The sequence below is a fragment of the Styela clava genome, chromosome 14, assembly GCF_964204865.1.
Source record: "Styela clava chromosome 14, kaStyClav1.hap1.2, whole genome shotgun sequence".
Classification (NCBI taxonomy): domain Eukaryota; kingdom Metazoa; phylum Chordata; class Ascidiacea; order Stolidobranchia; family Styelidae; genus Styela; species Styela clava.
This window is the reverse complement of record NC_135263.1, coordinates 16186349-16330527: the sequence shown is the minus strand read 5'-3', so window position 1 is coordinate 16330527 and position 144179 is coordinate 16186349. Positions and strand designations below refer to the sequence as shown.

General features: G+C 34.3%; 13 protein-coding genes and 1 long non-coding RNA gene across 19 annotated transcripts in view; 6 read left to right on the top strand and 8 right to left on the bottom strand.

Annotated features, from left to right (window-relative positions):
• Positions 1-1004, bottom strand: part of LOC120340627 (di-N-acetylchitobiase-like) — a 3400-nt gene extending 2396 nt beyond the window's left edge. Inside the window, exon 1 of the mRNA XM_039408932.2 lies at positions 668-1004. Within this exon, the coding sequence (XP_039264866.2) occupies positions 668-814 (147 nt within the window). The 5' untranslated portion in view covers positions 815-1004. The remainder of the gene's footprint in view (positions 1-667) is intronic.
• A 10927-nt stretch (positions 1005-11931) lies between these two features.
• LOC120341225 (uncharacterized) lies at positions 11932-15592 on the top strand. Its single transcript, XM_039409701.2, has 2 exons — positions 11932-12690; positions 14230-15592. Exons 1-2 carry the CDS (start codon positions 11970-11972, stop codon positions 14880-14882), a joined length of 1374 nt encoding a protein of 457 aa, XP_039265635.2. The 5' UTR covers positions 11932-11969; the 3' UTR covers positions 14883-15592.
• Positions 15593-16563: 971 nt separating this feature from the next.
• On the bottom strand, positions 16564-19961 carry LOC120340679 (40-kDa huntingtin-associated protein-like). Its single transcript, XM_039409001.2, has 8 exons — positions 19797-19961; positions 19059-19178; positions 18784-18943; positions 18639-18707; positions 18449-18569; positions 18204-18296; positions 17701-17909; positions 16564-17442 (listed from the first exon to the last, which is right to left on the bottom strand). Exons 1-8 carry the CDS (start codon positions 19853-19855, stop codon positions 17314-17316), a joined length of 960 nt encoding a protein of 319 aa, XP_039264935.2. The 5' UTR covers positions 19856-19961; the 3' UTR covers positions 16564-17313.
• Positions 19962-23948: 3987 nt separating this feature from the next.
• Positions 23949-26552, top strand: LOC120341368 (E3 ubiquitin-protein ligase parkin-like). Its single transcript, XM_039409858.2, has one exon. The coding sequence runs from the start codon at positions 24352-24354 to the stop codon at positions 25687-25689; it is 1338 nt and encodes a 445-aa protein (XP_039265792.2). The 5' UTR covers positions 23949-24351; the 3' UTR covers positions 25690-26552.
• Positions 26422-29885, top strand: LOC120341369 (ATP synthase mitochondrial F1 complex assembly factor 2-like). The gene is made up of 7 exons (XM_039409859.2): positions 26422-26551; positions 26966-27010; positions 27079-27224; positions 27566-27663; positions 27744-27937; positions 28008-28123; positions 29351-29885. Exons 1-7 carry the CDS (start codon positions 26449-26451, stop codon positions 29486-29488), a joined length of 840 nt encoding a protein of 279 aa, XP_039265793.2. The 5' UTR covers positions 26422-26448; the 3' UTR covers positions 29489-29885.
• Positions 29886-33618: 3733 nt separating this feature from the next.
• Positions 33619-45538, top strand: LOC120340751 (TOX high mobility group box family member 4-A-like). Of its 2 annotated transcripts, none has more exons than XM_039409107.2 (13): positions 33619-33830; positions 39886-39979; positions 40324-40382; positions 40751-40857; positions 41392-41497; positions 42047-42127; positions 42615-42813; positions 42894-42985; positions 43294-43650; positions 43912-44148; positions 44349-44462; positions 44632-44771; positions 44896-45538. In XM_039409107.2, exons 3-13 carry the CDS (start codon positions 40380-40382, stop codon positions 44948-44950), a joined length of 1491 nt encoding a protein of 496 aa, XP_039265041.1. In that variant the 5' UTR covers positions 33619-33830; positions 39886-39979; positions 40324-40379; the 3' UTR covers positions 44951-45538. The 2 variants fall into 2 exon arrangements, with proteins under 2 accessions (XP_039265041.1, XP_039265039.2); XM_039409105.2 differs by lacking the exon at positions 33619-33830 and adding an exon at positions 38051-38833.
• A 3260-nt stretch (positions 45539-48798) lies between these two features.
• Positions 48799-60532, top strand: LOC120340703 (exocyst complex component 7-like). 3 transcript variants are annotated; one of them, XM_039409042.2, is made up of 21 exons: positions 48799-49138; positions 49466-49531; positions 49679-49778; positions 50263-50347; positions 50779-50884; positions 51291-51540; positions 51657-51714; positions 52071-52104; positions 53000-53061; positions 54545-54567; positions 54866-54910; positions 55815-55915; positions 56503-56610; positions 56708-56827; positions 56915-57013; positions 57098-57160; positions 57851-57974; positions 58064-58184; positions 58690-58861; positions 59039-59214; positions 59584-60532. In XM_039409042.2, the coding sequence occupies exons 1-21, from the start codon at positions 49088-49090 to the stop codon at positions 59687-59689; spliced, it is 2070 nt and encodes a 689-aa protein (XP_039264976.2). In that variant the 5' UTR covers positions 48799-49087; the 3' UTR covers positions 59690-60532. The 3 variants fall into 3 exon arrangements, with proteins under 3 accessions (XP_039264976.2, XP_039264977.2, XP_039264975.2); XM_039409043.2 differs by lacking the exon at positions 54866-54910; XM_039409041.2 differs by lacking the exons at positions 54545-54567; positions 54866-54910 and adding an exon at positions 53299-53366.
• LOC120340705 (L-xylulose reductase-like) lies at positions 59268-61405 on the bottom strand. Its single transcript, XM_039409044.2, has 7 exons — positions 61011-61405; positions 60848-60945; positions 60624-60778; positions 60507-60549; positions 60268-60432; positions 60065-60182; positions 59268-59984 (listed from the first exon to the last, which is right to left on the bottom strand). The coding sequence occupies exons 1-7, from the start codon at positions 61060-61062 to the stop codon at positions 59881-59883; spliced, it is 735 nt and encodes a 244-aa protein (XP_039264978.2). The 5' UTR covers positions 61063-61405; the 3' UTR covers positions 59268-59880.
• Positions 61406-63556: 2151 nt separating this feature from the next.
• Positions 63557-64644, bottom strand: LOC144432086 (uncharacterized). The gene is made up of 3 exons (XR_013480364.1): positions 64429-64644; positions 63821-63892; positions 63557-63732 (listed from the first exon to the last, which is right to left on the bottom strand). It is a non-coding gene; the product is annotated as an uncharacterized LOC144432086 (long non-coding RNA).
• A 17233-nt stretch (positions 64645-81877) lies between these two features.
• On the bottom strand, positions 81878-108141 carry LOC120341424 (guanine nucleotide-binding protein subunit alpha-11-like). 2 transcript variants are annotated; one of them, XM_078120128.1, is made up of 7 exons: positions 107994-108141; positions 97380-97564; positions 93808-93968; positions 93170-93298; positions 91945-92074; positions 89796-89949; positions 81878-85065 (listed from the first exon to the last, which is right to left on the bottom strand). In XM_078120128.1, the coding sequence occupies exons 1-7, from the start codon at positions 108124-108126 to the stop codon at positions 84875-84877; spliced, it is 1083 nt and encodes a 360-aa protein (XP_077976254.1). In that variant the 5' UTR covers positions 108127-108141; the 3' UTR covers positions 81878-84874. The 2 variants fall into 2 exon arrangements, with proteins under 2 accessions (XP_077976254.1, XP_039265863.1); XM_039409929.2 differs by lacking the exon at positions 107994-108141 and adding an exon at positions 97932-98303.
• Positions 108142-112049: 3908 nt separating this feature from the next.
• On the bottom strand, positions 112050-120289 carry LOC120340762 (uncharacterized). 2 transcript variants are annotated; one of them, XM_039409119.2, is made up of 10 exons: positions 119347-120281; positions 118777-118915; positions 118149-118244; positions 117916-118066; positions 117652-117768; positions 116784-117009; positions 115782-115917; positions 114663-114857; positions 113302-113456; positions 112050-112627 (listed from the first exon to the last, which is right to left on the bottom strand). In XM_039409119.2, the coding sequence occupies exons 1-10, from the start codon at positions 119454-119456 to the stop codon at positions 112576-112578; spliced, it is 1377 nt and encodes a 458-aa protein (XP_039265053.2). In that variant the 5' UTR covers positions 119457-120281; the 3' UTR covers positions 112050-112575. The 2 variants fall into 2 exon arrangements, 1 of the variants encoding a protein (XP_039265053.2); XR_005569344.2 differs by lacking the exon at positions 112050-112627 and adding an exon at positions 113934-114021 and having other exon boundaries at positions 113318-113456; positions 119347-120289.
• A 2541-nt stretch (positions 120290-122830) lies between these two features.
• Positions 122831-126412, bottom strand: LOC120340763 (isochorismatase domain-containing protein 1-like). The gene is made up of 6 exons (XM_039409120.2): positions 126011-126412; positions 125046-125230; positions 124582-124749; positions 123895-124053; positions 123697-123813; positions 122831-123133 (listed from the first exon to the last, which is right to left on the bottom strand). The coding sequence occupies exons 1-6, from the start codon at positions 126063-126065 to the stop codon at positions 122975-122977; spliced, it is 843 nt and encodes a 280-aa protein (XP_039265054.2). The 5' UTR covers positions 126066-126412; the 3' UTR covers positions 122831-122974.
• Positions 126413-126990: 578 nt separating this feature from the next.
• LOC120340765 (protein IMPACT-like) lies at positions 126991-128012 on the top strand. Its single transcript, XM_039409124.2, has one exon. It carries the CDS (start codon positions 127119-127121, stop codon positions 127938-127940), a length of 822 nt encoding a protein of 273 aa, XP_039265058.2. The 5' UTR covers positions 126991-127118; the 3' UTR covers positions 127941-128012.
• Positions 128013-128112: 100 nt separating this feature from the next.
• On the bottom strand, positions 128113-143634 carry LOC120340766 (ribosomal RNA large subunit methyltransferase E-like). Its single transcript, XM_039409125.2, has 6 exons — positions 143246-143634; positions 130072-130298; positions 129089-129216; positions 128727-128857; positions 128384-128509; positions 128113-128309 (listed from the first exon to the last, which is right to left on the bottom strand). Exons 2-6 carry the CDS (start codon positions 130242-130244, stop codon positions 128127-128129), a joined length of 741 nt encoding a protein of 246 aa, XP_039265059.2. The 5' UTR covers positions 130245-130298; positions 143246-143634; the 3' UTR covers positions 128113-128126.
• Between the last annotated feature and the right edge of the window lie 545 nt (positions 143635-144179).

Here is a 144179-nt window from a genome sequence, read left to right as displayed (position 1 = left end):
TCCCATGTCAGGCGCGGCGGTGTGGCTCAACGGGCTAAGCGTTAGGAATACGCTCGCCACCGCACCTCTAATTACTCTGCGTGGGTTCGCAGGTTCGAATCCCATGCAGGGATGGTTATGTGCGAGAGGATTGCTGGACTCCTCGCCGCCGTTGGGTGGTTCACGTAACCGCTGGTCGGTTACGGCTTCCTCCACCACCAAGTCCATGCTTCCAAAAACAAACAATACAGTAAAAACTAATCCCATACCCGACTTGGAATGGTAACCGGACGAGAGGCCGTGGTTCGCCATATGGATAAGCCGTCTTATCGGCTTTCCTCTCCCCCGAGATAAATATGTAAATCCTATCCTATCAGTACTACATGGTCACATTCTGACATTAGCGAAGACCATTTAAGATTCAAATGGCAGAATGGGTTGACTACTGACACGTGGCAGGGAGTTTAAATAAACCTGTAACCCTAGAATTAAATAGGTCTAAATTACCAGAAGGCGTTAGTTACCACATACGTACAGACGACTACAAATGCCACTTTTCCAAGAGTTCCAATAGCATGTCACGAAAATGTAAGCATATCAACTTTCTGACTTTACAGGTTCATGCCATAATAATAACTAACACAGTGTCCACCACATCCCGTTATAAAATCATTGCAAGTTTCCCTACCTCTCGTCTCCCGGGTGCATCAATGCGATCGCAGTATTTTGCAACAGAACAAGGGCAGCTCATCAATCGGTTGTTGTAACTTTCGATTCCGCCAAAGCAACATACGATTAATAAAAATCCTAAATATTTCCTCATGTTCGTCATCATAAGCAGCCAATTGTCAACCCATACATAAATAGATGCAGAATAAGCAGCAAACTCAAATAATTGCCCAGCAATGCTGAAAGTTACGGTATGCACTATGCAGCAAATAACTCGAAATATAACGACCGTAGTTTTCAAGCCAAAGAAGTGGTCGCGCGAATACCCAAATGCGCTATTTTTTTCTCAGTTTTGTTTGTATGCTATTTGAAAATGAAAAATAAAAGTGCACCAATGTTTTGCACAGGCTCAATTTTAATGGACACGTTTTTTTAACAGTGAGAAATTACATATAGAGGACTTGCGCGGGTCACGTAACTTTGTTTACTGGGCGGCAATAAAACAAAAACGTCCATTTGGCTCCTGTCACTTGCGAGTCGGATTATACGTTTCCGTTTCGTTTGGCTGTTGAAAATGGTTATTTTGTATTGTTCCGTTGGCTGTACCTATAGTATAGACAACGAAATGGATCTTCAGTTATATTCCACTGATTTCAAAAGATCCGGAACGTCGCGCAATATGGATATCATCTATTGGCAGGACTGCTTGGTGTCAAGTCCAGAAGCCATCTCACTTGTGTTTCACTGTTTGCGGACATTACTTCGTTAATGGTGAGTGATAATATGCTGTTATCAATTTCTTTAAATATTCACAAGCTCCCTCATTTCAATGGAAAGCAGATGACAAACTACTGTTATTAGTAGGCCTAGGCGTAGGTCTACTTGCAGCTGCAGACTTGACTTGTGTAAGACAGTAAGGAATTAATAATCAAATGCTATAAGGTATTGTTTCCCTAATTAGCAGGTAATCTATTACTAAGTGTGAAAGGTTGAATAGATAAATAAAGTTTAACATTAGTGGTCATGCAAAAAATAACCAGAATTCGATTGAATTCGCCACCGCATCTCTGATCACCCTGATAGTTTCACAGGTTCCAATCCCATGCGGGGGTAGTTATGTGTGAGAGGATTGCAGCTCTACTCCCACCGAGGGTGGTTCACATTACCGCTGATCGGTTACGACCATCCCCCACCATCCACGTCCATGCTTCTGAAAACTCTACAATTATTACAAAGCTAGTGCAGGATCATGATATCGAATGAATCTGTATCCATTATCTTACAGATATGGGTGCGACCATGTAATAGATGGATGGCAAAGTATAAGTTGCAACAAGATTCAGATTCAGATTCAGATAATTTATTTCTATCATGCAAGAATTAACACAAAATTTAAAGCACGAAAAATTGACAAACGTGTATAATGACAATCGTAAAAAATTAAATATACACATCAGAATTCATACAAGTGAGAGATTCATAGCAATAGATAAGGAGTCGCGAAAGACTGTGACAGTCATCGAGTCAGCGACACCTGTGGGCTGGAGATTTAGAGGGAATGACAAAAAAAAATTATACAAATTTAATCAATCATAATTGACAGAGAAACAAAATCACAAAATACCACCAGAGTAATAATACACGCGACAGCGCCCTCGTGGGGTTCAACTGTGCGTTCATGGACCGTAACAAGAAATGAATGAAGCTCGTTGCTAGCAGCGATCAAAAGCTGGTTGTTGTAGCCTACTGAGGCATACTGGATACCGTACGAAACGTAAGGACCATTTTATTAGTGGAGTAGGATCACACAAAAAATAACTGGAGATGGTAACAGCAAGAATTCAAGTAACTCGGAATTTGTACGGAACAATATCCCATCACAGTACCGGTAACAGGGCGAGGCATCAAGACCGGAAGAGTGCCGTACGTTACGGAGACTATATGAACGTATATACTGATATATACAATACGCCAGGAAAGGAAATCATACCGGTATTATTTGAAAAGCTGACGGATCAAGTATATAGCCGCCTAGGTATACCTTTTTCAATGCTTGTTTGTATGCATCGTAATTCATGTTTCGAATACTATCAGCCAAAGAGTTCCATAATTTAACACCTAAATATTTTATTGAATTTTGTGTTAGTTTGGAGGTGAAACGATGCACATAGTAAGAACCATGGGTAGAAGACCGTGTACTATGTGAATGAATATTACTTTGCTTATAGAAATAATGAGTAAATGTGACAGGGAGTTTATTGGTATGATGTTGATGCATCAGTTTCAGTACCTCTATTTTATGAATATCTGTCAGTTTTATAATTTGAAGTTCATGGTAGATTGGATTGAGTTGTTCTCGACGTCCACTACCAGAAAGAGCACGGATGGCTCTATTTTGGATAATCTCGATTTGATGTAATAGAGTTCTATTGGCTGAACCCCATGCAATAATGCCATATTGAATGTGGGTTTGGAATAGAGAATGGTAAATCATACGGAGAGTTGTTACAGGTACAAAGTGCCTAAGTTTGTACAGTATTCCAACCGATCTAGATAGTTTAGCAGCCAAGTTCATTATGTGAATATCCCATTTCAATTGGCTATCCAAAAATATGCCCAAATATTTGTAAGAACTTACATTTTCTAATCTAGTGTTGCCAATATCAATCGAAAAGACCACAGTGGCACAAGACCTCAGCTTGCGTGACTTGATAATACATCCTCAGTATTCATATATTGATGCTTATCGTAATGACAAAGTAACTTGTGATTACTGTGTATTGGTGGAGATAAAGTGTCCATTGTGCTTTAACGAAAGCAACTTCAAGACGACCCTATCAAGAAAAAAAATTGTTTCAGTGGGTCTGGTAGTGAAGGTTTCAGTCTAAAGTTGAACACAGATACTACAACCAAATACAGTTGCCAATGAAAATTAGCCGGGCGTAATATTGCGACTTTGTGATCTGAAAGAAAATTCTGATGGGTAGCCGGCTAGCCGCAATCTTTTGTTTAAAGAATATTATGAGATATGACTTAAGAGTTCAAACTTTCATTTGAGAGGGGTGTAACCCAAGCTAATTTGCAAATGATATTCATGGTACCAAATGTATCACACACTTTACAGTATTTATAACTTATATTTGAAAAATAAAGCACATCAAAAATGTATTTTTAAAAACAATTGGTTTTATCTGCAGATACCTGGTTTATATTGAGATTGACCATTTCAATGCTAAATTTTCCTTAGTCAAAAGGCACACTTGATTCGCAAAGATTTGTGAATGCGCACAGTACACCAATTTGTCTAATGTTTTGATTCCATAGGCAAGGAGGTTGTGGATCGGTGCTGCTCAGGATGGGATATTTTTGCCTATAAATGCATATTACGTGTTCCACATGAATCCATCGTGCTCAGATTCGACTGTTTTCAAGGTCTGAAGGCTCCAACTGCCTAATTTTATCGGTACACAAGAGAATTTTCAGTGTGGCATGCATGGGTCAGTTGGAGTCACTAACCTCAAGATATCTATAAGCAAGGATAAGATAAACTGGAAGTAACATTCCATAATTTAGAGTAAAAAATATATCTGCCTCCACAGCCCTTTCAAATGGAAGATATGATGCATTGGGGGTAATTTCCATCAAATATTTTACAGTATTATGGTTCTAGTGAAAAGGCGTGTAGGCGGCTCCTTTTAAAGTGTGGTAGATCTAGTCGAAAGACACATTAAACGTTTATGCTAACAACTGCAAAGTAATATTGCAACGCATACAAGTTAACAGAATTTGTTGAAAGTCCCCCTTTTTCTAACTATTCTCTATTAGCCAGTTATTTGTTTTAGAAGCATGGACTTGATGGTGGGGGATGTCGTAATCGACCAGCGATTGTGTGAACCACCCTCAGTGGGAGGAGAGATGCAATCCTCTCGCACATAACTATCCCCGCATGGGATTGGAACCTGTGAAACTCTCAGGGGGATCAGAGATGCGGTGGCGAGCGTATTCTTGATGGAGAATTCAATTGAATTCTGGTTATTTTTTGCATTAGCACTGGCGTTAAACTTTATTTATCTATTCAACTTTTCACACTTACTAATAGATTATCTGCTAACTAGGGAAACAATACCTTATGGCAATTATTGATTAATTTCTTACACAAGTCAAGTCTGAAAGTAGCCCTACGCCTCGGCCTACCAATAACAGTAGTTTGTCATCTGCTTTCCATTGAAATGAGGGAGCTTATGGATATTCAAAAAAATTGATAACGGCACATTATCACTCACCATCAACGAAGTGCTGTCCGCAAACAGTGAAACACAAGTGAGATGGCCTATGGACTTGACACCAAGCAGTCCTGCCAATAGATGATATCCACATTGCGCGACGTTCCGGATCTTTTGAAAACAGTGGAATATAACTGAAGATCCATTTCGTTGTCTATACTATACGTACAGCCAGCGGAACAATACGAAATAACCATTTTCAACAGACAAAACGGAAACGTATAATCCGACTTGCAACTGACAGGAGCCAAATGGACGTTTTTGTTTTAGTGCCGTCCAGTAAACAAGGTCACGTGACTCGTGCAAGTCCTCTATACTGTATATTAATGCGCCGATGCGCCCACACGTTCACTTGGTTAGCCAAATGCAAAATCTCTAATGCTTTTTTGAGTACCTTGTTTCCCCGAAAATAAAACTGGGTCTTATTTCAATTTTCTTTCGAAAAACAACACTAGGGGTTATTTTCGAGGGATGTCTTTTATTTTCATATTTCAAAAACAAAATACAAAGAAGAGAATTACGAGACTTTCAAATATACAAAATATGAAAACCGATATCCATTTACTTAAATAACACGTTTCCCTCTCTCGCACGTTTTGAATTAATCATATAAAACGTGTAGGAAGGATTTCATGCTATCGACTTCGCGCTATTGACTAGGTCAGTGGTTCTTAAACTTTTTGAGCCACGCCCCCTTTGAAAAATTTTACAAACTTTGCGCCCCGCTCTTTTTGCTTTGAAAAATTCTTTTGTGATGGGCAGGTTGCTGTATATTAAGATGGCGCTATAAGAGTGTTGGTCTCATAGCGTCATTGCTCAGATTGTTTAGGCATAAAACGCTTCGGAGTACAACTTCGCCATTCACTGTCGTATGTATAAAGCCAAATAAGGGTTGGTCATACATTCTCGTTTTTCCACTCAGTTTGCAAAACCTGGTAAAATCAAACTAATTTTTAAGTAAAACTAAACACGCATGCTTTAATGTATTTTCTGCTCAATCGTTTACATAAGACACGTAAAATTTCAATCAATTGTATACCCCATCGCTATCGAGCAATGCAACAATTACAGACTTCTTGGCTTACCCAACGTTTCAAACAAAATGGAGGAATTCAAATTAATTTATGTAAATTCAAAAGTAGTTCATTTTTTAATAGGTAATATGCATGTGGACGTTTCCCCGGCCCTTAACCTCGGAAAATTTAAGTCGTTAAGGCGTTTACGATTGCATTTTGTTTAAATCGCAATTGTTTTCGTCAGCGTGGCGTGTTATTTAAGCCGTAAAAATCTTGATTTCGGTGTTTATTCTCACTAAATCAGAAATTTCCCTCGACATATTCTTGTGCTGCGAAGACGATTATAATTACTTTTTTTGTTCTCGAATGGAACCATGATATCTCTGAGGAAACGAGTTAGTTTTTATTTTATAATCATCAGCGACGAGATGCTAAAGATAGAGCATCATAAAATACTAAAAATGAAACGGAAAACACCATGAGTTTTGTTTTGGGGTGGACCGCCACAGATTAAAAACACTTTCTTAGACATTGCAAATCTCATAACTTCATTGTGCATGCGGCACACCTGTAGTGTTCCAAAACTACCGACTTGAAATAAATTTTACTCCGTGGGATTTTATCGCAGACTTAGGAATTTCTGTAACGGTGATGTCTTAAAATTAATCCAGTGGCAGCATTGCGATAGAGCGGAGTAAGAGTTGCAGGGACAGCTCATATTGGTGAAATTGGCAAGAATACAAATCTAAACAAAATGTAATCTGGCACTTTGCCACACATTTTTATGGTTGCGGATTACCATGGTATTTTGGAGTGGTGGTGCTTTTATTTTATCGATGCAATGGCAGATTTAATTTATCACAATTAAATGAATAAAGCAACTATTTAAATAAAAAAATATATCGGTCATGGATTAAAAATTTTATTCAAGAGGAAAACCATTACACATCCGTTGAAAAAGTCGGCCTTTTTAACGACTGGCGTAATGACAGGAGTCGCCGCAACCGCGAGTTAACTTGAACACACTTGAATTAAAATATAGAGACATTTTGCATTCCTGTAGTTATTACGAAACAGAAAAATTTATTATACCACGAAAAAAGCCGGTATTTTTAACGAACGCGGAGACCTTTCAGGAGCCGTTACATGTCAATTTCCGATTCCATCGTGTGACCTCTCGCGCCCCCCCAGTTGTTTAAGAACCACTGGACTAGGTCTTATTTTAAGAGGAGGACTTATATTAACATCATTCTCAAAAATCATGCTGAGTCTTATTTTCGGAGGAACACGGTATTTTTTCAGAATTTGCGTTTTCAAACGGGTTTGAATAAATTAGTACTCCGTGGGTTTTTCAAATGGCGCCTCAAATAAATATTTGCTCATTTTTTTTTCTCGAATATATATCATCTTTAACCTTTCTAAATGATTGTAGGCATGAGAACTATTTCCAAAAAAAAAATACTGCAAATTAATCGTAACTTGGCCTTCGACCAATAATAATTACTCGAACTTACTTATTCGGTTTCAGATAACATGGAACACTAGTTATTTATAATATTTAGCTTTATGTATGGGGCACCAAATTCTTAAGTGTCTAGGCTCTGGGGCCTCTAAAAGGCATGATTCGGTCCTACGTATATATCCCGCAAAACCCAAATCAATAGCGCATTTAATTGCTTTTGTCGATTTAGTACTTTATTGCGCTTATGACCTAGTTTTTGTTTCAACTGAGGTGGACATTTCTCGCGTCGCATTGGCGAGAATTATATGCTAACTCTGATTACCACGATTTCATTGCATTTATCCAGTTCCGGTCTCGCGGAAAACAACTGGGAGAATTCCCAGACCCATTCTTGCGGGCCACTTTGCGAAATCGTCGTTTGATTAATCAGAGGTGGCCGACCTGTTTTCGATCGCGATTCACTAAAATCTTTAAAATAGCTCGCGATCGACTGATAGGTGATAAGGTACTAAAACGAATGAGTACTGAATATGCAGATATTTGTACAGCACACGCATACAAAAATTCACCACTGCCAATAACCTCGGCTCTGCGGACTCATTCTTGAAGAAATCGTCCCGAAATTTTGTATTTTTCCATCTATCCAATTTCGTTTCTTCGCTTGTTTGGAATTGAAAAAAAAAACAAAACTGGGAATTCTGATGCCACTGCCACCGTTGCAAATATAATTTATAACGTCACTCTTGGAGTGAGACACACAGTATTTATCACGTTCATTTTCAAACCTTGGCAGCGGTGAAACTTTCATTTGTTACGTAATAATATGCAGTATGGAGCTGTATATTTTATATACTCAACAACAGACGCGGCGGTCGACTACCCAATGGGTGGCAATCGATCGGTCGATTGCGATCGACGTGTTGGCCACCCCCGGATTATAGCTTCCTCCACATTCAAGACCATGCACCTGCTAAACTGGCAAATCAATTATTTCTGGAAGGGCAACCAGGCGAGCCGAGCCGTGTTTCGTCATGTGCTGTTTATTACGTCATATAGTTAATTCAACTATTTCCAAACATGATCTGGACAGGCAACCAACCAGTTGATGAGCTGTGTTCGTTCATATGATTAAGCTGTCTTATCTTCTTTTTCTTTATTTATCCAAAATGTGAAATCCGTCTGAAAAAGGTCCGATTCAGTGCCAATTCCACCATCAGCTTTTATTTAACAACCAATTGTCACGCGGCAATGTAAAATGGCATATCTGAATGCAAATTTGGCAAACCGGTATTGAAAACCATTGAACATCCCGATTTGTCCCGAATAAAACAGAAAAGTCAACAACATTGTATTAGGATTATATATATATATTGTGGTATATTTTTATGGTCGTGAAAAATTTTACTTCATTAAATTGTTTTTAAGATAGAAATTAATGAATAGACTGTTCCATATTCAATATAATCTTCTTCTTTTCTAATTTAATCTATGATGCAAATTTTTCAGAAATTCAAAAATGAGTTAGTCGAAGTCGTTTATGTCAGTGTTCAATCAATTTGCGAAATATAAAGCTTCCTAAATACTAATGATATCATTGATTGCAACTTTGGGAAATTTTTGAAAACTATCTCAAGAGTGCATTTGAGTGATTCGTTATTGGGCAATTGAAGGTGTTATAACAGTTACCATGCATTGTTGCATTCGACTTTCAGTCGGAATATGCCCTCTGGCACTCGGACGCGCAGTGCTGCTGGTGTTGAAAATATTTAGATCGTAAATGTAAGAATGGAACCTCATAAAAAAAAATCCATGTTTTATTAGGAGGGGCCACAGATTACTTGTGCTTTGGGCTCACATGGCTTCTGGTTCATAATTGCCAACGTGGCGGAGTCGCATCCTGGAAACAGAACAAAAATTTGAAAAAAAAAATTATCTTAAAAAAACTAGGGAAAAATTGAGATACAGTATTAATTCACCATAATATATTTAAATGTAATTTACGTATATCTGACTAATATGTCGTCTAGAATTTTGCATGAAAATGATTTGATAGGTCCATATGATCTTGTTTCGCGTTGAATTTTACGAACATTTTACCGATAGCTAGTGACCAGCCTAAGTGTCTTTCATTCTTTCAGGCTTGCTACTTCCATATACATATCTTCTCATGGTAAGAAAGCTCCTTATACAATGTTACCGGTAATGAACAGTGTTTGATGCAGCGCCTGCATTGTTCAAATTTTCTCCCATGACTTTTCTATGCGACTCCAGGTAAGATGACTTCTAGACGCATGTACACATATCCATACCTGAACATCAATGAGTCACCCGCTGCTATTTTCCGCTACCGGCGACGCTTTTGCTTGATCTTTTGTTCAATGTAACTCGGTTTCGGAAGTAAGTATCGATGTGACCAGAATGAATCAAGGTCATCAATCGCCAGTTTTACCTTGTGCGGTTGTATATATAAACGAAGAATAATCTCTGAACATCGCAATTGTAGTAGAAACGTGTAAGATGGGTTAGTAGAAGCAGCAAAGAAAAGCCACTTGACTAGTTTATTTAGAAATATCAAACTCCTAAATATTTGTACGTGTTCAGTAAAATGTAATAGTATATTTTGACACGATAACTTATGTTTTACTATCGCCTCTAAAAACTGACAAGTCGCAATAATTTACACGTATATGGGAAGTTTTAGCGCCAGGGTGCTCAGTCAGATACATAAATAGCAGTCATGTTATCATAAACTCACGATAAAGAAATGTTTGAAATGTCCAGCCTGTTTTACAAAATAGTTTGTATTGATGAGTAAATAATTATTATGTGTATACTGGCATTTAAATTAGATAAAAACAGGCGCCATGGCTTATCACTAGATCTGCATATAGTGACTTTATCGTTCTTATATTTTCGCGCATCACTACTCTGTCAACCGAAGGTTTATGCGAGGTGTATCCAACTCCGTTACAACTTTAATTACAATTAATGACGTTTCGCACAGTGGCGAGAAAAGGAGCCTCCCCTTTTTTCAACGGCGCTCTCTCTCTTTCATCCTACTGTGCTAAATATTTGTACAATTTCCCGATTACTGACATTGTAACCAGTACAAACAGCAAAAGAAAATACCATCGTCTGTGTTTGTTGGTAGAGTCTTAAAGAGAATTTAATTGGAACTGTCAGGAGTTTTTTCACTAGATTGAATCCACAGACGACAGTCATACTTATTCGTACGTATACAACGCGACATCATCTGAACAACGGTACTTTAGAGATTGGCTAGAAAAGAGGCGTTTTGATTCTGTGATTCGTCAGATTATCTATATAATTAAGTTTATCTTATATATGCATTTGTGACAATATGCTCATTTTGTTCATAACAAGAGTAGGTCGTGTAAAGAGGGTTCAGGTGAGACTAAGAAATTTCACTACAATATTCTGGTACGCAGGTTTGTCTAGGGTCAAATATAATACAGCAATTATCTAGGGGTCAGTTTAATTTCTTCGTGATTGAAAAGAAGGTTCCGATATGGAAAGATTCTGCACGCGGAGTCATCGCTTCAATGATGAAACAGGCCGCTCGATATACCCGGCAATTAAATCGTGGGTAGGAACGTCTGTAAATGTGAAAGTGTAACATATCAATTAATTTCGTTTATTATTATCAAAGTCGCATAGGTGCATCATTATTTAGAACAACAGAATGAAACCTATACTTTACGGCAGTTAGTGAACACAATATCAATTGTAATATAGGTAATGATTTTGCAAGCCCTGTTACGAAGCAATTTTTATTTCATGATTTCGCTATTTTAGTATATGCAGGAGTAAAGATACAAACGTTGAATATTTCGAAATTGAATATATTTTGCTTCAAGCTTACTCTAGGATTTGCATATATGACATGTTTCAGGGCTTTGATTCTGTAACGCCGGTAGTTTGCATTCCATTTACTATTTAGCGAAGCAATTTTTATAATGGTGGTGTAGTTTCAGAAATCATTCTGTGTCAAAAAGGATTATTCTGACGTCTAGTAGGCAATCGCTAGATTAAATGAGTAATAGTTTTGGTAAGAAAATAACTTTCAGAAATGAAATTCGTAAGTGTAAATAAGTGATGACACCAACTGAGCGTAAATAATGTGTATCAAAGTTCTGTTTAGTAGTCATTAAATAAGAGCCAGCCCAAGTTATTTAAAATGTGTTACGTTTTTTTTTTGTGTTTCCATACTCCCATACTCCGTTTCCATACAGCAGCTATTGAACGAAGATACTGGGATATATTGACTGCAGATAATTATTTCATGTTTCCTTTGCGATAAGAGGTTGTAGGTCTTTTGTCTCTCGCAGTATTCCTTCATTTTATTATTCTGCGAGTTAGTAGAACGACAAAGATATTTTTTATGAAAATTTGAAGCTGATTTGATATGATAATATAAAAATTTGGAATGAATGAATGATTGAAAAAGGCACTATGCTAACGAAAATATCCGAAAGTAATACCTTACACTCTTTCACTTTATTATTTTTAGTAGATTTCTAATTAGTGGAAATACGAGAAATGCTGTGTTACGCTTATGAACAAAAGTCACCTATGACTTCGGCTGATCAAAATCCACAATCTATGGATCGGAGAATTCATAACATGGACGACAGTCCGCCTATGCCGATGAGCAGTTTGACACCATCTACGGATTACGGATCTCATGTACACACAACGGGAATTCCTCATCATCCCCACTATCAAGTGTCTAGTTTTGGAATATCTGTGCCATCCGGGGTCGCACCCATCATGCCAACTGAAATAAGAGATGGGGATTCCTACGAATATGGAGTCGTTTCTACAAATCAGAACGTTGACCCTGTGAGTGAAAGTGATATCATACGCACGTCAGCGACAAACGTCTGGGATCACAACGCATCGTATGCGTATACAGGGGTACATAATTCATTTCCAAGAGACGCGCCCAGATTATTTACCAACGACAGAGAGTGGAATCTGCGCAGTGAACACATGTCATATGAACCAGCCAAACACTTTTACCCACATCCACCCAGCACGCGACCATCCCTATATCCCTCAAGCCACTTACCTCCTATTACTAATGGACATCATGCGACAGCGCCCAATGAAATTGGTAATAAGGAAATGTTTTCAAATGGCCCAATTGTCAATGGTGAAAATGTTGCTAAGTATGGAATTGATCCAGCTAATCCGGCGTTACAACGACACCCGTATGATTGGATCAACAAAAACTCTTACATCGCCAGCCAGCCGCCAGGTATGTAACATTAAAATTATATTTTTTGCCGCCATTAGCGTGATTTATTTGATAATAATTTGTATGTAATGGTTCACCTTTGAATTATGTTAGTGACTTATGATAAATAAATTCTTTTTACCGCGTCACATTACGCACGTCGGGTTTGCGCTTCCCAATATTTACCCTCGGCTATTTGCATTATCCAAAACGATGACATCTCGACATGTCTTTGAAGATTGCGCTAACAACAATTAAAAATTACGAAGAAGCGACTACTGAAATCGATAAAATGGACACTTTGAATATTTGCAAATATGTTATATCATTGTTTGTTACGTCACATGAAAGGGAATGGTATATTTGTAAATGATATTTGATAAATTAGCGAAGAAAATTTGAAATATTATTCGTCATAACTTTTACTGTTAACTTGTGGTTTGGACATTTACGCAAAATATTTCATCATTTCAATCCGAAATAGACCTGGATGGATACCATTATCAAATAAAGTAGTCTGATTTGAATTGACTTTGCGCCATGAGATGGAGGGCTCAGTTTGAATATACTGTTTTTCTTTTATTTTTCAGTCGCCATAGTTTAAATTCGTTACGGACATTTAAATATGTGTACAATCTGGCTCATTCAATTAATAAATCTAATTTTTTAATAGCATATCAGTTCTTTAGTACTCTTGACATGGAATTATTCGCCATTTTGTTTTGTTTTTGAAGCCATTTATGAACGCTTGATCAATGCTTCTCTCTCACTAAAACAAGTTGTGATCATAAAGAGAGTAACTTCGGGTCGTAAAATTAACGCACCGAAAAACATTTCGATATTTTTGAACGCACGTGACGTTTATGGGCAGCGGCAATCAGTCGTTAATGACGCGTAAGGCAAGTCTTTCACAGACGCGAATAATTATTATGAAAGTTTATGACCCTCTACGTTTTATGGTCATTCGTTAGTTTTCGGGGCAAATTGATTGTGGCGACGCACTGAAGTGGACTGCTTTCACACCGGGGTCATAAACTTTTTTCTCAAGTGATGACGTAACAAAACGACATTCATAACAAGTTGTCTTCAGCAAAACTTGCCGATTTGCCGCACACTGAATTTCGAAAATGAATGACCACATTTATTATAAGTTTAACGTGAAACGTCTCAATTTTTCACTAATAAATCGGGTACCACTCCAACTATAGTTTTTTCACAATCTATCGGCAAATTTACTTTAGTCTTATTACCTGTCATAATTTAGAAAGATATGTCGAGAAAGTTTACATCCTTGCGCATAAGGGAAAATCCGTCACTAGCTGTATAATATGGGAATGAAATAAATTTATTCCTTGCCTAATATACATTAATTAAAAATATAACCTAATAATGCGTACCAACATACATATAGTATGTGTTTGTTAGCAAGCAAGTAAAAAGTTTTTTTTCATTGCCGTTTTTTGACAACATTGTACACTTTCACATCTTATTTCTGTTTATCACAATGCAATTCCTTAAAAGTCTATCTGACCTGATTCTGTTTTTTTTACATGTGTATAGCAACTGGGAAAACGAGAACCAAAGATAAATATCGAGTTGTTTATTCGGATCATCAGCGCCTCGAGTTGGAGAAAGAATTTCGTTTCAGTCGGTACATCACAATACGTCGGAAGGCAGAGTTGGCAATACAACTAAACCTAAGCGAGCGACAAATTAAAATATGGTTTCAAAACAGACGAGCTAAAGAGAGAAAAATCAGTAAGAAGCGAGTGGGAGAAGTTTCATCTGATACATATCCGGATTCTGTGAAACAGCAAAGTTCAAATAGCGATGATGACGAGAAAATGGGAATGCAAAGTGATTTGAACAACAACGTCAAATGCGAGAGCAAAGAATCGCCTTACAATTGCATTCCAGGGTTTGAATTCAGTAACAGTGGAGAATCCCACAGCCCAACAGATTTTTCCGATACAAACGCACATCGAGATGGCATACATAGAATGGGGCAGTTGGTGGATTTCAGGCAGCCAGATCATCACGACCAGTTTCGTTATGACAATCCACCCATCTCTCATCATCAGCAATTATGTGGAGTGATTCCGATGCCAGTTGCCGTGCCCGTAACACCAACCGATTCAAATTCGGATAACACAGAGAAATTCACTTACGAATCACACGATGAAAAATCAGCATCTGTGTGCACATTGCCTTAATAAAAGTAAAATCAGATAATGTTTGTTTACGCGCTGTTTCACCTTGAAATCGTTCACGGCCTTGTTTGTGGTCGACCGCTCCGGTGCCAGCTTGCCAATGGCCTTTACACATATATATACATTAAATTTGGCTGGTAACCTATATGGTACTGTGCTAGAATTTGAATTTTTCGACTTTCCTGTCATGATCATAAATTAAAATTTCGTGGGTTTAGAACTGGAATAAGGTTCATAATGTTAAGGGTCCAGTTGTTAAAGCACTCATCGAAAACCAAATTGATCTCAAAGTTTATCCAAATGAAGTATGAAATGACATATTCCGAAGATGTTACACAATGTGTTATTGCAACCTATTACAAATTCTTCGCTGATTTGAAAAATATATTTGATTTGTTTATACGAACCATTGTACATAATATTTTGTTTTCGTTTAAGCCCTTTTCACAAATTACACTGTCGATTAAGGTAAAAACTTCAAGGGAACTTGATGCAGTTTTTCTCGAGACAACTCTAGTTAGCATAGCTTCTAATCAATTATTATCAGACAATAGCAACTTTATGAAACTGCTGTTAATGGACCAAACGTGATAAATTGTAATTTGTCCCCAATCCGTATAATTTTATTCAATGTCTGTTTGTTATGAAGTGTATTTTATATTCATTTAAAACTAACGTAAATAAAAATTTTAATAAATGACGGTTGCTTAGAATTTGTCTCCAATCAGCGGAGTTTTGACCAGGGCACTCAGTGACACCAAACTCAGTGTGGTTTCTGAAATATAGAAACCTAGACACCAAACAGATTTTACTTGTTGAACTGGATAGCCAGTGATCAGACATACTTATAGCTATTAGACTTCCGCGATTTACACCTGGGGCGCACAGCGATTGGATCAAAATCGACGGCCTATGGACCTTTCCCCGAGCATCGACTTTCTTGTTTACTTCGTGACATTGGCCAATCAGCAAGATGCAAAAAGTGACGTAACAATGCTACCTTTTTTTCATCCGCTCAGACACTTTTCTCACTCAAGCGTGGTCGTAAACATTACCTTGTTTTCACGTTTTTGAACTCTATTGTCTATCCGTTAGTTTTCAGTTGTACTTTGGAAACTTAAATATAAAATCAGATAATTCAATGATTACTCTGTCTTCCTAGGAGTTTTAATTTATTTGGCGCGGCGGTGTGGCTCAACGGGCTAAGCGTTAGGAATACGCTCGCCACCGCACTAGTAATTACTCTGCGTGGGTTCGCAGGTTCGAATCCACCACCAAGTCCATGCTTCCGAAAACAAACAATATAACTAATCCCATACCCGAATTGGAATGGTAACCGGACGAGAGGCCGTGGTTCGCCATATGGATAAGCCGTCTTATCGGCTTTCCTCTCCCCCGGGATAAATATGTAAATCCTATCCTATCTGCAAAAATAAAAAATTAGTGTAGAAATGGCTGTGATAGACTAGGCTAAAATTCTTTACCGGTACTTTTAAAAAAGAGATTGTTGTATGCGATTAATCGTAATGATGTTTTGAATCACATACCCCATTTTACAGGCGCCAACTCGAAAAAACACTCTTAAAATAGCCCCGAAAATTTTGCAATGGTAAAGCATAGAAAGAAATTTTCCGGGACAAAGGTCGGGGAAAGGTTCATAATGTAACAAAACACATCACCCAAATTTGCTTTTTTTCTATTTTATTGAACAAGACATATTGCACGATTAAATCCAGTTGCCTTAAAGTTAACCGACATCGACATGATGGTAACGGTAAGTGTTGGTGGTGCTTGTTGAGGGTCGGAAAGCCAAGAAGATTACGGTATGAGAGAGAAGATCCCTGGACTCCTCCCCCACCCAATCCACTGTATTATCCACTTTATAGTAGGGAAGGAAACTTGAAAACAAATCCCAAACTTTTTATTGGATCACTTTGATGAACATCGCTTCCAAGGTTCATACCAGAGAGGCACTATTTTTGTTGATGTCGGAAATTTGAAATTTCATAACAATGGACAAATTTTATAAAAATATTCAATTTCGAATTTCCACCTAGTATATCATTATACAGCGTCTAATTACCGGTATGCATTTATCTGACTATTTACATTTACAGGTTTGTTAAATAAAATAGATCAGATATTTGAAACTTATATATCATTGCACATTGGAATGCTTCATGCCAAACCTGGTTTAAAAACATTTTATTATTATTTTACCTCTTTTAATTTGCCACATACTAAGTGTTCGGACCACATAAATATTGCAGCAAGAGACAGAATGTCGAGTTTTGCCCTTTTTCCCAATAGCGAATCAATATTGAAGGTTCACAATTCATTCTTATACTTTTAACTGGGAAAGTTATTGAGCTTTAAAGATTGTGGACTGTTCTGCTCAAGAGCACCCATTTGAACAATGATGAAAAATATAACTTCAATACTTTGGGTGACAATATTCATCAACAATCCTTTGCAATAGGACATTCTGTTCAACAGATATATAATCTTTTACACCATCTTGAACAGTTTTTATTGCATCAATATCTCCACCTGAACACGCCATCTGCAAATGAAATAAATGACTAAGGATTACTTTACTGAAAAGTAATATACAATTTTATACATAGCTAAAAAAATCACCTTTTATGTAAAAGTTTGGAAATCAAAAAGAAAATTTTCGCCATCTTGTTTATGAATTGCCAGGAGTCGGAATAAGAGTCTATTGAATCTATCTGGATTTGTTACTACAAACTATCAGGCAGTTTTGAAGATGATAATAGAGAAAAAAACAAAATAATAAATGAATCTGAATCGCACTCACCACAACTGACCGAAGAAAAATAAATAAATCTTCTCCAAGCAATGTGTCTAAAATATGTGATCCAGATGCCATGCTTTCCTCATCAGGCCATGTATACTGTTGGAATACTTCTGCATAATCTTTATTAATTGCTAGAGGGCGAGGTTGAAGTAACAATAGAAGTAAAAGTCTAGTTACTTCACATTTTTTATAGTAGTCATTGTAACATCCTGAAATGAGAGACAGAAATTTATATGAGAATATATACTAGAAAAATTTGAACTTACTTACTTGAATATAACATAGGCTTTTGCTGATAGAATTTATGGTAGCCCATTTACTCCTGTATATGATTTATAGGGTAAGTAAATAAAGGGGTTCTTCTCCCACTTGCCCCAAAAGTCCCTAAACCAAAATGGAGTAAGTCATCAAATAGGGTGTGGTCAGTGGTCACACAATTATGGTGACACAGTATGTTGTGATTAATGATTTCAATAAAATGAAACATCATTGAAACAGCATACCAAGAGGAGTAACTCGATCTAGATGATAGGCACCTTCTTTTTTGATTAATTTCATCATATCCATTGATGAATTCAAGGCAGAACGAAAATCACCTAAAAATGAATCAATGTTGCCTTTAGTCGACATTCTGAAATATGATATGTGCCCTCAAGAAACATGTTCCTGGAACTCTCCTTTTGTATTTTTTCATTCAGTTTCCTTTATGTGTTCCATTTATCTATCTTATAAAAATATAGTATCTTACGTATTAGTGTTTGACAAAACATAACTTTATCCATCGTGGATATAGCTTGAGATGGCAAACCAGAGAAGTACTCAACAGCTCTTTGATAATGCTGAATAGCTTGATCATATCTGTGAGTTTGCTGAAACGAAAAATAAAATTAGTAGGCTATGAAACATTCCAAAGAAAGCAAAATGTACGCTAAACTTACTTTGTAAAATTCAGCTTGTTCAAGGCATACACTCCCAGCCGCGACTGACATACCGTTTTCTTCATAAATCTAGTATGATAAAAAAAAATGACCAGTCATACAAATAATGAAGTATTAAAAGTGCAATATTACCAATATAACTTACTTTAATAGCCATATTGAAACAACCCATAGAGCATTCCAAATGTTCGTGAAAGTTTGGACAATTCATTTCATCTATTTCCTTGTCTGCTTTTAGAAAAAATCTAGCAGCTTCAATAAGTGAATCTACTTCACCAGATTGGTTGAGCAATCCTTGCTCACATCTGAAAGGTTTAGAAGTTAATGTCAACTATTGGATCTCAATAGAAAAACACAAATAGAGTCTAAAACTGAAAAGATCGCTAAAAATGATCATAGGTTGAAAACGGTTCACATTACTTGGCCCTAGCAATTGCTGTGAACCCAGCATAAGGAAAGCACTCGATCCTCGACAAATGATTTTTCAGCTGTTCAAATTCACTACTTGCTTCTGCAACATTCGGTTTTTTCAAGAATCTCCTATAACAAAACAAAAAAATACAATTAATGTTTGTCTATCCGATGCAACACAGAACCACTTGAAAGTAACTGATGCGACTATCAAAATATCCAAGATATGTCAAGAATTCAAGAATAAAAATTCATTGAGAAGCTCAAATATCACAAATTTTACAAATGTTCACACAAATGTTTTGTCTGCCAAAGTCAGAATTTCTCGGACAAGCATTTTATAATGAAAAAGTAATTGATAGCTGATTTTGCCAGTTAATATAATATTTATTATATTAGTATAAAAATGCATATCATCAAATGACTTAGTAATATTAGTACAATATGCTGTTATAATTTAGAAATAAAAGTAGATTGACAAATGACAACCAATATTTTGCCAGTTAATATAATATTTATTATATCAGTAGGCCTATAAAAAATGCATATCATCAAATGACTTAGTAATATTAGTACAATATGCTGTTATAATTTAGAAATAAAAGTAGATTGACAAATGACAACCAATATCTGAATATGGTATTGTTATTTTGTTTACATTTCAGTCATACCTGCTGGCAAAAGTACGGTAATACCATATTGGGGCCTACTTTTATATCTAAATTATAAAGTGGGTGAAAATCCTACTTCTTTAATTTGCTTGCTGCGGCTCTGTGAAAATTGAAAAAATCCACCTCCTCTCCCATTTTTCACACTTCAATGCAATGACTTATTACGATACGGTATCCTTGCACAATGTAAGCTTTGAAATTACGGTATATAATATACAGATAGTCTATATATGTTAAGATACAAAAGGATAGGATAGTATTTACATATTTATCCCGGGGGAGAGGAAAGCCGATAAGACGGCTTATCCATATGGCGAACCACGGCCTCTCGTCCGGTTATCATTCCAAGTCGGGTATGGGATTAGATTTACTGTATTGTTTGTTTTCGGAAGCATGGACTTGGTGGTGGAGGAAGCCGAGCTGAGTAATATAGGCCTAGTAATTCTAAACTGTCACAAAACAGCATTACTGAAATGGTGTGATACCGGTATGGTACAAATAAAAATATTCTTTTTCACTTGTGATGTATCTATTCTGATTTCTGCATAAACATCGAAGTTGAGAGAAAAGTTGTTTCCCTGACCCTTGACCCCAAAAAAATTCTCCCAGATTTTGCTATTGCAAAATTTTGGATGCCTATTTCGCGAGTGTTTTGGAAAAGCAGGCAAAGGAATGTTGATATCGCCGTGTTAAACAATAGCAAGACACTGCATCTCACCAATTCAGGTATAAGTACAAGAATTCCTGGGTCAATCCATAACAACAGAAATCGTTTTCTTGGCACTGTTTTTCTAAAACGTTTCAACGTCAAATCTGATTAGGGTTGGTGCACCATGATATTTCATTCACATACACCCGCCCTGCGCTCGAGTTGTTGATAAATCCTTGAGTGGACTCTCATTTTTACGGGTTAGTGCAACATCAAATTGATGTTTACAACTGACAATGTATTACAATTGCGTCGCTCGATCATGTTTGGTCAACTGATTGAACAATGTCAGAAAATACGATACTGCCCTGGTGGGCAGGCACTTGAGATACTTCTCATGTTTTAAACTTTTTTATGGGTTTTGCTTGCCCTCCAGAATTCTCCATTTTCAATTTATGTTTGTTATGGAGTTTCCGAAATAAACTATCTATCTATAATGCGAAAGGCTTGTTGTCACAGTCACGACGATCATGAGAATGAGAAATGAGAATATTCTTGTCTGATAGCTGTGCCTATCCAATTTCAAGTTTTCCACGTCCTAAGATACCTCCACAAAAGGCATAATAGTTGTCTACATACCAGCTGCTGCTTGTTTAGAGCCTTGTTCAGATTTCTCAGAAAAAAAAAGGCGAGACATATAGAACGAAAATGGTTTATAAAAATGGATGGAGGAGTCGTTAATATTGTACCATCCAATGCGCCATTCCTAATGCGACGTTGCATTGTACCCATTGCGCTTTCATTGTTAATAATACACCATTCCTAATGCAATAACGCGTTCTTCTCAATGCGCTTTTCCTAATAGCAGAAAAGTACTTCAATATTCTATGAAACGTGAATTGATTTTATTACCAAATATATCAGCAATGAAATTATACGTTCCATTCTTAAAGTTTGCATGATGTCACAGCACAACCAAGTGACAAAAACTTTTTTGCTGCTTTGCTGCGGGGAAGTTGTGAAGCTCTTTATCAGAAGATGGAACCGTTCTTATACAATAGCTGTATTCAATCCAGTCTTTTCAAATTACATAGTGGATATGGGTACCTGCTTGTTCAGAGTCTTATTCAAAGGGAATGTGTGAAATACCCCATTAAAAAAGTGGTGCTCCATATATATATATATATGGTGATTTAAATAACCAAACATTTATTGAAGTTTCACAAGAAAAAAAAAATCAAAGCACAGATGCACACCATTAGTTTCACCAGAACCATTTGGTTTTACTCCAAGCCTATTCGGGACCTAGGTGAAGTCGAATCACTGACTGCTTCATTCCCATATCGATAGTGTGGTACTGAGGTAGATATCAAAATATATTAGTCATCAAGGGTGTGATAATGGATTTTTTTTCATTCATAAACATTAGGTTCAGACAAGGATACGGTAATTTGAGTTGTTGGACACGTAGTGGACATAACGATCGTTTCAATATTATGTTGGTCTTGTTGTTGTTGTTGTTCTTTGACACTTTTTGGACATCTAGTGGAAAATCTAAAAAACCGCTTTTCTCTTCCATTACTGGACCGATTGCTTCGAATTTTTTACTGGTTAAAGATGAAATTTTTCTCCAGAAGGCTATTACTTTTAGTTATTTCAAATATTTCTTTTAGCTCTGTGAGATTTGTTTTTGTTTGCTATGACGTCACCGAACGTTCTGCGGACGGTACTGTACCGTACAGTATTGCAATAATGTTGGTTTTCTTTTCTGCGGGGACGTTACCGTACCGCCTTAGCGAAAGTTGGAAGTCCTACTGTACTGCTTCGCTTGGTGTGAATATATTTGCAGACTGTGATCTGACGGTACGGTAAACCGTACTGTACTGCGAACAGACGTGTCCATATATTTGGGCGTAGCTCTCTTGTTTTTTCATAGGATCACTTCGAATTTAACATGGAAGATTTGTCAGAATATTTGTGATTTTTTTTCATATTGATTTCATTTGATCATTGTTAAGCAGCCTGAAACACAACAACAATCTACGAGCAGATGTTTCAAAGATTGCTTATAAGGGAACATGGTGAACTATTGTTCACTTTAGAGACTAATGGATTTTTTCAAATTAATTTTAGAAGGTACTGGTTTTTTGATACTTTTTATTTTAGGTGGTGCGAACATGTTGGGAGCTGACTCTGATGACCGTATGGTCGTATCGCTCCCTCCAGCCCATACCGAAGAAACGTTATTCGTAGTGCTTTATATTTATTATTATTATCAATGTATTTATGTTTTTTCTGGTTGACAAATAATGGAGCTCTCTCCCTCTATTCGAAGAAAAAAGCGAATATATAATAGTGATAATGACGAAAAACGAGAACAACAATATAATATTCAAACGATCGTTATGTCCACTAACGTGTCCAACAAGAACAACAACATAATATTGAAACGATCGTTACGTCCACTAACGTGTCCAATTACCAAAAATATGAGAACGATCCAAAGGTCCACTCAAAGTGACTATAAACGGCTGGGGGATTCCCCACGTCAACTGAAAGTAGTTTGGGGGATTTTAAAAGTGACCTAGCCACCCACGCGGTATAAGAAGTGCTGCATGGTGCGCAAAGATAAAGAAAGCCAGGTACAGTACACCAAGTAAAGTTAAGTTGACACTGTACATTTATATAATAAAGATATTTGGCTATACCGGTAGGCGGTAACGTACCGTACCGGTACCAAAGCTCACAGGGTCTCGTGTAGTTTCGTACCTAATGTACGGTACGGTACTTCTAGTAGGCGTAGCATAACAATTTTTCGACATGCCAATCCTAACCTTCACCTGACTACGCCATTCAAAAATTGCGTCACAACACGTCATATCATAGCTTGCCAAATTCTCGTACGATCGCCCGAAATGGCATCGGCGCCGACGATAAAGAACTGACTAACGTCAGCGATCTCTCTCCTATCGGGATCGTTGCGACGAGAAAACGAGAGAAATGGCTTTTCGATTTCGGGTTCTCGTCTGCGCGTCTTGGATGACAGTTTGCATAGTTTGAAGGGCTCTATTACGTCACTGCAGCACTGTGGCGCCGTAGTGATGTAATTTTTGGATGGTGTGGTCAGGTGGGGGTTAGGATTGAGCTTGCCAAATATACGTACGATCACCCGAAATGGCATTGGCGCCGACGATAAAGAACTGACTGACAGTATCGATCTCTCTCCTATTGGAATCGTTGCGACGGGAAAACGAGAGAAATAACTGTTTGATTTCGGGTGCTCGTTTGCACGTCTTGGATGCCGGATGGCAGTTCGTATAGTTTGAAGGGCTCTATTACGTCACTGTGACTTCGTGTTGATGTAATTTTTGGATGGTGTAGTCAGGTGGGGGTTAGGATTGATACATGAAAAAATTGTCATGCTACGCCCACTAGAAGTATATTAGGTACGAAACTACATGAGACCCAACCATTGGATTGGAATTTTAACGAAAATAAAGAAGGAAATCAATGCTCGGGAAATAATTTATTTTGTAAAGTTTACCAAATTATACCATACAGCCATATTAATACAGTAATAAATGGGACTGAACCTGAACAGTGAAGAATAGTCTAGATTAATATTAATTAAAATATGATTTATTGTTGGAATTTGGTTGGAGTGAAATGCAAACACCTCAACCAAATAAGAAAGAGAGGGGTTGGTTAGGTGGATATTCTACCCTGTTTCGTTAATTTAGGGTCGGTTTCGATAATTAGGAACCATATATCAGTACGGTACCGATCTTAGCTATGAAATTTTAAATGTGATCACATGACCAATTTTTACAGTGTTTTATCCTTCATTGATATTTTAATTATGTCATTTATTGTTTCTGTATCTTACAAATATGAAATATCTAGTTACCTAATAACTGCAGAACTGTATTATTAGGCTTAAGATTTATCCGAAATTTCGAGACTACCTTACCGAAACAGTGCAATGTGCACTACCAATGCATTGGATATTAGGTTCATGTTGCACAAAGACAAGACTTCTAGACTAATGAAATTGCCTTTGAATATAAAAGTGTGTGATGTCAAATCTATGCTTTGTAAAGACTCTAATATCCCTTTCGAAGAGTGTGAAATTATTTTCTGTGGAAAGGCAATGCAAAATGATAAAACACTGAATGAATATACCCTTAGTTCTCAGACGACTCTGCATGTTGTCTCTTACCCTCGTATAAAAGATGAAGAATTGATATCAAGACAACAATATTATGTGGGTCGAAATTCATATTTGACAGGAATATGGCCACATCGTCAACATACTCATTTTCCTTTCATCAAGTTACAGAATTACCTGAATGAAGAAAAATTATGTTCAAAACATCCTCAATTTTATGTTTATTGCAAGCATACTTGCTTTAAAGTTACACCTGGGAAGCTGCGTGTTCAGTGTGCCAATTGTAAAGAGGACAGTATTATTCTACAATGTGAGCCTGAGCAATGGAGTGATGTCCTTCAGGCGGGAAAAATATTTGGCCAATGCTATTCTGAGGAATGTGGAGGTGATGTTTGTGATGCAGAATTCTACTTCAAATGCTCGGTTTGTCGGAGTCCGGCACCTTCTGAAACTGCTGTATCCTTACCAAATGTTATCAGCAACATTCAAGATGTTCTCTGTCTTACCTGCCTTGATTCATGTAATCCGGTCGTGACGTTTCCTTGTAGCCCTGAACATGTTATGTGTTTGCCATGTTTTGAAGAATATTCTCGAACAAAACTTCGTGATAGACAAATGATAGTTTGTGAAAATATAGGGTATTCTGTTACCTGCCCGATGGGGTGTGAAGGTTCATTTATGTGTGATACACACCTTTTTCACATACTTGGGGCTGATGAATACCAAATGTATCAAGCTTTTTCTGCGGAAGAATGCTTAATTCGTAAAATGAAGGGAATGATTTGCCCCAATCCTAAATGTGGAACTGGCTTGTTTCCAGATATACCTGCCATCTTTGAGAACAACACAAAAATTACCTGCTCAAATTGTGGGCATATGTTTTGTTCAAATTGTCGTGAATCATATCATGGAACCTCAGACTGTGAATCCCAGTTTCCTCTGTTGGCTGGAAGTAGTGTTATGGTAAGAGACTATTTCGAAAGCATAAAAACCATCAGGGAAATTTCGAAAAACTGTCCTAATTGCAAAGTTCCAACAGAAAGAAGTGGTGGTTGTATGCATATGACTTGTAAAATGTGTTTGTATGAATGGTGTTGGAATTGCCTTACACGATGGAATTATAATTGCCAAGCAGATCACTGGTTTAACTGATTTTCTATAAGTTGAGAATATATTGTCTTACTATGCTGGGCATTAGAAACAGTTTTGCTATCGCACTGTTGGATATTATTAAAAAGAAAAACATTTGTCATAGCTTTTCTGTTCTGTATTCATGAATTGAGTTCTGTAAAAGCTTCATAGCTTTTCTGTTCTGTATTCATGAATTGAAAAATCCGATATTGTGAAGAGAAGGACAGAGATACAAAATCAACTTAGCTACTGCTCTAATTGCAGTCTAAAATCATAATCTCATTAATAGAAAATGTTACAAATAGGGTCATTTTTAAGAAAGAACACATACAAGGCAATGTCCTTTCAATGAGTTTGAATTCAGAAATAAAGATATAGCATATGATTTGATGACTTAATTTAAAACAGTTTGCAAAAAATTCAGACCGTTTTGGTAATAATGTGATTTAAGAATTGGGAATCTATTTTTTATTCCAAGCTCGTCATCCCCCCTGCCAAGATATAGAATCCTATTTTATTCCAATATTTTCATATTCATCTCATCACTGTGAAATGGCCAAGCGTTTGGTATTTGTTTAATAATAAGTTTCACTACTGCCTGTGGCATTTGTATTATATAAACTAATTTCTGGTTTTAACTAGAAATTTAAATGTGCCTTTGCTATCCTATTAATGAATATATATGAATGTTGCTAATTTAGTGATTTGAATTGTGTTCTTTCTTTGTTCGTAATATATTGCTATTTTGTCAAATCATGCAAATACTTCAATAGTCAGGTAATGGCTGCGTTGTTCCGGAATTTGTTAACCGCGCCATTTACGTGTTCTACGACAGTCCACTGTAATGTTTTAAGCATTCTGCGGCGACACACTAGTGTTTCTGGTGAGTTAAGGTTTTTTTGTTTGCAGCAATACAGTCACATAAAAGCAGCTTGGTGTATGTAGTAGTTCTTGATGCTCTGTAATGGAGGATACTTCACTTCACATGTTGAAATTTATCTCAGACTTTATTTTATGTGGTAATTATTTTATTTCACATATACAAAGCAAGTGCATAATGAATAAACTTAAAATAAATCTCATCATAACACTGTTGAACAATGAAAACTGAGCAAATCCAAGTTCTGAACTTGGCTCGAGTTACAAAATTAGTTCATTGCTCTCACCAGCACCAACCATAAAAAGTTTATCCTGTTAATAAAGACAGCTCACCTAGTTCTCTATATATCAATGGGGAATCTATTCAAATTCATGAATGTGATTTCTCTGACTCATTTTGATCTATATATTTTTATAGGAAGAAAGAAATTTTTCAAAGAGGTAACAATATCATGTGATTCAGGTAAGATGAATTAAAAATAAAATTATAAGTCATGTTCATATATCTAATATCATTGTTAATTTTTGAAGATGGATATGATGTGAGCCTCGATAAAAGAAAACTGAAGTGTCCTTCAGGCATTGTACTGCGACTACCATGTGAACAACTGGCTCAAGCTGTTGCATTAGAATGGGATTCCCAGGGAGACGCACTGAAATACCACACGATGCCAATAGTTAGTAAATTAGTTCATATTGTGCTCGATGTCTATTTTTAATGTACATTTGGGTTTTGTAAAATGTATGTAAAAGTTTTAAACTACAAATAACATCAATTATGATATGAGTGAAGAAATTTTTCTAGTTGTTTCACTTCCAGATCAAAATAGTATGCTGGTTTGTGATGGTAGTCCATGGTAAAGCTAGTACCCGTATGATAGGTCTCTTATGTAAACCCTAATGTTCTTACATATTGCTATGATGTATTATTCGTCTTTGGATCTCTATAAAGTATCACGGTAGGTCTGTAGTTAACAGCACACAAGAAGAGTTTTCAGTTTTAACTTCTTTTCAACAGACCAATTTATGTTTTTATGCGATGGATAAGCCAAATGGTGAAGATAAAGCAACTTTGGTTGACATTTGTCTAAATTTCTTGCGAACTGATACAGTATTGTGAGTGATAATTTCATTTTTGAATTTAGTATTGGTTTGGGTCATAAATTTGATTTCTGAATAAACATATATTTTTCAAGATTTCATTCTGACGAGCCTCCTGGTTTAGGAGATCATCAAGTTAAAGAGTGGGGTAAAATTATTGACTGGGCACGACAGAAATACAATGTTGAACTCAACTACACATCAGGGTTTACTTCCCCACATTTGCCTGAAGAAACAATAAATACGTTTGCAAAATACCTCTCATCTTATAATTTTTGGGCTGTAACAGGTGAGTTTGTTTGCATTATTTTTTGGCATTGTAAATTATGTTTTTAATAATGCAGGTGTATGTTCTACAGGATTTGAAAGGCTCATCAGCACACTGAAATCCCTTTTGCTATCTATTGCATTGGTTGAACGCAGTATAACAGTTGAAGAAGCCGTGAGTTTATCTCGATTGGAACAGGAATATCAGGTGGACTATTTATATCAGTTTTCCTCTCATGTGAACAGTTAAACTTCGCAATTTAAGAACAAGAAAATATTTATAAATTTTTAACGTTGTATAATGTAGGTGGTAGGGTGGTTCACATACCGGTAACCTCTGGACGGTTACGGCTTCCTCTGCCATCAAGTCCATGCTTCCGAAAACAAATAACTGACTAATCCCATACCCGACATGGAATGGTAAATGGACGAGAGGCCGTGGTTCACCATACGGTTAAGCCGTGTTATCGGTTTTCCTCTCCCCGGGGAATAAATATGTAAATCCTATCCTATGTATCTGCATATTCGATCATGATGCTCGTATTGGATTGGTTGAAGAAATAAATGAATAGAGTGATGATATGTTCAAGCCAGCATGTTTACTATTTAAGACTATTATTAACACTATACCTGCAGGAATTGTTCTTAAGATCTGCCATCTGTAGATACATTTGGCAGAAATCTTGTAGGGCAGCGGTTACCAAACCTTTTGTTCGTGCGGCGCCAAATTATCAGGGAAACTCCTGCGTACTTGCACGGAAACAAGAAAATAAAACTCAATTTTGTGATCGATAATGTGTACTTTATGCCTTTTAAAGTTTGTAAACATGTATTACTTAGGAATAAGGGCAAATGTTCGCCAAAATCGGTTCAGCAGATACACAAACTGCAGCTCGCAAAATTGCAGCAAGTACGGTAGTAACTTTCTCTATTGTTACGTAAGAATATAGGCAGAAACTATAACAGGAGATAAACGTCATAGAACGGTAAAAGTAATTTATTGATTCATATACACAGCGTTTAAAATAAGAAACGATAAAATGTAGGGGAAATTAAGTTTCATGAATAAACTTTCTTTATTAAGTTGGTTGAACTTAGGAACCATTGAAAAATCGAATTTTCAGACGGACCACGTCTCATGTAACTACTATGCACTAGCATCTACACCTTTTTATGAGAGGTTTAACCGATCTGAAAAAAGCTTAGTGCAACTGTAATTTCTGTAAAGTCCAAATTCGTGTACTATTGTATACGGGATATTTATGTGCAAGGATTGCTAGATTCATCGCCGTCATAATGTGATTCACGTAATCACTGGTCGATCTTGGGATGGCTTTCCCCAACTAATATGGACTGGTAAGTGGTAACCGGATCGGCTGTCGTCTTTTCTCGCCACCAGGATAAATATATAAATCTTGTCCCATATATATTTCAGATTTCACAATGGGGAAATGTAGAATGGCATCACGATATTGATCTTCTTGAGAGTAGAAAGTCTGCTGCCGCCTGTGCGATTTTCATACACGCCTGTTCAGAGGACAGCAGATATATAAATCTGCAAAACCTTGCCTAATAGAATGAAAAGAACAACATCGATAAGTGTTTGTCATGTCGAAAATAGAGAGCAGTGCAAATTTTGAGTGGAATTGCATGGTTTTGTGTGGAATTGTTATCTCTTAAGTGGGAACAGGTCTTTTGTGACAGATTTGGTGAGCAGATATCGAGAACGACCTCCTTATGGCGGAGTCCAATTGTGCAAATGATTGTGACTTAATCTGTTCATGGTCAGATTTGCAAAGATTAAATAAATGAAACAAATTTCGAACAGTTCATAACATAATTTCTAACGAATAAATAGTTTGATAATTTTATGGTTCAGTGTAAATCACGAGGAGTATATGTTAACCTCGCGGGGGCCATGGTGGGGTGGGTGTCGATTATGATTGTGAAATACAAACCATTTTGGAACACTGGAATACTTTTCCCTGTGCTTATTTTACAGATAATATAATGAACTGTATTCATCTGAGCTTTTAGGAACTTGGGAATCAAAAATGAAAAACTCAGTTGGCTGTGAGTCTCTCACTCGTTTACTTTTAGTGCACCTGCCACACACAAACAAGTTTTTATTTTCAAAGTTTTTTTTTCAAGAATATCGGTAGTTTTTAATTCTTCGAGTGTCAGCAGCTCTTGGCGCGTTAGTAGTCGCCAGTGACTTTGCTCAGAGACCAAAATCCTTTATTTCCGAGTGAGTGCGTGTGGTATTGCTTTGAGCAAATACCTTCCATAAAAGAATATAAATTATTTAAAAAAAATAAAAGTCCGTATGAACACAATACCCAAAACGGCGCTTGACATGCCTGCTTAGTTGAAAATTGAGGTTTGATTTGAACTCAACGCGTGTTTCAAGAATTTTTTTTGCGTCATACAAACTTTTTTTTTAACTACGTCAAAATTTCACATCACATTTTTGTTTGGCGTTATTTGAACAATTACGGCGTTCATTTCACATTTTTGTTAGGCATTATCCAAGCAGTCGCGGCGCTTTTTCTACAAGACCCAAGCATTTTATTGCCGCTACGGTACTTTTTAATAAATAGTACGGTGCTTTCAAAAATCAGATTGTTTGTTGAATGCTATGAATCAGAATGATTCTTTGAAACAAATAGCCCATTTTACAGTCGCCAACTCGCGAAACAATTCTTGAAACAGGAGAGCTAGGCTCAAATATATGGACACGTAACAAGGTGACATAAAAAACGAAGCTTTTGAAGTCCCCAGAAATTTTTAAAATAAATAAAAGTAATACTGTAGTCTTCTGGCGAAAAAAATCGATCCGCTATTTTTATTCTGACACATGAAAATCGATCCGCTATTTTTGTTCTGACACATGAAAAACGAAGCTCTTGAAGTCCACAGAAATTTTTGAGATAAGTAAAGTAGTCTTCTTGCGAAAAAATCAATCTCAACCACTGAAAACTTCAAAGCAATTGGTCCAGTATTAGTCCAGAGTAAGGCGATTTTTTAATGATAATAACTACCGGTACCCTTAAAAAAGTTCCGAATTTCCAGTAGCAAGAATTTTGCAGAATCAAAACGTACAGCCAGTTATCACGCGGACAAATTTCATAGAATTCATACAAAATTTAGAACTGAAAAAAAGTAATAGCCCTCTGGAGAATAATTCCATCTTCAACCACTAAAAAGTTCAAAGCAATTGGTCCAGTAATCGAAGAGAAGTTGTTTCAACCAAATCCTAACAGTTACTTACTTTTTTCGTTTTTTCTGTATTTGTATTGAGGTGGTGCTCCATAGTAATTGTTATTGATGGGAAAGGCTAACTGATCTTGGATAGTTAACTCTACGATTCGTTTTACCCGTCAACTGACATCTCGCCAACAAATAATCTTTATAAAGTATAATTTCATCAAAAAATGATTAGTTTATCGAAAATTCATCTCTCGAGGCGTTTAATTTAAAAGAATATCACTAACTGTATTGACGAGGACCCTTTATATACGAAATATCATTGATCATTGAAGTACCAATATTGCTGATAATGAAAATTTGACAATAATAAATTTAAATAGTTTTGGGCCAGAATATATTGTTCACGATTTTATTGCAAAAGTGTCATACAACAAGTACGCAGTTGATGATGACTGTTTTTCTTTCTGAGTGAGTGAGAAAAGCGTCGGGGCGGATGCGAAAAGGGAGCATTGTTACGTCCCTTTAGCATCTTGCTGATTGGCCAATGTCACGAAGTGAACAAGGAAGTCGATGGTCGGTGAAAGGTCTATTGCTTTGGTGTGTTAGTCGTTGATTGTGATGTACAAGTTAAAATTATAACTTATTACGTCAGGCTGAGGTTAACCGGTTTATCTTATCCAGTTAACGGTTAAAGTCTTTTTCCTGAAATTCCCATAATATAATAAGCGCAATGAGAACTTTGAGTAATTTTTGAGAAAATAAATTACATAAAAAGTTGAAAGAACTGTGTCTTAAGCTCACAAAGCATTGTACTTTTTCGTAACCGTGGTAATTTTTATGCAGAAGATGTCACATTATGTGAAAAATAAACATTGTAAGCCGACACGCGGTGGCACTATAGTGCGAAATGTCCAATGTGTTTGCAGTGTTTTGGGGTAGTGAAGTCACATTCCCATTCTGCTGGGTTATATCTGTATATTACACAGTTTAGAACTGTTTTAAGCCAATTAATTATTTTTTTTTGTCTAGAATTTATCGTGGAAAAGATTAAATAACTTTACACAGGATGACGCGACGCTAAGTGTTTGAATGTAACCGTGGAGGAAATTACGTGATTGTTACGACAAGGAAACGAGAGAGACTATGTATTTTTTGGTGTGATCTAACTCGCTAGATTTCGGGTCATCGCCTGCAGGTTTTGGACGACCATGCGTCATCCAGTTATTACATCACTGTGAAGTCGTAGTGATGTAGTTTTTGGGTGAAGTACTCATGTGACATAGGGTGGCTTACCCACTTTGCGGCCATGACCTATCTGCGACCATCAACTTCATCGATTGAATTAATGCCGAAAAAATTAACGAACCGCGACGATATTTATCACGCGTTATCGTCCACTTATCCCTCGTAGCTCTGCGAAATTGCACTAAAATGCGGCCACAAATAAAAAGTTACGACCGAAAACCTGACCCAAAAAAAAGGGACCATTTTACCATGTCGCCAACTACTCATTGTTCCTTTAAAAAAGCTTGAAAATCCATACAAATATAAGAGATAATGAGATGAAACTTGGCAGGTGGGTAGAGTTGTGTTTCTTTTAACCATCTTTAAAGTTTCGCGTTTCTACATTCAAAGTAGGGGGGTGCGCATTTCCAATTCGTCAATAATATCTTTGTCAACTAATTTGCGACCATCGTGTTTTTGTCTGTTTGATTGCTGTGATGCGGTGCTTTGTTTATAATTTGAAGAATTTTGTTCGAAATAACCGTGTTCTTAAAATATATGACGGTCAGAAATGCAATTAGAAGCCCATTTTTTCACGCATGGCTGCATATGCCCTAGTCTTGACGCAGCAGAAACGATGTTCAAGGCTTGAAATCCGTGATCGCACACTGGTCGTTCGGTCGCAAATACGTCTTCAGAGTGTTGTACTTTGGTGGTTTGTATAGCTTTAACCCGTGGTCGTAGAAAGTTAATTCGAAGTTCAGCGTGTAGAATAAATGCCAATGCACCTACGGTGAAAAAATTAACGGGTTAGAAATATTGGTTTTTGTTTTATATCGGTTTGAATGAAATCGTCCGCAGACTGGGTACACAACCCTATGCAATGATAGGAATGATATATGCAAAAATTGTTGAGTCACGCCCACCACAGTACTGGAAGCACTTGCGGAAAAAACATTTTAGTCCCGAGATTAACATTGTACAGTTGTAATAAATTGATTGGGCTACATGCGAAACACAAATATACCTTTTCTTTAAGACCTATGGTAGCCTTCTGCATATTGGTAGCTAGACTACTTGCTTGTCGAACGCCATACCATACGTTAATTGTTCAGATTAAAGGTGTTAAACACAACATTAAAATGTGAACGGACTGCTCAATCTGGTAAAAATTTACCCAGTTTTTATCTTGACTTGGGATTGATATGTAGGCATGGAAAATTCTGTTAATTAGTGGCAATGCTTCTGGCATCCAAAGATGCAAAAATGTAACTATTTTCTTTTTCGTTTACTTCTAGGTTACTCTATTTCTTTGTGAAGTATCATATGTTATGAAAAACACTAACAACAGTGCTTTTAGAATGCGGGAATGTTACACAACTCAACTTAGACATTTGAAATCTGCGTCAAAATAGGATAGAAAATTAAGTGGGAAGCTTGAGAATAACTTTGAAGACTCAGAAGCTCAATTCATTCCCAAGGTATGTATGATATATTGTGTATATAAATGTATCTAGTGTGCCAGTTTTGCATCAAATATGATTAAGTAGTAGTAAAGTAACATGTTGATAGGCACTACTCGAATCATCACAAACGAGGGAGAACCAATGGAACTTAATCTTTCCAAAACCTGTGTGAAAGTTTAGTTTATTTATGAAATTAATTGCATGTTAAAATTTTAGGTAAAGTAAAGTTTACTAACCTCTGTTGTAGTGAATGTTTTTTTTATATATTTTTACATCTTAGATGCAAAAGTATTGTCTTATGTTGGATTTGTCCAAGGTTTGCCTAATGCTTACCGAAATGGCAACTGATCAATGTTTTAGATTGTAGTTTGTTGTAATATGAAATTGTGTACTTTTCTGCAGCCGCTTGACTAAAATTGTGAATGCAAAAATTCTTTTGGAAAATATATCTTTAAAATAAAATACTTTAATGTTTACGCTTCTGTAAATTCAGTATCTTCATATTGTGAAATGTCATTATGATGACATATTTTTGCCAGTTACTAAATCTTGTTAAACGCCCTAAACACTCAGTATATTTACTTCTAATAGTTAAGGTACTATATATCAATGGCTCTTACATATAAAAGAATAACAATTATGCCATATGTAATCATCTGAAACATTCACATTGCTTATTAAAACTTACACCCGACTTAGATTGGTTCTAGAAATATGTACACCATTTGCATAAGCTGAATTTTTGTTCGTTTTTTTTTTGTAGGAGATAGGTTCAATAAAAACATGATTTCAAATGGATTTCATTTTTTACCATATTCGAAAAAAGGAACCTCTTTACATGAAAATAATAATACTGTATTGTGATAAGAAAAATAGTGATTCTCATTCATTTCCAAAATACAAGCTTTCAAAATCGCTAGTTTCTAATTTAAAACAAAATTCATGGCATCTCCAAAGTCCAAACACTACTGCATTTTGCCTGCAGACTTCTATTTTCTATTCATGGAGCTTTTGTTTTGTGCCCCTCTGTGGAGATTCAAGTTTGTTGCTTCTGTTCAGATATCGTCTACTTCCAAGTGAAAAAATTAAATCACTTTTTCCAGTAGTAAAACAAATATAAATCGAGGGTTAATAACACACGTCACAGACCAGATCATGTCTTCTGTTCTGACCTTTGATGACGACATATTGGATTGTTTACAGTGCGTTCATCCGTTAATGTGATTTTCCTCAAAACGAGAATATTAATTCAATTTTTGTCATGAATTCTAGAGCGGTGGCTCATTCCATCGTCATCATTCTTCCTTCTGTCACAAACATATGCTCAACAAAAAAAGTGACCGCTACTTGTTTTTACAACATTCCTGTTGACGGCGACAGTGAAAAAGGGATGTATCCAGTGATAAAGCCTATATTTTGTATCTATTGTAACATTATTTTTAGGCCATTGAGCCGACAACTTACGAAAGTATTATAACAAAATCTTACAGGTAGTCAAAATATGAATTGACTGAATGGACACATATTGAAATATTGAATAATTCTTTTTTTCAAACGCTTAAATCTTTAGTTTTAGATGTCAAACCTTCGTTTTTTGTCCACGATATTTTCATTTTTCTCCAAATATCCATTGTGGTATTTATTATTGAGTTTATATGCGACAGATGGGCGATTAACTTGTTCTTATCGGCGCGTGGTCGCTTTCACCAAAAATTGATATCTTTTCTCAGAAGCTATGTGATGGTGGAAATGGAATAATAGGAATTTCACCACAAACGCACATCCGACCAAGAATGGTCCATATCCGGATGACGTTTTCAATAATAGACTTATTTATGTCTCACGCTGGGCCGGATTTAATTTAAAACACGGGTCAAATGGGATGGCTTTTTGCCGTATGCCCCGGAACTAAACACATTTTAATACGAGGACCTGTTTGTTTTATACTTCTTTCTCCCCCGCCTTACTAAATAAACTAACTCGGTTAACGCCGTGAAATATTGCCGATTATGCTCCCTTTTGTGTTAGATGGCGACCTCCTGGAAAACGGCAGGTGGTGTTTACCTCCAGGCGACGCGTGTCGAGAATATTAATTTTCTGGGACACCCGGCTTTTGCTTGCTGAGTTTAGAACTTTGGCCTGATTTTTGATAATTACATAATAAATCATCGCTTATAAATTTTTGAAAATTAATGGCCGCTGATCCACTATTCTGCGACTTTTGCATATTTTTACTATAAAGAAAGAACAGCGAATACTCGAGTTGCCTTTATTTCGATTTTGTTTTACTCAATTAAATTTTTGTATTTTGTCAAAATACCCAAAGGTCAACTTCATTCGTACATTTTCGCTCGTGTATGCCATCATTTTAATGCTATGACAGTTTTCATTATTAAACCACATTAATGTGAAGAATTTTAGCGTATCATAATGTGAACACAATTTCTATAGCATTTATCGTCGGCTTATTACAAAGGACGGGTGCGACAGTCCGGCGCCGTCAGCATAGATAAGACCACTATCTCCTTACCTCGCTTCGTTCATGCACCTGCCGTTTTTACGTGTTTTCTTTGGCTTCAGGTAGAGGCAGGTGGTGCGAAAGATGTCGTTTTATTGTCGTAGAATGTTCGTGAATTGGTTTAGGTCGGAATAAAGAAATGGTTTGGTGGCATTTGGTTCTCCTCCTTCACTGTCCGTAATTCAATTTGAATTTTTCCTCTTGACAACTGTGGCTTTACCTTCAAAAAGCATATGATATTTCATTTCTTTCCATATGATTGTCGGTAAAAATATACAATAACTGTACTGTACCACAAATTTTCACTGTTAAATATTTTCTCAAATGGTTCCAGTAAATCCCCGTTACACCATATTGCCTACAACTTAGCGCATAATCTTTCAATGTATAGAAAGTATAATAGTGAATGAAATTAAAATTGGATCAAAGTTAACTAAACCGGTTTCGTTTAAAATTATACAAAAAAATGAACGATAAACCCATTTTGCCAAGTCCGCAAACGACTTTTCCAATTTCGTAGCACAATACCTTTTCTCGTAATTTGCTTGCTTTTTATGGATGTTGCCGACAGTATCAGCGCTTGTATTTTCGACAGATGTTGCCATTAAACCTCATCTCTATTCAAAGTGGTTTTCACGGCGTTCGCTTCACCGGCTTTTATCATTTTGAAAAGTCTTTAACCAAATCACGGCGAATATTAATGAGATGCAGTCAAACATGGTACGCCATCAAAGCTAATTGGTAATGGGTTTTAGTGCTTATTTTATCTCAGTCACTGGCCATTGTTCTGACCCGCCGAGTGATTTGAAACAGAAATGCAATAATTGTTAGAAATAATTTGCGAGTACTGAGTTGATCCATATTTTCTCAACTTTGATATTGTAGCCGAAATACCAAATCCTTATTGTATTGTTGCTGAAGTCGATTGACTTTATCTTTAGATGGAAGCAGCCAAAATTCCAACTGGCCGTATTTAGGGGACAGGAAAAATAATACATATTATAGAATATAAATTGTATATTATTAAGATCTACTTTTTGGCCAATCGCGCTTTAAATTTTTGATAAATTACAAAATTAGGAAGAGTATTTTTCCGCACGATTCCGATCGATGCTACAGGTCGACTAGTTGAAATAATTGAATTCCTACCATCGTTAAACATATTTGTGGCTTTTGATATTTTTATATTTTATCAATTTACTTGAAATTTGTGTATAACGTCAAATGTTATGAAATTTAAAATTTTTGACCATTCGGACTTCTGATACTTGTACAAACATTGAAATATTTCACTGAGTCACTTTGCGGTATCGATAACGTATGATGTTTATTTTCCAAAAAATTAGTCTCATAAAATTTCCGTTTATAGTTTAAACAGGCCATATGTCATAAACATACTTTCGGCCGATTGCTATTTTTCTTCTTTACTCAATGTTGGTTGATGTTTGACAACATTTTAAATTCGAAGCGTGTCACTTGAGGGTTATCATCACCTAATATGTCAGGAATATAAGAGAGAGTAGTCCCGCCGTGACAAAAGAGAAAAGATAGGCGTAATTTATCTCGAGAGTGCCATATGTCGCGTAGTTGCCTCTTCGCGATGTCAGTTGAAATATCATTCTCCGAAACAATCTCAGATGCGAAGTACGACGAAATCCCGGAATAGAAATATTTTTATACGTAATGCAGATTTTTAACACTTTAGAGGAGAAAAACTTAGCTTTTTACATGAAGTATCTTTTAGTTATGGAGAGATTAGCTATGAAAATGCGCCTATTTAGCGACAAATATTTTAAATAAATATTTGGAATTGATGTGAAGTTGAAAGCTTCGATAATTTAGTACGTCAGAAATAAGTGTGAATGAGAAATTTTCAATATTAGCCTGTCCAACGTTTGCCATTATATTAGTTACCGTATCTGCTATGTTATATTACGGTACTATTTGTTCTTGCTAATAAGGAAAGGCGTTTAATGATTTACTATATAACCCAGATATCAGTAGAGTAAAAATGTTACAAATGATGATGGAAGACACGCCGCTTGGTGCGGAACATGGAAATCTTTATTGTTCGACGAATCCTCCATATCAAAGGATGTCTCCGCCTTTCGCCACGCAAGTTTTTTCAGGCGCACAAGATAATTCTTCAGATTTGGCGCGTCAGCAATTCTCACCGGAGCCATATTATCAACAAGAACAAGTCTTTAACAAAATGCCCGCCCGGGGATTTCAGTCTTCCCAAACACGATATCAGCCTTATGCATCGCAAACTTCCGTTGTTTTCTCGAAGCAATCTCCAACTTCTGTTTATGATCAACACAATCCGTATCAACAACCGATCAGTAGCCAACAACAATTTCGGAACTCTGTCGAACCTGTGTGGATAAACGCCGGTACGACGATGCATGATTCAATGTATTCCAGAAATTGCAATAGCAATAACAACTCGAACAACTCTTCTATGCTTTATCCGGCCCAATCCAGTGGTCAATTCAGTCAGGTAGATTAGTCAAAAACATTTTCAATTTCTTTTACGGGAATGCCACTTGAATTTTCACGTGTTCATAAACGCGAACAACATATTTCATTACAACACTTTAGTGCGCATTTTTATTTTTAGTTTATTATTTTTCAAAACAATTCACTGTATCATTAATTGCCGTAGGTATAGTATACCAGTATCCCAGTATCCATTTGGGAGTAATTAAGCAAATTGGTCGTATTAAAAAAGCAGATCATTTTAGCGACATGATATTATATATACCGGACCAGAGTACATGCTTTCATACGCAGGATCATGCCTTGTCATGCTATTTCCGATATATTTATTATCTTGTTGTATCTACGTATATATGGCGTATGTATAGGAATGGATGAAACGGCTGAATATACCTTTACGGAAATTCTGAGAAGACTAAATTTAATTAATTTACATCGTGGTGCGGCGAAGTTTCGCTCGTGTCAGTACAATCAGCGCTTGGAGAAATTAAACTCAACAAATAATAAAATTAGCGTCTTTTGAATATACTCCTTGCTACTAGATGGATAGGGAGGGTATCGCAATAAATCGTTATATATAAAAAGAGTTTCGTTAATGAGGATGGCATCGTGATAATTTGGGAACATTCGCTAATTTACGATTTCTGCCCTTAGGTTATTGTTGCTTTCAATTGTATACCTTCGGTAGCTGATAGCCTTTGTATATACACAATGTGATCTGACATAGTAAGCAGGAGTAGCTTTATCAAAATTAAATGAATATTATAATAATTACAGTTTGGAACTTTTTTGATATCAGACTACTAAGCTGGGCTTTATGACTGTTATTTTAGTAAAATATGTTCGGATGCCTGATTTTTTTTTTATTTTGAGATGCAAAAAGAGAAATATAACAGGTTGCTGTTGACTTCAAAGTTATAGTTACTACATTATCATGATGATATAAGTGGTTTATCGAAGCATAGTAGAAATCATAGCTCATTTGTTTTCCTATCAACATTTTATGCACTGTTTCTGTATTGCATCCTAAATCATTAACATTGTGCATTGCAGGATGTTACAAATCTGACCTCTTACTACGACTCAAATATTGTGCATCATCAAACATTTGGATCAACTATCAATTCTTCAGGGAATATCAACAGAGGTAAATTGTGGGTCAATGAGATTGCTTGGTTTTAGATTTTGCTTGTTTTAAATTAGATTACTAATAATTTAAATAAAGTTTGAGTATAACCTATGATTTATGAATTTATTTAATAACACATAGTTACAGTTGAGTTTTCAAAACCTCATTCATGGTGGAAAAATATTTAATTTTTAATTTCATCTCAATTAAATTATTCAGACATAGTTCACTTATAGTTTTGAAATCTATCTCAATGTCTTGTTTGAGATAAACAGTAAAATAAATAAATAGCTTTAAAGGGTAGATTTGATATAGATGTTATTGATATAGGTATTCGTAAAAAATGTAATTCATTCATTTAGGATATTCGCCATACACCTACAACAATCAAGCTCTAGTTAACACTCAAAGCAGAATAATGGTAAGTTCACTGATTATCTATCCAGCAGAATGTGTATCACATTATGCATTTATCAATGTGCCCACTGTCCTACATTCATATTGAAAATAACTATTCATATTCACATTCATGTTTTTGAAATATTTAAATAATTAATAATGGTTCACTTGGTTAGTGGATGGGTGAAAAGATATGATTGTTTGACTGTATTTCATTTTATTCATGCCATTGATATAAGATATTCGAATTTCTTTTTGGTTCACAATTGTTCAATTTGTTTTGTCCATTTTTTGCTTAATTCAAAACAAATAATGTTGTATTCAGTATTTTATTACCTTTAATAACATGTCACAGCTTCTATTTATTTTTTAATATTATTCTGGATTCAGGATAAAAAAGTTTCTCCGGAGGTCAAGAAAAGAGCTACGAAAAAAAGGAAGAAAAAGGGAGCAAATGAACCACAACGACCAGTTTCAGCTTATGCCCTTTTCTTTAGGTTAATTAAATTTAAGTTATAAACTTTGTGAATTATATCATATTGCCAACCTTGCCGGCTTCTGTAGCATAGATTTTTATCTTTTAGTATAGATACATCTTCAGCATTATTTTTACATCTTTTAGAACCAGTATTTTACTATTATTCCCTTAAATAATTAACTCTCTGGAAATCATTACTTGCTAATACGCAAGGAAACATAATTTGACTATGGCCATCATAGACAATTCATGCTTGCCTGGTGATACCATTCATGATAATGGTATTTACAGGGATTCTAGAGAATTTGTAAGTGACGTAATTGAATTCGAAACTTTAATGATGTAACTAAGAAAAATTAATATTTAATCATTGTTTAGGCTTTTTTCTATTCTCAACGTGTGACAGCTTGCACCCATATCAGTGTTGAATAAATTATACATCCAGACTAGGAAAAATAATACTAAAGCCAGGGCTCTCACTCGTATCAGTATTCTCTCATTTTCAATTTACCTAAATGATATCTTAACGACTCTTCTCAATAATTTTTGACAGAGATACTCAAGCTGCTATCAAAGCTGAGAATTCATCTGCAACATTTGGTGAAATTTCTAAAATTGTTGCTTCAATGTGGGATAGTTTGAGTGAAGAAGCAAAGCAGGTAATATACTATACTTGCTATTTTCCATGATATACAATACCCATGGTTGAGTTTCAGTTAATTTTATGTGATGATGTATGTATGTTCAATTATTAATGCATGGTGATGTAATGGCCGGTATTGGACATATGATGTAACCAAAAGGCAGTATCTTGCCACTACTTACTATTTTAAGCACGCTTTCACAATAAATTCTCTCTGAATTTAGAGTGTAACTCTGTTCCTTGTATGGTACTCCCATAGTATGTGTACCAGGTTGGGGTTAGGCCATTATTTTTTATTACGATTTTCCTTATTTTAGTTCTATTACGACTTACGAGTTCGGGGACTATCTGTGTTAGCCAAGTTAATATTCGTTTCAGTGCCTTTACACAATTTGATGTAGAGCAGGCGAACAAAATTAGTTACCTCCATATTGGTACACACATTTCTGGAACGCCCTTTGTACATATATTCTCTTTTTGACAGTAGGTTGTTGAAAAGATATCTGCTTATTGATTGATTTATTTTGACGTATACTATAACAAAATTACACCTTTTTTTATCTAGGTCTACAAACAGAAAACCGAAACAGCGAAAAGAGACTACTTGAAGCATTTAGCTGCATTCCGAGCAAATATGATATCAAAGGTTTTATTTTGTGTTGTTTTGTAGAAATAATGAATATTTTCTCTTGGTTAATCATTTGTGTAACATATGCATGTTTGAGATTAAAAAAAGATATTTATTTCTCAGATGAAGATTAGATTTGGATAAGTACAGTCAATACCTGGATTCTTTGGTATTGAGGGATTATTTGCCACTTACAATCATATTTTTTAATATTCTGTATGAAACAATTTTCTGGTACTTCCGCGATGTGTGTATCAGGTTAGGATTGGGCCATAATTTTATTCTGATTTTACTTATTTTAGTTCTATTAAAAGTTCAGGGACTGTCTGTATTAGCCAAGTGAATATACCCCTTGCCCGTAGTAGGTTTCAGTCCCTTTACATAACTTGATGTAAAGTAGGCGAATAAAATTAGTTACCTCCATCTAGGTACACGTCACACGTCTGAAGCGGCATCTTGTGAAATAATAAATCATTATTTGCTAATTTCCACTATGTGATTGCAGGGAAATCTTGACGCAGAAGAAGAAGATCTTCAACCTCTTTCAGTTTTACGAGATAAAATGGCAGAACAACGAGCTACAACATCAAGTCCAAGTTCTTCGAACAATTCAAGTTCATCTGTGATTGATCTCACTGAATCTACGGAGGAGAATCTTCCTCCTCCCCCACGTTTACATCTTGCACCTGGTATATCTCATCCAGGTATTAAAATCTTTTTATGTGCATATTTTAGTGTTGTAATATTTAAGTTAAATCATTTACATGTTTCTATTTTTTATCAGATATTCAGCTTGGAGAGCCAGAACTCAAATTACATCCAGTTTCAATGAATAATACTGTAATGTTAAATACAACAACAGGAGGACAGCAACAGGTGAGCAAATAATCCAATTTCCGTTACTTGATATGTTACTGAAAAAACATTCATATTCAATATGAGTTCTATAATGTGTGGCATATGATTGAGATTTACATTTCAGAGTGCGGACATTATTGATATTGCCGATAGCAGTTTGTTTTGTGGCAAAATAAGCTAATGAATTTATTGTCCATTCCCAACAATCAATCTGTGCTTTAATCTTTGCACTGGTTCTGGTAAAAGCTGGCTTTCAAATTTTCTTTCACATTGTCTCTGCTTGTTTATCATTTTTGTTCTACACATATTTGTTTCTGTATCTTCAGGTAGCTCAATCCATGAGGCCACCATCACCAGTGATTTTGACAAAAATTATAGTTCCAGGACAAAATGGAGCACAGTCAACAATACATCTCATAAACTCTGTATCAAATACTTCTACAAATACTGTGATGCAGCAGCCAACAATGGCACCACCAGTGTTAAATCAGCCCACAGCGAAACATATAGTAATGCATCCCCAGACTTCACCTGTCGTCAAACCACAGAATATTACTGCTGCAACTCCGTCCCCACCACCACCTATTCAGTTGCGAAATATTGTTTCACAACAACCTGACTCACCCATCACATTTCTACCAAACAAACCTGGACAAATTATAAGAGTTGTTCCGTCTCAATCAGTAAGTTAAAGATTTAATAACTACACATTTTAGTTGGATTTAGTTTCTTAAGAATACAGTGTTGCCATTGGATTATGAGGGACTGATCAATCGAATTTTGGGTTTTAGCTATTGCCTTCAACTTTGCTCAGAGTCTTATGTACTGTAAAATGTGTGCCATTGCTCAGAACAAATCCCTTAAGAAGAGTAAAATTGTTTTTAGTACTTTTTCTAATTTTCACTGCTTGCTAGTTGCTACATTAAAGTTTTGTTGTCATGCAGGGTGGTGTCACTTTTGCTCAATCAAATTTAAATCCGGATGCTGTGAAAGGACGAATAATCAAAATGGTAGATGTTGTTCGGCCTGTGCGAACACCAAGTCCATCCATCCAAACTCAACAAGACATCCAACAGTCACAAATGTTGTCAAAATCACAGGACCATACCCCTATACTTCAACTTCTTGCTCAAGAAACATCAGAATCAAGAATGCAAGTACATGAACGAGATATATCACAGGTTTGTGCGAATTCACCGTGATTTCAATTTTATGAAATTTTCATTTCATCATAAAAACTCGAATGTTTAATTTTTTATATTATTCAAAACCGCTTTATTTATTTATCATATTTATTCAAATTGATCTCTTCCTCAATAAAAAGGCTTGGGGACCTAGTCTCAAAAGACTGCTTTGTATTATTTTCTGTATACAAATTTAGAATGAAGAAAATGAAATTGACGAGAATGCACTGATGCAAATTCCCCAACAAAATTTACTCCAAACGGAATCACATATTGCTTCCATGGATATCAATAAAACTACAACTGAGCAGGTGTGGTTGTTTACTTCTTCTGTTTTGTTGAAAAAAAATAATGCAAATCTACCATATATGTTTCATAAAATGTGTCTAAAAAGAATGGTACTGCTTTTCCAATAATTTGTTGTGAATAGAAAATTTTTGGAAATATCATTTAAAATATATCTATTTATATTCATTCCAGGATCAGGGACTGTCAAGAGCTGGCATAGATGATGCCCCACCTCGGCGTTGTGTCAGAGAAGGTTGCAATAATTTAGCTGTTTCATGTCCATATTGGGATAATGAATATTGCAGTAATGAATGTGTGTACAGTCACTGCAGGTAATAAAAAAATTGAAAATTAGGAAATGATTATTGGTATTTAGCAACGGGAATTAGTACGGTTATATAAATATATATATTTTTTTAATATTTTGATTATATAAAGGTTCTCAATTCTTTTCAGGGACGTTTTTGATGCTTGGGTATCCACAAGACAAGTTACAACATCGGTGGTGTGATGCATCAATCAAATATGTCTGGAAACTTGCCTGAAGTTTTTGGTGCGAAGCACGGAGCTGGGATTACCAAAGTGCCGATCTTTTGTCGCATCACTTATTGCTGTTAAAAACTATCATGTGAATTCAGTGTCCTAAAATGTATTCTACAATAGCGTTGACAGAAGAACAGAATTTTCACTGCCTTTTTATGGACACAATTTGTTTGACATTGCTTGTTATTGATCAAGTATTTATACAAACACTTTTGAACAATACTTGTATATTGATCAAGATATGTGCCACAGAGTATTCATCAAGATGAAACATAATTTAAATACACAATGTCATGTCACCGTTACCAACCACTTGTGAACGTTAAAGCCAATGCTGGCGATTTAGTCACGTCACTTGAAATTGTATGCCATTGGTATTATTTGATATTCCAAATCCTCTTATTAGCAATTTTTATTGTGCCTTTCCATTGTTTATCAATGTTGTCTTGATAATTTTGCGTTTGATTCTGTATTGAGACAATATTTCGGATACTGAATCAGGACAGTGATATTGTTGGTGCCAGCATTTCAAAATTAAGGGAAATAGAGACTGACATTAATTTTTTCTGTTGGTCGAAGCGCATAAATGCTGAATGAATCAATCAGACTGACGGGGAACCAAATTATTACCAGCCAGATTTCCCGACTAGTATAGCGGATGACTGTGGGATCTCGTGAAAATTCCCATTTCCTGAAATCATCATATAAGAGTTTTGTTGGACTTAATATTATATGTTCCACGGTATGTTGCCGAGAATGCTACAGAATCTAGGTGATCTACTACAAAAGTACACATTCCATGAGCTGAAATCGCTTGAATGCCTTGGCGACTAATTGTATAGGACAGGATTGCGAGGCGGTCTAGCCCGCGGGGGATCGTGTGTATCCGTTGCAATTCCTGTTATCGTACAAGTCCAGGTACTGGGAATTATTACTTACCAGCGCGATGCTATGGTTCGTCGTAGGATTAATCTGTCTATTTCGGCTTCCCTTACCCTGATCATATAGCAAAATAATATCCTCGAAAATTTGATGTAATGAAACTGATGTCTTGAACACTAGATAAATCTCCGTCGGATTTTTCTGTAGTAAATGGTTCGTGCTTCCTAGACTTGACGATTGGTATCTACGATATTCCTGAATGTAAATTGCCAAGGACTTTGAACTCGTTAGATGGTATCGCACCCCGTCTGGAAAGGTTTACAACATGTGGAATAAATTTAAACAAATAGTCTATCAGATTCATTTATCACACATTGACATTCACTCTATTTCTGATTTCCAACCCACCCTCTTTGAACGGGTGTCTCCTTATCCAACGTTTCCCACTTGTTTCACGTGTCTCAGTTTCCCCACTTGTCTCGCTCGCCTCACTTTTGACCCTCATACCTTTTTCCATATTTGTTATACATATATATACTTTGAAAATATTCAGTGTAATAAGATGTATTTCGGCATATAACCAGATTAGTTACAATATATCAGACGGAGGAAATGTTTTGTGGAAATTGAAATATAGATAAAAATTGGCTTACACAGGGTAATCAAAGGTGCTTTGACAATCGTATTCCTTACGCCTATCAGGATGCGCCACACGTTTACAAGTTCCGAATCCCGTGTAAGGTAAGGTAATTATGTGAGGAATGCTTGACCCCTCGCTGTAGCGTAGGATGGTTCACGTAATCGCTGGTCGGTTACGGCTTCGCCTACCATCAAGTTCATGACGTCATCGCAATAAATACGAATTTTACAGGAATTTTTAAAATATATATAATAATTAATATCCTCTAGCACGAAATACAATCTTTCTTCAACCATTGAAAATTTGAAAGCAACTGGTCCAGTAGTTAATAAGAAAAGCGATTAACACGGAACTAAACATGGGCAAGAACAACATAATAACAAAACGACACATATGTACATTTCGTACACAATAATGTTAAATGTAATCACATTTTCATCTGTCAAATTTTAACTTAGGTAGGCTATGTAGCCCACACTACAAATTTTATCATATCTTTCAATGGTCTTCGTTTACGACGACATGACCAGGCGGAATTTAGTTAGCTAGTATCCATTTCCAGGTATAGAAAAAAAGTGTCTGGGCGATTGACAAAATTTTAATCGTTACTTCACCGTTGACATCTCTCTGATTATCTAATTTATTTATTCGATGCTCGGGGAAACGCTCATATCTTTATTTGTTAGATCAAAGACCGACTTGTTCATTTGGATTTGGAATAATTCAACCTAATCTGTTGCTTTTCCCATTAACTACTGGACAAATTGATTCAAATTTTCAGTGGTTGAAGATGGTATTTTTTGCTAGAAGAATACTATTTTTATTTATTTCAAAAATTCCTGTGAACTCTATGCCTATGGGATTCCTTTGTTGTGGGCGATGACGTCATCGAAATGAAAAAATAAATGTCATCCCACTGCGGTAGTCCACTGCGACAGATTGCATACCCGTACTACTTCGTTTTGGCTCTTGTGTCCATAAAGTGGATCATCGCTTTTTTGTTATCATTATTAATATTGTGTGACCATGCTTTGTGTGATGACCCCCGACCCCAGAAAAATTCTTCCTATATTTTACTAATGCAACATTTTTGGTGCTCATTGTGAAGATGGTTTCGCGGGTTGACGCCTTAATAATTTCCGAAACATTACCAAAAACTAACAAATAGCATGCAAAAACGCGAAAATGAGGTAGTGTTTACAACCATGCCAGAAAATCTGGATGCAAAAACTTTTTGCATTGCATATTGTTTATTACTCAAAATTAAATAATCATTTGCTAGTTGCAAACGATCTTTCTCAAAGTTGAAACAGATAAACGCATATTTGAGGTATTAGATGTCAAATTAGCGCCCTCCAAGGTCATCTCTGATTAGCATCGAAAGAAATTGCTGGCGAGCGAGGTAGAAGAGCCTGTCGTTCAGACATTCGTTGACAGCAAAGTAGCGACTAGACATAGAAACAAGTGACTTCCATTTTTTTAATAAATAAGTTCGATTTTATACATGCGAGTTTGTTGCTTAGCTTGATGATTGATCCAATAAAACAAACGTTTCTCTCTTATTTGGCTTTTAATTTATTTATTCTCATGTATAATGACATATATATATATATATACATTTTTAAGATAGGGATAAGGGACGTCATAATCAGAAACTCACCCCGGCAGCAGAAAAGTTTGGCACGCCCCTGGAGGCTACTATTCGCTGATTTACCGTGTTTCCCCGAAAATAAGACATACGGTACCCTGAAAATAAGATCTAGCCTGAATTTCAAGAATGAATTTAATATACGCCCTCCCCTTAAAATAATATCTAGTCAATAACGCAAATTTTTTTTACTTTGTCGATAGCAAGAAATCTTTCCCACACGTTTTAAAATTTAAATGATTAATCTAAAACGTGTGAGAGAGAAAAACCAACTGAGGAAAACGTATCATTCGAGTAAATGGATATCGGTTTTCATATTTTTTTATATATGAAAATCTTCTAATTCTGTACTTTCTAATTTTGTTTTTGATAAATAAAATTATAAGACATCCCCCGAAAATAAGCCCCAGTGTTATTTTTCGAAAGAAAATTGAAATAAGACACTGTCTTATTTTCGGGGAAACACGGTACGTATTTTATATGTTTATTTTCTGAAAATGCCTTTTCTCTATAATTTTTTTTTCATCTATTCGCGATTTTTATGTATGCATTTTTAATATATTTTTGCAAAATTGTTGTGATGTTTCCCAGTTTGTTTGGTATTTATTTATTTTCCGATAACCTGCTCGTTTTTATTGCTAAGAGAATGTGACTCCTATCACACAAGTGAATTTGGTCAGTCAATGGTCCATTGTATTTGTTTGCTGTGTAAAGTGTGAAGTCGTCTGGCCTTTGCAGTCGTTGTTAATTTTGACAAATAGACGACTGGATAGGATTTGCATTTAGGATAGGATTTTACTGACTGACATCCAGTGACTTACAGTGGCAAAATACGTTATTCAAGTAGAGTTAGTCTAGTCTATAAGCGAGAGCTTGCTATATTACTGCATGAACTAGGACGATTGCCGTCTTTCTCACAGCTGGATTTATCTACAATGGATTATGGCTACTCACGTAAAGCGGAAATTGAAAGAAAACTAGCAGAGGTATGAGAATTCGGTATTTGCATGTTGCACCGTCATTAAGTCATTCTATTCTTCTCAGATTCTCATTTGTTATATATCTGTATTATTACCTTGTATTATTGAAGTCTTTGTGACGATAAAAATTTTTCTGAAGTCAGGAAGTGGCAGCTGTAGTCCAGTAAACCTTCATTTTTTTCATAACTGAACAATTTCCTATTATAATAAATATCTTTAAAGTTCAGAAATTTGATAAAGGCAAGCCTGATACTGTGATTTAAAAAAATTATTAACTAAGTGTCCAGAGTTTGATATTTTTTAAATACAGCATGCCTATTCTGTTTGGTGCAGGAACAAGGGAAGCTTGCAGCGCTGAAAGAAAGTTTGGCAACTGCAGATGCACTGACTCATAATATGGTAAGAACATTTCATGTTCAGTTTTATATATTTGATAAGTATAAATATTATTATACAGAAGCAGTTTATAAAAGTATGATCTTCTCCAAATGAGAAAAGTACAATTTTCAAATTTAACAAATTTGAATGTTAAATTTTATGTTTCAGGTTAACATCCTCAGCCATTTTGATGAGAGATTACATAAGCTTGAAGAAACTATTATACCAGTTCATAGAGAAACAAAAGATCTTCAACGTTTACAAGACAGTATCCTTAGTTATCATTTATACCCAATAAAATATATGATTTAGCTTTACTTTTTCTTGTCTCTATAGATCCCGCTATGATAGTTACGTTATTCATTCACCACTTCTCAATATTTTCAACTCATCTCAGTATCTTATATGTCATAATAGTTTGTTAGGCTAGTTTACTGATTAATTCATTTTTCTTTCGATCTACCAGCATCATACTTTACCTCAAATTCCAACCAAGCCCTAGAAAAAATTGGTTAAAATAGCAAATTTCCAAAATCCAGAATCGAACAAATTTTTGTACTGAAATTGTTTCCAAATTGGAATTATTAGTTTCCAAAATTTTACCAATTTCTAACAACCTTTATACAAGAGACCGATCGCATGTTTTTGAAAATTGGTGTAAAATTAAACGAACAAATTTTCATGTAAGACATACCAGACTATACCAATTCTATCCTATTTGTAATGTATATTCCGATACCTGGCATCTACAGACATTGACAAAACTATAATTTCTTTTGATGATGTGATAAGTTATCATCATGTTGCTAAGGATATTGGACTTGTCCTCCATCAAGGGTAAGGATTTGATTGTTTTTATAATAATAAATATAAATAACAGAAAGCGCAAAATCAATTTTTTTTTTTCAAATCTAACCGGTTGACATGTATACATATTTGAACACAATCCATTTGAATATCCTAAATTTGGCATAAATCTTTTCACTGCATTAAAGATTTTTGAGTTTGATGAAACTCATTTTCTGAAAGGTTCAATAAATTGGTAGTCGGGAAGTTATGGATTTTTCTTTTCACCTATTGCTGCCTTATTTAGAGCTGTGTGCAACCAAAGGTAGGAAACTGTTAATCAAAAAAGTAAATCTATTAAACATAGGTATCATGTTTGTATGTACAATTGATTTACACTTAGGTGACATGGGTATCTAGCATGGTGTTTGATAGCATAATCTTCATTCCCATTAATTCACTCAAATTGTCAATTTTTGCAGACCAAGTCGACAAGTTGATCGTTATATAGAATGTATGGAGAGACTGTTGAATGCCGTTAATTTCTTCAAGGAAAATAATCCAGATAGTCCGGAACTTAACACTGTGGTATAAAATGAATTGCTTACTTCATGGAAGTGTTTTGTACATAATAATTTACCAATCGTTTCAATATGATGATTTTTATTCTATGAGCAAAATTAACCAAAAGCAGAATAGGCCAACACTACTTAGCAAAACATAAATATTAGAGCCTAAATAAAGCTTGGAAAAGAGTGTTATAGTGACCCTGATTTTACTGTAAATTAATGGCGAAGCTCTACAATAGGACATGATATCTCTAATAATACCGGAGTGTCTTTAAACATTTTTTTTGAGACTAAAAAAAATTTTATCTAAATAATACAAGGTTTTCTGACACTACATCTTTAAACTTCCTCTTCTTCGTTAGCATAAATACATAACTTTTATATATATTCAATTTTTTTACTTTCTATTTATGTCGTTGTTATAGAAACAATTATTTGATGTTGGTAAAGACAAACTGGAGAGTGAGTTTCAGGGTCAATTAAGTAGGCATTCCAAACCTACACAACCAGACCAATTATTGAGGTTGAAAGATGATTCTGGCGTAAAAGAGGAAGGCCAGCTTACTATGATTGTTCCACCTGATTCTACACCAGGAATAATCCCTCTCCCACCAAAAGCAGTGAGTGATTTGTCAAAGATGGCTAAATGGTTATCAAATCAAGAAAAAACATCAGGTATTAGTAATGATAGTTTGAAGATATCCTCTGCAATTGTAGTTCTGAAATTCTTTTTTATGACTATCTTCTACTGATTATATATTTCTACTATATTATTGACATCAATTTTTTAGATTATGCAACCAATTATGCTACAATCAGATCAAGCAACTTGCAGAAAACGATCATCGCGTAAGTAAAAGGATTGTTTTGAGCGACTTTGTATGTTGATTTGCTCATATATTAAAATCTGTAAATTCACCATTTTCCAATGATAAAATATGGTTGTTGTGGAGGTAATCTTCAATTCTTTAAATCATTTTACATGGTTTATCAATAATACATGGAATGAAATTGAAGTACAAAATAAAATCCTATATCAAAGCCAAACCATATTCAAATTTTTTCGTTGATAGATTATCTTTGACTTCAGTATATTAGGGTTTATTACATTTCCCAATTATTATTATGTGAATATACACTGCATGTATTCTGTTAGTACTTAGGTTTTAGAACTTAATTTTAATAATTATATAAATGTTTACCAGATTGAAAGAATACATCAAAGATAGAGCATCCAGTGTAAGAACTTTTTTTGATGTGATTAACAATCTCATTACTCAACTCACGTAAATGTAATGATACATTGTACACTACAGTAATGTAGAGGTTTTGTATAATTTTAACAAAGATTTAAAAAATTGGATATTTCATTTGTTCTGAATTTTCCATTTGATATAGTATGCTATGCTTTTTAGTGTGTGTTCAGTTAGAGGAGGGGTGTGAAACAGGTGGCCCGCGGGCCACAACCTGGTCCCGCTGAGCAGTTCCGTATGGCCCTTGTCAACGCTCAAGCATAAAATCCTTATCCGACAATTTATGTTTAAAAGGGGGCTCACATGGGGGAAAATATGTAATGTTCCATAACACTTGGTCACAACATTATATTAGAAGGTTAGGATTCACATATTTATCCCTGGGAGAGGAAAGCCGATAAGACGGCTTAACCATATGGCAAACCACCGCCACTCGTCCGTTTACCATTCCATGTTGAGTCTAGGATTAGTTAGTTATTTGTTTTCGAAATCATTGACTGGATGGTGGAGGAAGCCGTAACCGACCAGCAGTTACGTGGAACCACCCAACGGCTGCGGGGAGTCCAGCAATCCTCTCGCACATATCTATCCCCGCATGGGATTTGAACTTGGGAACCCACGCAGAGTAACCAGGGTGTGGTGACATTGATGAGCCACACCGCCGGGACATGTGATGAAATAATTCCTCATTTTGGTTGCTTGGCACTTCTCAGCCAACAACTTTCTAAAATTTGAAGCAGTTGGGTCTCTTATTCTGCAAAAACTAAATTTTTTGAGTGGCCTAGCTAGATGTCTGAAGTTGGTGATATGGCCCACCGACGAAAAAATGTTGAACAGTGTTCTAAACATTTCCGAATTTTTCAATATATATGATGCATCAGGGATCACGAAAGTCTAGCAATGTAAGAGATACACCGAAGAAAAGTGCAAGTCGAAGAGCAAGGTAATATATATATAGTCCTTTATCAAAAATGAACTGGAACTACTCCAATTTTGATAAATATTATGTATTTGTATGGTTGTCTCAATATAGTATATATGGCAAAGTGGGAATTTAATACTTCAACTATCGCCATTTTCTTTTCGGTTAGGCCGTATTGATTGGAATCACTTCGTGTAAACAAAAAAATGTCTTCCAGCTTTCTAAATGCTGAATAGCATTAACTGCTTTTTGTTTCAGTGTTTTCTCGAAAAAAGCAAGTACCCTGCTAAGAAAAGAATCCCTACAGTCAATTAGTAATTTGGGAGGTATATTAAATATGCATTTGGGTGGAGTGATAAGATGAATGTCTTTTGCTAACAAATGGCATTCAGTATTTCATAGCATGGTCATGGTGTGTGGTCAGGCATTCATAGAATGTAGAATGTCTAACATCTAATTCAAAGAATTTGACAATTTAGTAAAGATCGATTGTGGCTAACCCTTGTTATTATATTCGAAAGAACAAAGAAATTTCCCCATAATTGCTTATATATGCAGTATGTGAAAAAATAATTTTATAAATAATAAAATACTAACCATCGACGCATCAAAACTGTTATTTAATTCAAGTTACCTACTTTTAATACCAAAACAAATGTTTTGCCAAATGCTCAAATTATTTCGTATGATTCAAGTATTGATATCAGTCTAGTTCTAATTGAAGTCCAAAATTTTTAGTTTTAAGTTTTTGACTAGTAACTAATCATTGATATAAAATTAATTTTATGAATTACCAGAATATAGACATGTTTACTGCTGTTTATTAGATGGAATCTTGGTATCTGTGTAGTCAACTAAATTAACAAATAACATTGATGGAATGAGTTTACTGGTGATATAGACTGTAGCTTGAAAGAATTGTAGTGTTATAAAGTTACTAATACGGTTGCATATAAGGTTTTTCAAATATGTTTCCATTTTCATTACGATTACCGGCATTCAAAATGTGTTTATTGCTTACTCAAATATCATAGATTTGGTTCTGAAACATCAGAAAATTATGAAGTATAGTCTGCTTCATACTTGTGAATGAATTGGTTATCAGTTCGCTATCATTTTAAGTCATGCCATGCCCATTATTTTTTGCTCAAATTGGATATAAATCATCATTTGCATACTCCTGTGAACTGATAATATGATCAAAACATATCAACACGTTCCATTTTAAGATATGTGTCTTGGTCATTGATTGCTGCTTTTATATTCTTGGAAAAAAACATATTAATTTTAGTGTATATGAGTGCAGGTAATTTCTGAAATGATCGATAAAATGTTCAAATTTGATGCTTTTCCATATCGAGACGTGCATAATTATATCTTTATACATGGTTACTGATACTGTTTCTATATTTACCTCGGTCACATTTCAATGCTTTCAAAGTTCAAAAGAATGCTCAAACTTTTATACAAAAGTATAAAAATTGTAAATGCATTTTTATTTCAGAATTCTTGAAAAGAGAAAAGAAGGTGTGCAAAATCTATTCACTTTCTATTGTTTTCTGATATTTTTTGTTTCAAAAATTGTACGTAACCAGTCCTGTTTAAGGAAGATATTGTTCCGATAAGCTATGAAGTTGTGCCAATATTGGTCTTTGTTTTCCCGACTGAAATAACTTAATAGTTAATAAACCAGAAGTACAGTGTAATTGCTTCAAAAACATTATCAACACCTTCTACCAAAACAAGTTATATACTCCCATTCATTATCATATTCATCAAGCTTTAATAATGCTTATCATTTATTCTTAATATTTAAATTATTCAGGACTGGATCACTTAGCACATTACTATTTAGAATCAATTGCAACAGGTGTCTTTTTGTGCACAATAGATGTGATTTTGAAGACCCTGATTTTATATAATATTATTTCGTTCACTTTTTATCTGCAACTCCTACCTACATTATACATCAAACATATGCAATATTATGGCGTAAAACAAATGAACAGTATTAATGCTACAATAATATTCATTTACTCAAATCATCGATGGTAAATTGTGATGTCCAAAGAAAGGCTTTTCAATCCCAGAACAGAATTATATCATATTCATTGTAAATTACCATTCTGCATGCATCATATACATCTTGCGATATTTTTTAACAATTCATTATTTTTCATGCTTGTCTACATTTTCAAATTGATACACTTCACTACATGTAGCTATTGGATATCAAACATTTCTCAAAAATAATATTTTGTTAGCCTAAATGTTCAGTCGAAGAATCAGACTTTAAATTTCAAACATTTAATGTGTAGAAAAAACACGTACATCAATTCCATTTTTTATTATTGCCCTCAATCTTTAGTTTTGCATGACTTGTGTGCAAACATTTATCATAACATGATGTGAGAAAATTTCAAGCCAATTTTCGATTCAAATTATTTTCAGAAGTTGTTACTATTTTTCATATTGCATTGGTTATGGTTAACATCATTAATTGTTTACTTGCATGCTATATATAATCTGTACTGATTGTTTGATGACTTGCATGAAACAGCTTAATATTAGGTAGATGAATGATATAACCATAACGTTGTCATTATCATACAAGACCTGGAAAAAATTTTGCTTTTCTTTAGGTAAATTAAAAAAAAAAATACTCAGTACTTTGTCTTGGTTGTCTGCTATTTATGTTACCATGCGTAATGAGGTTTTTACTGGGTGTAAATATTTGATGATTATTTAATAATTGTCTGATCTCTAATCCCAAGGTTTGAAAAGTGCATACCCAACCATTGCAGAAGAAGATACTGTTGAAATTGAGATTGATCCATTTCTAGAAGCTGTTACTTTGGCAGAAAAATTATTTATTGTAAGTATCAGATGCAATACAGTAATCTCAACTGTCTGCAGCCCGCGGGCCACAAGGAAAAATTGTGTAGCCCAATTCAAAAGTGCCAATTTTGAATGGTGTACCCGCAAAACGAGTTTTTAGTTTAGTTAATCTGGTATATACAAGCAATTCCAATCCCTTTGCGTTGCAAAGCCTATACTGAATTCGTTTAAAGTCGGTTAGACAAGAAATTTGAATAGCAGTTTTCTTTAGAAATTTATGCGTTTTAACTACCATATCTGCAAGGACAACGCCGTAAGATCAATAACAAAAATAAACAGTTTTTTGTGATTGCAACTACTAGAAAGGCTATCTTAAATAAAGGTGCGGGCTGTGGCTCCACCCAATTACTTGTATCTGGCCCTACTGTAATAAAGGTTGCACACCCCTGGTCTACAGAATGCAATGTCCAAGCGGCTATTTTTCAATCGTCTTCAGTTTATCATTCCATATAGTTATTGTTGGAAAAAGACCTGGGTTATGTGAACTACCCTACAGCAGCGAAGGGTCCAGCACTCTCATTAGTACTGCGACCAGCACTTATTTTCAATTGTGTTTTGTTTTAGATTGAGTATCGTCTGATGAACAGTATATTACCTGATGCTATAAACAAAGGAAAAATCTTTGACTCAATCATTCGTGACAGTTTGGTTATGCTTGAACAGGATGGAATGGTGAGATGTAGTATTAAAACCAGATATAGTTTGCCAGCCAGCTTATAAAATGGTCATATATCGTATACTTCATGAAACATTAAAATTTTTTTTTTAGAAATTTGCGACTTATGCAAAGCAGTGTATCGCTAGGCATGATCATCCATCCGTTGTCAATATATTTCCTGCTGTAAAACATTTGAAAAATAAACTTGCTCTGTATCTGGATTTGTTAAAGGTACTGTATACTGTTTTGAAAATGGACGCTAAAGAATTTTATTTTGTAAAAATAATATATTTTAATATCATGGAATTGTAAATTCAGAATTCTGCTGAAGAAAATAAAGTCAAGATTCCAAAGCTCATCAGTGAGCTTGACGCTACTGCTGTCAAAGTGCTGGATGATTTCACCGATTCCGTCAAGGTTAGAATATCAGTGTTGAAGATAGTTGAAGTGTATTTGTTCTACATCTACCCACTGATTAGATACTTATTATTATTATTGCAGAGTGATCCCGAAAAAGAATCTAATATGCCTAAGGATGGGACTGTACATGAACTTACAAGCAATGTATGTTTTTTTTCCTTTGTTTTTTTTTAAAGGTGTACCATGTATATTACTTTATATCTAGGATCTAAAAGTGATCCCATAGAGTTATCGGCAGCGCATCTAATCAACACATTTAATGTTATTGCGGTGTTTTCCGCTTGATTGCTACACTTTCAGTTTTTATTGCAAATGTCGCTTGCAACGTCATATATGCATGTTTTTCATCTACTATATCTGGACTCTAGGATTGATCCCATAGAACAGTGGTTTCCAAAGTTGTTTGACCGGGGACCAAAATTACACACGGAAGGATATTTGCGGGCGGGGGGCGTGGGCCAAAATCAGAAGCGGAGGGATATTTGCGGGCCGGGAGTGCCTGCAAGGGACGATAACATATATTCAAATACTGGTATAATTGAATTGTTAGCAATATACACATGCTCAAACTGTGATAATGACGCAACAATTGGCGATATCTATCACTGCCATAGAAGAAGCATCGGTAGTGCAGAGATCTTAATGTTATCGCAAATCTTGCTTGCAGTTTCATTTATTTTAAACTTCATTTTTTTTACCTTGTATTGGGTTTATAAAAAACCCATTCTCTACTGTGAATTATATCTTTTTCAATCTTATGATTATACAAGTGCCTTCCCCCATCTAGTATAAATTAATAAAATGTTTGTCAACAACATGTCCTTGATTTAACAGGCTATGAAATTTATGCAACAGCTTGCGCAAAATCTCGATGTTGCAGGTGGAATTTTAGCATCACAGCACCATGGAACACAACAATTGGGAAGCAAGAGTGTTATATGCTTGGCTCAGTACACAAGTGAGATTGTTGGATTCAAAATGATTTAATAAATTTCTTGTTGGTCATAAAAAATTGTGAACTTAAATTGTATGAATAATATTTCACAGGTCATGTGTTGGGTGCATTGAAGTTAAACTTGCAGAATAAATCAAGAGTCTATGTGGATCAATCATTAGCTGCAATATTTCTCCTCAACAATTATAACTTTATACTTTCTGCACTAAACCGGTGAGTGAAAAAATAGAGGAATATACTGGTATGCATCAAGAAGTGACGCTTCCTCATTAGTAGTTTCAGTAATGTTTTTGAAGTAGGTAATTAGTATTCTTCCTTGCAAAAATAACTGTATATATTGGCAACCATTGTTTTTGGCTATAACATGTCTGTCTTCTATGGCAGGGGTTTTCAAACTTTAGGTGTTATGGAGCCTGTGAATAGGTTGACTACTATTTACCCCACAATAAATTTATATGAATGAAAAAAATATTGGAACTTATAGATGATGCCATATTCAAATTACTGTCTTTGTTGCCACATTTCGACGCTACCGTTGTCAAATTTTAATAATGCCGTTTTTGCGTCTTTGGACAATTATAAAATTGGTCAAGTCAGTATTGTAATAAGTAAACGAATAACTCTCAGAGCCCCTACAGCTCTGTATGGAACACTTTTGAAGACCTATGCTCTAATGGTGAAAATGGCTCAAAAAACAGGAATTTTGCTTGAATTATAGATATGGACTGCTCGACTTGGTTAAGAAATCAATTCCTGATGTGGAGAACATTTATAAGAATGTTATTACTGAACAGAAGACAAAATATTTGCATTGTTGGGATAATTTCCCTGTTTATTTATCTGACGAAAACAAACAAGGACTGTCATTACATGCTGAACCAGGACAGAAGGTGTGGTGATTTTTCTATATACATAATTAATGTACAATTACTTCCTTGCAGTAGTTTATTTTTCCCGAATGATCTTTTCATATTGATACTCTTGAAGGTAGCAAAGGTAAAATAACGAGCAATTTTGAACTTGAATACATTGCTGCTAATTATCAAGTGCAATATTTTAAAATTCAGTTGAAAGAAAAGGAGAAACAGGTTGTGAAAGATAAGCTAAAGTCATTCAATAATGAACTTGATGATTTGGTTAAACTTCATCGAACATGGGCTGTTCCAGATACAGACATCAAAACTGAAATTCGAGAAGCATTAAGAAAGAAAATCCTTCCCCCATATACTGCCTTCAGAGACAAGTAAGAAGATTTTGATATTATATTTCATATTTATTGCATTGAATTAAACAATAATGAGGTATAAATTTAGGCTAGGTAAGAAAGGTCATCCCACACGAATAATTATGCTGTGTTCCTTTCGTTCAAATTGAGCTTTATCATGAGAAATATAGCAGAGGCACAAGCTTCCCACTTTATAGCTGGGATTCTTTTAATATATCGATTTGACACTACACTGAGAAATCAACCTTTTCAGCATATAAAAAAAAACATTATTACCAGCCTTGCGTGTGGATGGAGATGATATATATATAAACCTGATGTAAGGTGACTGGGGTCAAATGCAAGCTTAAAAATTAATAAACTGTGCTTTGCTATTATAATTTCCAGATACAGAATGGTTCAATTTACAAAGAATATTGAGAAGTATTTGAAACATACACCAGAAACTGTTGGAGAACATATCAATACATTGTTTGATCAATCAACATCATGATTAACAGGAATATTTGGCACATACATTACAACAAATGATTCTTCATGATTAAATATATAAATGAAAAAAGCAAGCAGTGGTGGGATGTCTATAATTGCAGTGACAGTAATCAAAATAATCAAATCAAAGTAACCAAGTTCAATAATATTTTATCCAGGTCCAATTCTGCAATTTTAATAATCATTGATTGCTCATGTTGCTAGATATCCACCATCCACAGGAATGCAGGTTGCATTGATCATTGCTGCTTTGTCGCTTAATAAATATAGAATCACATTGGTAACGTCTTCAACCTCTGCAAGACAAAAATTATTTATGCATTAGGTATTGCGTAATCAATATGTTGTGGGGTGAAAAAGCTATATATACAAATACCTGCAAATTTTCTCAGTGGAATTCTTGCTTTCATAGGATCGGCTTTTGCTGGATCACTCCATCCGACTAACGCCATGGCTGTGTTTGTAACTGTCGGTAGAACTGCATTAACTCTTATCTGATGGAAATGAAACGTGCATTTTCAAGTCTGATATCCATTTGTAGTGTTAATTTTTTATGATTGTTTTACTTCAGTTACTTACCTTGTAAGGTCCAAGTTCTACTCCCATCATTGCTGTTAATTGATCCACAGCTGCTTTGGATACACTGTAAACTGTATGATTCCACAATGCTGCTTTCGATGCCTGACTTGATACATTGACAATACTTCCACCCGTTCCCCGTGCTACCATGCCTTTTGCAACTATCTGGAATGTCATGAATTTCCTTTCTTTGTTTATCATATGCTAATATATACATCATGAAAGAGAAATATATATACCTGAGAAACATGAATCATTGCCTTTACATTGATGTCAAAATGCCTAGAGCGTAAAAGGGTAAAGTTAATGAAGACAATTTATTGTCAGACAAATCAAAGCCAGATGCAAAATCTTACTTGTCAATACAATCTTTGGTGATATCTAGGAAAGATTCGAGTTCTGCAACTGCAGCGTTATTGACAAGCAAATCTATATCTCCGCATGATTTTACAGCTCTATCTGTCTCATCCCAGTTGGCAAGATCGCATTGTATCGTGTGAATAGCTGGGCACTGAAAAATAAGAAAGAAAATATGGCTAATCCACCTAAATGGAAATGTACATGAAAATACTGCTGTCACCTCTTTTTTAAGGGATTCCAAGTCGCTCTTTGTTCGACTGAGTGCGTATGTCTCAGCACCACATTCGACGAGTCTTTTCGCAAGATCTCTGCCAATACCTGTAAAAGAGAATAGAATGAAGATATGAATTGACTGAAAACCATATAAAGTGTGGTGCATGTACCTTTCCCTGCTCCTGTAACCAGTGCCCTTTTATTCCCGAAAGATATTTCCATAATGAGTAAATGTAACCTAATTGCAATATTATGCTGTTGAAACAATGATGGGTCTGTTTTTCAGGCCTCCAGGGTACACGGTAGTTCTGTGATGATTTCATACGGATAAAATATTTAAATGTACACAAATTACGTAAGAGTTGATAGAAGAAATATTTTCGGGGTCTGGTATAGTACCACAGGAACTTCTAGTTGGCCTGTCTCAAAAATCTTTGCATATATTATTCCTGGTCTCCCTACTGAGACCTGACTACGTCACAGTGGGTGATAAAGTCCTGCAAAGGGCGCATGTTCACCAAACGCCGTATGTAATTCTAGTTGGCGTGGCACAAACATATGTTATTCCTAATCCCCACCTGACTACATCATCCCAAAATTACTTCACTACGACGTCACAACACGTCATAGAGCTTGCCAAAGAAATGCTGCAATCGCCCGAAATGGTATCTCCGCCGACCATAAACGAATTCGCTAACGTCAGCGATATCTCTCATATCGGGATCGTTAGCTTGCTTGATTTCGGGTAATCGTCGGCTTGTTTTACAGTTTTAAAGGCCTAACCATTTTCACATGTGTCATTTCTAACCACCACCTGACTACTAGGTCATCCAAATATACGTCACTATGGCAACTCAGTCGACAATAACGAACTCGCCAACGGCAGTGATCTCTCTCATATCGGGATCGTTACGACGAGAAAACGAGATAAATAGCTTGATTGATCTCGGGTGATCGTCTGCGCGTTTTAGACGACAATCCGTATACTTCATTACTTTGACCAAAGTGACTATAAACCAAGTGGAGACAACGAGTGCAATGGTGCATATCGGACGCCATTATGTGTCCGGCGAATCGCGGGAACGCGTCAGCCTCGGTTTGTTTCAGCCTCGTCAGTCTGCTCAATGACATTAAACAACATGATAGGCAACTCTGACGTCACTCCATAAGACTACAGGCAAAACATTGTATTTCATGATACGCTCCAATGCACATATTTCTCGTCGCCTTTCGCGTCCGTTTTCCGCTCGCTTTTGCTACTCGGCGTCTTTTTTACGTGTAGTACCTGCCTTTTTGCGCCTGTAACGAAACAAAATAATCTCTATATCTAAGAAGTTTTGCTTACTTGGAAAGCTGGAATAACAGGCAAGCTGTAAAGAGCAATTCTGGACATCATAGACGTTTTTTTTTTATCAGAAAAGATTACAAACGCGATAGCGGATTATTTTCCTCAATTTCAAATGCAATTACATATTAATATTTGCATTCCACTATTATTGCAACATTTGCAAGTTACAGTATTTATTATAAAAAATCGTAAAATTCTATGTACAACCATCAAAATCATTTTTGAACAAGCTTTGAATAAGGAAAGAATAATACATACACTAAAAATAACTTAATCTAAATATATGAACCTAAAATTAACAAAAATACTACAGTATAAACTCAATGTTTTAATAATTACATTCGTCCTGGCGTTTGGCATCTTTTTTGTGTCACCAGCATACTAAGGCCAGTCTGAAATGATTTTATAGTACCAACTCTAACTAACGAGGCCACATGATCATGGGTTTATCTGGATCTTTACGAATGTTTAATTAATTCCAGTAATGCAAAAAAGTTACTTTTATCATTTCATGTATAGATCAGTAAAAAAACAAATGACAGATTTTTTCGACAAGACATTTCGCACTACATTGCGTGGCATAGGATTGCTTGAATTATTATTGATATTGATTTTTAGTAACTAAGTCGTTGTATAATTATATTAATATACAAACACATGGAAATTTTCTGTTCGAAGTTGGTCTTCGAATTTGTCATATTGACTGCTGAGCTTATTGTGTTTTTTGATTGTATTGATGGAAATATGACAAATTAAACAATGTGCTTCAGAATTTTGTGAAGAGCAGAAATGTTACAACTCCCATTTTCTTCGAAAATGCCACCTTCTTCGTGTACTTTGCGTTTAATTTAATTACTCAAGTGTTTTATTCAAGTATTCTTTTGCTAGCTTGATGTGTATTCTTAATTGAGTCAAAATGTGGACAAAAAAAATTAATATTCCAAAACTACTTTCAGTAAATTGTTTTTTGTGTGAATAATCAATTTCACTTTAGAAGGTTTGAAAAATCTATTACATTTAGATAAAAAAAAAACTTCCAAAATACTATTACAATTATTGTTAAGCGTTCGAGGGCCGCACTGGAAGTTCTCTGGGGCCGCGAGTTTGAGATCCCTGGTCTAGATTGAAGTTGTTCAAAAAATATATTATAGTATTTTATCATGAATGATGATTATACCCCTTTCGGAATTTCTTCTATAGTACTACCAAAAGTTGATGAACCAAATATAACACAGGTGCAGTGAGGTACCCGTAATCCTCATTTCCAAAGCTGTTTTAAGTATGTCTGGCGTGTTTTGTGCCTTTTTACAAATAAGACCGCTTATGCAATCTTACGCTTTGGAATTTTTAGTTATTTTTTCTCAAGCCCTGCAGGATGTGGGGGCCATACACAACTCTACCGGAGGGTCAAATGTCTTTGCATGCCTCCATAGGTTGTTTTTCTATTGCAATTTTCTATTTTCAATTGCATTATATTTCTTGGAATCACACTGTCACTGATATGTCGCCAGACTTCTGATATCTCCACGTCTGCTATAGTTGTCCTGTGAATAAATAATAGGAAATTGAGATTAGACGAATAGTTGAAAGTTTTGCTTTATGTCGGCTTAATTTCTTGATTGATATACTTACTATTTCTGCTATTGCCTCTTGTGCTGCAAGAGTCTCACAATGCTTAGACAGGTTTGTCCACAACTTTCACATCTGAAGAAAAAGAGGAGATTTATTAATTTTCGTTAAGAATAAATAAAGCAGTCTATATGATTCAGAATGGAAAAGCTAATAAATCCAATATCTCATGTTTTATTTAAAAAATATTTTACTGAATTTTGGAAAATAAACCAACTAATAAAGGGGTTTAGTCAGAAAATTACAAGCATTCGTGGCTCCAAATACTTGAGAAATCAGACTATACAATATAGACCGGTATGAGTGACATGTTAGGTGAACTTGTTAACACTTTGATTAAATACGCAAATAAAAGTGAATGCGTAATAGTATGTTACAATGAGCAGCAATCAACAATGAGTATATATCCTCACTGATTAAAAAAATCTAACTGGAGGTGCATGAACTATTTGAAATCATAAGGAGTAAGTAAATATGTAATTTCGGCAAATGGGCAACTACGTACCGTACTGAATTAATAACTTCGTAGTATTTGACAAAGGCTGGCTTTCCCACATGTACTTAACAGTGCGATGCCCGGGTGTGATATACAACAATAGTATTCACCTTACCTTTTACCGATTTCTTTTTACCCCAACTTTCAAAAATATCATTAAAATCGACAACAACTGTCAAAGCAGGCACGAACACCATTCGTGCTACGCCTTGAAAGCAGCACACATCCGCTCGTTTTCGTCTCGTCAAGTATGTGCATTGGAGCGTGCTATCGAATACGATCTTCGGACAAAAATGCCGGAGTTGCGCATCATGTTGTTTAATGTCATTGGTCTGCTGATCAGGTTTCGTTTGTCAATTTGTTTGGAGATTTGTTACTGTTTTGCATTTTATTCGGGTAAACTTTTCTTCAGTATTTTTCTTTTGCTATTTGCCTAGTGGAATAATACTGGCATCGTGAAAGTTGCGATAGGCTAGGTATTCATTTTATTATCCCGTGTGAATTATGCAACTTCGAAACCACATATCTCACTAAACTTATATTATATTTAGACAAGTTTTATATTGTTCAAGAGACAATATAGAAGACTAATTATAATTATGAGATGGAGATAAAATGTCGCGATTATCGTACAGAAATCGGCAAAATTGAAAAGCCTGAATTTTTTAAATAAAGAATTCGAATAAAATAACTTCGAATTAAATAACAAAACTTCGAATTTTCCTTGTTTTAACCTAGACCTTGTTCCGAATGGTATCATTAGATTAAACTTATCGTACACGACTAAAATTGGCTAAGCTATTTGATTAAATGTTCTCCAATTCTTCACATGTTTAACTCCAGTTAAACAACCTAACTACTTCGTTACGCAGCGACGTTTCGCATTTACGTTGCAACGTAGCAGTTCTGCGTTCTTTATGAAAAACACATATCGCTTTCCCTCGCAAGTGTGAAACATCATTAACCTAAAGCAGGAGTCTCCAACATGGCCGGCGTCATGATTGAGATTTTTTCAGAAAAAAACTAAAATAGTACGATGCACTGATAAAACAGAATTTTTTTTCAGTCATAAACAAAACCTGTGGAGCTTCATTGAAAGCAAGCTTTTCCATAAGTGAGATGATTGCGAAATAGTCGCGTTCTTTCGTTGAAGAAGCGTTTGCTTCAGACGAGCGTTTGCATGTTGTCTTAAGACTAGCAAACCAACGCAAATTAAGCCCAAACATCGAGTCTCTCATCGCTACAAAACAGTGCAAAATATCCAGTGTAATATAGTGATCTTTGACCCGTGTCCGTTCATGTCTGAAGGTGACTTCTAAGTTCTGTACTTATCACATGTACTGTGATACATTAGTGGTTATGAGTTGGTACTGTGTGCATTACCTGTTTTAAGTTTATCAATCTGGAATGTGTTCTGTTTCGAATGTGAATAAAGTCTGCAATAGCAATATAGTTGTGCGTGTATACACACCACCTTACATTGGCGACGAGGATAAAGCAACGGTAACAGATAACGTTAACCTAAGTGGTAAAGGAAGCAAAGTGCAACCTCGAATACGGGAAAGACCTACGGAACTTAGTGTGAAGTAGTGGTCAACGGAAGTCAAGAGTCAACTAAGTGTTGTACAGTTTCAAATGCTAAGAAACATTTCAGAATTCTAGGGTCTCCCTAAAACCAGGCACTTGCGAATTCAGGCACCATTTTAGGCACTTTGATATTTTTTTTTATTTTAACCGTACGTCATTGGGGTTTCAAACTTACCTGAAAAGATGATTTGACTTTAAAAATAAATTTTTGCATCCCCATATTGCAATAAAACAACATTATTTCCAATTTATTAGGGTATAAATACTTTTTCAATAGTAAAATGTGGCAACATTGAATACAAAATATAGAAATCAGGCACTTGTGAAATTTCAGGCACTCGGTCAAAACCTATTTTACAATGTATCTGATTACTCTTAAAGCAGAAAATTTAATATATACAATTTGTATGGTTGAATTTACAACATTTTGGTAAAATACAATACCGTTTGTGACTGAGACGTGTCATATTTCGCAAGTGCCTGATTTTTCTCTGTGACAGTTGCCATATTTTTCGCAATTATTTTCTTAAATTATTTGCGTCAGAACTTACTATTCTTTGCTTTCTAACGCAAATTCATTGTTCCACAACAATTTGAGCGTTTTTAATAATGCAATGAGCAATATCATTTGACAACATATGGTCAACCATCGTACTTTCTGGATTTATTTGAAATTGAATATAAATGATAAAATCTGGCAACCTCGAGCACAAAATACTAAAACCAGGCACTCGTGAAATTTCAGGCACTTTGTAAAAACCTATTTCTCGATGTTTTTACTTACTTTGAAGTAGAAAATTTAAATATACACTCTTTGGTATGATTGAAATGACGTCTTTTTTGGTAAAAAACGATTGGGACTTGTGATGAGGGGGCAAATTTCGCAAGTGCCTGATTTTCATTTTTTTCGATTACAGTTGCCATATATTTTCACAATACTTTTCATAAATCATTTTCGTCAAAACTTAGTACTTCTCGGTAAAATGTTTTTTTAAGACAATCCGATGTATATTGAGTGGTATTCTTTTCGCTAATTTCAATTCGACGTCTGCCCGAAGATGGTGCAAGTATTTATATTTGAAGTGAGTACATACCTTTTCAAAACGCCCAGATGGAAGATTAAACAAGGCGGAGACAACAAAAATTCAATCACATTTGGAACATTGTCGCACTGCATCTTCGCCACTCATATACTCTGACATTGCGATGCATGAATTTTGCATTCTGGAAAATAATAATTGGATTGTCTGTTAAAGTGCGAAATGTATACGGGAGCAGGCCGGGAGCACGTACAATACCAATGCTGCGTTTGCAAGCGTTGGTATCATGATACCTGTGAGAAAGTATCGAAAGCGAAATTGTGGAAGTGTAAAATTTGTATTCCGTAAGTCGGTGTTGCAAATGTGGGTATTTTCAGGGCGCTCCTGTAGTATCCTATAAGCTCCAAAATGGTGCACAACCTGATACCTCTATGTTGGTACACATACTATGTTCGGGTTGTGCGCCAACTTTGTGCACATACTACGGGAGCACCATTTTCTGCACCCCCTATTCTGATGCTCATTCGCGACATGAAGAAACTATACGCCCGACATATAAAAGTAGGAAAATATACACAAAACCTTTTTATGTTTAATTTCAGAACTGACATTTAAAATTTTCAATTCTTAGAATTGTGGTTTTACTTAATTGCAAGATACTTAAATCATATCATGTCAAAATAGAACGAATAGTAAGGATTTTTATTGGATACTCAATATTTCTAATAATTTTCAAACTGAAAGCTTCAATTAGTGTTCACTCATACACTTCCTTTGTGAAGATGTGTTTTTAATGTTTTATCTCCTGATTAAATTTAAATTCAAATATATATCCCCAATTACTGATGGAGGAAGATTAATACGGCGAGCGATTAATACGAATCGAGAGTTTAATACGGCTTCTGTGACATTAAAAACAATTACTGTTTTACGTTTTTATATATTTGCAACTTTTTGAATAACGCAAAAAAATTCGTTGGCTGACTACTGGCGTGTTGAATATTAAAGGATTTTTAATGTAACATACGTTTAACGATGCTTTTAAGCCTAACTTTGGGCATATCAGCTACCTGATGTCATTCGCCGAGCGAATTTTGTTTAGGTGACATTGCCATCTCGTATTTACCATCTCGTAGCCATTTTTCTTATTTAGGAACCACGTGTTTTACAGTCAGCTGCTACAGCATGAAATAATGTACAAATAATTCTACGTAAACTATCCATGAAAAGATATTACAGTCAGATCTTCAGGTTGTAAAGAATATTATACAACAGTAACAGCAAGTGATTGAATATCTTTATTGTAGCCGTGGTTGAACACCGCTGGTTGTCAATATAGATTTTGCACAGGCTTTTATACATTTTGTGAACGGTAAATTATGTTCTATTAGGGGATAATGTGACTTGGACACGTATTATAAAAGATTCTATACGACATAAGTCAATTGTTTCTGTTATGTAGTTTATATGAAGTCATAGGCCAAATTACATTATTAAAATCGTCGTCCGATAACAATTAAAACTGGAATTTCAAACTAATATTGCCAGAATTACTACCTGGGTAATATATTACGTCTAAATTTTTATAACAAATTAGAAGAAATTTTGAACCAATTTCAAGGGTTCCAAACATTACTATAAAAATGTTGTCTGAATAACTAATATTCCCTACAGATCTGTTAAATTTAAACCCGTATTTAAATAATACATATGTCATACTCTTGAATTAATAAAAATAAACAACACAATGTCATTCACACTTTACAATATGCAAATAGTTTTGCAAAAGCGTGATTGGTTCAATTAAATACCGATTTCCGGCTGTAGATATTGATGTTAAAAGTTTAATTTCATTTATGCTAAGTGGAGCTCCCATACAAACATTGACTTTTATAAAATGATGCAATAGGGAAACAACATATAAAAAAAGATAGAGATATGGCAACTACCATTGACAAAACCAAAAAATCAGGCACTTGCTAAATTTGCCACATCCCCACTAGTGACAGTTCTTCTTGTTTTAGGCAATAAAAATACCAAATTCAGTCATACAAAATATGTATATTTGGATTTTCGGCTTCAAAGTAATCAAAAACATTGGGAAATAGTTTTTTACAAAGTGTCTGAAATTTCACAAATGCCTGATTTTCGTATTTTGTGCTTGCTGTTGCCAGATTTTATCATTCCTATTCAATTTCTAATAAATCCAAAAAGTACGATGGTTATCTATATGTTGTCAAATGATATTGCTCATTGCATTATTAAAAACCCTGAAATTGTTGTAAAACTAGAGAATTTCCTTTAGAAAGCAATGATTAGTAAGTTCTGACTCATATAATTTAAGAAAATTTTTCCGAAAATATATGGCAACTGTTATCGAAAAAAATGAAAAATCAGGCACTTGCGAAATTTTCCCCCTCATCACCAGTCCCAATCGTTTTTGTTTTTTACCAAAAAGACATCATTTTAATCATACAAAAGAGTGTATATTTTAGTTTTCTGCTTCAAAGTAAGTAAAAACATCGAGAAATAGGTTTTTACAAAGTGCCTGAAATTTCACAAGTGCCTGGTTTTAGTATTTTGTGCTTGAGATTGCCAGATTTTATCATTCATAATCAATTTCAAATAAATCCAGAAAGTACGATGGTTGACCATATGTTGTCAAATGGTATTGCTCATTGCATTATTATAAACGCTCAAATTGTTGTGGAACAATGAATTTGCGTTAGAAAGCAAAGAATAGTAAATTCTGACGCAAATAATTTAAGAAAATAATTGGCAACTGTCACTAAGAATAATCAGGCACTTGTATAATTTCAGGCATTTGGTGAAAACCTATTTTACAATGTATCTGAATACTTCAAAGCAAAAAATTAAATATACACACTTTGTATGATTCAATTTACAACATTTTGGTAAAATACAATACCGTTTGTGTCTAATGGAGACGTGTCATATTTCGCAAGTGCCTGATTTTTCTATTTCTATATTTTGTAATCAATGTTGCCACATTACACTATTGAAAAATTAATTATACCCTAATAAATTGGAAATAATATTGTTTTATTGCAATATATGGATGCTAAAATTTATTTAAAGTCTAATTATTTTGTCAAGTAAATTAAAAAACCCAATGACGTACGGTAAAAATAAAAAATATCAAAGTGCCTGTAAAAGTGCCTGAATTCGCAAGTGCCTGGTTTTAGGGAGACCCGAATTCGCATTCCTAAGTGGTCTTGGCTGTTTACAAGTTATTAACCCACAATACATATAGAAGATGACAAATCTACCAGATTTCAGATCATTTGATTGTGAAGACTTATCAAATGCTGGTCCCCGGTGGAAGAAATGGTTATCGCGTTTTGAAGTTTTAATGTTAGCCATGAACCTCAAAGATACCGAAGATGACAGAGAAAAGAAGAATAATCTTTTACTGCACTATATGGGTGATGAGTGCTATGATTGCTATGATATATATGAAACATTAAAAGAAGAATCTGACAAATTCTCAGACGTAAAAGATAAACTGACATCGTATTTCGTTCCCAAGTCAAACAGTGAATATGAAAAATATATATTCCGAAATTCAAAACAAGAGGAAGGTGAAAGTTTAGATCAGTTTTGTACGAGATTGAAGAAGATGTCATTAAACTGTGAGTTTGGGGAAAATCGTGATTCTGAAATTAAAAGTCAGGTTATACAAGGTTGCCTATCTTCAGAACTAAGAAAAAAAGCTCTCACAAAGTCAGTGGATCTCACAACATTGCTTGAGACTGGAAAAGCGATGGAGTTGGCTAAAGATCAACTGCGTGCAATGGAGAGTGAGTCATGTATCTAGGGAATATGTGGAGTTAGTTCCTACAAAAGAAATTTTTGAAAAAGAAGATTTCATCCAACAATTCTAGTCATTCAAGAGATCTGACAAAGCAGCATCAAAGTAATAAAGGTAAAACCTTTCATACAGAACAAAAATCATGTTTCAGTTGCGGTGGAGTGTATCCACACGCAGAAAAGTGTCCTGCATATGGTCGCAGATGTTATACCTGTTCCAAGTATGATCATTTTGCTAGATTCTGTAAAAAATCAAATAGTAAATTTACCAAACCCAAGTTGAACAGTATGCAAAATGAGCCTAAACATGATTGCAGAGATCATGAACTGAGTGAAATGAGCTCTGAGAATCATGAATATATTCTCTCAGTGAATGGATCAATGTGTAATTGCTCCAATAACAATAATCCTGCAAAAGTAAAGTTGGAAATTAACAATGTGCCCTGTTCTATTCTTATAGATAGTGGCGCAAGTGTCAATGTACTCGATTACAAAACTTTTCAAAAATCAAAAATTAGATCCAGTAAACCATGCAGATTGGAAACTGCAAATATTAAGCTTTATTCTTATGGAAGTAGAAAACCCTTGTTTGTAAAAGGAAAATTTCATGCAGTTGTAACCTCCAAGTGTGGCAAATGCATCAACACTGTATCCTACCTATGTTGTTAAATATGCAAGTGGTTGTTTGCTCTTTTTCAAGACTGCTAGTGATCTTGGTATTTTGAAAATTATTAACTCTGTGTCAAATGATCGAGTGGATCTCACTGAAAATATTTTAAGGGATTATAATTCAATTTTTCAAGGGTTGGGGAAATTGAAAAACTTCCAATTGAAGTTGAATATTGATGATTCTGTAAACCCTGTTCATCAGAAAGTCGAAAGTGCTGTTGCAAAACTGTGTGATGAAGACATTTGTGAAAGTGTGGGAAATTGTCCTACACCATGGGTCTCTCCTAGTGTATGTGTTCCTAAGCCTTGTGACCCAGAAAACATTCGACTATGTGTCGATATGCGAGCTGCCAATAAGGCAATAAAAAGGGTTAAACACCCTATGCCTACTGTAGATGAACTTATACATGATTTAAATGGATATAAAGTATTTTCCAAGTTGGACTTGAACCAGGGTTATCACCAAATAGAATTACACCCTGACAGTAGACATATTACTACTTTTAGTACCCATATTGGATTGTACAGATATAAAAGATTGAATTATGGAGTCAATGCTGCTAGTGAAACATTTCAATATTTGATTGAACAAGCATTGCATGGTTTAAGAGGTGTCAAAAACATCTCAGATGATATTTACATCGGTAGTGTAAATGAGGCTGAGCATGAAAAAGATTTAAGAGCCTGTTTGCAACGTATAAGAGACTGTGGTCTTACTTTGAATAAGAAAAAGTGTTTACTTTTTCAATCGTCTATAACGTTTTTTGGAAATATTTTTGGTGATAAAGGTGTGTCACCTGATCCAAATAAGGTTGAAGCTCTAAACAAGGCTGATAGACCTTCTGATAAGCAACAAGTTAAATCTTTTCTTGGTATGTCGAACTATGTGTCTCGTTTTATACCTAATTACTCAACTATTGTTAAACCTATACAAGAGCTTACTAAACAAAATGTTGATTTTGTATGGTGTGAATATTGTGAAAAAGCTTTTTGTGAATTAAAAAATAGTCTCCCAAGTGATACTGTGTTTTGCATCGTATTTCATGTGACCTTTGACCCGTGTCCGTTCATGTCTGAAGGTGACTTCTAAGTTCTGTACTTATCACATGTACTGTGATACATTAGTGGTTATGAGTTGGTACTGTGTGCTTTATCTGGTTTAAGTTTATCAAACTGGAATGTGTTCTGTTTCGAATATAAATAAAGTCTGCAATAGCAATATAGTTGTGCGTGTATATACACCACCTTACATCCAGCACAAGCAAATGAATATGTTTCATGTCTCGTTTTGTGTAAGATTTAAGTATAATTTCAACAAATATATTCAGATTTCATTTGTTATTTTTTGTGTATCAATTTTGTACCTAATTTGTTGGTTTGTGGCCCGCGTCGTCGATAAATTTCAAAAAGTGGCCCGTGATGTACTTTGAGTTGGAGATCCCTGATCCAAAACATACGTTCAAAGCAGATATTATTTGAAATGGTATTGTAATACCTGTTCACACCATGCCGAACGTTTAAAGTCTGCGTTTTGCATTAATCCTTCCAGAAGCTGATGAAATGTCTGAATTTTCTCGGGACAATTTTTCTTGATTTAACGAGCTGTTGCAACAGTTGCTCCAAAAATTATAGAATGTAAACGGTCTCATGACTAGCCCATTGTGCGGCCTGATGAATTTCATTGAAGCGTACAAGTTGCACATTATAACGTACAAAATTTGAAGACCATTCGCTGCGACTGGTGTTATTACAGCACTTATCAACTTATTGGCGGGATATTTCGATTCTTTTGCGTCGGAAAATGTAAAATATTTACTAGATGATCTAGCAACGCCATCATGTCTTCCACGTTCTCGTTGATAAAACTCAATTGTAATTTTAATGATATCCAATCGTGAATAATTAGCCATCATGTTTCCGGCAGAACCCTATGAAGACGCGGGGTTCAAATTTTTTGATTTGGCCATTCAGTTATGTCCCATAATCAGATACCAAACGTATATATCATGGCCCTTTTTTTTAGGAATTCTCATTTATGTTTGATCAATCGTTACCACAATCGTTACTTAACTCTTTTTCGGTCTTACACACATGATAAAAATTGATAGTTTTACCCAATATTTATGCCACCCATCCAAAAAAAGCAATCGTATTTTTGCGCGAATTAGGAACTATATTTCGCGCCAATATTAAGGCCTTTTAATTTTTCATAATATATGTTCGCCAAGTTACTTTTAGTGACAAATAAAGTTGACTGCTTCAAATATATTTTCCCATCCTGCCACAATGTGGCTTTTAAAATTTTGAAACGTTTTCGTGGTTAAATAGTCACGCAAAAGAGGTGGAAAAAATAAAATTACTGAAAAACAGTATGCTAGTAAAACTGCAGCAAGAGCTCAAGTCACATAGATAATATATATTATTTTATACACTCCAGATTATTAGATGTTCTTGTAAACTTGATATATACTGTTGTCCTCCATTCTATGCATGTAGTATATATTTTTTAATATATTCTGGCGATGTACACAATGTTGAAAATTTGATCATGTACAAATAGTTACAAGTTTCTGTAGTGTAATTTGTATTGTAGTTCTGTCAGCTTGTTAACGCGATAGAAACTTTTATAATGAAAAGTGTATCTCTTTGTTTAATATTTTTGGTTTTATTGGGTGTGGATTTATCGAGTTAAGTTGGATGACCTTAACCCTAACTTCGTGTATGCCGACCATACCGCCGAGCCGAGTTATCTGGGAAACATCTGCGGAAAATTAATTTTTCAGAAGAAAGTTCATTCGTTTTGCTGCTGCGAAAGTTTGGTCCGAATTATTGAGCATCGTTTTCTCATTCAACTGTTTAACGATCGCAGGTTTAAGTCACTCAGTTAGGATCATACAGTGATAGAACTCTGGACACAAAATGGCGGGTGTGACGTCACACCAGCGCTTATAACGTGACCAATGCATGTCCTCACTTGTGTTATAGTCACTTTGACAAGCCTTATTTTGTCACTATGGTGTTGTAGTGACGTAATTCTTGGTGTTGTATCTCACGAAAGATCAACTATTCAGTCTGGTCTTTATGTTTCATACTGTTTGTCTGGAAATGAGTTCTTTGAATTCTGTGATTCCGTTGTGACCTGGTCTACCATACAAAATGTCGGTCAGATGCATGTATTTTGTGTTTTGCGAAAACTGATGTGATATTGGATTCATTGATTTAAAATGCAACCTCAACATCACAAAATCATGATTACTTAGTAACAAACACTACTCCCATTCAGACTGTTCATTTGCTGCTCCGAAGCGTTCTGATAAGTATGGTAAATATGTGGCAAGCAAGTTAACTGAAATCAAGGGGAAAGATTTGAAGATGTTTGATGCGTCTGAAAATTCACTGACCGACACATACTTCTTTCTTACCACTTCATGACGGCTCCTGCCACGAGCGAACCGCGCTGTATCTTTCCATGGTTTTATGGCGGTAGCCCCGTTATATTCACAAAGTCATGTACGAGATTTTGGTTTACCATGCGGAATTATATCTAAATAAACCTGACACCGAGACCCAAATCAAAACTGCATCCATAAAACAAAAGATTTGTCATTCTCAGCGGCAGTCCTGCGATTTCAGCCTACATGCCTTGGTTCGTAGCGGCACAATTTTACCCGTCATTGGTTTTCAATTTGCTGCCGTGGTACCCCGCCTCACGCGATTGGTTTATGTCAACCATTGAGGTATACACCTCAATGATGGCAACAAAAAAGTACCGCCAAGATTTGGACATAGCGCCCATGGTTTGGAATATATATTAGAACATTTCATATTATTAAATAGCTTTCGTGTCCATATATTTAGCATTGTTCTCTTGTTGATATGGGTATGCGCATGCCTGCGGTATGCGATTACTGTGTCGATTTTTTTTTCTGAAGAATAATATAGGAGACTTTCTCGCAAAAGATTATGAACCTATTGTTGATATTGTACACCAGCTGACAACTTTTTTGCAGAAAAAGGATAATTAAGCGTAAGTTCAGATAGCGTAAACATTAACAAAAACCGCTTCTCGATATTTAGTGCACCGACTATACTATGACATTTTATTTTTCTGAATTTTTGCTTCATTTTGGGCATGATATTTGTATCACTACCATTTAAAAGGTCCATAGTACAATTTACTTTGATTGACATAGATCCCACCACTAACAACAACCAAAAAATAGAGGAGCGAGTAGTATCTTAATCGATCAATCATCGAAAACCGAAGCAGGAATGCTGGCTGAGCACTCAAAGGTTCACCATGCATCTTGAGTAAGTTTATTTTTAAAAAATATGTAATAAAATTTCAAAATATAAATTCTAAAAAATTGGTTATAAATTCCCAGGTTTGTTTGAAATCGTGATGACGCAAGGTCAGGCAATTGTTCCGATAATGGAGACATGCAGCTATCCAAATTTAAGTAAGTTCAAGTAAGCAGAGTGAAATGTGAAACAATAGTGAGTCGTAATCTTGCATGATTATACTTATTTGGACAAGTCGTGTTAATTGCAAAGTGTTGTATAGGAACAGATAAATGTGATAACCTGTACTCGTATTTGTACAATACAGCGGACCGACCGGCCCTACATATCTGTAGGGGCTTGCCTGAAAGTACATTTTAACGAATATGTTAGTGTTTATGAATGGAAATAACCGTTGATGCATTGGTAAACCTCTGGGCGTAGGTGAAAATGCGGACAATTGCAACTTCAAATATGTGCCAATGCAAAGTCTACACTTAATCGTAAAACTTGATTATATAAGTATATGACCGAACCTAAAACGATAACGTATTGAAAAGTTCAAGTTTCGTGCCCTATATTAAACATATTTTGTTTAAAAAGGATCTTTGGAAAGCCTGCAACTGGATGACGACATTCTTAGATTGTTTAATCGAGAATCAGTTCATGATCCCAAAACACGAGGAGTCGCCTTACCGAATTATCCGGAAGAAATATTTTTATCATCGAGTTATTGGACGCAGCAAAGTAGCGGAAATTGGCGACGTGTTGGTTGACGGACTCATTGACGAATGGTGATTACCTTGTACCAACGACTAACATACATACCCTTTGTACTAACTTGTGTTTATTTATTTCTAATTAACGAGGGTTTTAGTATCTTATAAAGTAGAATCGAGAGATATGCTAATATGAAAGTCGTATGTCCCGTCTGCCTTTACTAACGGGTAAAATTAAACGCGAGTATTAGAAACAGGGTCACGAAATAAAATGAAATAGCTAGTCATATATACTCGCACAGTAATTCAATTAACACAAAATAAAGTTCTGTTCCGGCATTTAATCTAACACATATGTAGGGTTTTGTTTTTTATCAATTCTAAAAAAAACATCGTGTTTTAAAACAAGGGCTCTGTATTTTTTATTGAAATACCCCTTGCATCGCCGCTAAACTACGCCAAAACGTTGCGTTCTGGCAGCTGGATGCTTAGCATACCTTGTTCTTAAAGTTGAAGTGAGTTTTTCAAAGTTATACAAACTGATTTATTAGATCACATTTCAATTTTCGCGAGGTGGTTAAGTGGTTTCGTCGCAGAGTCGTTCATGTAATGGCTTATAGGTTACGTCTCACTGTGCCAACCACGTTTGCGGTCGCACTGAACTACAGCTTGAGAAGGTGTGTATGGGCCTTTATCGATATTTGTAGCGTTCGAAGGATTTATTGCAAATATGAAGCGCTTGGCAATTTTCTACATCCATTTTCCTTCAACCTATTTAATACAAAAAAATCAAATAGTACCGCCATTTTGACAAAAAATACTTGATTTTAAGTGTTTTAAAACAATTCTTTTTGAACAAATCCGTACAGATGGGTCTTTACAGCTTCGAGAACGCAGATCAATAACATACAATGGAGCTATGAAGGTGAAACTGAAAAATGCCTATTTTTCCATTTGCGCGATGCTTGGGTCTACATCGCAAGCATTTAATTATATATAATTGAGTGAGTGCGAGCGTGAGTGACTATTTTAAGGACACAGAGTTGTAAGCGAGCTGATTTTAACCCATATACCTTACTAGAATCTGAATTCACAATTCCGAGCGCAATCCAGGGTTAAAATTGATGTATTTGTAAAATTTAATGAGATTGGTAAAATTATCTAATAATGTAAACAAATCTATATAGGGGATTCCAAATCCCAATACGTGTTAATTAGTTATATTTGAAAAATATGTTTATTTTCCAGTTGAACTAAATCCAATCCTGTACAGAGACTCGGCTCAACTTACAACTCGGTGTCGATAGTACGAAATAAACTTATTGTCTAGGCTAGGTAGTATTAGATTTAGGCATTTATCCCACTAGTAACGGAAAACTTCTTCAGTCTCCACCTTTGGTCCAGCAAAGTAGTAATTCATCCTATACGAATATTCGTAGTTGTTGGGGAATCTGCTATTTCAATGAAGTACTTACTGCGTGGTGCTGAACGTTTTCAACGTCGTCAAATGCATCAACCATCTAGCTAAAGACTATTCAAATATTTGGTAAATATAAATGATAACATTGTAATGTAATTCGTAAACCTGTTTGGTACATATATATGGTTCCATGGTACGCAATTTACTAATTTGGAACCAGCCAAATGCTATGCTAATAAGTGACTTTTTGTCGCGATGGGCTCGGTGATTAGTGCGTTAACATAACTACGTCGGTATCGTATTCGCATTAATAAAGATCTCGAACAACGGCTAATCCTTTGCTCAACCTGAGCTCACCAACAGTGCAAAGGTTACTCCCTACGGTTAAGTAATACTTCGCTTGTACAAAGTCTGGTCGGTACAGGGGTGAGAAACACCGAATCCAAATTAATGGGTAATTTATTTATAAAAGTCATTCAAATCATATTCTAAATTCACGTATTGTACATTATTTTAACAATTGATTCACATTACAAAATCGTGCGTAAATTTTGCAGATGAGAAAACAATATTTAACGCAACGTGTTGTAGCAATTTTCGTTGAAATTCCCGAATTATTATTCCTAATTTTTGGGCGATATTCATCAATCTTTTCATTTATTTTGTACAAAAAAAGCAATAACAAAACATCATTTGTAAATGTTTTCAAAGATCAAATCCCAGCATACAACATTTATTCAATCAACAGTGTTTCCAACGACATGGTGGTTTCACCTTGAGGCTCATGACTAGTCTGACTAGTTACGGAAATGCTATTGTTTGAATAATGTTCCTACTAATATCAGTTCAACGAATAAATTTGGTTGTATTTCTTATTCTATATCGGTGAGACCCTTGCTGATGCATTTTCGCTGATAAAGTTTTTACATTGGTTTATATTTTGTAACTTTCAAAGAAATACACGAATTATTGGTTTCATCAGTCAGATTACTGCTGTTACGAGACTTAATAAAGTTCATAACTGAGAACAGAGATTCACAAGTAGATGGAAACAAGGAGAGTAATGCAGTTGTGAAGTTTTTCACACACGAAAAATTTTCGGGAATGGCATCCCAACACGCTATAGTTCGTTTTATGCACTTCTCCCCTGTATTCCCTTCCCTGATCCCATTTTTGGTATATTCTGGCATCGCCAAGTAAACGACCTTTTTTGCTGATGATCCTGACATCATAAAACACTGTAAAATCTGTAGACTAAGGGCAAACAAGAAACGTACCCAAACTCTTTACTGAAAAACAAGAGGTAGTACTAAAATCAAGGTTGCCAACCGTCTTTTATTTCAAAGGACAATCCTTTAATTAAGCTTTTCGGCCCTTGTTCTTTTTATAATTTGGGAAAGATGCTACTCGCCCTGTATTCTTTCCAACGTCGTTTTGACCGATAGTTATAGTACTGTGTTTGATATTGTTCCGTTCTTAAAAAATCGTACTGTCAATTAAAAAATACGTTCATGTATTTGCGAGCTTTTAATTATTCTTTTTAATTTGCTTTGGTCCGGCTCAAATAGCCGAAGAAATAACAATTTTATTAACATTTCAAATATTTTATATTAATTTTCCAAAAATGGCAACACTATAAGATTTGAGTAAATTTTAGTTCAATACCTTAAAATTCTACGTATAATTGGTCTCTATGACGTCCACAATCGAACAATGCTATTTTTGTGAATGCTTGTGTAATCATAGTATGTTATCGAATTATCTATGCTAGAACTAAAACCGGCGAGATATAAATACGCTCGCTAGGAAGCTGATATTTGCTGTAGAGCAGTGTGAAGTCTAAGTTGTTTAGCGCACTGTTGCTCGAGGTAGTTCTTTTATTATCAAAATTATCTCTTTTGGATAATATTTTTCCAAAATATCCGACAGTTGTAAAAATTGTAGAGCATTTGAAGCTAAAACACAAACTTAATTTGAATATGGATGACCTGTTCGATGAAGTTGCACTCATTCAAAAACATTTTGGCACGATTCAAAGCACTAAACTATTTACAGAATGCCAAACAACAAGCAGTAAATGGCACTTTATTTTGAAAAGTTTTAATCTTAAGTGTGTTATTGCTTTCAGAATATTTCATCTGCGCTCACAATTCCTGGAACCTCAGCTTATTGTGAACGCATCTGTAGTGTAATGTCATCTAAATGGCGCAGTAAAAGAAACAGATGCTCCATATAACTAATGAAAAGTGAGCTTTTAAGAAATATAATTTTATGCAACTGCAAAATTAGAGCTTGTTTGAGTCAATGTGTTAAATAAACATTAAATGAAAAACACATGAAGATTTTTTTAATATATCTTTTTACCTTGTATACAATTTTTATTTCATCGTTTTATATTGTTTTTTTTCATGCAAGTTACGAAATAAATGATAACGGTAATCTATGTCCTTTATTGAAACTTTCCATAGTTGGCAGCCCTAACTAAAATACTGCTGTCATTAAAATTTAATAAACTTTTACCCATCTGATGCCACTTATATTTCTTTCGAAATCAATTTATAACAGTAAGTTAGCACGTAACTCTAACCAGCATGCGCTGTGCAACTTCATAAATCAAGCAGAAATGAAGAAAAAGGTAAGAATGTAGCCCAATGAATGCTGCGCTCTTCTCAACAAAATTTGTCGGGGGCTCACTCAGTTGTTACGTTATTGGACACGTAGTGGACATAACGATCGTTTCAAAATTTTGTTGTTATTGTTATTATTTGTCTCCGTCAACACGTTTTGAAGAAATAGCTTTTCTCTTCGAGTACTGGACCAATTGCTTTGAAATTTTCAGTGTTTAAAGATAAGGCTATTTCCAGAAGGCTATTACTTTTTTTTCGCTATGACGTCATTATGTGACTTTACGTGTCCATATATTTGAGCATAGCTCTCTTGTAATATATATCTTTGTAGTCATATGTCATGAAGGTGAAACGAGATAGCGATCAGAGATCGCAGACTTATCGATCTAGCGGCGTGTATCTTTCGCTCTGACTCAATAGTGACACCGCGTGTCCCATCACTAATTAATTGATAACTCGCTAATTATACAACCTAATTCATGCTTCTGATCCGAGATATCCGAGAATGCACATGCAAAATTTGGAGCGGATTCAACCTCGCTTTCGTGAGATATCGCGTGTATCTAACAGACAGACAAATACCTATCAACGTACTTACAGATCAAGATCGATAAAGTAAAAAGTATGAATAGATAACGGATTGTTGACAAACTATATAAAATAAACCAACACCGAGTTTCATCACGAGTCTCGAAACTTTTTATCTGAAGGAGAATGATCTCATTTCGGAGGCTTCACTCGCGTGATGAATAAATGGGCGCGTGTGCCAGGGGTTACCTACTCCCGGATTATAGGTTTCCATTTTTTACATGTATTTACACTCAAAACTCTTAATCGGGCAAGCCTTTATCAACAAAGCGATATCATTTTCCACTTTGTAAGTGCTTTATGAGAGTCGCAAAGATTAAGTTCTTGTATCAATCTAACTTATCGTTCAACAAATTCAGATATACCAAATAAAAGCCGGACTTGCTATTCGCCTAATATTTAGTTTTTTTTATCACACAGTGGGAGTCAATAACAGATTGGTGATCACCAACCCATAATTCTATCGAATTCACTTTTTCTAATAACTGTTAACACGAGAGAACCCAGCTGGCTTATTTTGACCGGTATTAGAGTCGTGTCGTCATTTACAGGTTGAAAGTCAAAAATTTAAAAGTTAAAATTTTGTTAGCAAGATGAATATTTTGTCAGGGCAGCAAGTGACAAAGTGTAGTACACACAATTTGACAAATTCATGCGGGCGGTGCCAGTGATTTATCATCACACCCCCCGAAGACCTCATAGTAATATAGCAATCGATTACCTATTAAAACCAATGCAATATGTGCTCTTAATAACAAAACCAAGCAAGAACTTTTTGCAGAAATGAATCAACGAACTGAAATTATCTTGACTCGTTTTATTATTACATTGTATCTTCTCATGCCAGGTCACATAACGCCACTGACGTGACGACGATATGCCTTGTAGGAAATTTGATGATTGATCATGCTAAACCAAGCATGGGGCGATGACTAGTAATGTAGTGAGACCTAACTTATTACCACCCCATGTGTGATTAAGTAAGATACAGGCATCAAATTTCCTGTTGGCTGGCCTGATCAAATCATTCTAAATTCAACATTAGTAAATAGAATAATATCGATAAAAAGAATAAGAATAACAATAATAAGAACAATTTTTAAAACGGTAAGAATTAATATTAGCAATATTATTGAGAATGTATGGATCAATAGTAATTAGAAATTATGAAAGATGAGAAACGTTATGAATCAGCAAGGTCCGAATTGTCAAATTAATAAAATTCATCAGGATATGAAGCCCAATCACCAAAGTGCAATGCATCTTCATTATATCCCAGGCAAGCAAATTGTCTCAGCTAAGAATTGCCAATGTTTATGGGTTGCTAATGAAGATCATGAAATATCAAACAAAACATTTCAATGACCTTTCATCAAAAGGGTAAAATATTCTGTAAATTTGAAGATAAGCGAAACTTGCCAGCTAGCGAAATAATTCCATGTACACACAATGCTCATTATGTATTTAGTGTTTAAACATATCCATGATCAAAAACATTGGAGGTTGTGATTTAGAAATTGGATAAAATTGAATGATGATGACAACAAAACAAATCAGGTACCGAATAAAATCCAAGAATTATATTGTTTTTGAAATAAACCATCTTATATTCTAAGAGCATGAAGAACAGAATGGGCGTAAAAATCTTGATGTGAAAGACCAGGATAAATAATAAAAGGTCTGAGCAAAAATTAACATCAAGGTAGTAACAACGCATATTACTTAAAACATCAAATAATTACCAAATGGTGGTAAGAGTATAGTAGGCCACCACATTTTCATAAAATGAGACAAAAAGAAACACAATTAAACATGAACTCGCACAATACTTAATTAAGATGAAAGGCCGCAAGATATCAAAAAGTTTAAGGGCAAAAATTATCCCATCCCATATCACACTAAAAATTTATGATAAAAACACTTCTCACAATCAGAAAATATGAAATTTTTACATTCCATTTGGAAATTGGGGATCTAAATACATGTTACTTGATATCATCACACGCATTCCAGGTTCAACCAATGAAATACAAGTAGGAGTGAATTATGTTGACCAAGGACTGGGTACCGTATTCCAACAAATCTTCAACTTCATAAAATCTTAGTTTCAGCAAAAAAAATAAAACTAGACAAGGGTGTGCTTCGCATGTGATCATATTATCAGCAGAAAATGTTTCCGTTTATAAATAAAGCAGCAGAGATACAGCTGGGCACAAAAAAGTACAAAGAGCGCAAAAATCATCTCGCGTAGTAACATATATAACCTAATAATTTATGAAATGAGCCTCTGTCAAACTGTTGCTAAGATATCCGATTGCTTCAACCAGACCAATTGGGCAAGAAAAATAAATTGAAAGATAATGCTGCATTGTTGAAGTACCTCTGACTCTTCATTATATATTATTGAAGTCGATCCAATTCTCAGTTTTTACTTTTTATACAAGACAAATCATTCGTACATAAAGCTTACTTGAGAAAATTAACTTTGAATACATAATTTTTAAGTAAAAATATATTTTTAATGTGTTTAAAAGGATTTCAGCTAACATTTACAGTATCTACCAGCTTGCTAAAGCATTCGCAAAATCAGGACATCCAGATCCTCAGAGCATAAATAATGATTTTCTTTTTAAAGTATAATCGCCAGATTGCCTGACATGCAGTGCCATCCAAATTGTACAGAGATGAACATTTTCTATTATTCATGAATCTAGAAAAGTAACAATAATTGTTTCTAAGTATCAGTTACAAGTATTATCATAGATTATGATCAAACAATAATGCCGAAGTTTGGAGAGTCAAACCATGCCATGTCATCATATTTTTTTTGCTTTAGAACTTTCATATTTAATCAAATGAGATTTGTTTATTTAGTTTTGTACAGGGAAATGATCATGTTGCGCAATAGATCAGAACATTCCAAGGCCCTGAATGGGATAGATTTCTGTGGGACAACTATAAATTCTACTAATTCCCAAAAGAGATATCACAAATAATCAGTACCTAAAGTTAAAAGCACAAAAGCCAAATAAAAATTCGTTCTTAAAAAACCATGGTATAGTTGGATTAATTTTTATACAAATGGCATTCAACATCCTTCTAATATATGGATAAGAAGAGCAAAAACGTTCCATACTTGTCTTGATAGTAATTTTAGGAAGGGATGTTCTCATCGGGCATGAAGATGATATTACATTTCGGCGGTCAAATGGAACGTTGCTGCACTTTCTTCATACCAAGAAATGCCACAATGATCACTTTGATTGTCTAGTCTAGTATGTGATATCTGTGCATGTTACTGCATAATGGTTAAAATATTTGATATAGCCTAGCCCATAACTTTAAAAATGCAGCAATGCTTGATAAAATAAATCTTAAGTGGAATAAAAAAGCAGTTTAATTAAAATTGTAGTTCTTGGATTTTAAAATGGTAGATGAGTTATCACAAATAATAACATTCTCGTAAAACCAATGCAACATGGATTCACAACATTTACAGCATGCCAGTTAACTGCGATCATGCACAGTTGAATAGGTAATGTCAATAAAATTCTTGTATCATAAAACATGGCGGCATTATGGCAGAATCCATCATAAATAAGAGTATTATGCTATCTTAACAGAATCTCAGGAATGGTTGCATTCACGTGATCTGTGTCACAATGACACGGAAAAAAACATGATAGTGAGAAGAACATCATCCTGTTTTATCCGCACCATCGCCGCCTGTCGCGTCAGTCATCAATCGTGGTCTCAGTCCAGAAAGACAAACCAATAGCCGCTATGGCTTAGTCCAGGCTTATACTAAATTGTACTCTCTTAGATTGGACTGGAGAATTGTGTCCCTAACTGCTGCGAACACAAATTTAATATTTTCTGTATCTGTTGCACATGTGAAGTGACTGTAAACAATCTTGTCCTGGTCTGGATTGAGTTCCACAAACCTTGTCAAGATGAACTCCCGTGCGGCAATGGCATCTTGCCTTGGGCCTGCAATACAGAGAAATATTTTCATTATTCAACAGTCTTATAAATATTTTACAGGATCGAAACACCATGGAAATATTGGGGAAGCTGTAATGACAGACAAAAAATAAAAAGACCTAGAATGTGTAATGATGAAGAAATACCGAAAAACGACACGAGTTTTACGATGCAAGAGAAAATATTCGAAACCAAAGCGAGCGTATACATGAATTTTGCTAAATAAACAGAAAGACCCACAAATATTTTATTAGATATTTGTTCAATATGCTAGTACCAACAATATTGTCTGCAGAATAAAATAAATGCCAATTTCCATTCCAATATTGGCAATTCCCATTTTGAATGTTAAACTATATACTAGTCATTTCTGCACATTGTAGCATCACATTGCCATTGCAACAAACAATGCTCTTCAAAGTTACGAAGATTGAGATAAAAATGGCTGAGCGAGAAGATCCTAACCAGTTTGGGATAATTCTTCATAAATTCATACCATATAAATCTATAACATAATATTATTGAAAAGAAGGCGACTTCATGGCAATATTTTCAGTTAAAAACGATAACCGATTTCAAATATATTCTTAATTTACAAATATGGAAGCTAAAAGAAATTGGATAAAATAAGTTTGCTTGAAATATATATATATATATAAGGACTCAGTCCTGATTTTCAACAAGTATCTTTTTTAAGTGTTAAGAGTTTTTAATGCGCTTGCGCCATTTTTCAGTGCAGTGAGACATGAATCGAAATATTTTATGTTATCCATTGTTTTGGGCAGAATTTCCTAATTTTCAGATAAAGGATACTTATTTTCATGGTTGCGCAACTGTATCATTAGCCGGCAAGTTATAAATTCTTGACCAGAAATTACATGATATGTATTTCGACATCACTTCCGATAAGAAAAAATATTTCCTATAGTCTTATAATAAGCTACGTTGTTGTGCAAGGTTTCCTGAAATCAATATTGATTGATGACACCGCATGTAAAGTAATAAAAGGTCATACCACTAGACTTGTGTTTCTGGAAGTATCTGGTACAATAGTGGCGAGATAAGTTTTAAAAGATTGTTGTTGAGGGATAATTTTAACAATTAAAAATGGACAAAATATTGAAGAATGTCCGTGTAACATATAACACATTTTATATATTTTTAAGGTCTATAAACAACTATGAAATGAAAAAAACAATGATGAATAGATATTAATCAACTACGATAAAAAAAAATGTATTGTATTGTTTATTCAAATTATTTGCTTTAAATGGATGTTCAAAAAATTTCAAGTATATTGATATCTAAGACCACACAGTGGTTTTAAAACAGCCAATGAAGTAATTTAAATTTCGTTACTGAATTTTCACAGGTCATACCATGCCTTCATATGAAAGTGAAACTGGGAATTCCATTAATTATAAATGGTTGGTTTTGGTTATGATAGTATAAATTGGTATAACAAAATCAGTTAGTTGCGAAGAGCAAAAAGTTTCTAACAGAAGTTTACTAAAGTTTATGTGCACTACAAGAAGCAACATACCGATTCTATGGTGACATAGCCCCATCAATTACAATGCCACAAACTAATATTTGGCGGATTTAATGATAAAATGAATAATATAACAGAAATGTGAAAAGATCAATGTTATACTTATTTATGAAATAATACCATTATTCAAAAATTGAATTCAGGACTGGTCTTGAGTTAAAGTAAAATATGTTTGTAAAGTATACAGCAATGTGGGGTACAGAAATACTGGTGTAACTATTATGTTTGGTCAATCGCTGCGTGGGAGGGAAAGTTAAAACATAGTCATTCAAGTGTTAAGTATTTCAAGTATTTGCTGTTCAATATGATACAACAAACAAAAAAATGGGATTGTCGGTGTAACTATTTGCCGTATCCATTCAGGTGTGTCGTCATGGTCCAAAAAACCCAAGATATGGAAACAAGATGCTATCGAATCTTAACATTTCAGTTCAATATTTGTATTACCCCATCACAGCAAAGGAACAAAACCTGAACTGTCGGTATGAATAGCAACATCATGACACTTTTGAGTAAATATATTGATTACGAATACTTTTAATCAATAAAACAGTGGGGATGGCCAATAGATTAATTCAAACAAAATTCACTCCCAGAGTATTTTTGAAATTAGAATTTTTGAAATTGCTATTGTAACAAAATAAAATAGAAAATTCAAAATAAGCCAAAATAAAATTGAAAAAGACTTATGCTTACTCATAATGGTCTATTTGCATGATTAGCAATTATGAATAATTTCTCAACAAGCAACTCTAATAATGTATCTAGCAACCCCCACAAAGGGACAACTTTTCGAGAAGGACGTGAAGCTTATTTAAAATAAAAAATATTTGTTAGATTTGATCTTGCCTACTCAGTTTAGATATTTACATTTCAAAACCTTCCATTATTTATGTTCCATCCACGTATTTTTGAATAAAACATACTTTCGCCTTACTATTTGTTATATGTAGCTTATTGTTAGCTAGTTATTTTTGAGGTGGGGTGCGAGACTTGACAAATTCTAAAAAGCGGGCGCGGCTTAAAAAAGTTTGAAAACCACTGGTCTAAACAATACCAAATTCTATGTTCATATTATTGAAATACAGATAGGAATACTTACCATCATGTGAAATAAGCATGCTTGATAAATTGGGGGTTTCAAAACACATTTTGAAATTTTTGGAAAACTAAAATAGTTGATAATAATGCATGTGATTACATTTTGCTGAAGTCGTGGATTGTTTTAGTCAGTGTGACATGTTATTTAGACCGTAAACATCTTTACGTTGGTGTATGTATATTCTCCCTAAATCACAAATTTCTTACAAATTTGTGCCTCAACAACGATGATAATTACTTTATTTTTATACTCGAACAGAATTGTGAATTTGATGAGAGTTATTATACATTCATCGGCAACGAGATGCTACTAAAGACGAATAAGGAGTGAATGAATCCGCACATGAATTTTTTGATTGAAAAGCGGAAAAATAAAATACTAAAAATAAAACCATAAACAATATAAGCCAGATTAAAAACGCTTCTTTAGGCATTGTAAATCGCACACATTATGTCTGCTCAGTGTTGGTAACCACACTATCACTAAAATCGAAACATCAATTGCATGCGGGATTTAACTTTTTATCCATTACTTTAAATTGCCGTCGAAAATTTCATGTTAATAATATTACATAAAGTTGGAAACGCGACTTTCTCCCGAGAGTAATGATATATCAGATATTTAATTGAAGTTTATTCAAATCAATTTTTATTGAACCAAAATAAATTTTACTTTGTGAGATTTTTTTAGCAGATTTCTTCAACGGTTATACCTTTAAAATAATCTGAGTTGCAGCATTGCAATAGAGCAGAGTCAGTACAGCTCAGATTTGTCGAATTTGCAAAATTGCATAAATACAAGCTATAATCAACAGATTACCACACATATTTGTGTCCACGGATTGCCGTGGTATTTTAGAGCAGTAATGCTTTTAGTTTGTCGACGCAACCACAGATTAAATTGAGGACAATTAAATTAATAAAGCAAGACATTTTGAATATGCCCGTATCTGTAATGGGTTGATTACTTTGCACAACAGAAAAATCTTTAGTATCCGTTGAAAAAATCGTTCAGTGGTGATTTTGAGGCGATGAATTTGTATTTTTGATTTACGAATATACTTTATATGTATTTAATTGTACTAGATTGAATTGTAGTCAACAGGATTTTATATCAAATCTTGAGATTTTTCTAACAGCAAATTATCAAAACTAAATACAATAAGGAAGTTTATCGCAAATTCTTATGCAACAGATTGATTGATATTTTAGAAGGGTCATGTTTTTATTTTGACGCAAGAAGATGCAACCTTGAGTTACGTTATACACAATTAAATTAATATAGAAGGAAATTTTAGATTCTCAGCTGTCATGAATTGAATATTTTACACGACAGAGAAGTCGGTATACGCTGAAAAAGTCGGCTCTTCTAACGAGCACGTAACTGCGGCAACTGTTTCATAATATGAAAATGGGAATTTCCAATTTTGAACCCCCCCTTTTGAAAATCCTAGCTGCACGCCTGTATAGCATGTACTTATTTATCAAAATAAGAATATCTTACTCAGAAATAGTATAACAATACAAATAAACTTATTTGACTTGAACGTAATGCTGCACAGCATAAACCAGTGAGCATATTTGAACATCATTATTAATATAATATACTTCAATATACCACCATTCAGAACATCTGTAATTCTGACTCGTTATGTCTACGGAAATAAACTAACTTGCTAAGTTGGCATCATTTGACCCAGCCTAAAATTTGTGTAAATAAAAAGAGCAGGATTGGCGAAAGGAAATAGCACCAAATCACTATTTATTGCGACACATTGAGTGTATAATCATAGATAAAAATGGATAAAACAATGTGCAGTAGCAACTACAATTTAATAGTGCATTCATGGATGAATAACTATGGATAATGAAAGAATGACACACATCATAAACACATCTATGTCAATTGCCAAGGAAACAAGAAACACCCTCTATAATTATGTCAACAAGCCCATCAATCAATCAATCAAGTGACATCAGAGAGGGCCAACACAAGTTGACTCTGACATTTCAAAAAGAAAACTTGTGCTAGTACTCTACAAGGTAGATCTAAATTTTTGAGTCTTCATAGTTCATAACCTACCTTCAAAATCTGGAAAATAATCTGCCAGATCAGAAACCATGATTTTTTCTTCTAATAAATCTTTTTTGTTCAAAAACAAAATAACTGACGATTGTTGGAACCATGGATACATGATGATAGTCTTGAATAAAGCTTTACTCTCTTCCATTCGGTTCTAGAAAAAAAATATGTTAGAAAATGCTAAATCAGTTATTATTATCTAAATCAGTGGTTCTCAAATGGTGAGGCGCGGCCCACAAGGGCGCGTAGACAATTTTTTGACTGGACTTGAAGTTATTTAATAAAAATTTTTGTTAGATTTGATCCTGCCTGCCTTATTTGTTTTTAAAAATTTTCATTTATTTCATTATTCACGTTCCATCCATGTATTTAATAAAACAAACTTTTGCCTTACTATCTGTTATTTGTAGCTTATTGTTAACTTGTTATTTTTGAGACAGGGTGCGAAACTTAACAAATTCTGAAAAGGAGGAGCGGCTTAAAAAGTTTGAGAACCACCGAGCCCAATCAATATCATACATTCAGACATGTTTTCACTAGTTTGCAAATTATTCAAAAAAGGGCATTATTCCGAATATAAAATTGTCCACTTATAATATACATCCATAATTTTATAGTAATTGTATACATTTAATGGAGTCTTGCAATTATATTAGAATTAAGAAAAGTCGATGAAGAAAGTGGTCTATTTGCTAAAGTAAAACATAAAATACAGATATTTCAGACGAGTCAGCAATTACAATTTCAAATACCAGGCTGATCTGGATGAAAGGCTTAGAAATTGAAAAAGTATATTTATATAGTTTTCACAAGTCACGTAACAGAAATATCATCTAAACTCATATGATAGTGCATTACTGCAATGCTTACATGACTGCTAAAGGGTCATATCAATTCAATTGATACCGAATGCAAGCAATGAGGAAATATCATGTCGGTACATTGCATCAAGACGCCATGTTTATTTTTAGCATTTTGGAACAACGCCCAACTTTAAAATGATACATGATGAATAAAACCATTGTTTTGAAAGAATCATTTAGCATATATTAATTGAAAGTTTTGTTATAGGGACACATATTTAGAAGTGAAATTGATCAGATAAAATACATATGATACAATACATTTAATATATTTAGGTTAATTAGAACTAATGATTAATTAATTGCCAATGATTAGAGGATATTAAACTCGGTTACTTAGCAAAAAATAAAATTTATGGTATATATCATTGAAGAGAGATAAATGGGATGTAGTCATTTACAATATGTGCTAGAAAAAACTACTGCTTTGAAATTTATAAATTGATAGTCATTACTCTCTAGAATTCCAATGAATAAACTAGTCAAGATAAATATTATTTTGGCCTGTTTCCATTTATAAGTAATGGAATTACATGAAGACGTTAGAGTATAAATTTTCCGGCATTCTCACAAATGTATTAAAACTTTCTATCTGTTCCAGAATACCCGAGATTTAATGACACACAAGTCATTGGCTTTATGGAATAGTATCGTCCGAATTAGTTTAGCTACGCCTTAACAATTTGCCTGAAGCACAAAATGCACCGGAGAACATGAAATCAGTTTATACATAAAACAAAACTAAAATTACAATTCTCCCGAAGTTAATTATTATATGCAAATGAAATTCCTAACATTAAAGTTCAAATATAATACGTCACTGTGAATTTAACAGAAAATCATTTGTTCTACTTTAACCAATCCCGGGGGTTTGTAATGACATTAAAAATGATATTCAAGGTGTATTAACCAAGACAGTACAACCAAAGTTTACCAGAATTGATATACCTTTATAAAAAGTTTGTCAAGTATATTGTTTGAAGTATGATGAATTTAATACCAAAATAGTAGACTTGATGAATTCAATTCTTGAATTTGGGACATGCTTAAAATAAAATGTAATCAAAATTGTTTTGTGTATGAAAGATTTTTTTGGAATTCACTCCAAAATGATCATTTTTGATCATCACATTGCCATTTATCAGAAAGATATTGATCTATATTTATTATAATATAGTTCCATTTAATCTAATCTAAATAAAAACTAATTCATTATTACCTAAAAAAAACATAGTTTTTACGAAAACAATATGCCCTTGATAAATTTTGAATGATCGAAAACCTACCTCATTATCTGATTCAACCAACACCTGGTCAAATTCACTTAGTGCTACTAAAAACATAATGGACGTAACATTTTCAAAGCAGTGAATCCACTTCCTTCGTTCTGATCTTTGACCTCCAACGTCCACCATTCTGTAACAAAACAATATTCCATTAGCTTATATTATATAATTCCTTCTGAAACTCCAACACGGATTCCAATAAAAAATCTCAAAACATCATGGGGTTTCGTACTTTTTCGTACTAGTTAACACTAAAAATACTGAATACCATGCATCAACAATTGCTTGATGTGTTGTTAGAACTGATCACAGTTGTATTTTATAAATTAAATATACACTCCCATAAAACACCTCATCGCAAATATATCATATTATATTAATGCTAAACTATTTATTATAGTAACAGCCGATGTGACACGAGGCATGACAGATCGGAACTGAGAATATTATTCGAACAAACACAGAATAAACTACCTTGAGCAGAAATCTAAATAAATATTTCAAAATTAGATATCCAATTTTCATCTATTTTATTTCGTACATTACCGATATATGCAATGAACGAATACTAAATATACCAACAGTGAATAGTACTCATCTACAGATAGAGGGAAGGAAACTGTGCTGATCAACTCCTTTTCTTTGGAAATAACTGGAAGACTGAATAAACTGTATAGAAAACTGTAGAACCGTATTTTTCTATGAAAAAGGGGGGATTTCAAAATCAGGAATTCCCATGGAACGCCTTCTGAAACAGTCTTCTTGACTAATTAAGCTACTCGTTACTTAAAAAAGCAGACTTTTTGGTAATGATTTATCTGTTGCTGAAAATATTCAATGCGAGCATTCAAATGTCTTGCCATACTAATTGATGATTAAAACGCGCGGAAAATAAATAATAAATACCAGAATATAGAAATGATAAAAACTTGACGCCTATGTCTGTTTGGTGGGCTATGTGTAAATTTCCTACAGGCTCTTGTGCTCTTGACGATCGCAGTTGGTTTCACCGAGTGTGTGCGAGAGTCAGTACCATAAAGTGGGCAAGTCACGTATTACCAGATATTCAAATACTTAGACGCCATTTGGATATTGTTATATACAATTCGCTATTTAAACATTTTACTCTGCATTATTTTTCAAAAACCCCATGTTTCAATGCACATTTATTGCTACAAAAACGGGGTCCTGATGTTAGTATCAATTCACACAAGTATATACTTACCTAAAAATAATTGAATCCAAATCAAATGGATATTCTGAGATTCCTGTAGTCGGTACTCTTACCCTCAAAATATCTTGTTGTGTGGGAAGATAGTCTGGTTCTTTTATTCTTGAAAGTTCAGTAAGATAGCTAAAAATATACATAAGTATTCAGCAACGGAAAAAGAATAAAACACAAGGCTAATAATGCCTTATTATCAGCCATCTTTTTTACCAATATCTCAAAGCTGACTGCTCTTCAAAAAGCGGAAAGATTGCCCAGACTGAAAAACTAAATCCGATTACTCTGCCAATGAAATTTTGCTTTTTGCGTGGAAATCTAGAGCATGGTGATTACAAGCGACTGGCTGAGAGCTTAAATATTTCCCACCATGTATGAGATGTTACCCAAGATCCTCATGCACAGCTAATATGTTATGCAGCACAATGCAGCTAAGACGAGTAATTCAGTTCAATTGGGATGTTCATATGAGTTTTAATCCACTTTTTTTCAAAAGCAAACAAACAAGGGATTGAATATAATTAGTTCATTCAAATACTGGGCTAGTTTAATTTTATTGCTTTCAATCTTTGCCAAAGTTCATGCTACTCAGCCCACAGAACAAAATTGAAATAAAATATGGAAAAACATGGACTCACTAATTTGTTGAATCTGATAACTGATATTCTCTTCGTCTGTCGTAACAATCATGAATACCTTGATCCGCCCACAATGATTCTATCGCGGGGACAAATTCTCTAAATTGGTTTTGCTCTGTTATTCTTTCTACATCCAAATCCAGCAGATCATATGCATATTGCTAAAAAAAAGTAAAAAGCTTCAGCGTAACAATACTATCATCAACAATTGTAGTTTACATTCCAATAGAATAATATCATGTTCATGTAATTGAATATATACCGATTCGATTTATTGAGAGATAAATCGTACTTTTTCCAGCTTTTTGGCAAATAGTTTTGATGATAAAAGTTAAAAGTTTCGACTTTTTACTGGAACGATTTTCTGTTGCACAAAATATTCATATCAACGACCGAATTTGTGCACAAAAAATGTGTGGTAAACTGCCAGGTTGTTATTAATTTATGATTACTATTTTCGTATTTACAAAATAATAAAAGTATTAATACTCTAAAATCTACTGGAATTTGTGGACTTGAAATGTGTGGTGAAGTGCCGAATATAATTAATTTTTGATTCGTATTCACAAAATAATAAAAATATTACTACTGCAAAATACAATGGTGATCACGGGACTTAAAATGTGTGGTAAAGTGCCCGAATATAATTAATTTTGATTCGTATTTACAAAATAATAAAAGTATTATTTATTACTCCAAAATACAACGGTGATCTCCGTACTTGAAATGTGTGGTAAAGTGCGTGAATATAATCAATTTTTGATTCGTATTTATAAAATAATAAGTATTATTACTCCAAAATACAACGGCGATCAGCAGACTTGAAATGTGTGGTAAAGTGCCCAAATATAATCAATTTTTGATTCGTATTTACAAAATAATAAGTATCATTACTCCAAAATACAACGGCGATCTGCGGACTCTAAAAGTGTGGTAAAGTGCCTGAATATAAATAATTTTTGATTCGTATTTTCTGACTCACAAAAAAATTGTCCCAAGTCCGAAAAATAATTTATACCTCATCTCACTTTATTGGCAAATAATTTGGATAATGGTTGGTATTTGAAAGTATGGACTTTTACTAGGATGATTTTGTGTTGCGCAAAATATTCAAATCCATGACCGATACCACTATTTAAAATGCCTTGCTGCATTAATTTAAATCTGGTAATTAACATAACTCATGGTTGTGTCGACTTAGAAAAAAATATAGGCATTGCTATTATACAACATATATCGCAGTAATCTGTGAACATGAAATGCCTGGTAATATAGACAGGTTGTAGATGACAGTTATTCCATTGTTTATTGTATGAAAATTCCTTCATAATATACTATAGATAAAAGCTTCTTTCGATTTTATTTTCAAATGTATTCGAAATAGTGAACTATTCGGTATTGGCCATCCCTGGCGGGTTTGCAGATTAATCGTACAAGGAGTAGGGATGTCTATATGTAAGGGTCTTTGCAGCTCAGTGTTTATTTGTTTCAAATAATCAAAATAAATCTATGTTGCAGCTTTAATTCCATGGAATATATTATTTTAGACAATGTTTTTAATATCTCAATCATAACAGATTGCATTTAGACTTAATTTTATATATATATATATTCATGATATGATGCACAAAATATAAGTCACACATATCACAACAAGCTTGTGATAGCATAACATTTTGTATTTCTGATAACTGATGCGTCTTAGCTAAAAATGACATTGAATAATAAATAAAGTTTGCTTATATACCAGAATCATATATCAATAAAAGGATATGTATATGAGTGAAGAGTTGAGTAACCAGAATATTAGGGACTCTACACATGATGGTTTAAAACATACACAAGGTTGCCCAGTCAGCACAATACAATACAATGAACCAGTGTGATATCTACACCACAATGTGAGTCAACATTGATCAATGAGTTTTGCTTCCTGCTAATTTGCTTTTTTATTTGAGCATCCGACCTGCCCACATGACTCAACTACATAAGAACATTCATTAATAACTTCGAACAATTATAGCAAAGTTAGTTTTTTTGTTGTATTTCTCTCATACTTTAAAGACCATCAAGATTCGAAATTCCACCATATCAGGTCATAACACTGAACTATAATGTGCACCAAGATGGCGCACAACCTGAACCCTAACCTGGTACATATACTATCTTGGTGCACATACTACAGGAGCAGGAGCACCCAAAAATCATGTCGGGTCCGATGAATGAAAAACCTATTGATATATCAGTCTTAATTTGTTTCAAGGTTGATGAGATTGATACAGCCAGTTGTGCTCAAAATGCAAAGCTTCATATATTTCTAACAACCATTCTTAGCATACCAACTGTTATGAATGTACAATCTGCAATATTCTACGCAAAGCTTTTTTTAATGGTTCTAATGCTGATATTTCAACTTTTCATTAAATATCAACTTTTTTAGATTTATCGGACAGCACCATAAATTATGACATAGTATAGGTCAGAAGGTCATTTTTAGACGTAACAAAATAAGTTTGTTGAACGAAAAATTCACAAGTCCAAATTAAATCCATCAAATAAGTTCTTTATTTGCAACATAAGATGACATTTGATTGAAAACTAGCATGTGACTGATGGGGAACAACTTACCACCAAACAAATTTTTAGAATAAAGATTATCCCATTCTTTTAGCTCCTGATCATAATATGAGTGCTATATCCAAAAGAAATATCAGACATGGCCAGCATTCAAGTACACAAGACATATCTTGATGATAAAAGTTAGTGATATGTATTTAATTAATATAACTTAATTATATCACGTCTCTAGCTGATATGAAAAAGACTTTTGACACAAAATATTAATCTTTTGAAAAATAGTTGTTCAAATTTGTTTTGATCAAAAATATTGAATTTAGAAAACCAGACACATTGCATGATTTATATATATTTACTAAGTATTCAACAGGAAAAAAAATTGATAAATCTCAACCTGTCATAACTAAGATAGATTGTTATAAAGGATTGCAGTACATTCATGCAATACTGTGTCAGGCATATGGAAAGTATAAATCAATAAATTTAACTATTGATCAATATCTTAGCACAACAATATAACATTATCTTTTTAAATTATTTGCTGTCTCCCTAACAGCACTGAATTAAAGTCCTCAATGGGATCCATGTCAACGAATGATTGGGTACTCGTGGTGAAGTATGTGAACCAAGATGGCGGACACCGGAATGTAGTATGTGTACCAGGTCAGAGTTCGGCCATAATTTTATTTCAATTTTCCTAATTTTAGTTCTAATCTGGTTGGAGGACTAGCCATGTATTTCCCTTAGTATTTGTACCTGAAATTATGGCCTAACCCTAACCTGGTACACATACTTCGGGAGTACCAATAATTGTGTATAAGCAATCTCCTAAAATTCTTCTATCTATTCTTATCAATATTAGATTTTTTTGTTTTTTAGTTCAGACCTCACGATCTTATTCATATAAAATATTTTACTAGGAACATTACAGAAACCTAAAAAGCATGTTAAGTGAATCGTCCAACCACTTTGTATACCATGAGAAAGCTACTTACCATATTGTCTGGATTTGTGTACTCTATATGAAGAGTATCCATGGCTCGAACCATATTCTGCATAGATGTCAAAATGTTTTGAAACACCAGTTTAATAAAAGCTCTTCTGTCATCCTCATTGTATCCCTTACCATGAATAATTCTCATCTGCTTGATGAACGTGCTTTTCCCGCTTTCTCCCGTGCCTGTAGAAAACAGAAGTTTGATATATGGTATGAATACACGACTGCTAGTGTTGGTGACTTATGATGATGAATCTTGGATATTAACTCAGGGTATATCAAGCAATATACTTTGAGATTATTTCAGACATATTTTTGCAGCACATACCTGCATTTTTGTCAGTCAGAGCCCTGTTGATAGCGTAAAAGTACAATATAATATGTATTTGGCACGTTTTACAGAATATAAATATTTAACAGAGCTTTTAAAAATTGGAAAAAAAAATTAAATACATGCAAGCATTATTGCACATGCAGCAAAATCAAAATTTTCCATATTTCTGATAATCTTATGGACCCCAACACCTGTCTAGTTTAATCAAACATTTACCAAGTAGTAGGAGTTTCAGTTCTCGTCTAGAATCTTTTTTATGCTGTTTGAGCATTTTATCAATTTCAGCATTAATTCGCTCCTTTTGCCTTTGTTCTTCCGACTTACAACAAAACTCCATAATTTCCAACATTTGCATCAATTTGATTTGTCAAATACCAAGCCGTAGCAGTAACAAAAGAACATACGGTATAATAGTTCCGAGTCTGACTATGTCAGCCTTATCTCTGTTCAACTATAAAACCAACTCGCAATGGAGTATAAAATGAGAAGACCCGGTCTTTCCAGTCACTCAACGATAAGAACATATATAAACCTTTGTTTCAGCCCATAATGAAACAACATACTCGCAAACTGAGAAAATACAAACAGTATTGTTATGCAGTGCATAAATCCCAGTAGTATTTCAATGTTTTATTGATCCTTTACTAACTGCATTATAATAAGACTTAGCAGCTTTGTAGTGTACACACGCATGACAAAGATGTCAGTTGCATTGCAACATACATAGGAATTTATCCTCCAAAACATCATTGAATAGTCTCAATGACGAGATGACAGATTAATATTTATAATTAGCATGCACTACCGGCTCATACTTATGTGATATATATATGTATTCCACAAAATTGATTTCTATATTTCTTGAAGCATGCAAAATATAGCAACAAATCACAAAGTAGAAATACTAAAATGTACAAATTTATAATTTTTCTGCACAGAACTGTTAAATTACATTCTTAGATTCTTCACACAGTCCCTACATAACTTAAATTCTACTTGACAAAAACTATAATACAACAGTCACTAAAGCTAACATTCCAATTATATAAACTGAAGACTTAACATAAAGATATAGGTTGAACTAATAAAAAACAAACACCTTTATTGAAGCACATAATTGAAATATGCTTTTAAAACTTTCATTTAACTTTTTTCCAAAATGGAAAATTATACAAATCAATTTCCCTACTATGAAAACAATACCATAATGCTCACACTATTTTCAATATGATAGAATTTGGCTTTATGGGAAACACTATATTCGAACTTGCTGAAGCTTCCGGCACAGCAAGCAGTGAAAGAATTAACAGTGTAATGGTCATGAGTTCACTATACGACATTTGAATTTAATACAGTACATAGCCCCAGGCAATACAGAACAATTTTACACAGAGCACAACTTAAGATAGACATTTCAGTTTAGAGAGCTTATTACAGTTATGCATTATATTAATACAACTGTTTCCTCTTGAATTTATTTAATTACTCAATGGCATATTATATTAATACTTGAAGATGCTTACGTGTAGAACAAACCTATAACACAGGAAAACTAATTTTCTACAATTGCGCATAAGTGTCTAATAATACAACCTGAAGAGAAATGAACTAAAAACCATTTGACTCAACAATATTTTTAAATAGGAATTGTAAAACAGTATACCTATGGTACAAACATTGAGACTAGAGATGTCAAATTGCACATGACTGAAAAAAACAATTATGTTAAAACGATCGTATATGCTTTTTTAAGAATTCAGATTATCAAAGTTATTGCTGAATAAAACTCAAACTACCAAAGCATAGACATCCTTAGAAGAAGAAACCTATACAAATGAAAACATGCTGCTAATCTTTTTAAAAAGCATTAATTAATCTACACCTGACTCGTATAGTTTCAAACATCTTAAAAAATGAGGCATTTTCAGAGAGTCTATCCAAAAAGTGCTTATTGTAGAAAAAAGGAAAAACAGGATAAAAGAAAAACTCTAAAACATCTTATGACACATTCTCTCCGCTCTTCACGGCCAGCGACAATTGAGATTGGGCATCGGATTTCAGTTTATTTGTGACCTAACCAAAAATATGTGCGATTACACAATGTAGCATGTAACTAGACAATTGAACTGATAATAGCAAGAAATGGAAATTTTTATATTCCTTTAAAACAATGCTGAAAATTTTTTATGATTGCTTATACAACAATGTAAACTGTTTTGCTCCATTAGCATATAAGAATTTCTTTGATGTGATAAAAACTAACAATTACTACCCTTATACATCACAATTTATATTTGAAAATTTCTTACAGACCAATTTGAGTAATTTCAAATCTTAACCAAACCGAACTATGTAACACAAAACAGTTGATCTTTAAAAATTAAACAGGGCCATACAAGGATTATTATGATCAAGCTACATTATAATCAAAGCCTTCAGATAAATCAGCATTAAATGGGAATATTATAAAATCTTGATTAATATCAATTCATTAATGGAAACTGTTGGTATTCATTGTATTGTTCAAGCCAAATTTTTTAATCAAAACAATTGAACAAAATTGTAAAAAGTACTATTTTCGATACTAATGAGATTGGCATTCAGGAGTTACGCCTACTTAATTTCTTTTTTTGCCATGTAAATGTAATTTGAATCTTTAATTTGTGTCGCTTCAGTAATTAATTACACAATTAGTGATGTAATCTTGATAGAAGCCCGTAAAGCAATTGATCCTTTCTTTTACTGTTTCATTATAGACTATAAACACGAACACAGACTAGGTATGTGCAGCTGTTACTAGATTTCAAGTGTATTGATTAAACCTGTTGTGGCATTATTACTAGGTACAACAATTGGAGAAGACACATTTATTAAAAACAACTTGGATATGTTCAACTAAACATGTTTATCAAAATGAAAATCAAACTATGCTATGCTATATAGTGGGATGTAATATGCAGAAAACTAATAATTTGTCTATGACTAACAATGAACTTTTAATTGTGTCTGTAACATTACTCTATTTGATAAGTCAGCAATAAAAACGGATGCTCGAATGCTGACATGACTAGATCACAAGAACATTAAATAAAATAGATATATTCAAGCAATAAAACTGAAAATTTATGAAAAAGATAGTTACACCCAAAAATTCAACTTATTCATATAGGATGACTAAACTGAATCATTATAAATACTATGTGCGAATCAAATCGAGCTAGAAAATTTCCCGACGACGATATAGAGATTTCATTTTGGACTGTTTGTGATTCATGGAGAATAATTAATAGGCGAAATAGCATCAGAAGAGTGGGAAAAAAGAGAAAAAACACAATGAGTAATAACCAGCAGCCTTGAATAAAGCATATATGCGATTCATAAAATGTTGTTAGGTCAAGATTTCAAATTAGCATAGACTGCATGTTATGGTCACAAATGTGATTCCTAAATGCAGAATTGTGGATAGCATAATATACTTCCTATTGAAATATACAGTTTATTAGATAACTATATTGTGGAAATCATCAATATATAGACGATTCACAACCTCACCAATATTAGGCCCTCGACACTTGTATGAACTGCTAAAAATGTAGCGATGCAATTGTCAGAAATTAAAAACAAAATGTTCATCAATTCATGCCATGAAATTTCAAAATAATAATTTTATTTAAGACTAAGATTCCCAACATCTTGCAATTATTCTCCTTTTTTGCCTAATTTTTGGTCAATAACATGAGATTTCCGCAAATGTAAGTTATCATGAAAAAACACAACCATATAAAAGCGAGATACATAGAAAATATGAGAGCTCAAATCATCAAGAATGCGACTATTAACGATAAAGATTTACAATTCTTTGCAAATAATATTACATAGTTTGATATCAATCTTTCGAAACCATCAAATTATGCACTTATGCAAAGTATTGGTATGATAAGACATTATTAAATAAACCATGATCGTTTTTCAGACTAGTTCATACATATTGTTCTCCATTTATGAACATTTTTATACATTGTTCAGTTATATGTGCACATGCACCTAAAATAGCCTGCGGTTGGTGCCAGACTTATCCAAAACAAGAGAATGTAAAATAGTAAAAAGCAAAATTTTGCTATATTCAACAACCTATAGGAAATAGTGGGGTTTACCAATGTTTTGACCTTGTTTCTCCTTCTTTCATATTATATTCAACTACTCATCAGTAGGTCATGGCCTTTTCGTATTTCGCTTTTCCAAAAATAAGAAATAAATCGTGTTGCAATATTAAATATGGGAATAGATTTAGTGCGCTTCTTTTAGAAATCAAAATATTTGTGCTTTCAGTCTAATGAATTCACTTAAAATCAGATGCATTGATACCACCACCTGCCTGGGTATACTCTCAAGAGATACGCAGACAAATGAACACAGAACAAGCATTTGAAACAAACTAGAAGACAAGAGATAATCTCACATGACATGACCATAAAAACTTGAAAAAATACCAAAATAAGTTACTTCACTACTAGTATGCAAGTACAGTAGCAACATGGTACTAAAAGCTGACATTAGATTTAAAAATTCACAGATATAACCTAGCAACCTTCAGGACATAACAACAACATCTATGCCATTAGTAGGAAACATTTAAACATGCCTGATTAAAATATATTGTTATCCAACATAAACATGGCAGGGGGTTACTTTCGTATTTCTTAGCCTTTGTTGATCATGTTAGATTATATATGATATATAATTTAATTTTTGTATTATGAACAACGGCATAGCACAAAAAATGACAGAAAGACATAAGAGCAAACACACAGGATGGATTCTCAGTAAAAAATTACTTCAATAAGGGCAGAAAGAGCCAAAGTTATAGTAAAATTGACTGGAGCCGCCACCTTGGCACTCTGACATTATTCAGTTTTGTAATGTTAATATTTAGCGTGGTTTACCAGTTTTGCGATCACAGCGAAGTCTGCCGTCATTGAAAACTTCCAAATAAAAAATACTGAGAATGGGTGTTGTAAGTTTGAACACCCAATCCAACACCCGCAAACTACCTTGCAACTAAATCTCGACAAAATTCGCTCAAAGCAACAAAATTGCAAGCCAAGTGCAAGAATTAAAATGACAAGGAATCCAAATCATCAACTGCAGAACTTTCCTTCAAAAAAGTCGTCGAAAATAAAAGAGAAGGGATAATTAGTTGAGAAACTTGGCACAAACAGTAGGGCATAGTTCTGTGATTCCAAGATGTCCCGACATAATAATATACCATATTATGGTTCAATAAAAAACACTCTATTTGTCTCAACAATAATTCAAATCAATCGGGATGTGCGTCACATGATCGAAATTGCGTTTTTTGCTTAAAACTCTCGGGTCTTGTGTTGTTTCGTACCACAATAACTTCTAGTGGGCGTGGCGCAACAATTTTTTTTATATGTCATTTCTAACTCCCACCTGACTACGTCATTCAAAAATTACATCACTACGATGTCACAGTGACATAATGAAGCCTGCCAAAATATATGGATGATCACCCAAAACGCGCAGATGATTAACTGAAGTCGAGCAAGCTCTATCTCTGATTTTCTCATATTCAATTCGTTATCGGCACACATGCAATTTCGAGCGATCGTAGCTATATTTTGGCAAGCTACATGACATGATTACAGGATTAAGAACATATGCAAAAATGGGTTAGGTCAAGCTCACTTGAGTACTTGTGGTACTAAACCACAGTTAACCCAAACCCTCGAATGCCACAGTAAAATTCTTTTTCTTGGGTAAATCGGATTATTTTGCCGAGGAATCCAAAGGTGATTGTTTTAGATTTCGCTTTCTTTTAGTTTTTGCATATTGACGGTTTGTGTCGACATGGAGGCCCAGATTGTTTCTTAAAGGATGGGTTTGCACAGACTGTTATATTTGTCTTTTAAATGAGGGGGGGTATTTTTGGACTCTGAGAAGAGAACTGTACCATTCTGTCAATTCTCATTTTAATAGACTCGACCGACATAACATGCTGATATGTGAGTAGCATAGACTGATACAGCGATGCAGAATTTTTAGTGCCAATTGCATAAGTCATAAGCAATGTTCCCTCTAATTTTTTGTAGTATCTGTGCGCAGAAATTTTGGTGTGTGCGAACTTTTTTGGAAATGACTAATATTTGTGCAAAAACCAATGAAGAAATTTTGGCGTTCTAACCGGGTAATGGGTGGGCCAACAACAAACTTTCTCAACCTTCCAACCGAGCACATTTTTACATTACATCGAAATACGTCTGTGCGCAGTAAATCTATGCGTGTGCGCAGCCTCTGAAAGCTGTGTGCGCGCGCACACGCGCACACCTTAGAGGGAACACTGGTCAAGAATATGAAAGTAAGAAAATTGAGGGGTTGTAGGTTTAGCATTGCTTGTTTTAAATTTCAGAATTTGTATCGCCCAGAACTTGAGAATATAATTCAGTAATTTGATGGCGGACCGAATTAACCACGCAACTTGTGTTCAAAATAAGGACAAATCAAACTGCTTAATGCAATACCAGAATTCTGCAAAACATTCTGACATTACAGAATTAACTGTGGAACCTAAGAAAATCTGAAACTTTCAAATCCGACCACGATCCTGTGAATTGATGATACATCCAGTATATCACTAAGTCACTGATTACAGCATATTTAAGGTATGGTACCGTACAGAGACTGTTACCTGTCAGACTGTGGCATGTCGGTACCGGTATCTGTCTGACCTCACCGATCAGCCAATGCTCATAGAGCAATTGCAATGTTCTGCTATTACCGTATCTGACCGCTGGAAAGTCTGTAACACAGCGCTAACAAGAAGACAAAAAACGACTCGACAATTTTTGCAAATAAAGTATAACTATAAGTTAGCACTGCACTCCAGAAATAGGACACAATCTGCGGCTGGGACTATAGGAGTCTTCCAATATCTTAAACTGAAGGGTGTCAAATGAAATATTTATTTGGTTCACGTTCGGCAAGAACGATTGAAAAAAATTGTAACTTGGGAATAAACTCGTGCAAAAAAATACTAGAGATAAATATCACATCTGCACTTTTAATGAACACAAACTTCGCCCATTCGTGAAAATTTATGCCATACCCTTAAAATTCAATTTGCTTTGCCGGGTGTGGTTAGTTGCATTATGGGACCAACCTCGAGCCCGTAGCGTAAAAATAAACTTGAGAAATCTACAGCGCCCTCGAAGGATAAATATCCAAAATTCATAACCGCGGAGCCAGAAGTGTACATGAATTAGGTCAACTGCGCTTTATACAGCATGGAGCGTAACCCAGTGATCTATGTATTGTTTCAAATATGGTCACATTATTCGTCAGTGCATTATAAGGAAATAGGCATAAGTACAAGAGTGTAGATTTCGCAATTCGTAGAAATTAGCTCACATCTTGACCATGACCTAGAATAGTGGTCCCCAACCGTGTTCTTGTTGTTTCCTTTTTTTGCCGTCTTAATCGCTTTACCGAAGACGGTTGCAATAGTTGCAATTAATGCGCAATTTTTCTTCCGCCGTCATATTGCGACATCTTTCGCGACACCTTGGCGCCGAGTACTCACACTTTTTGCTTTTACGGCTCCAATTCACCGCGAATGCCCTTCTTCAAAACCCGCAAGATTCAGAAGCCTAAAAATCGGCACGCGTATTTTTTCTGTTCTGCGTGCTTTTTCTGATTAATATGACCATCCATATATAACGTTATGCATATTTCTTTGTTTAAACCAGAAAACAGTGAACAGTATAATATTCCAGTAAGATATGAACTTGTTGCGACCCTGCAGGTGGTCACGAGACGCGCAAAAAAGCATGGGCCACAGAGATATTTTCCAGTATTTTGAGCAGACACGGTACGATTCTTAACCTGGTGCCAAGTTACCAACAACTTTGTCATTGTAATGTAAATTCATTTCGTTTGAGGCGTCGATCAACTGCAGGGAGATTAATATGATGAACCCGATGAAAAATAAAAAGCTTGATTAAAATTGTGATTCTACTTTAGAGTCCAGATTTAAAAAAGAACCACTGTCATAATTTTGGATATCTCTTGATAACGTATACCATCGCTAAGTAGTCGAGCAATCAAACTGTTGTCCGTATTTTCAACCAGTTACTGCGTTATGCGAAAAAACATTTCCATCACTGGCTTTAATTATAACGAAGCAAAGAAAACGGCTGCACGCCGCTACAGAGCTAGTGTTGCAGAAACTTCCGTTGAGGTCTTGTTTGCAATCCTATATTGGAAACGAAACAGTTGCTTACTTGAGTTAATTTTGTTTGTACATGATTTGGCATGTACATGTTTTTTATGTGAGATGTTTTATGCGTGCCTTTCTTACGCATAATGGGTGCCCAGCACTGCATTTCATTGCGCAAATATATGGTATTATTTTACGTTTCACCCATTTCAATTTTTAGCCGGCGCATTAGGAAGGATTTACATATTTATCACGGGGAGAGGAAATCCGATAAGACGGCTTATCCATATGGCGAACCACGGCCTCTCGTCCGGTTACCTTTCCAAGTCGGGTATTTCCAAGTCTCGCACATAACCATCCCTGCATGGGATTCGAACCTGCGAACCCATGCAGAGTAATTAGAAGTGCGGTGGCGAGCGTATTCTTAACGCTTAGCCCGTTGAGCCACACCGCCGCGCCATTTCTACGTGTGAAATGTTTTTAAGAGTGCCTTTTTTGTGTAGAAGCATATTGAGTGCCCGACATTGCATTATATTACGCAAATATATGTTATTCTTCTTTGTTCCGTTCGTTTTAATTTTTCTCGGTCCTCGAGTACATTTAATTAATTTTACCGGTACGCCAGGGTAGAAAGGTTGGGAACCACTGACCTAGAAAACCATGATTGGTATTTCGCGATTTCCCTTCCCTTCGTATATTTATTTGTTATCTTTTTCAAGAGAGGTTTGCTGCTAAGAAAATGTAATACTTCATTAGAATAGCACGTCGTCTCTCCACTTTATTTCGTTAGAAAAATCGGCACAATTCTGCAACATAGTCATAATGATCAATATTTCTTGATAAAATCTAACGCACTTAAATATTATTAATGATCAATTTTCTTAAGCCTATTTTTCCCAAATTGCATAGGTTGATAATAAGCTAAAATTCGTCGAACTCGTTATATAGATCCACACTGATTTTCCTGTACACTTCACTATATATAGCATATATCAGGGCCGTTGGTAAACGACGCGAGTGTGTATAATATAATTTGGTAAACACAAAAATAGATTTAGGATTTTAGCATCTAAAAAGTTTTATTACTGCATCATTGACTTAGCATCAGATCTGCATTGTACACTGCAATTAAGTAATAAAACTGAAAACACAATCTTCTAGGCATTCAATACTAAATTAAACATTTGCATGCTGGTGCAAATAAATTCTGAGACACTCACCCAGTAGTAATAGTTTCTTTTCCTTCTTCGCCTCTAATTTCTTTATTTTTATCATTCTGTCAATTTCTCGGTTGACTCTTATTTTATGCCTTTCCTCTTCACTAAGACAACAATATTGCAAGAGTGCCATAATTTCGTATCGTATTTCAAAACTGAGCTCAATCCGTCACTGCTCTCTGAATAATGATGGTTTCACTCAACATACACTGGACAAACCCCAATGCCTTCGTTATATGGCTGTAGAGCAAGCCGCACATCAAATCGACATTGTTAGCGAGCACATATGATAGTTTGGTCAGAGCCTATTTTTAACTATAATCTACCATATATGTAAAAGGAACATAACCATGCATTAGCGGAAGTCACGTGATGTACTGTCAAAGTTTGCTCGAATAATTTTTAAAAAGCAGGAAGAACGACGTCGATGCTTTGTACTTTTCACAAGTTGTTTCAATCACTATGCCATATGTTCTACAGATAAATTTATAGATTCTGTTTTGATAAGCTAATAATAACTAAATGGAGAGTTAAAAGCAGAATTATTAGGTACGTTATGATACACGGGCTGAAAAAACTAGATACGATTTACTCCCAGCTTTAAAAAGACGTTAAGTTAACCGATTCAGTATTTTTATATACCCTGCATCAACCCTACACAGCCGTCGGCGAAACTACTATGTCAAATAACAAGTAAACGCATAATATTTCAAACGCATTTTTTCTTTTAAAAATCAACAATACCGCCAGCACTATTCTACTGCATGTTAATGTGCACGATCCAAATATGTTAATTTTACAGTTTATCAAAGATAAGACACTCACCCAAAAGTAGAAGTTTCTTTTCTCTTTTAACATCCAATTTTTTCAATTTTATCATTCGATCAATTTTTTTGTGAACTCGTATTTTTCGCCTCTCTTCTGAACTCATGCAGCAAAAGTCTATAACTTCAGCCATGACGTTGATATTCTTCGAAGATAGTTGTATATCTTGAGAATATATCCTAGCTATACTTGGGCTGTTAAACCGCCATATACAAATGTTTTTATTTACTCCGATTGACGTACTGGACTACCAATATCTTGTTGGTCTATACAAAACAATGGAGAATTGACAAATTTTTAAATTCAAAAATATGTTACCACTTTTTCATTTTTATATTCTATGAATTAGAACTGGCTCAAGATATTTTTGTGGGATTTGAAAACAAGTACCCTTATTGAAATTTATTCATAAAAATATTGTTATTGCTACAAAATATTAGATACTGAATATTTATTTGCTCGTAAAATTTGCTTATATCAATATAAAAATACAAGAACACGTCCCAACAAAACAATTTAGAATTTTAAAATCAAATCCAATACGCTATTGGCAAAAGTTGATGTCGAGTAACCCTTGTAAAATTCAAAATAAGTTGAATAGTTTTAACATATTACATAAAAATACAAAAATTAAGCACGGCAAAAAGAATCTAAAAGCATTTTCAGAAATAAAGTGAAACTGAACTTTACTACGTAAAACGTAATTTAAAATGGTTCATACTTATGGGCATGTCAAGCACATTTCTTCAATTGCGTTTTTTATATAAGTTTCGGCATTTCATTCCCAATTGACTACTTATCCAACGGCATTTTGATCGCTGCATTTAACTATTAGCCACTATTATTCTTCCCCGCGTTCTCCCAATTGTTTTTCGGTATTGTTCTATTTGATTTACCTATAGCAGTAGTTCCCAAACTTCCCGCAGTAATTTGGAAATTTTTGGGGGTAATTCAGACCATCGCCAACGCAACAATTTCTTTTGGAATTCTCGTCTTTTTCGTTTGTGAAAAAGTTAGATGTGCATATTTTGCAGGTAGTAATTGGGCATAGTTACGTCAAAATATCGTTTTTAGCACGGTAAGTTAACAATGCTTCGCTTTACGTCATGTTGTAGGTCGTAGGCTAAAATGCTAAGCTGGTGCGAGTTTAGCATATTTGGAAGGTGCAATAGGCGATAGTATTATCGTTAAATATCAAGTTGTTGACTTTGTGCGTGTACTTTATTGCATAAGCTTATATAGTTCATTTGTATGAAGGTGGTCCGCCAAAATTTTGATCAGGATATACCGATATACCGGTCCTTCACTTTGAAAAGGTTGCCGACCACTGCTCAAGACAGCAACTTCCGAAATGTTGGACGTTGCAAAGACTAAAAACATTTACTCCAATTTTTACGAATTCTAACCAATTTTATAACATAAGAAGCAACGCCCGAAACTAGTTTTTCGTGTATTTATGTTTGTTGTTTACTTTTTAGCTTTATTTGTTTACAAAAAAACAGCAGCTAATCAATTAATTGGTATTATTGGTATTCGCATTTCGGCACAGGTACCGTCACATAACTTCTAAAGGTTTTTGTATTTTTCACGACTTTGCTCATCGAAACTATTTACAGCATTACAAGTAAGCTTCGCCGTGAAATTTATTTTCTCGTGATCATGTACTCTGTTCATTAATTTTTTCTGGTATGATTGTCGTGATGTGTTCTCACTTGTGTGAGTGTGAGTGAATGAACACAGACGCTGGTCACAGCGTTCGTTATAAACCTTCTATAGGTTTTGCCCATTTTCCCGATCTTTGCCCTTGTCTGTGTTTTTTTCTGTGTTGTAGACGAAAAATCGGAATAAAATTGTGTTGTATTGAGAAGGCCGCTAACACGAAATCTAATACTTTCCAAGAAGGCATTAACATTTTTGATTCAATGTCCTTCAACTTACTGCTGTGAAGTAGGATTATCTGCAAAAATCTTGTGATTGACAACAGTAACACCCTTCCCACCTAGATTAATTCAGGACGTTGTTGTTGTGTTTATGCATTCTTGGATTAAAGTTGCTCCCAATTTTGATAAATTTCAAGAGAGGGAAAAATTGAGCGTTTGAAAATTTGATTCAGGGATAACAATATTAAAAAAGTTTGGGAACCATTGACCTATTATAGGCTTGGCAGCCCTGTCGCCTCAAAATGCATACGGGTTTTGACATTGAAATTCATTTTTAAGCTTTAAAGGCGTGATACATTATTTAACCTTGTCACAACTTCAAATATAATATTTTGTTTCATTTTCTTATTCAGTTTAATTATTCTTGTTCCAAATACTTACTGTTTAAAACTTAAAAAAATTGAATAAGTCGAAATTTTTTTTTCTCTATTTAAAAGACTTAACCATTTTAATATATAAAATCAAAACAAATTGAAGCACCTATTACCTAAACAGTTTGTACGCTAAGAATGCCTTCATTTTTGAAAATAATAATGAAATAAGAATATTATTTATTTATACATCAACGAATCTGAGAACTATATATATACATTTATTACCATTTTTGAAGTTTTCTATTTCGTATATCTCTTTATTTAAAAAATTGGAATGATAATTTTATTAATCAGTAAAATTTTATTCATTAGTAAATGGGTTAGTCGAAACCTCATTAGAATTATTTATAGACTGATTAAAAGTCATTGCAATAGATCTATTTTTGCATGATCCTATCGATATTTTTACCCTTTTTCATATGAAAAATATCTGTATATCTAGAAAACAGCACCTATATTTGTCTAGCCTTCATCTGACAAATCCTCCCACTGAATGAGAGTCGCAAATACACACCATTCCCAACTCAAATATGCAGACACTGTTGCGATTCTTATTATTCTCAACATTACCTCTGACTCCGTTATTTAGGAGGTTTTGTCGTAACTAAATTTCAATCTTGTTCTGTCGCGCACGAATAAAAAACTTTGATTTAGCAATAATCATGAATAAAATATTCGGCGCTTCTCATATTTTTGATTCAATTGTTCTTATCCAATTCGATTACTTTATTGGCGAAAGTTCCTTGTTACTTATATTCCGCCTCACTATCTTACATAAAACTTGTTTTCAAGACCCGGCGTATCTGAATCGCACCCCGCCCAAGGAACAAGGCCTATGTCTTGGACATTTCGTTCCTTTTAGCATATACAATATTTTTTTCAATTTTTCGCTCTATTAGGGCGTATAGGCGACATAATTGACTATTTACAACTAGAAAATTTGAAACAATTGAGAATGCTTATTCTTTCACAATGATAAACAAGCCAATGAATATAAATGACAAAGTGTAAGTAAAATAAATGCGGCGTCACGGTATGTGGACAATATTTGATTTATCAAAGTTCCACGCCGCTTAAGATTCACCAAATTAACCGCTATGTTTCTGACTTTTCAAAAAGTATATATTATAAGTCAATAACGCGAAATCAGTACGAAATGAACTCATGAAGATGGCACCAATGACATTAATGTTTAATGTCATTGATGGCACCGAACGTGTAATAACCATACATATTGAACAAAGATAGATGCGAAAGTGATTCAAATATTTTTCACGCCCGAATTATCTGTTTATAGGATTTTTTTTTGTCAACCAAAAAATTTTAAGAATCTTGGGTTCCGATAGATATCTAGTTCTCGAGCTAAGCTCGGATCGTCATGAAAATCAGACCTAGAGAAGTGTTTAAATATTCACGATTTTCCGTTTGAATTACGACAATGAAAAACTTTGTTGTTTACAAGGATACTATCATTGAAATGGACAGGAATTCTTTGTGCGTTTACAGCTATAGTAATATATATTTGGTAGTATATTTTCATAATAACCATTATAAAAATAGTTTGTAACCAGCGGCTAATTGCAAACCTATCGAACGCTATCATCCTCGAGCATCGTGTGGCGAGACTGGCAATAGTTCTTAACGCTTAGAACCATTCGTAAATATCTCATTTAATGTAGAATATCCGGGCGGAATCGTGATAACTTCTGACCCCATATGGAATAATTCCAATATCATATAAATTCAAACACTTTTTTTTAATACAAGGCAGGGCGATAAAAAAATCTCTGGAAAATAGTTCTAATAAACTAGACAAAAATAAGACAGTGATCAACAATTTTGGCAACAAAAAATACAATTTCAACTAGTACGTAATAATTTCCATATATAATATCGCATCCACTCAAAAGATAAAAACAATGCGTCCTAACTAGAATAACATAACATAGAAAAGTTTATATGGCACTGCAACTCTAGCATATTCATAAATGCCTGTTTCAAACCATCTTAAATTAATACAATTTAACTTTTAAATTGGCGATTGTACATGACACACCCACTTTATTTATGAGTTTTAGAAAAACTAGAATCTATCCGATATTCACTCATTCAATCAGCATATCATATAACAAAACTGGGAAAGGGAAAAGATACAATTATGTTTTGAAATAGGTAAATTGGAATTAAAAGAAAGTTTAGGTAAATTGGAATTACAGCGAAATGACACAGAAATCACAATTATAAAAATTCTAAATGTACACTGAGTGTCTAACATTTCACTACGAAATCCTCTGGCACATATGCAGATGCTGGTGGATACCTGGAAGAAAAAAAATAAATAAAATGCAAATACACAAAAACTCCTGGTATAGATTTTAGATATATAAATAGGGGATGTAAAAATAGAATGATTGAAAAGAGATTTATTTATGTATAAAAATTACAAGTCGTATTATTTTCCCAATAATCTAATTACTGAGGGCTTGTGTTTTACAACAGGAGTAAACATGCAATATAGAAAAAATCCTTGATTAGAAAATGTCAAAACATTCGGTAAACTGAATAGTACTGGAATCATTTGAAAGTATGTTCTATTTTTATCTGAAATGTCAGAATATTTAATTAAAATAGACTCATAATAGTGATTATTTACATATAGAATGCCTCATAAAATGTCCTATACTAAAAAATAAGGTTAAAAGATTTATATCCAATTAAAGAGTCCAGCTGCACACTAACACAAATGTATTTCTGTAACAGAAATAAATTTGTGTTAGCGTGCAGCTGGACTCTTTAATTGGATATAGTAGTCATGTTTATTCCAGCTACAGCATCCTTGCAGTATACGCATCCACTATCATAATAGCATAGAGGGAAGATAGGAAGTTAGTCTCGCGCAACCCAACTTAAAGTTAAAAGATTTATATGGCACATTCTATAAATTTTAACCTAACCAAGCTGTTTGAGTCCGAGTTTCTAGTCCACAACACTTACTTGTATGCCATTTGAGTGACTGTGTTAAAATCATTCTCCTGTGTAGTATCAATGGTCGAGTAATCAGGCTTCATCGAAGTCCTTGGACGTCCAACCTTCTTCACAAATGTTGCATGCGTTGTACCACACAAAGGAGTTGCATTAATCCTTTGAAACTTAAAATTATAAAAATATTATTATTTATCATAATAACTACATTCAAAAACATTGTTAATATACCATACTTATTCAAAAATTCATTTTTAATATTTTGAACATGCACCTATCTAAATACCATGATATTTAAAAAAATGAAATGCCTATGTAAAATGTGTTTTCCAGCCTCAAATACACTAGCCTTGATATACAAGCAATATGAAAAAGAAAATTATCAAATAATCTTCATCCGTAAATCAACTTTCATAACTGCTACTGTCTCTTTCAATAAATATAAATATATATACTGTATATAAATTTTAAACACAGAAGCATGTGAAACTTCAACAATTACAATTTACCTTATTCTTTTCAATTGCCCATATTAAACTCCCCCTAATCCTGATACAGTACACTCGTTTCTAAGAAAAAAAATCATTCAAACAATTCTAGAGGTTTTCGTTTACATTATCTGACTGTCAAACGGCCTTGACTACCTGGAGAAAATATGCCAGCTAAACTGCAAGTAGCATTCAAACTGATCTTTCTACATCCTCAATATTTCATTGGAGACACTCAATGAATCTGACAACAAATGATTGATAGTATTATATTAGGATTTACATATTTATTCCTTTGTGGATAGCCGTTAGGACGGCTTAATCATAGGCCGAACCTTCGTCTGGTTACCAGTCCACGCCGGGTATGGGATTAGTTAGCTAGTTATTTGTTTTCGCTTATTATTCGATATTACAATTATATATTTGCACGATGCAGTTTTTTTACAACATCTATAAGCAATCTTCTTTCATCTTTTCATTCATTAATAATTTCAGATTAGTTCCCTTTGCCCTTTATTCCTTTAATATTATTCAACTATCATTATTGTTTTAGATTAAAACTCAAGTACCTCTTGCTGATTATGACATAGAACAACCAGTATATAACAACTATGGAGTCATTCAGAGTAAAAAATAGGATGTAAAGATTTTTAGGCATTACAGACATTCGACATGTCATTCAGATTCATTTTGACTAGGATTCAAATCATCTACAGTATAGATTTAATATAGAATAATTATTTTCCTATAATTAGAAAACGTCAAAAACCGTTAGAGAGCATGCGAAACAGTGAAAACCTTAATTAGCTACAGTAGCAGATACTCTAATGGCAGTTGGAGAAAAATAATAAATAAAAAACATTAAAAAATGAGTTTCTCACTTACTTTCCCAAATCTTCTCAATTCATTGCAGGCTTCATGAAAATCCCCATGTCTCATTCTACGATGTGTTCCCCAGTCTTGGAAGAAAGCTCGATTCATTGTCATATCACGAAATCTTCCTTTTGGAATCTTCGAATTAGTTTCTGGCCTGGGAACAGGCTGTGATCTAGACTCAACATGCTTCACATCATAGTCTCTCTAGAATGAAAGTAAGAGTTTAGTCTATTTATCAGATAACGTGAAAGCCAAAATTGGAGGAATAAATGATCCATCTATGTTGCAATATTGATAAAACTTTTGAAGATATTCTGATGAAAATAAATAATTAACTACCGGTATGTATTGCCTTGGACACCGTCATTACAGAAGTATTTAAGTATAAGTTTATTTAGACTCCTTAATCAGCAATAGACGATAAAAAAATTGATAAAAACAAAATAAATAAAACCAAACTAAACTATTCCACCATAGTTATCCCTAATATGCCTGATATAGGAATAATATTTTCCATTTATTTTATCAAATGACACATGATAAAGTTTCAACAAGTAATATGACTGACAATAACAATAACTTGGGTAGGACTGTTGGGTCGGGCTATTTCAATATAGATAAGGGGTGGCCAACCTGCTTTCGATCGCGAGCGACTAAAATCTTCAAAATTGCTCGCGATCGACTGGTCGGTAATAAGGTCATACAAAAAAGCGAATGAGCACTGAATATGCAGATAACTGCACACGCTCACAAATAAGTCGGCTTTGTGGACTCAGTCATGTTGTTAATAAACTGGTTCAAGGCAATTTCTCAGGGTACATTATTAAATTCACTCAACATCTGACACGATTGACTACTTGACCGGTCGATCGCGATCGATGTGTTGGCCACCCCTGATATAGATAAATGAAATTTTAGACATGACTATACGAACCCGAAAGTTGTGAAACAGAATCAAATTTATAATAATGAAAAGCTAGGGCTGATGCTCTCTGTGTGCTTCATGATAATACTATAATAAATCATGTTTAGATAGCACGCACTTCCGTATCTTCGGGCAATAATTTAATAGGACAAGTCCATTTTATTGATTAAATTTTCGTGTGGGCTCAAAATATATTTAATTACTGTCATTGTAGTTTCAGAAGCCATAGGATCAGTAGAATGTTCTGTGTTATCACTAATTTTTGCCGGATCTGGACGTTTATGTTTGTTAACATCCCATCCATGAAACTGTTCTCTTTGTTCAGTAAATATTCTGTGCCTAAAAAGATGTGAATGAAGAAACTGCAATGATATGGAATTAGGAATAAAACTAAAACATCATCAACCTGAATTTTGAGAGACAAGAATAAAGAGTCCTAGAATGAAATAAATATACGGGTTGGCCACAGCAAAAAAGTATTAAGTTGAATAAGCTGGATCAAAAAGAAGGAGCTTCTTAGCAATTATCATGATTTCTCAATCAGTAGATATATTTGTTGAAAATATATGAAGTTTATACTTGGACCAACTAAATACAGTTCACACAGAGTTTCCATCTCCAGTAGTAAATGAATAAGTAAACTTTCAGTTACCCTAACTACTTGAAGCTAGATTCATTGACTGGCTATGGCACAAGCTATCAATGATGTAGAATTACATGTCTTCCACAACACAATTTCAAAAATTAAGTTTGAAAATACTTGCTGATACAGACCTATCATGCTTTGTATGAAACTCTAATGTGGTTCATTTGGCCAAGAGATGGCAAAACCCGAATATTTTACTATTTCGAAGGCATTCTGAGAAAACCTTTTCGAATATGAAATATCAAATACATTCTAAATTGGGGAATGTTCATATGTTCAAAGTACATAAATTAATAAATCTTCAATTGATCATATTTAAAAACATACAAATACAAAGTTCATTGTTCTCTCTGCGTCGTTTCTTACCAGTTGAGATAGCGTATGTTTTGATCTGCTTGTCAGACGACTCAAAATCCCTAATTTTTAAATAAAAATGTTCTGAATTATCTCTAAATTCAAAAAGTTTACTATATGAAATATAATGAATTTCGAATGTATTCAAATATTCAATTCGTTTTGGACATCCCTGTCATTACTTTTAACGAACATTATCACCCACCTATTATCCATTCTTATTTCCAATGTATCTGGAGCAGGCATCGCTGGTTTAGGTGGCGAAGGATACTTATCCTTCTTTGCAAAATCATATTTATATTTTGTGGTAGCTTCCATTTTAGGTAAGGCTACAAGTTTTTCTGGAGTTTTGTTATTTCGACCATAGATTTTTTGTGAAGTTGGTACAAATTTAAAACTTTCCCTTTGAGTTGTTTCATGACATTGTTCTCCTAAATTGAATAATAACAAATAGATTTAAGTAAAATGTATCTCACCAGAAAAAGGGATTGAATTATTCGTAGGATGAATTTTGATATTTTTCTTAAAAGATAGGACAACCAATAATTATAGGGCAAATCAACTGTTTGCTTGTTAACTAGTCCAAATGAAGATCAAGATATCGACAGCAGTGAAAGCCTTGTCTTATCACGAAGACAACATGTGTATATTACTGGCACATCTAACCCAAATAAAATATTAGAGGATAGAATAATAAACTATTAGTTCTGAATAATTTCAAATCCTCAATTAGGTATTTGATTATACTTTTGTTGCACAGATTACAAAATTTCAAATGTTTATAATAAACAGGCTTTGGGCATTAGTCTTGAATATATTGAATTTCCAACATATTCTAACATTTCCCTGGTTTTCAACATCAATTTCATTTTACTAATTCTAGGGTATAGAAAATCCCAAATGTGTTAAGAAATAAACAACTTACATACAATTGCTTGGAATCTATTATTAACCTGACATATATTGAGTATTTTAAGTTATTCTTGTTATAACGATCAATTTTATATGAAGTAGAATTAATTAATAAACCAAATACGTTGGTATAATTTTTGTGTAAATCCTGTAAACATTACCTTCACCAACTTTAATATTGGGTTCAGCAGCTTTAATCAAAGATGGTTTGCATGCAGATTTGTATGAATAATCAGCTTGTGTCCGAGACAACAAATTATCTTTGCTATTATCTTTGTCTATAATAAAAATGATAAAAAGAAAAAATAATGCTGCCTGGTACAGAATAAAGATGATAATTAGAAATAAACTGGTTGCTGATTCTTCAACGACAAACACCTTGGGATAAACAAATGATTTTATATTTATCTAATCATTCAAATTACCAGGAAAAAGCAATGAATGTGTAAATGTTGGCAATTCTCCAAATCTTTGTGGTATTCGATATAGTTTATGATCTTTGAAAAATAATCTATTCATTGTCTTGTCATCAAATCTTCCCAGCTTAGGCTTTTCAATTTTCTGTTGTGATTGTGTCTGAATCAGAGAAAAATATCATCATAAAAATTGAGTATGAATAACTATATTCACTTATTCAAAATCAAAAAGAACTACTAACAGCTCTGACAACAGGTAGAGGTGATTTTCTCTTGTATTCATTCTGATACAAGGTATCAGTAACAAACGGTTCGTCACTCTCAAGTCCTCTTTCTTCCTGCATTTTAAAATATATATAATTCGACTTTTTTCATCGGCTTACTCTTCAATGAGTCAGTCATTCAACAATTTTGTTATAAGATGAAATAGATGTCATGGTACAATTGACAACACAAAGACAAACACACAGGAAGGCAATTCAGGACATATGCTAAACCATCAAACAAGGTTTAAACACATGTACCTATAAGTACTGCAACACAATTAAAGCATGATCAGAATCTCTATAATTGGTCTCGAAGTTTGTAAACATTGTGATCAAACACGCCTGTGTCATACATAGGAGCAATGGAAGTATAAACAATAAAATAAAAATCACAGACAATATAATTCTTACTTATCAAAACCAAACTAAAATGTCACTGAATAACTCATTTAATATATACTTTCTTTATATCGATTATTAGCAGATTTAAAATAAAACAGACATCTGAAATTAGCTCGTTGGGTTGAGATGTTACACACTATTGATTTCAGATTTAAATTTTTTTTCCGATAAAGATGAATAATAGTATTCAATTAAATCTAACTGGACGAATCAAATCCCGTTTTGCACTAAGATCTTTTGGTGAATACGTCTTCATGTTCGTTGTTTGAACTTCCATTGGAGGAAATTGCACTCTTGGCTGAGGAATCTCTGGTCGCATTGACTTAGTTGCACTGAAGTTCCTTTTATAATGGTAAAAAATTGCTCAGTTATCTGTCATTATTTTGTATATGAGTTCGCTTACTTTTAATAAAAAATATTGATATTGACAGTTGACACTACATCTGCACAGTACAGCAGTATGGATGCCCCCAAATAAAACAAGCGCAAAGCTGATGATTTGGGATATTTCTAATACAAACAGTACAATTTATTAAAGAAGACAGAATGCAGGAATGCCACTAGGACTATGCAAGAAAAAATTGAATACACATATATCGATATATCAAAGAAAAAATGTGTTGTAGCTCAGTAGTTGAGCAGTATAAAACTTATACTACATTTCACATCAGACGTAATACTGTAATATAGACTACTGTATTGATTTTCCAGTTCTAAGGTACCGGTACTATTCTAAGAGTTACTATTTGATAATAATAATTACTGAATTTACCTGTGTTTTATGTAAGTGGCTGCATAGTTTGATTGCCCACTGTCTCCAAGTTTTCCTTGAGTAATATCGAAATTCTTTGCCACATACTTAACAATCCTAGGCCTACCCATAATGTCAATTTTTGGATATTTCTATGAGTACAGGTCTACGAGTATTCTATATTATACAGAAATATGATGTTTAATCTGCTTAACTGACAAGTCTACAAAATTTTATAAACAAAACACGTTTACACAACTTAGCCATTTTTCTATCTTTGAGCCTATCAGTAAAGGAAAATAGGAATAACTTTGCCGATATAGTTTAATGTCAACACAGCCATCAATTATAAAGGCATTGCTGCATCGTTGAGAAGGTTGTTAAGCTTGCCGATTTCGCGGTATGAGCAGCTTCCCCAACAACGCACATAGTTACCGGACGAAATTAATCACAAGAGGGCAGTAAAGGATTCCGTATGTCCAAAGCAAGGACTTTACTTACCTATGGCCCATAAGTACATAACTATGGTATGCCGCAGGTTTGCGGCAAAGCGGTTCCCAAACGGGGCGCCGCGGCGAACTAATGCGCTTTGAAACAGAATTGTGTTAGACATAACTAATATATGATTGAATATTTTAAGAATTGTATTTATTATAATTGTTTTTCTTTTTCTTTTAAATGCTTCTTCTATGAATCAATAATTGTCGTTTACTTTCTGTTATGTAGTGTTACGTAAAGAAAACTCAGGGATAGATCATAAACCAGAGTTGACATTTCACTTACTCTCCAGGCATACACGTTTACAAACTTTAATAGGCAGAAAGTAGACATTTCCCATCACAAAATTGAGTTTTATAGGCAGCAATTTTTTTCGTGTAAGTGCGCCGTGAGTTATTTTCTGATACTTTTGCGCCGCGCGAACGAAAAGTTTAGGAACCGCTGCCGTAGATCATTATTCTGGAGGATAGAAAAAATCTGACAAACCGTCAGAAACGATAAGACAGTTTACTAGTTCCCAAATTTTCTACACCGGCGGTCCGCTAACGTCTAATAAAATATTGTCACGGGCAGGCGATGAAATATTGAATCAAATAAAAAAAACGACTGAAAAAAAACAATGACTGAGTTTGCTTAAAACATAAAACTACTGCTCGTCTGGTCCAAAGACTACAAAATAGCGGCGGCAAAGCAGTTCAAAAACCAAGTGCCAATTGGACTCTTATTACACTCTTGCATTTACGTGAATTGATGATTACGTTTCACAATAGTGTTCAAATTGCGCTAACATCAGGATATCGTTTGCTTGTTTAGGACGTGGGCTCGAACCATTCGAAGGGATACAGAAACCAACGACAAGAGTCTCCAAATTGCACTGACATCAGGATATCGTTTGCTTGTTTACGACGTGGGCTCGAACCATTCGTAGAGATACAGAAACCAACGCTTATGTTCAAAGGGCAGGCATTATACATTATAGTGTAAATTATGATGTGAGATATACAGGCAATGCTGAACTTCGATCACACTCAAAGAAAAACATACCGGTCACACCTGTGAAAAAACGGGGAACCGGCGTGGCTTTTATAAAGCAGTGTGGATTAGAGATGTACCGATACCACTTTTGTCGCCGATACCGATACCGATCCGATACCAGCTAAAAAAGCCGATACCGATACGCCGATACTACAAAAAGGCCGATATTACCGATATTCCGATACTATGTAAATATTACTTAATTAGGTGTGCTGTGTAGGGCAGACGGGTTAAAACAATGGTCTTTGAGCGTTGTTCATAGTACACATTATTTCAGATCGAAAAATGATATATCACATAATATGAAATTAATGTTTGGTGTTTGCTTCAACTGATTAAGATACACTGTACAGTAACGCTAGTAATCTCGGTGTTCAATTAGAAAACTCATAAGCCGGGATGTCCAATTTGAATTTAATGTTAATATCGCGACCTTCGAATATCGTTATTCGTGTTTAAGAGAACATCGAATATCACCCACACATTCTAGAGCCGCCGTCCTACGTTCAAATTAAAAGCATTTTTCAAATATTTTATTTCGTGGCTAATCGTAATTGTCGACGCAATAAGTCAAAGCCAACATGAAAGAATATCAATCAGCACCGACCAAAAGAAGGCCTACCTATAACCGTCGAGGATGTTTTTTTACTTTACTATTTTATATTATTATACAATTGCTATTATATATTTTGAGACAGTCTAGGACTCTAGGCCCTCTAGGGCTAGGCGGTCATGTCAATATATCTATAAAGAAATTGTGTTGTTAAACAAAATTAATATATGCGTAGAGGGATAATTGTGTCGGAATTTAGTTTATCGATGTCGTCGGACTAAATGACACTCGTACTTGACGACAAACAGTCAGAATTTATACCCGTGCCAAAAGTCCATGTGCCGTTAATAAGGACCCCAATTCCACTGTATGATTTAAAACTGGGCGCCTAATTGCTTTTTGTTATGTGCCGTGTTGATATATTTCTTCATAATTACTATGTAATATTAAAAATGTCAATATAAAAATTTGACAGCGAAAATAGCTAAAAATACGTGAATCATATTCTCTCGCGGGGGTAGGGACATGTATGGCTCATAGCTCACGATCTCTCCAGACAAAAAATAAATTAAAAAGTAGTATTCCAACTTATCTTTTAAAACATTCTGGACCATATCAAAAAGGTAAATATATCGGAAATATCGGCCTTAATCTAACCGATACCGATACATGGCCGATACCGAAAAAATGGCCGATATTGCCGATACCGATACCCGATACATCTCTAGTGTGGATAGCTGGAATGTGTCGGGTTCTCGAAAACATTGTCCGCGCTCCGGAATAACGAGACGTTGTACAGTATTTTTTGGCGAATCTCGACAGATACAACCGAACATGTTAGATTATAAGCAAGCGAAAGGCACTTTGTGTAATAGCTTGCATGCTTCTGGTATATCAACGCAATGACACACAAAAAAGGCGTTGTGGTGGAAAATTGCCGATATCCTTTTTCCGGAGTAAAGTTCTAACACTGACATAGGAAGTGACCTCTCCGTCTTATTTCGGGCTTTGTCCGAAGCTCTTGGCGCTTTCGTGATTAATGCGAGGTCTTCTGTTATTACGCCATTTTCCGTTGAATGTTTCGCGTCAAAGACATTCACCACGAAATCACTTCGAGCTGACATCAGATTAAGTGATATCCTTCTGTGAACTCGTTTTTGGAATGTCTGCTATCCGGCTTTTTAGTTCAACAAGGTCGGCATAGTTTTGCGAAATGACGAAATATTCCATTTGCTGTAAAAATAGACAATTACATGAAATTGTTGGCCTGGTGGAACGACCTTTGGTCGATTTAACCTGCTTCTATCCATGATTTTTATATTCGCACCCATACTGACGAAATCTAAACATCTTTGTGATTGCAATAAGGAAATTGCACTATACTCTTGACGCCTGTAATAAAACTACATGGCAAGAATGTTACGGTTATCGAGTTTGATCATGTATATTTGACACTGCAATTGAATAGAAAAAATTGACATTAACATAATTAAAAAAAATCATTAAAAAATAGAAGTATAACATATCGTCATATCTATTTTTAGATATACACTGCTATGACTGCTACAAACTGCTTTGAACACCAAGAAGAAGACCCGGTTGTTTTGGTGTTAATTTTATAATTCCTTGAATTTCTTTGAACTTCGGATGATTTTTATCTTTCACTAATTGCAGAAGAACAGTTTCTGCTGTTGTAATAATTGCACCTTGGCTTCGTAATCTCTGTAATGACATGTTGAAAAATTGACACTAATTAACAATAGACAAAAATTCTGAAGTATACGGTTTATTACAGCAAAGCACAAAACTGGTGCTTGGTGTCAAACTGGGATAAATGAAGTTTAAGTGAGCAATGTCTTACATCAATTTTATCAGAATGTGTATTCATGCACGCCACAAGCAAGTCAAGTCTGAGACAATTACATATTGGATAAAAAGTTAGCACACAAAAAGTATGCAGACAAATGTGCCCTAAAATATAGTTTGCAAGAGACCTTGTTCAGTGCACAAACAACACTATTTTTAACATTTTTAATTTATGATGTTACAAAAATTGTATTCATGTTCAAAAGAACCTATAGTCAACAGTCATGAAATTGTAGATGGGAGTCATCAAGTCTGAGCTTGACGAACCCCTGATCACTTTGGATCAGCTCCAGGTGGAGGATTAATTTTTACAAACTGATAAAAGCAATAAGGCTTTGTACATATGTTTTTAAATGAGCAATTTAAATATCTGCAACGCTTTTTCATGAGATGCCTCACACTACTGCTATGGGACTTACATCAAAGGCCATTATTCTGTCAACTTGAGACCGAGACGAACATGCATCTGCAATCACTTGAACCTCAATCCCTCTCGCTAATAAGTCCAATGCTGTTTGTTGTACACAGACATGTGCCTGTATAAACAATAATACACATTTCAAAAATTAAATGTACAAAATTTAAAACAAATCCCGATAGAGAAAAATCATCATCACCTCAACACCAAAAAGAATAACACTTCTTAGATCCTTCACATTTTCTTCTAAGCTTTTTTCAACTTCTGGAACCATCATTGAAAATACTGTTTTTTCCACTACTGCCTTTGCATTGCTGATATCCAGTTCCTTCACTGTGTGAAGCAATCCTTTTGGGTACTTTGAATAGAAACAAATTCATAAAAATCAATGTCCATCCATATGGATGAAACTATAAATGTAATAAATCTGCCGCTTTTCCGGGGTACTTGAGTCAATTTGACTTATAATCAGAAATTATTGTTCAATGATGAGGCATGCCAATATCTATTTCACAAATAAGACAATGTAACTAATAGACAGAACACATTTTAAATAGATGAATATGCCTCATGATGAAACAAGGTATTTCACTTCACATAAATACTTTACTGCCTAAGTTTGTCATCCGATATGAATCGATAACCAAATGAGAGGCCGAGGTACGCAATATGATTGGACTGCCATATCCGCTTTCTTCTCTGCAGCTGACATAGATCGGTAACTGAATGAGAGACTGAGATACGTCATGTGTTTAACTCACCATATCAGCTTTACTCTCCCCAGGAGAAGTATAAAAATCCTACCTCAACACCTTATTAATTGGCATCAACAAAAACATACATCATACATAAATCTAATATATAAATTATGTTGAAGTGGTCATACCTGTTCTGTCACAATGACAGGTATATCCAATAAAGATGCCCCTTTTAATAATCTGCTGGAAACTTCAGTTATTTCATCAAAATGTAAAATAGCAGGTTTAAATCTTTCTTGCATATCACAGCAGAGGAAGGCACAAGAATCTGGTGTCAGGTTTCCTAGACACGGATTCTGTAGTAACAATACAGCAATTACTTAAAAGGTTGGGGAAAAATACAGTTTGGTTAATAATATAATATTCATTAGATAAATAATATAGTTATTATAATATAGAACACAAAAGACAACAAAACTCTTATATTGCAGTATAGATTAAATCAGTACTAAGCAATTAACCAATTCAATTTTGCTATACAAAAATATATTTGTATTAGTGTGCAGCAGGACTCTTGAATTGCATATTATCAATTTTACTAATTGCTTTATTTCACACTTACACTAATGATGATTTCACAAACATCACTTACATTAGTTTCTTTATTTATTAATCTAAATTTGCAAACAATAGAATTGCTGTCAATTGTTGAAGTTTCCAAGTCAACCCACTGATTCCAGTGACTATCCCATTTTTGCAAAATTGATTGCGAAAATTTGTTTATTTGACCAGGAAATAATTCGTAAAACTTGTTCTTCAACTCTTCACACGAAGTGCCTGTAATAGAAATATTGCAAAATTAACAAAGGTAGTTTATCATTTACAAATACTAGATCTATCACATCTAGTCAAAATATCTGTAAAAAGACTGATGTGCAGACACATTGCAGCATTGTACTGTAGAAGCATTGCAGCATCGCACTGTTGTAAATAAACCTATGACAAATTTGTAAAATCAAACTTTGATCTACTGATCTAATTTAGATTCTAGATATGATATAAAAATGAATGGTCATAATAATCCAATTCCAACAAAATCCTATAAACTCTGCTAGTCAACCCATAGCAGCATGGTACAATCAAACTACAAAAGCGACTATAAAATAATGAACGAGCAATTATTATGCGCGGCGGTGTGGCTCAACGGGCTAAGCGTTAGGAATACGCTCGCCACCGCACCTCTAATTACTCTGCGTGGGTTCGCATCCCATGCAGGGATGGTTATGTGCGAGAGGATTGCTGGACTCCTCGCCGTCGTTGGGTGGTTCACGTAACCGCTGGTCGGTTACGGCTTCCTCCACCACCAAGTCCATGCTTCCGAAAACAAACAATACAGTAAAACTAATTCCATACCCGACTTGGAATGGTAACCGGACGAGAGGCCGTGGTTCGCCATATGGATAAGCCGTCTTATCGGCTTTCCTCTCCCCCGGGATAAATATGTAAATCCTATCCTATCCTATCCTATTAGATACCAGTAGATCCAAACAAGCAATGTCACTACCAGTATGTTACTCTGACAACTCTCACAACGAATTTCAGGATTAATTGACCCACCTTCTTCCAAGACTGTGACCTTTGCCTGTTTCCCAAAAACGAGCAAGGCCTCCATAACAAAGCTTTAGGTTGAAGTACGCGGCCTTAAATAATGTCTGAACGTAGTACCCGGTACCGGTAGTAGGTTGACCGCAGGGTACTGGGGTAGGTGCTGCAATGGTGTTCTATCTGGGGAGCTATGGGTTAACGCGTTTAACACGTCATTAATTTAATTTTGGGTTTAAGTGGGATAATAGAATCAGTTTCTCGTCAACAAGGACAAACTACGTAATTCATAAACAACAAGATTCAGTATTCAATTTAATCATGACACCAGACCATCATGGTCAATATCAACTATATTAATTGTCTTATCTTAAAAATATAATACCTCTGCTATTATTATACAAGATCATGTTTTTAAACTGATTAATGTGACGTTCAATTGAAGTCAATACTTCAATATGACAAAACGCTCAAAAAATTGTGTTCGGTATTTGTTTGGTGTTTTTCAAGTTGAAAAATTGTTAGGAGCAACACAAGGGCACTAAAACGACTTATGTTAATTAGCTACCATGGTGCACGCTTGTATCTGAACACGGCGCCGTGGCTTTCCTTATGAGTGAGCCTGCTTGGTGCCTTTCCTCTCCGCCGGCCAAAATGTGAAAACCCGATCCTAAAACTGGCAAGGCTGAAAGCTAGTCATATCAGGGGAATTCCCCTATGTGGCAATGTTAAACAACTGCATTCCAACATACAGACATACTTGCGTTGTGACTTTGGGTCGCTCGCAGTCTTGTCGATTAAAAATCGATTGACATCGAAAAGCAAGAGCAGTAAAGTTGGTTAAAGAGCCATAAATAAATGAGAAAACTCCGTAGGTCATGCCGGACAGATAGAAGCCAGAAATAGGGGTCATGACATTAAATGTTCATTTTTACAGACTACAGCACCAGAAATCTATCAATATGACATAAAGCACGAAAAAGATGCCATTTGTATATGTTCTGTGCGTGGGGGCAGTTTTGGTGTTTTAAAATTCCTATAAAAACTGGCAACAATTTTTTTTCATGTGTGCAATTTCTGATATGATTGATATGTAAAATATTTAATTTATATTTTGTAGTAAATGTTCTACATGGATGAAAGTAATTTGGAGCGCCAGAAAGATGAAATTGAAGCATTAGCTGCTATTTACACAGAAGAGTTCAAGATAGTCAATGGGGAAAATCATATTTATGAATTGGAATTCCGCAAACACCAAGGAAAATCCACTTTAAAAATCATACTTCAGATTACTCTGCCTCCATTGTATCCTAAAGAAAGTCCACCAATGTATGAGATTCAAGCCCCTTGGCTGAAGGGTACTTCGAGGCAGGAACTATACAATGCTTTGGAGAGTATTTACTTGGAAAATATAGGTGAAGACATTCTTTTTATGTGGGCAGAAAAAGTCAGGGACATTATGGAGAAGGAAAAACCTGATTCTGAAGGAAATGTATCAGATATAAGCAATTGCGAAACCGATTTCAAGTCCCATAAAGAGCCCTTACTACCTTGTCCAAGGATCTCACATGGTGAAACGATAACTGACCGCAAAAGTACATTTCAGGCACATCTTGCTGTAGTGTCGAGCATGGATGATATAAAAGCTGTGCGGCAAAATTTGTTATCCCACAGGAAAATCGCTAATGCTACTCATAACATTGTAGCATACAGAATACAAAACAAAATTGGAACATTTAATCAAGACTGTGACGATGATGGTGAACATGCTGCAGGTGGAAGATTATTGCATCTTTTACAAATCCTTGATGTGAAAAATATTATAATCATTGTTAGTAGGTGGTATGGGGGCATCCACTTGGGTCCAGACAGATTCAAGCACATAAATAATGCTGCGAGAAGTATTTTGCAGAGTGAAGGGTTTTTAAACAAAAATGCAAAATAATATAGAACTTGGATGATAGAAATGTTATTTTATCATAAATTTTATTCATGGCACTTTATGATAGAACCAAACTTTTTCTGCTTATGTCTGTGCTTATTCGTTTTTCTGCAATAATTCTCACTGTACTCGCGTCTAATCAATTTAGTGCAACTGAACAAATGTGAAACAATACTTTTTGTGCAATTTCTATATTTTGTTTTTGAGTTTAAAACCTTTACATAAAACGAAAAATTCTGAAGAGTCTTTTCTGCTTGCGTTTGGTTTAATGTTTTGCACAGTGTCGAAAAACACCTCTATCTTCTGCTTCAATTGTACAGACTTGTCACCATCCAAAAGTTTAAATAATAAAGTGCCTTCTTCTTTCAATTGCTATGGGATAAAAAAGCATAATTTCGCTTTATTCACACATAAAACAGAACTTGGGCAAATAAACGATAACGCACCTGAACAGCAAATTTTGCTGCAGAAAATGCCAGTTTAACGATTATATCATGGTCCATAGTTTTTACTCCCGATGCCTTCGGTGCAGCATCACAAAGAACTACATCTACCTTATTTGACTTTCCATTCTGAAAGAAACATTGTTTTTATTGTAGTTTGTATATACAAATTATTTGAGACAACACTCAACTTTTTCAATTAATCAGTGAATGGAATCAATAAAATGTTTTTTGCAACATTTTACAAATTTTTTGTTTGAAAAACCATCAAAAATCATTAAAATAATTTTCATAATATTAATTTGGAATTTAAGATGGAAAACAAATAGCTTAAAACTTATATTACCTCTCGTAAAATATCTTCTATTTTGTTTTGTACTGTTACAGTCGTGAAATCTCCTATGATTGAATATACACCATCTAATGGTGGAAATCTTTTCATGTCAACAGCAATTACAAGGCCATCCTGGTTGTTTTCTGAAAAAATCAAACATAGGTGATAGGGATACTCCAATCATACTCAACAATATGGTTCTATAGTCAACAATCTATGTAGAATTGAACACTTTTTCTGCTACATTTCTCAGTGGGGTATGTTGTTCAACAAAAAATCATGCTTCAGTAAAAGCAATTGAAAAATTGCCTAGCTGCATAGTATCGGAATTGAACATATGATTTCATTTTCCAAGAAATCTGCTTTGAAATTACCACATGCTCTTGAACTTGCAACTTGTGACCAAGATCCTGGAGCAGCCCCCAAATCTATTATTGTTGAACCCGGGTGTAAAATCTTATGGTCATCATCAATTTCTAGTAGCTTGAAAACACTTCTGCACCTGAAGACAAATGGATTTCATGGAAATTAGCATTAATAGCAAATCCATGTAGTATAGCAAAATACTTGCTCTATTATGGCAGAAATTAATTAAAGTTCTATAACCACCTGTCCCTAATAACCTAGAGTTGCTAGTTGCATAAGATATCTGCAAGAGTAGTATTATTCCATATGTTTTGAAAGGAAAAATGGGATATAGTTAAATTTTTAGTAAAAACCCAGTGAACTCTGGTAAACACACTTCTGCCACATATAGTTGGCCTATGATAATATGAAATTATCATTTGTATTTGGATGCCGTTATTGTCAGGTTAAATGCATTTCATTGGCTGGTTGGAGAGAGAGAGAGAGTTTCCATTCGTCAAAACACACAATATATGCAAACACATATAAACAATAAATAGACAGATGCTTTGGTGCATGACTGGGAAGCAACGGTAAGATCTTATAGGGTCATCAGAGACTGTTGCCACCATTCAATCACATTACCAGCAACAATATGATCCAACAGACTCAGTCTTATAAGTTGATAATGACTCACAAATTCAAAGAATTTGGGCGTTAATGCTTGAGAAATAAAAAGTACTGTATATATACGTGAATTGTTGAGTTCCGACAGTGTTTCTTCGGAGTCATAAAGTGACCCTGAATATCTAACTGCCTCTGAAAGTGGGTTACCCAATTTTTAGGAGTCATTATGAATATCGAAGTCGAAAAGTTTTTAGTGGATGACTATTAGATTAAGAATTTAAGATAAATATCACTTGATATGTTCTGAGCCTTCATATTATATGTAATATATATTTGAGTCAAGCATTTTAGTTTTTGATATTGTGAAAAGCTCAAAATGAAAAACCTGTAATTTTCTAGTCTTCGTCTCTTTACATATGGATCATTTAGTTGTCTAAGAATGAATTGTGATGTGCCTTTCAAATGAACATCTGAAAAATTCTTAGGAGGTATTCTTTTGCCTCGTTTCATCAACTGTATGGATGATGTGACAAATTTCCTCAGTGGAATTAATGTCATGAGCAATTCTACTACAAAATATGTAAAAATACAGATGTGTAAAGGTTTCGGAGAACCTAGGTAAAGCTAGCGGCCACTTCCAGCGGACAGTTACCAATTTTTCCAAATTTAAACCCGCCATGTTCCACGACAGTTGTCGCGAATTCACTTAATTGCGCCTACATGGATGCAAAAAATTAGACGATTCTCCCTTTTAGAAACTGACGACAGACCTGAAACATAATAAAAAACAAAAATGATTGAAACAACACATTTTTTCCTCGATAAAATGAATTATTGCTCAGAAACTCATTTATCGACAAAATCTAAATTTTGACTGAGTTGCAGCGTAATTTATGCAAGAAATAATTTTTTCTCATCCAATTCATTAATACAGTGAATTTGATGAAGATATATAAATCATATATTAAATTTTAAAACAATTCCACTATGCGGAAAGTTGGGAAATACCCCCCAATTAAAGAAAAATTTTTAAGAAATTGTCAATATAACTCAGTTAAAGCGTAATTTATGCAGGAAATAATATTTTCTCATCCAATTCATTAATACAGTGTATTTGGTGGACAAATATAAAATACATATTGAAATTTAAAAAAAATCCACCGTGCGGAAAGTAGAAAAATTCCCCCCAGTTTAAGAAAAAAATATAGAAAATCTCCAAATTAACTCAGTTAAAGCGTAATTTAGGTAGGAAGGAATTTTTTCTCATCCAATTCATTAATGCAATGTGTTTGGTGGACAAATATAAAATAGATATCAAAATTTTAAAAAAATCCACCGTGCGGAAAATAGGGAAATTCCCCTCAATTCAATGAAAATATTTAAGAAATCGTCTATCCAACTCAGTTAAAGCATAATTTATGCAAGAAAGAATATTTTCTCATTCAATTCAATAATACAATGTATTTGGTAGACAGATATAAAATACATATTGAAATTTAAAAAAAATCCACCGTGCGGAAAGTAGGGAAATTCCCCCCAATATGATGAAAATATTTGAGAAATTGTCTATTTAACTCAGGTAAAGCGTAATTTATCCAAGAAAGAATATTTTTTCATCCAATTCATCAATACGGTGTACTTGGTGGACAAATATAAAATACATATTAAAATTTGAAAAAACTCCACCGTGCGGAAAGTAGGAAAATTCCCCTCAATTGAAGAAAAAAATATAAGAAATTGTCAATTTGACTCAGTTAAAGCGTAATTTAGGTAAGAAGGAATTTTTTCTCATCCAATTCATTAATGCAGTGTGTTTAGTGGACAAATATAAAATAGATATCAAAATTTAAAAAAATCCACCGTGCGCGGAAAGTAGGGAAATTCCCCTCAATTTAATGGAAATATTTAAGAAATCGTCTATCCAACTCAGTTGAAGCATAATTTATGCAAGAAAGAATATTTTCTCATCCAATTCATTGATACCATGTATTTGGTGGACAGATATAAAATACATATTAAAATTAAAAAAAAATCCTCCGTGCGGAAAGTAGGGAAATTCCCCCCAATTTAATGGAAATATTTAGGGAATCGTCTATCCAACTCAGTTAAAAAATAATTTATGCAAGAAAGAATATTTTCTCATCCAATTCATTAATACAGTGTATTTGGTGGACGAATATAAAATACATATTAAAATTTGAAAAAAATCCACCGTGCGGAAAGTAGGGAAATTCCCTTCAATTGAAGAAAAAAATATAAGAAATCGTCAATTTGACTCAGTTAAAGCGTAATTTAGGTAAGAAGGAGTTTTTTCTCATCCAATTCATTAATGCAGTGTTTTTGTTGGACAAATATAAAATACATAATAAAATTTAAAAAAAATCCACCGTGCGGAAAATAGGGAAATTCTCCCCAATTGAAGAAAAAAATATAAGAAATCGTCAATTTAACTCAATTAAAGCGTAATTTAGGTAAGAAGGAATTTTTTCTCATCCAATTCATTAATGCAGTGTGTTTGGTAGACAAATATAAAATACATATTAAAATTTAAAAAAAATCCACCGTGCGGAAAGTAGGGAATTCCCCCTCAATTAAAAAATATATATAAGAAATCGTCAATTTGACTCAGTTAAAGCGTAATTTAGGTAAGAAGGAATTTTTTTCATCCAATTCATTAATGCAGTGTGTTTGGTGGACAAATATAAAAAACATATTAAAAGTTTAAAAAAATCCACCATGCGGAAAGTAGGGAACTTCGGTACTCTCGAAATATGGACACAAAGATGACGCACAACCTGAATATAAAAGGTGTACCAGGATAGGTTCAGAATTTAGAATCTAGATTGTACGCTTTTGGGAGCTCAGGGAATAACCCATTTATGCAAAAAATAATTTTTTCTCATCCAATTTATTAATACAGTGTATTTGATGGATATATATAAAATATATATTAAAATTTAAAAAAAATCCACCGTGCGGAAAGTAGGGAAATTCCCCTCAATTGAAGAAAAAAATATAAGAACTCGTCGATTTGACTCAGTTAAAGCGTAATTTAGGTAAGAAGAAGTTTTTTCTCATACAATTCATTAATGCAGTGTTTTCGTTGGACAAATATAAAATACATATTAAAATTTAAAAAAAATCCACCGTGCGGAAAGCAGGGAAACTCCCCCCAATTGAAGAAAAAAATATAAGAAATCGTCAATTTTACTCAATTAAAGCGTAATTTAGGTAAGAAGGAGTTTTTTCTCATCCAATTCATTCATGCAGTGTGTTTGGTGGACAAATATAAAATACCTATTAAAATTTGAAAAAAATCCACCTTGCGGAAAGTAGGGAATTCCCCCTCAATTAAAAAATATATATAAGAAATCGTCAATTTGACTCAGTTAAAGCGTAATTTAGGTAAGAAGAAATTTTTTCTCATCCAATTCATTAATGCAGTGTGTTTGGTGGACAAATATAAAATACATATTAAATTTAAAAAAAAATCCACCATGCGGAAAGTAGGGAAATTCCCCTCAATTGTAGAAAAAAATATAAGAAATCGTCTATTTAACTCAGTTAAAGCGTAATTTATCCAAGAAGGAATATTTTCTCATCCAATTCATTAATACGGTGTATTTGGTGGACAGATATAAAATACATATTAAAATTTAAAAAAAATCCACCGTGCGGAAAGTAGGGAAATTCCCCCCAATTTAATGGAAATATTTGAGAAATCATCTATCCAACTCAGTTAAAGCATAATTTATGCAAGAAAGAATTTTTTCTCATCCAATTCATTTATACAATGTATTTGGTGGACGAATATAAAATACATATTAAAATTTAAAAAAATTCCACCGTGCGGAAAGTAGGGAAATTCCCCTCAATTTAATGAAAATATTTAAGAAATCGTCTATTTAACTCAGTTAAAGCGTAATTTATCCAAGAAAGAATATTTTCTCATCCAGTTCATTAATACAGTGTATTTGATGGTGATATATAAAACGAATATTAAATTTTAAAAATATTCCACCGTGCGGAAAGTTGGGAAATTCCCCTAACTTATGTTAAAATCAACGGAATCGTAAATTTATATGAATTAAAGCGAAATCTTGTCATATTTATTGATCATTCCCATTCTCCTCAGTCAGTCAGTCAGTCAGTCAGTAGTTTATTTTATCACATACCAAAAGTACACAATAGACAAAAATAACTACGAATCACATATAAAACAATACTTTCAGTGTGAAGGGAGGCGCGATAAACCAGAAGAGGTTATCGAGCAGCGTCACCCTGGGGGAGTGAGTCTAAAAATTAAATCATAGTGAGAAAAAAGTCAAACAGGATACTAGCAAAAGTCGTGAATAATAAATAAAATAATAAAGTCGAAGACGGCCTTTTTACACATTTAAGTGACCGATATCACGGTGTCACTCTAGTTAATATGAGAATGCGACTCACGACACCACTGGTCGAGGTCCTCCATAACTAAATATTATTTTTGAAGTTTTATCATGTTCTTATTTCATTTTATTGGTTTACACTACAACCTCGTAACACCCCCTCTCACTCCATATAGCACTACCTTCCGTAAAACCTCAGTAGTAACTTATGCTGGTATCTTTGGGTCACCTTCGGTGAACGTGCAGCCTTAACCCAGTACATCAGCAGCCTAAATCAGAATAGTATTGTCAACCTTAACAGATGAGGTGGCGTCATCAAGATTAGTAACGATTTGACACTTATGGCGCTTCATTTGTTATGTCGAATATGTATGTCGCCGAACCGTTTAATGCTGTTGTTAAAAAATATCTCAGAATTTGAAAGACTGTGAAACTGTATTAAAGAGCTAAAGGAAGTATGGCACACCGTACTAAGACGTTGGAAGAAACGACGATACGATCGATAGCAGCCGCTACGATCACTGTAAACGTATGAAGAAACTTTCAATTCCCAAATGAAGTTTTCACATGAATCAATCAACAAATCGTTTTTTATTCGCCAATCACAAAAAAATGGAAGCAAAAAATATCACGAAAAACTTGTATACAGTAGAAACTCTACGTACGAAAGGCTCTGGATACGAAAAATCCAACAATTCTTTTCCGAAAACTTGCATAGCGATATTTGTTCATTTTAGATTAATTTAATGCAGGGATGTTCAATACAAACCTAATATTTGAATATTGCGACCTTCGAATATCGTTTTTTGGTGTTTTTGAGAATACCGAATATGACGCACATTTCCTAGCGCCGTCAAACTTTCGATTTAAAATAAAATATTCACAGCCATTCTATTTTTTATCGCAATTGAAATCAGCCGTGCGCGTCGTGGCACTAAATTATGGCCAGCATGAAAGAAATTCAAAAAGCGCAATTACAATTATTACACAATATTCACAATTATTATCGTCTATTTCAATAAATCTGAAAGCAAATTGTGTCGCAATTAATTGTTTTCACCCTCAATTTCGATAGTGACCGTACATAACGGGAATTTTTTTCATTTCTTGCAATTAAGAGTTTATAAAATGACCTTTAAATGTTATTTACTATCTAACGCGGATTTTATCATTATCCCGACGTCGTTGATGACAATATCGTTCACTTTAAGTTGGCGATATCAATAAGCAAAATTAAAATAATAACACCAGACATGAAAGATTAGCGCCGACTCAAATCAAGTAAAAACCGACTTAAAAAATAAAACAAGTTTTCTGGTCCTAATTCTCCATCAGTTGCGGACGGTAATTTGGGAATCAATCATTTGATTATGACGATGGTAAACAAAGGTACATAAGCATACCGTTCTTAGTTTTTATTCGTTATTACTATGTTCTTCCTTCTTTCCGTATGTTCTTTGTTTATTTATTATGCTGTAATCTAATTCTAACATGTAGTTGTTGGATTTTAAGCATTAATATAATTTATACAAAAATGATGTCCGAGTTTTACGTGGACTTAAAACGGATTAGGGCATTTACAGGTAAAACGCCTTATGTAATACGACGGGTCTTCGGAACGAATTAATTTCGTGGGTAGCGCTTCTACTGTATATTCATGGCTCTGTACTCAATGGACAAGTTAACGGGAAATGGCCATTTGATCTACTTGTTAGTGTCAAGTGGCAACCCTTTGAAACTTATTTTTACATCAAATGCGTTTTAATGCCAACCAGCCTCGTATGCTGGACATTTCCAAAGTACGTCCAATATCTCCGCAATATTTCCGTTGTAGCATCCAGCATGAAACCAGCGTGGACACACATCACAGCCAATCTTTAAAAAAAGTCAAAATAACATGAATATAAAATTATATATTGCATGTTTATTGAACACCTATTAGGTTACTTACCCATTCTGCTTCTCCCGTCTTCTCACAAAAACTGCAGTACGTCTCCACGCAGTCTGTCAAAAATGTATTTTTTAACTGCGTAATGTTTAGATAATTATCTAAATATCAAATATTTATTTCGTCATACCGGAATTCTGAATCACCCAACTGGCAATTTTCGCCCTTTCATCGATTGGTGAAACAACATGGATTCTTTTAGTTTTCAGCATCATCCAAGCGAACTGCAATCGAATATATGCCAAAGAACCAATAGACAAAATAAGTTGTTTCAAAATAACGCAAAATAGTGTGAAGAAAATCATGAGAATGTTGTTTGGTATATGAAAATAAATTAATCAATTCTTATGGAACAATTTCTTGTGAATAAATTGACAAAGAACATATACTGATGTATGGATAGTTAAATTTGTATGACTTCCTATATACCTTTATCACGTAAATTCCACAACTGGATCCATCCCTCTGAATGGGATGTTCAGTAACCGTTGGTGTCCAGTTTTCGCATTCTGTTCGTAAATTCATCCAGTTTCTGTGTGTTGTAACGTGTGTAAATTCAGTTTTACTAATATACTTTTCATGTAACTTCATTTTTAAAAATCAATACTTTTCATTCAATTTCAATGTCATTCACAATTGTCAATGTCATTCCAATTGTAAATACAGTTTGTTACTGGTACAATGTGATTATGTAGTTCATATATTATTTGTAAGAACAGGACACGTTTTTACGAAAACAGCCGAATACTTTCAACAAGAGAAATAGAATATTAAAAATAAAGGACTGGATAACTGTAAAGTAGATAATTTTAAAAAATCCACTCCAGGATTTGAAAGCGATCTGACAACAGTGAAGTAAAGGTTTATTGAGTTTCTACTTTAGCTTGTAGTTGAAATGGCTAACGATAAGATGTATTTCAGAAATTGAACTCACTTTTAATTTTTACATGCGTGAGTGGTCTCTTCAATTGAACTTCCATACGGATTCAGAAAGTAGAAATTATTTCTCGTCGTGTCAATGAATTGCAAAGATATTTTGTTCGAATCAAAATGAAGAATCAAATACAAAAAGGCAATATGTAATTTTGCCACAACAATTTCTTATTTATTGAATATTATTAAAATTTCAAAACAGAACTTCATCCTCAGCAAAAGAACCCAGTGATTTCCATTTATCCTGCACGCAGAAACATTCACGCTATAGTTTCCTAAATTTAACTGTAAAACAAATGAGATGATATAAGTATGATATTAAAGTGTTGTAGGAAAAAGATGAATATGGACTTTTTAGATAAAAAACAATGTCGATTTTTCCAACCCTAATTTTGTTTATACCAATGGTTTTCGATCATAGTTCCGCAAGTATATTCCAGCAGTTTTACATTCAAATCCGAGGTGTTCGGCGTCAAATTGTTTTTTTCATATTTTTGTAACAAAAGTAATCATGAAATCAACTTATACATATCAATTACACCGGGGTTCTCGAGCCTCGGATATATTTATTGGTTGTTTCCTATCCGCCTGAAAAATTAAAAACATCAAAGATTGAAAGATTGACTTACATCAGTCATTAGAAGGTGATGCATGCTGGTATGTTGGTGAAAAACACAACCAGCAATATAACTATCCATAACTTAAACATCACGGCGATTCTTTGTCATAAGTGGAAAGGAGTAAATAATAGTCTGAAAGTATGTGCCGATCAAAAAATTTGAGAACAGTTACAAACGAATTATAAAAATTATTTAATTGCTTGTGATTGAATAAATTATAATTTTATATCCCATTTGGAATCATGTAGAGGTAGAATTGTTATTGAGTTGTCTGTCGGGAACAGTAGCAGTGAGACGGTCATTTATTCCCTGCGCTCCCAAAAGCGTACAATCTAGATTCTAAATCTGAACCTATCCTGGTACACCTATTATATTCAGGTTGTGCGTCATCTTTGTGTCCATATTTCGAGAGTACCGAATTTCCCTACTTTCCGCATGGTGGATTTTTTTAAACTTTTAATATGTATTTTATATTTGTCCACCAAACACACTGCATTAATGAATTGGATGAGAAAAAATTCGTTCTTACCTAAATTACGCTTTAACTGAGTCAAATTGACGATTTCTTATATATATTTTTAATTGAGGGGGAATTCCCTACTTTCCGCACGGTGGATTTTTTTTAAATTTTAATATGTATTTTAGATTTGTCCACCAAACACACTTCATTAATGAATAGGATGAGAAAAAATTGCTTCTTACTTAAATTACGCTTTAACTGAGTCAAATTGACAATTTCTTATATTTTTTTCTTCAATTGGGGGGAATTTCCCTACTTTCCGCACGGTGGATTTTTTTTAAATTTCAATATGTATTTTATATTTGTCCACCAAATATACCGTATTAATGAATTGGATGAGAAAATATTCTTTCTCGGATAAATTACGCTTTAACTGAGTTAAATAGACGATTTTTCAAATATTTTCATCAAATTGGGGGGAATTTCCCTACTTTCCGCACGGTGGATTTTTTTTAAATTTTAATATGTATTTTATATTCGTCCACTAAATACATTGTATTAATGAATTGGATGAGAAAATATTCTTTCCTGCATAAATTATTTTTTAACTGAGTTGGATAGACGATTTCTTAAATATTTCCATTAAATTGGGGGGAATTTCCCTACTTTCCGCACGGTGGATTTTTTTTAAATTTTAATATGTTTTTTTATATCTGTCCACCAAATACATTGTATTAATGAATTGGATGAGAAAATATTCTTTCTTGCATAAATTGTGCTTTAACTGAGTTGGATAGACGATTTCTTAAATATTTCCATTAAATTGGGGGGAATTTCCCCACTTTCCGCACGGTGGATTTTTTTTAAATTTTAATATGTATTTTATATTCGTCCACCAAATACACTGTATTAATAAATTGGATGAGAAAAAATTATTTTTTGCATAAATGGGTTATTCCCTGCGCTCCCAAAAGCGTACAATCTAGATTCTAAATCTGAACCTATCCTGGTACACCTTTTATATTCAGGTTGTGCGTCATCTTTGTGTCCATATTTCGAGAGTACCGAATTTCCCTACTTTCCGCATGGTGGATTTTTTTTAACTTTTAATATGTATTTTATATTTGTCCACCAAACACACTGCATTAATGAATTGGATGAGAAAAAATTCGTTCTTACCTAAATTACGCTTTAACTGAGTCAAATTGACGATTTCTTATATATATTTTTAATTGAGGGGGAATTCCCTACTTTCCGCACGGTGGATTTTTTTTAAATTTTAATATGTATTTTAGATTTGTCCACCAAACACACTGCATTAATGAATAGGATGAGAAAAAATTGCTTCTTACTTAAATTACGCTTTAACTGAGTCAAATTGACAATTTCTTATATTTTTTTCTTCAATTGGGGGGAATTTCCCTACTTTCCGCACGGTGGATTTTTTTTAAATTTCAATATGTATTTTATATTTGTCCACCAAATATACCGTATTAATGAATTGGATGAGAAAATATTCTTTCTCGGATAAATTACGCTTTAACTGAGTTAAATAGACGATTTTTCAAATATTTTCATCAAATTGGGGGGAATTTCCCTACTTTCCGCACGGTGGATTTTTTTTAAATTTTAATATGTATTTTATATTCGTCCACCAAATACATTGTATTAATGAATTGGATGAGAAAATATTCTTTCCTGCATAAATTATTTTTTAACTGAGTTGGATAGACGATTTCTTAAATATTTCCATTAAATTGGGGGGAATTTCCCTACTTTCCGCACGGTGGATTTTTTTTAAATTTTAATATGTTTTTTTATATCTGTCCACCAAATACATTGTATTAATGAATTGGATGAGAAAATATTCTTTCTTGCATAAATTGTGCTTTAACTGAGTTGGATAGACGATTTCTTAAATATTTCCATTAAATTGGGGGGAATTTCCCCACTTTCCGCACGGTGGATTTTTTTTAAATTTTAATATGTATTTTATATTCGTCCACCAAATACACTGTATTAATAAATTGGATGAGAAAAAATTATTTTTTGCATAAATGGGTTATTCCCTGCGCTCCCAAAAGCGTACAATCTAGATTTTAAATCTGAACCTATCCTGGTACACCTTTTATATTCAGGTTGTGCGTCATCTTTGTGTCCATATTTCGAGAGTACCGAATTTCCCTACTTTCCGCATGGTGGATTTTTTTTAACTTTTAATATGTATTTTATATTTGTCCACCAAACACACTGCATTAATGAATTGGATGAGAAAAAATTCCTTCTTACCTAAATTACGCTTTAACTGAGTCAAATTGACGATTTCTTATAAATATTTTTTAATTGAGGGGGAATTCCCTACTTTCCGCACGGTGGATTTTTTTTAAATTTTAATATGTATTTTATATTTGTCCACCAAACACACTGCATTAATGAATTGGATGAGAAAAAATTCCTTCTTACCTAAATTACGCTTTAATTGAGTTAAATTGCCGATTTCTTATATTTTTTTCTTCAATTGGGGGGAATTTCCCTACTTTCCGCATGGTGGATTTTTTTTAAATTATAATATGTATTTTATATTTGTCCACCAAAAACACTACATTAATGAATTGGATGAGAAAAAACTCCTTCTTACCTAAATTACGCTTTAACTGAGTCAAATTGACGATTTCTTATAATTTTTTCTTCAATTGAGGGGAATTTCCCTACTTTCCGCACGGTGAATTTTTTTTAAATTTTAATATGTATTTTATTTTTGTCCACCAAATACACTGTATCAATGAATTGGATGAGAAAATATTCTTTCTTGCATAAATTATTTTTTAACTGAGATGGATAGACGATTTCTTAAATATTTTCATTAAATTGAGGGGAATTTCCCTACTTTCCGCACGGTGGATTTTTTTTAAATTTTAATATGTATTTTATATTTGCCCACCAAATACACCGTATTAATGAATTGGATGAGAAAATATTCTTTCTTGAATAAATTACGCTTTAACTGAGTTAAATAGACGATTTCTCAAATATTTTCATCAAATTGGGGGGAATTTCCCTACTTTCCGCACGGTGGATTTTTTTTAAATTTCAATATGTATTTTATATTTGCCCACCAAATACACCGTATTAATGAATTGGATGAGAAAATATTCTTTCTTGAATAAATTACGCTTTAACTGAGTTAAATAGACGATTTCTCAAATATTTTCATCAAATTGGGGAGAATTTCCCTACTTTCCGCACGGTGGATTTTTTTTAAATTTTAATATGTATTTTATATTTGCCCACCAAATACACCGTATTAATGAATTGGATGAGAAAATATTCTTTCTTGAATAAATTACGCTTTAACTGAGTTAAATAGACGATTTCTCAAATATTTTCATCAAATTGGGGGGAATTTCCCTACTTTCCGCATGGTGGATATTTTTAAAATTTTGATATCTATTTTATATTTGTCCACCAAAGACACTGCATTAATTAATTGGATGAGAAAAAATTCCTTCTTACCTAAATTACGCTTTAACTGAGTCAAATTGACAATTTCTTATATTTTTTTCTTCAATTGAGGGGAATTTCCCTACTTTCCGCACGGTGGATTTTTTTTTTTAAATTTTAATATGTATTTTATATTTGTCCACCAAATACACTGTATTAATGAATTGGATGAGAAAATATTCTTTCTTTCATAAATTATTTTTAACTGAGATGGATAGACGATTTCTTAAATATTTTCATTAAATTGAGGGGAATTTCCCTACTTTCCGCACGGTGGATTTTTTTTAAATTTTATTATGTATTTTATATTTGTCCACCAAATACATCGTATTAATGAATTGGATGAGAAAATATTCTTTCTTGAATAAATTACGCTTTAACTGAGTTAAATAGACGATTTCTCAAATACTTTCATCAAATTGGGGGGAATTTCCCTACTTTCCGCACGGTGGATTTTTTTTAAATTTCAATATGTATTTTATATTCGTCCACCAAATACACTGTATTAATGAATTGGATGAGAAAATATTCTTTCTAGCATAAATTATTTTTTAACTGAGTTGGATAGACGATTTCTTAAATATTTCCATTAAATTGGGGGGAATTTCCCTACTTTCCGCATGGTGGATATTTTTAAAATTTTGATATCTATTTTATATTTGTCCACCAAAGACACTGCATTAATGAATTGGATGAGAAAAAATTCCTTCTTACCTAAATTACGCTTTAACTGAGTCAAATTGACAATTTTCTATATTTTTTTCTTCAATTGAGGGGAATTTCCCTACTTTCCGCATGGTGGATATTTTTTAAATTTTGATATCTATTTTATATTTGTCCACCAAACACATTGCATTAATGAATTGGATGAGAAAAAATTCCTTCTTACCTAAATTACGCTTTAACTGAGTCAAATTGACAATTTCCTATATTTTTTTCTTCAATTGAGGGGAATTTCCCTACTTTCCGCATGGTGGATATTTTTTAAATTTTGATATCTATTTTATATTTGTCCACCAAACACATTGCTTTAATGAATTGGATGAGAAAAAATTCCTTCTTACCTAAATTACGCTTTAACTGAGTTAAATTGGAGCTTTCCTATATTTTTTTCTTAAACTGGGGGGAATTTTTCTACTTTCCGCACGGTGGATTTTTTTAAAATTTTAATATGTATTTTATATTTGTCCACCAAATAGACTGTATTAATGAATTGGATGAGAAAATATTATTTCCTGCATAAATTACGCTTTAACTGAGCTATATTGACACTTTCTTAAAAAATTTCCTTTAATTGGGGGGTATTTCCCAACTTTCCGCATAGTGGAATTGTTTTAAAATTTAATATATGTTTTATATATCTTCATCAAATTTACTGTATTAATGAATTGGATGAGAAAAAATTATTTCTTGCATAAATTACGCTTCAACTCATTAAAATTTTAGATTTTGTCGATAAATGAGCTTCTGAGCAATAATTCATTTTATCGAGGAAAAAATGTGTTGTTTCAATCATTTTTGTTTTTTATTATGTTTCAGGTCTGTCGTCAGTTTCTAAAAGGGAGAATCTCCTAATTTTTTGCATCCATGTAGGCGCAATTAAGTGAATTCGCGACAACTGTCGTGGAACATGGCGGGTTCAAATTTGGAAAAATTGGTAACTGTCCGCTGTAAGTGGCCGCTAGCTTTACTTAGGTTTTCGGAGATGATCAGTTTGAGCCAGAGATATGGGTCAGTGTCTTAGCACACTTCTTATAGGTTATAAATAGTCTACGGAAATATAGAAAGACCGATAGTCAAGTCACACAATACAATACATAAAAGCATACAGGGAAATTTCAAAGTAAACATCATAAGCTGCATCAGTGAAAATAATGTTAAAAACCTTTTTCTCATTGCAGTTTAGGGTAACTGTCCTAACGTATGTGCAACTACCGAACTACGCAAAAACACCTGCACCCAAATGTCCAAGTGCAGTTTCAAGTATTTTGTGGCGTCTAAAGCTGCCGCAAAACCATGGCCGCTATGGCCAAACCCATGGCGACTGGCTTTTTAGCCGCCACAAACAAATGGCGAGCTGCGCCAGTTTATGAGCCACCGTGTACCACCAACATGATGCGTAACTACGGCATTTTTGGCCGAAGATCGTATCCGATAGCACGCTCCAATGCACATACTCGACGAGACGAAAACGAGCGGATGTGTGCTGCTTTCAAGGCATAGCACGAATGATTTTCGTGCCTGCTTTGACAGTTGTTGTCGATTTTAATGATATTTTGGAAAGTTGAGGTAAAAAAAAATCGGAAAAAGGTAAGGTAAATACTATTGTTGTATATCACACCCGGGCATCGCACTGTTAAGTACATCTGGGAACAGGGTTGCCAGACCCCAGCGATCAAAAAAAGCCAAATCAAGACATAAAAAAAGCCAGAAAAAGCCAACAATTTTACTAAGTACAAAAGCTCCATGATTTGTCAGATTTTAAGCCCTTGGCAACGTACTGATGATGATGTAGAGCGATCAGTTCATTCAATGAGGCACACAAATAGAAAGTAAAGTTCCTATAGAACTGTAGAAAGTAAAATAAATATCAAGCGGACAGCATTATTTTACCATTCAATATATACAATACAAGGCGCC

What these genes read in the sequence shown, in the direction of transcription:
- LOC120341225 (XM_039409701.2), top strand. Translation starts at nt 11,970, where the DNA reads ATGCTGTGTTACGCTTATGAACAAAAGTCACCTATGACTTCGGCTGAT. An exon ending in CATCGCCAGCCAGCCGCCAG is followed by an intron (nt 12,691 to 14,229) that starts GTATGTAACATT and finishes ACATGTGTATAG; the next exon opens with CAACTGGGAAAACGAGAACC.
- LOC120340679 (XM_039409001.2), bottom strand. Translation starts at nt 19,855, where the DNA reads ATGGGAGAGGAGGTGGATTTTTTCAATTTTCACAGAGCCGCAGCAAGC. An exon ending in AACAAGCTGAATTTTACAAA is followed by an intron (nt 18,570 to 18,638) that starts GTAAGTTTAGCG and finishes TTTTCGTTTCAG; the next exon opens with CAAACTCACAGATATGATCA. An exon ending in GTTTTGTCAAACACTAATAC is followed by an intron (nt 18,297 to 18,448) that starts GTAAGATACTAT and finishes ATTCATTTTTAG; the next exon opens with GTGATTTTCGTTCTGCCTTG.
- LOC120341368 (XM_039409858.2), top strand. Translation starts at nt 24,352, where the DNA reads ATGTGCACTACCAATGCATTGGATATTAGGTTCATGTTGCACAAAGAC.
- LOC120341369 (XM_039409859.2), top strand. Translation starts at nt 26,449, where the DNA reads ATGGCTGCGTTGTTCCGGAATTTGTTAACCGCGCCATTTACGTGTTCT. An exon ending in GCGACACACTAGTGTTTCTG is followed by an intron (nt 26,552 to 26,965) that starts GTGAGTTAAGGT and finishes ATATTTTTATAG; the next exon opens with GAAGAAAGAAATTTTTCAAA. An exon ending in AACAATATCATGTGATTCAG is followed by an intron (nt 27,011 to 27,078) that starts GTAAGATGAATT and finishes TAATTTTTGAAG; the next exon opens with ATGGATATGATGTGAGCCTC.
- LOC120340751 (XM_039409105.2), top strand. Translation starts at nt 38,345, where the DNA reads ATGTTACAAATGATGATGGAAGACACGCCGCTTGGTGCGGAACATGGA. An exon ending in CCAGTGGTCAATTCAGTCAG is followed by an intron (nt 38,834 to 39,885) that starts GTAGATTAGTCA and finishes TGTGCATTGCAG; the next exon opens with GATGTTACAAATCTGACCTC. An exon ending in TGTGTGTACAGTCACTGCAG is followed by an intron (nt 44,772 to 44,895) that starts GTAATAAAAAAA and finishes AATTCTTTTCAG; the next exon opens with GGACGTTTTTGATGCTTGGG.
- LOC120340703 (XM_039409042.2), top strand. Translation starts at nt 49,088, where the DNA reads ATGGATTATGGCTACTCACGTAAAGCGGAAATTGAAAGAAAACTAGCA. An exon ending in GGACTTGTCCTCCATCAAGG is followed by an intron (nt 50,348 to 50,778) that starts GTAAGGATTTGA and finishes CAATTTTTGCAG; the next exon opens with ACCAAGTCGACAAGTTGATC. An exon ending in GTCCGGAACTTAACACTGTG is followed by an intron (nt 50,885 to 51,290) that starts GTATAAAATGAA and finishes TCGTTGTTATAG; the next exon opens with AAACAATTATTTGATGTTGG.
- LOC120340705 (XM_039409044.2), bottom strand. Translation starts at nt 61,062, where the DNA reads ATGGAAATATCTTTCGGGAATAAAAGGGCACTGGTTACAGGAGCAGGG. An exon ending in TGGAATCCCTTAAAAAAGAG is followed by an intron (nt 60,779 to 60,847) that starts GTGACAGCAGTA and finishes CTTATTTTTCAG; the next exon opens with TGCCCAGCTATTCACACGAT. An exon ending in TAGAACTTGGACCTTACAAG is followed by an intron (nt 60,183 to 60,267) that starts GTAAGTAACTGA and finishes CATTTCCATCAG; the next exon opens with ATAAGAGTTAATGCAGTTCT.
- LOC120341424 (XM_039409929.2), bottom strand. Translation starts at nt 98,070, where the DNA reads ATGCAAATGTTGGAAATTATGGAGTTTTGTTGTAAGTCGGAAGAACAA. An exon ending in ACTGAAACTCCTACTACTTG is followed by an intron (nt 97,565 to 97,931) that starts GTAAATGTTTGA and finishes TGTTTTCTACAG; the next exon opens with GCACGGGAGAAAGCGGGAAA. An exon ending in TTATTTTCCAGATTTTGAAG is followed by an intron (nt 85,066 to 89,795) that starts GTAGGTTATGAA and finishes TCTGTATTGCAG; the next exon opens with GCCCAAGGCAAGATGCCATT.
- LOC120340762 (XM_039409119.2), bottom strand. Translation starts at nt 119,456, where the DNA reads ATGGGTAGGCCTAGGATTGTTAAGTATGTGGCAAAGAATTTCGATATT. An exon ending in AACGGGATTTGATTCGTCCA is followed by an intron (nt 118,245 to 118,776) that starts GTTAGATTTAAT and finishes TTTAAAATGCAG; the next exon opens with GAAGAAAGAGGACTTGAGAG. An exon ending in CTCTACCTGTTGTCAGAGCT is followed by an intron (nt 118,067 to 118,148) that starts GTTAGTAGTTCT and finishes TCTCTGATTCAG; the next exon opens with ACACAATCACAACAGAAAAT.
- LOC120340763 (XM_039409120.2), bottom strand. Translation starts at nt 126,065, where the DNA reads ATGGAGGCCTTGCTCGTTTTTGGGAAACAGGCAAAGGTCACAGTCTTG. An exon ending in TAATAAATAAAGAAACTAAT is followed by an intron (nt 124,750 to 125,045) that starts GTAAGTGATGTT and finishes TTGTTACTACAG; the next exon opens with AATCCGTGTCTAGGAAACCT. An exon ending in TTATTCTTTTTGGTGTTGAG is followed by an intron (nt 123,814 to 123,894) that starts GTGATGATGATT and finishes TTGTTTATACAG; the next exon opens with GCACATGTCTGTGTACAACA.
- LOC120340765 (XM_039409124.2), top strand. Translation starts at nt 127,119, where the DNA reads ATGTTCTACATGGATGAAAGTAATTTGGAGCGCCAGAAAGATGAAATT.
- LOC120340766 (XM_039409125.2), bottom strand. Translation starts at nt 130,244, where the DNA reads ATGACATTAATTCCACTGAGGAAATTTGTCACATCATCCATACAGTTG. An exon ending in CGAAGACTAGAAAATTACAG is followed by an intron (nt 129,217 to 130,071) that starts GTTTTTCATTTT and finishes ATTTGTCTTCAG; the next exon opens with GTGCAGAAGTGTTTTCAAGC. An exon ending in CAGCAAAATTTGCTGTTCAG is followed by an intron (nt 128,310 to 128,383) that starts GTGCGTTATCGT and finishes TTTATCCCATAG; the next exon opens with CAATTGAAAGAAGAAGGCAC.